Below are 121,896 nucleotides of genomic sequence, written 5' to 3' on the forward strand. Positions count from 1 at the left end.
AAAGACTTCCTAGTGCTTGTGCATGAGGGAAAACCCCACAACATTCTGAAACAGGTACAAAAAAAGCCCAATAGAGGTAGTCCTCTCTCTTTCTTTCACATATATACAGAATATAATATTTTCTTATGCCAGTTATTTTGGTCCTTTTTATTTGTAGTGGCTAAAGTTGGGTAGGGAGAGGATAAAAATAGTGGTTTGTTTCTAATACAGTGGGAACTGCCAAGGCAACAGTTCTCATTTCATGCTCAATCCTTTCTGTTGTTTTGAACCAAGACTGCTTTGAGACTCATGTTGCTTCAGCACTAGCAACTGACTTGTATCTTGTCTCCTTGGGAAGCAGCTGTTCCCACTTAGCAGGGGTAGACGCTCAGAACACAGACATTTACCTTAAAGAATGGGGTCAATGCGGTTATCTGTATGGAAATACCACCCCACTTCAAAGGACAGCTATTTGTGCTCCACTGCCCAAATATTTAGGAAAAATATTTTTGTTTTGTTTCCTACAGGGAACATTTAGCAGGCAGTTAATAAATGCACTGAAAATTGCCTTAAATATATTCACAACAATAGCGGAGCATCAGAAAGAAGATGATGTTGTCCAGTCTGGTCATTCTCTACAGCAAGCCCTACCCATACAATTCAAAGTTGAAAAATTTGACTTGTATTTGCAATGAATTAGGTTTCAAAGTGCTTGTGAGACAACCAACCATTGCTCCTACATATTTTAAAACTCTGTACCATAGTTTTGTCATCTGCAACTTCTTCTTTGGTCCATGAAAGATCTGTAGAGGAGCCAAGAAAAATATCCCAGAGTCCTGACTCCGTCATGGACGTTAACTGTAAGGATTCTTTCATTTGCAACAGATGACTGGTCAAATCCCAAGGATAAACTAAAGAGTACTATCTTAAATGTCACCAGACATTTAGTGTCTAGAGAAAACAAATGCAAAGATGTACACATGTACATCATTTTGACTCATTTTTTACCATATTATATATGGCATTCATAAATATGTCAAATATTCAAAAAGATGTCACTTTAAGATTAATCCCACCACTATTTAACACAAAACATCCTGAAAAGTCATTCATTAAATTAAAATCTCTCAATTCTAATGGGTAACAAGCTGCACAATAGCATTATATAACTAAATTTAAAATCAAAGCTTCTTATAACCTACTGAGAAAATGGACACTTCTCAAGCTCAGTTGTTTTGTAAAGTGAATGCCTGACATCTGCTGGTAATTATACAAACTGTTACATTGTTGAATCAAACTGTCTTTTTAGTTTTTAGACTAAGGAAGATACTTTAGAATATATAAATTATTCAAATAAAAAAGATTTAAATTGTTACATTCATGATGTTGGGTTTTGAAACCTCATTGCTGCATCAATACTGCTTTTACTTGTTAGATGCAAGATACTGAGTGCCTTAGAATTTCCTACAAAATTTTCCTGCAGGATTGATCAAATCCAGTCCTCAGAAAAATAGGTTTTCCGCAACATGATTTTTGTGCACATGGTTTTTAATAAATTAGCAGAAGCAATCCTAGTGCTATTTTACTTCACATTCCCTTTTGTTTAGATTGAACAGTTTTTAGAAAGCTATTTCTACACTATTCTGTAATATTTCAGTCATGCTACCAAAAAATACAATTGCTAACTGAAACAACCGGACTGCAGGAATGCCCATTAAAATACTGACTTACAAAAGTCCCATCTGTGATGAAGGCTACAAGACATGTCTTTATTTAAGAAGACTTCCTAGGAACCAGCAAAGACATGGAAGAAAATAAAGGATATTGCACTAGAAAAAGCAGCAAAAGGAGACTGCCCCAAAATTGATAAACTGAAGGCTTTCAGTTTTTCATCCTTGCATGAATTGCAAGGTTCTTTTTAAAAAATTTGGGGACTTGTCAGTATAAATAAGTAGGACTCAGTTTTTCAATATCTAAGCACCTGTGATTTTATGAAGCAAATGTGTAACACAATGTCTTGGTAAAACATAATTCAGAAACTAATTTTGTGCATGAAGGGGTCAGCATATCAGAATGAAAATAATCCTGATGGATCACAACCAGAAAATAGGAGAGACAGAAAGAATATACACAGGAAAATAGGAAATTGTAAAACATTTTATGAATTCTTTAATATGGAGGTAGCAAATAAAATGCTCTGTTTGACAAAGTTTAGAGGGGGGGAAAAACACCTCAAAACTTCCAAAGTTAACAACTGACCTTTACTGAAAGCCTATATGGATATCAAATAGCCATATTTGATATCCATAGCCATGTGGCTCCTTCAGCCACAGAAACAGATCCTTCATTCCAAACAAAAATAAAATTTTATTTGACAAGATTTTCTCTTGCCCTGTAGAAGCATCACCATGAACCCAATGAAATTAAGAGAAAAAAAGTAAAAGCTATTGCCTCCATCCATTTTTATTTTCTCATTTTACCTCTGTACCAACAAAAACAATAACATAGAATTAGAATCTGGTAGAACATCTGCTGAATCCCTATATCATAACGTGCAATTCTGGTGGCGTGCAACGTAAAAGCTATAGTTTGCTACAATATTGCCAAAAAGAGAGCATAAAGGAGTTACCTTGAATTTAATGACAAATGCGTATCGGTTTTCTGAATGCAAACTATCTACAATTCTCTTTGACAGAAGGAAAACGACCAAAACAAACAAACAAAAAAAAGGGGGGGGGGGGGGGGGGCGGAGACAAAAAGAATTTAAAATCAGAGCCAGCAAAAAGCTTTACTCGTTGGCTCCAGGGAAACAAGTCATTTACACCTCCTACAGCTCCTCAGGAGCAAAAGTGTTACATTGGTGTTGCACCCAGTAGAATCGGGCAGACAAGTCTCAGTGTTCCACACTGGTTCCCCAGACATATAAGCAGCACTGAAAACAAACTGCTAAAATTCCCTGGTATTGACCAGTTCTTGAAGGATTACACTGAACTATAGATACACATATATACCATACAGAGTTACTGGGTCTCCCTGAAAGGATAACAGTTTGTTATGTAAAATATAAATGGAAGTTCCACATTATTTGTTTTCTTTAATATTAAAAAATCAGAAATTTTATAGTACTTGAACAATTCCTCTGCCTGATGGGCTAGAGAGAGCATTAAAAAAAAGAAACATGACTACTGAACTCATGACATTATTATTGTGCCAAGTATCCATGAAAAAACAGACATACCTTATCTGAAGACTCTCACTGACTTTGACGAATATTGATGGGTTCCTACATGGAATTATCTGCCTTTGAGGAGTGGCCTACTGTCCCTTTTCAGTAAGTCAGCAGCTGTTTTTCAAATTTCTGATCAATAACTTATAAAAATGGGGGACAGGGAAAATAACAGTGCTGACTATTCACCAAGTCAAAGACAACACCTATACGCTCTCATGTCACAAAAAGTTTCATTAACTTTTTATATCAATATCCTTTTGGAAGATTTAAATATTTGCAAGAAAATGAAAAATGTTAAATCTGCAAACCGTTTTACCTTAGAGACTTCAGACACAGTATAGCTTAACATTAGTCTGGAATAGCATGGTAGGGAGTTGCTTTGCCAGTTTCTACTTATTTGTTATGCTTTTTTAAACAGTAAAAAAGATAAGGTTGTTGGTTTATATAGCAAGGAAGAGCATTAAAAATCAGGCTGTTGAGATGCAAAAAACATTAAAACCTGCAAACATATATCCTATATCTGGGTCAAAGATGTTATTTTGAATTCTAAAACTAAGTGGCAGCACATTCTTGAAGCAGCACAGACTTCTGCTTTTAGACTTTCCAACTAAGCTTATAAGAAACACACTTCGCTTTCTTGCAAAATTAACTTTACACCCTGTCATAGAGCTGTTCTCCAAATACAGAACAAGAATGATTATAAACTTTATCACAGAGTCAAGAGTTTAAGTTACTTTCTAGATATGAGGAATTTTTTTTCTTTTCTTTTTTCCCTTCTCCTTTTGTCAGAAAGATGGCAACTCCAGATGCCAGAGCATCAAAGAACCATTGACTGCTCTGTGCTTCTTCCAAGATACAGCACTATTTCACGTGGAACTGTTCAGAATTTTTATTTCATCCATCTTGGATTTCTAGCAATTATAAGCAATGCATTTATTGGACTGTAACCCAAGGGTGAAAATCCACAACTACAAGAGTATAAAATATTTATTGACCTTATTTATTTCTGCCTGTACTGAACCAATGTTTTCAGTGACATATGCTAAATTGCATGTAACAAATTCTCCAACCACTTTCAGCTTGAGAGCAGAAAGTTTCTTTTAAATATAATTATTGGCAAAAAGCACTTGAACATCATTAGAAAGCAGTATTTGTAACACTTCCTACTCAGTCCAGGACTATTACAGCATCATTTTGTTCAGTTGAAATCCAGTTTCAGTTCTGTACTTAAGATTATGCAGATACAATTGCTCATGTTCTTATATTGCATGGATTTATGCAATGGGATACCTACAGGGAACAAGACTAAATTAAATACAATACAGGAAACTTGCATTAACTGTGAAGAATATAAATATCACATAAACCTACTGATTGTTAAATCAACATCTTACCATTAAGAATCACGAAGGCTATAAAAATAGCCAGAATCATCTTTAAGTCCTTTGTTTAATCAGTTGTTCAAGACATTAGTACCTGGATTTCTAATAAAGATTAATTGGATGGGGTGGTGGGAAATTAGAAGTAAATATTCAATTACAAGCACTTCATAAAACAAATAATTTTTGTTATCCAATATTACATTCTGCTTTTACATGTGTACACAATTTAAAAAATCTAGATAGCAATAAACCCAAGAATATTAAAAGTAACCTGGTGATCATCCCTTCATCTATTCTTCTCCCCTAGTTACTCTAAAGCAAAAAAATAAGAATACTTATTTGGTTAGAGATTTATTTTATTTTTTCTCAGTGTCTAGAGCTATTGCTACCAGCTCTATGCTCCTAAGACTGTATTTAGCAAATAACACTCTATCCGTAAAGCATATTACAAGGTCATATCCACTACATACATCTGAGGAGTTAATGGGTCTATTGCCTAAGTTCTGGCAACCAAGCCACCAAAATTTTGGGACCCTACTTCAGTTTTCAGAACTGCTCTCTCACCCTTTCTTATGGCCTGTAAATTCAACTTTTGAAACAGAGTTATCTGCAACATGAATTTACCACTTAGTGGATCGACTCATACACTCAGGTCAATGGGGCTAGTTTCACTTACACTAATATGATTGCAAAACTGCCAGCCAGCAACCACAAAATCTTTCCCACCTCAGCCCCTAGGCGCATAACCTAGCTGCTGCCCTGTCATCGTGATGAGGAGGACACTGCTTCAACCCACCTCCCATTGCTGCGCTCCCCATCCCAGGGTGGAAGGGGGCCGCTGATGACCACATCTATGGCTTACGCAGTGTGACACAGGTAGGGAATGCTGTTTTCATCAAAACCCGCAAGAGAAATACAAAACTTGGGTACACTCTCTAATAGGCCAACCCAATCTATACCACCACCTTTCCCAGTGGTAAGATCTATCAGATATAAATCATCCCAGACAGACACTGGAATAAACTGTTATTTCCAGCAAGAGTTCCATATCTTCCTAGAAAATCTGTGTTAATCTTCGAAAGTTTTTCTTGACGGATGAGGGGGAAGATTCAGACTAAATATTCAAACACAAATACTTTATGAAAACAGATTCTACTCCCGCCCCCAGTGGATGTAACACTTATTTTTCTTCCCATGTACAGTAAATAATATGCATTTCAAGACCTTGAACTCAGGTACTCTTAAATGCACACTCCTATAAGCCATATTTTGTAAAAAACCTACTGATTTCCTATTCTGCATTTCACGATGTAGAGTGAATGTACAGCGTCCACTGTCAAAATGACCCTTACAGAGTACCCCAGCTCTGACTTTTCTAGAGCCAGATACATAAGGAAAATAATTTAATATGATTTACTGACTACCTTTACTTGAATCTCCAAACAATTACAACTTTCTGAGCATAATCTCTAAATTTCATTAAGTATACTTCCTGTTCTATCACCCATGCTGTTAATGAGAGTAGTGAATAGCATGAGAGCCAGGAAAAAGTAAAAGAAAGAAAAAAAAAACAAACCCACCTCTAAAACATGAAGCCCAACACAGTCTTCCAGTCTGATATTGAAAAACTTACAGCTACTAACTGTCTATAATCTTCCAAATAGTTTTATACCTATCTGCAAGTATTTTCCTCTTTATGGATCTTTTCCCCATAGCTCATTCATAGCACAGAAGGCAGTGTCAAGAGCCTCATTTCAGTCAAGATATCTTGATACAGTCTTCACTGTTTCTAGGGATGCTCCTTTGACTAATTCTTCAAAACCATTTCACTCTTAAATGCCTTTGAAAAGGTGAGTCCTAATGAGATACTCCATTTAGGAGTGAGACTTGACAATACAGAGAGGTGAGAATGAGGCAAAGTTCATTGCTCATGTGGAAGTGGATCAGAGCATGTGAAATTAGATAGTCCTTACAGTAAGCTCAGAGAATATATTTGATGAGATATATAATTTTAAATAATTTTATTACAGCTTGAAGTTCTACAAGTCACTTTACTTTTTAATCTTAACACTTGTAAATGTAAAAAACCCCAATCCTTAAAAAGAAGAATGCCAGCGTTGGCTGTTGCCACATATGCAGCTAGATTGCAGATGCCAGTGCCCCTCTCTGTTTCTTACTATGCTGATTCCTAAAGCAAAAAAATAAATTAACAAGTAGTATTTAATCAGAGACGGGGGCTGGAAGGGCAGGGAAGAAAAAGAAACTCTGACCCTCTCTTTCTTTCAGAATTGGGAGAGAGAGGAAGAAATAAAACAGGAAGAAAAGGAGACTTAAGCAGACACAATCTCCTCGCTGTGACTTCCCAATCACAGTTAAATGAGTTTTATCTTAAGCTTCAGTTACTACCTTACAGAAAAAAGAGCTCTTTTGTCTGCCTGCCTTGTCAGCCACTCATAACTACATCTAATACAAGTCACTCTTAAAGGCAAGTATTTTTTACACTTAAATCAAACACTCATTTCTGAACTGATCTTCCATAGCCACATCCAAACCCCTTCTTTTTCTCGTAAGAGCTCCTATCACTGCACTCTGAAACCTGTGTACCAAACCCAATTCATTCACCTTAGCACGAGCACCCAGGGCCATAGCAGTCACTTGGGAAAAAACCAAACCCTGATGAAGCAAGAAGAAACACGGAGCAAGGAGGCAGACTGAATTAATAGCACTGTACCCATTGTCCCTGTTGCACCGCAGAAGCAAAACCCCACGCGTGAAGTCCAAAGCCTGGTTCTGCAAAGGGGGTCCCCAATTAGGAGTCCCCAGTTACCCCTTTTGCTGCCAACCGCCCGTGCAGCCGGGTGGTACCAAGCCCGCGGTAGGTGACTCACGTGCCACCCCACGCAATTCCAGCTACCGCCAGATAATATTTTTGAGACCATCTCTTGCAAAAGCACTTGCAGTATGGCTTAAGAATGCCAGCCTCTTTCTGGAAATAAATACGGATTTTTCTTGTAAAGCACTTGGAAGTCATTGGATTACAACTGCAAAACGAATTACAATTGCTGTTAACGAAGTTATGGGTATAATAGAAACATGTCATCAAATTACAAAACCACTTGCTCACTGCCACAGTCCTCTAGTGCTGGAAATAGTACGTTCTCTCTGATCCATTTCTGCCAGTTTTATGATTTTAAAGGAGTGCCAGCTATTTCTCCAGAATTTATGGCCTGGAGCAGCACTAATGAGCCCAAGGGGATACAGCTGGAAAGCAGAGGATAGTTCCAGGGGACTTTGGCTGGGCCTCGCTAGCACTGAGCTGGGGGAGGGAAAGGGGTCAGGTAGCACTTTTGACCGTATCTGAGTTGAGTTTTGAAATAGTCTCTTAATGATGTATTTGGCTCCATTATTTTTATTTTGATTCAATAGCTTGTAAGTCTGGATAATGTAACTATATTGGTTCAGAGGGGGTTGTTTGTTTGTTTTGTTTTCTTAATAGCTTATGCATAGAGGATTTAGAATTTCATTATTAGACCAGTAACATTTGGAAGAAGAAATCATAAATGCAACTCTATTGGTTTGAAGTAAACAGAAAAGAGAGAGAGAAAAAATTCTGACTCTTTCCATGTAAAACAAAAGCTAATTGCTAATTAAGAAGAATTATTAGGGGATAAACTAAATAATGACTTGCACAAAAGGAATTATTACTGTGACACAATATGAAGGGAAAAAGAAACTTTAACTATGGAATGCCTAACTTTGCCTTTACCCATGCCTCATCTCTTCAAGAAGGTGCAGATTCACACACATGGTCCCAGGGAAGGGGTGGAGGGCGCCAGAAAAAGATCCAGCAGCAGTTTGGCTTGTTCAAGCTAAGTTTTAGATTTTTTTTGTTTAATAATAATATGCCTGATGTGATTACTGTAATACAAACATTTACCTGTGTGCTTAGAATGGGACTCTTCAAGCTAAAGTGTGTATGTCCGTTTGCTTGTTTGTTTGCATGAACAGTTTAAAATGTTTTAAAAAGAGTTTTAAGCTGTTTTTAATGGAGAAAATCTCAATTTTCTTTCAAAATAAAGAAGCCAAAAAACCCAGAATAACGTTCCTTAAATACCAAAGACTTACAAATAGTTATTTTCTAAGTATTTTCTGACACTAATTTGGAGTAAGATTGCTCCTCCAATACCTGAATTTTCAATCTAAATAGCTTTCATTTTACAGAACTGTTCCTGCAAAACTTCTCATGAAATAATTTTCAGAAGAATAACATTTTCAACATTTGTAATCCAAATATAATGCAGGAACTCTACTTGAATCTGGGTGTTAAGCAATGTAATAGCTAGCTTCAATTTCATTGTTCAGAAGAAACTTATTAAAAGAATAAACAACCAATAGTTAGAAGTCATTTTCTCAACATCTTTCTATTTTCAGTATCTGTTCTGCTAATCCATAAATAAGACTGTATGCACAGGGGAGCAGAGCTGTAAACAGTTTTTTAAATTATTTTCCTTTCCTGCATAGGGCTTTCCATGTTGTGCTGTGTGCTCTCAGCAGTAAATGGAAACCCAGGCTACTTTAAGAGTTTGCATTTTTCAGTCCTTAGAGAAGAACTGTCTCCAGAACCTCAATAAATTGCTATCTGAAATGCATCAGAAGTGGTTTTGGTTCAAATTTCCTCCAAAAGGGTTTCAAGCCTTTTCCCATTAAGTAAATCAGTTGCTAGGGAATACATCTTTTGTACACATCACTACGTAAAACATCGTTATTTAGTTAGTAACACATCTAAGAGAACAATCAGCTGCCAGCAATCATACTTCTTTTTATAAGATGTATCAGAAGACACAAGAGGAAGTAAATGCCATTTGTTTCCATAAAAGAGCATTTTTATAAATGGTTTGAGAATTGTCACAACAAAATACGGGAGTCATTTTACTTTTTTAAAGGCTTTAAAGAGACCAACTGAGGAATTTGCCTCCTTGCTCCCTGAACCAAGAAGAGAACAGAGTATCCTGTTTCGCTCAGTGGCTGCGAAGGGAAGAGCAAGCTATTACAGTATCATTTAAGTGCTCATCTGTGCTGGCCTTTCCCTCAGGATAAATCCAAGTTCTTCTCCCTAAGAAGTTGAACATAACTCAGCGATGGTTTCTTCTTCATCTCTCTAGAATGCCTACCTCAAACATAATTTCTCTTCACTGGGAAAGGCTAGAAAAGCTTCAGGCATGATGTTTGAAGCAAAGAATGTAGATTTATCTCTGATGGTTTTTGACAGCGGATCCTTGTCTTTGTAATTAAAGCACCTCTGTCATAGACAGCCTTTATATTCATTGGAAGAGTACTGCCAAAGGAATATAGGGAAGTGGATGAATGCCAAGCCACAAGAAATAAGTTTCAGTAAACATTTCAGGAATATAATTTAGGAAGAAACCAATCACTTACTTGGCAATTAACAAAACAACTCCACAACTTTGCCCAATTATCTCTAAGTATTAAGTTCTCAGTTTTTAGAGCAATATATACATTTGATATCAAAGCACAGAAATAATAGGATGTATTTCAGTGTGCTGATTATCTTAATCTGTGGAAAACAGCACAAGTTCAGAGAACTGAAATTCATGTAAATATGCTGGACACAAATGAAAAATTGCCCTAAAATATTCCTGTGAAAATAATTTTTTAGTTTTCACACTTAAACAAAATTTTGTTTGTAAAAAGACAAAGCACTTTTTGGAAGTTTTTTCAACACCTCCTTGATTGATACACCAACACAGAGAATGTACGAAATAGTCACTTAGGGATAATTCACAAATATTAAAGATCCCTTTTTAAAATCAAGTTGGCTTCCTCAAAATCTGTCACCTCTTAGGTGAACTCACAACAAAGGGGGAGACTCTGCTCCAATCTTTTACATCTCTTCTTTCAAAAGGTTTGTCACACTGCAATTCTCATCATTTTTCCTATTATTTTTTCTGATTTGCAGTATTAAAAAAAAATCATGGTTTTAATTTCAGACTATGTTTGGTCTTTCTGAAAGTCCCCAGCACATTCAGAACATTCCACGTCTGGCAATAAATTAACCTCTACCATACTTTGAATATATACATGTACATTAAGAACTACATCAGGAAGGCGATAGTGGCAAGTGCTCCTCTTTCTGGATATACAATGAGCAAGAAGCACTAGTCGATCAATATAAACCATCATTATTGCCAAGAGGCAATCCTGGTACCCTCTTTTCTTCCTTCTGTCCTCCCAACTATGACAAGCATTTGTGGCTGTAGCTGAGTGAAGGAGGACACAAAGACCAGGATGCGCAGCCACAGAGAGGCCACTTCTTCAGCAGAAGTGCTGACTGAAACTGCTACACGCTGCTTGCTACCTTTCCTGGTTGATGCAAATCAGGAAGACTCGCAGGTAGACTCATATCCATATTCAAGCTGGTAAATCTATCTACATTTCTCTATATTCCCATGGGAAATCTTATTTCTTAAATGTTTTCCCAGACTGTTTTGGAGAACATCTGTCCCATTCTTTGCTATGGAAAGGCCCCTCTAATATTAGGTGTCCCAGCCCCCTCTGGAACAAGTGTGTTCAATCTTCCTGCTGAGCAGATTCCAATAAAAATCAAGTGGCTGCTTTGTAGACAGTCTTTCTTTACCTAAAGCTTTTACTTTTCTTACTGACTCACGCTTAACACACTGAAAAGATTTCTTTTATTCTTCCAGTTAGCTGCATTATAAGCAGTTATTAAAGTGTTTTATAATACAGAATTGCACGTGGGCTACATCAACAGCACTCAAAGTAAGATCTGCAGGCTGACTGACAGATAACGAACTATCAGTTTTCAAAGTAGCTGTTGGCAGTCCTAGAAAGGACCAAGCTTACCTTACTGTAACATGCTAAGCGTGCATTTAGCAAAATGCTGTAAAACAGAATAGCCACTTCCTTCAGGCACTCACAGAAACTGACTCCAGAAGGTGTATTTGAGTTCTACACAGACTAAATAACTATCACAGTATCTCAGAAAACACAGTAAGACTATCTTCTGGTTTAAAAATGTTTATTTAAAAGAAAAGGAGATCTATACCCAGATGGCCAGGAGAAAGAAATAAAAAAAATTCCTCTGTTTTCCCCCCAAAACCATTACTCCCCAGTTTACCTTTCCCTTAAGTTTCAGCTTCAATGTTTTATTTAAAAAAAACCCTGAACTTTCATTTCCTTTTCCTATGCTGTTACACTTGAGGAAATTAAGTACCTTTCACCGAAGGGTTGCATGGGATGAGAGAAGAAACCGCAATAAAATTTATTCACAATATACAAGTATAAAAATATCTTGCTTAGGATTCAGTATCATAATTTAATAACTTTTTGTTGTTTCATAGGTATCTGGGAAAGGTACAGACACATGTCCTGATCCTGTTACAAGAGGTAGAATACCAGCATTTGGTACAACATTCCAGGAGAGAGTCAAAGTGACGTTCCTGTTTCCCCTGCAAAAGCAACAAAGACTATCAGCACAAATACTCAAGTTAACCAATTTAATTAGTAACTACTAATATTAAATAAAATAGGATACAAATTGTTTTCCTGATCCAGAAACAATGGGCTTTTAATTTTATGTAGTTACTTCATGAAGTATTACCTGTTTTCCAGATAAGATTTTTTTTTTTTTTTTTTTACTGTTGTTACCGAACTCCTTCGGAGTTGAGTGCATCACAGAACCAATTCTACACAGACAAGAATATTGGAAGCAGAAACCCAGAAGCCTATTGCAGTGCATCTTCTCATCTAAAGAAGAAACAGGATATCTTGTATCCCAAGGTCATCTTCTAACAATCAAACTACAAAGATGCAATAGACTGACAGAATATCAGATAGAATACAGGTACCTTACCACAGCAATAAAAACACATATAAAATGCAAAGTATGCAAGTAAATCAAGACACTATGAATAATAATAATAATAGGATTTACTTACTTGAGACCATTTCCATCATCAAAGAAAAAGTACTTTGACTTCATGTCTTTTAAGAACAGCCTTGGGTTATCTCCTCGCAACATGATCTTGTCCCAAAGGACCACCTGGTTTAGAGCCTAAAAATACAATTGTAATTAAGTCAGCAAGGTACCTTACAAGATCATATTCAGTCACTGGAATTTCATAGCATTATTCATCTAAAAGCCCTGAAGTTGAAGTACATGCTTGCAATCCATAACTAATTTAACAAAATAATGCTTTATGGGGGGGGGAAACTAGTACTACTACACACCGAAGTGTGGCACAGAATAAATGGAAACAACAAAGAACAACTCAATAAAACATGAGAAAGCCATTTAAAAAAAATCATAAGCTTTAAAAGTCTTACAAAGTATGATGGGTTTTCCTTCTCAATTGCAAAGGTAAGTCACTTTTAAAGTGGTATTTAGACTTTGTTTCAAATAAAGGACTTAAACTGAGCTATCATGACACTGCCTAGGTATTTAACATTTTTCCAACTTTAATGGAAAAAATCTCTACTTGAATTGCAAGCATAACCCCAAGAACTGCATGAACAATTCAGAAGACGGATCCCAAATTCTTAAATATTTGAAACTTTATACTGTTCTTTTAAGTAGTTAAGTGCTAAACAGTCTTGTTTAGTATCTTATAGAACAATTTAGGAAAAAATTTTTCTCAATATTTGTGAGAAAGTGATTTATGTGAAAAAAAAATCTAAAAGATGAAACAAGACAATTAAGTCCCAGACCCTAATAAAGAACCCTAAAAACTATTTTACTACAAACACAATATCCACCAGCATGTATAAAATAACTAAGGTACTTTTAAAAAACAAAAAAGAAAAGTAAGGAGATAGTTTTGTGCAGCAAGTTAAGAAAAAACCCCAAGCCTTCACTACATCCTTGCAATGTGACCACAGTAGCTTAAACTAGAATTCAGTGGTACCATGGCAGCATGGTGTTTCACTAAAATAATTTTTCCATAGGCTGTTCCACACAGCTCCTATCAGATCAGTGAAAAAAGCCTTCAGCTACCCAAAGTGAAATATCAGTAGCAACCAATTTAAAGGATGCAGCAAGGCCAATTATTTTGAGAAGTATGACAAGGTAACATAAATGTATTATGGGGCTACAGTAACTGGTATGGGCAAAACTTCTGTGATCTATAAAGAAAAGACCCACCACACCTGGCCAGACCAAAGGCCACTACATCTTGTTTCTAACAGCAGTCAACTGCAGAACATTAGGGAAAAGTAAAACAGACTGAGCAAATACGTGAAAACACTCATTTACAGTCCACTATTTTAAGTGAACAACAAAGCATGTGTTACTGTTCTCTCACTCTGCTGGGCACATATCAACTCAGGTTTCATGAGGGTGAACTTCCCACCCTGCAGTTAAACTCTCAAGAAAATAACAATCATGAAGGCCAGTAAAAACAGTCCAAGCTAGTAGGAAATGCTGGTGCCTTAACTCTTCCCAGCAGAACTTCAGAATGTTAAAAATAGCTGCAGTACAAAATGGGTATTTGCTTCCACTTTCTTTTTGATACTTACATTGTTTTTCGTTGAATATTCTGCGGACAAATATAGAAACAATTGTTTAACATTCCAATCAAATATACTCTGCAGATGTATGCGAGTTAAGAAAAATACCATATTGTACTTACATAACCTTGTTTTATTTTTACTAGATCTAAATAGACTATGATAATTACAGTGAGTTCTTATGTTTTAACATACCTCATTTTATTTATAAATCAGAGCACTTCCAGGAGTTCTAACATATATTTTAATCATATTAAAGCAACAGGTTTTTGGTTTGAGGTTTTGGTTTTTTTAGTATTTATGAAATCTAACAGCGATTTCCTCCAATGATTTGAGACTTCTATATTTGACACTGCAAGCTAGTAACCATAATCCGCTGCTAGACAATCTATTATAAAACCTTAAACATAAAAGGCAAGACAGAATTCTTCAGTAAATATCTTCAAAGCGATTATTTATACTATCAAAGAACACTGGTATCCAACTGTGGATCGAGATACAATAGCATTAAACAATATATATAATACAAAATTGGCAGAGTGTAGAGGGTTCAAAGAGCCTGTAATACCCACATTAGAGAAGTTAATAGATGGGAAGTATTTCATATTGGAAGGGACACCAGAAATTAGCAAATTTAATTACCTACTTACTACAAAGAAAGTCAGCTTATTAGACTGGAACAAAACTCTGCTCAGATTTTTGATCAACAGTAAAGAACTGGTGACTGCCACTTGAGACTGTCAGGATAATAAAGCTGATATTCTAAATACTTGTCTGTTTATTTAGCAATAAAATGTACTGTGTGTGACTGCTAAGGAGAAGACCTTTTAACTCACAATAAAGATCAGCTGTAACCTTTTATTTCCCAGTCCTCTGTTTTATTCTATTTGCCACTATCTCAAAGAATAAATTAAACAGATTCCCCAACCATCCTCAAAATCTGTTCTATCTTGTTCCACTCATCCCAAGACTAAATCACATTTTAAGCCACTAATTCAAAAGGCAAGTAAGGAAAAAATTAAATCATTAACTGCTGTTGCTGCAAGACTAGCTATTTTACTAGAACATTTTTCATCATCTAACTCAAAACAACAAATAAGATTCTGAATATCTCCTTTGTGAGATTTCTTAACACTTGCTAAAGTTAACCACGAATTAAGTAAGCTAAAAAGAGTTTGTGAAAACTGTTTCCTCCTCTTTCCTTTCCCTAGCTTCTTTTTCTAACTGTCATTTTATTTAATTCTTCCTAGGACTAACAACTTGTTTCCATTAGTTAAGAGAGCCCATGTACTGGTATCTCTTTACAAATTTTGTCCAAAAAAAAAAACCCTACCAGAAAGTTGTATTTTACAACTCTACACACTGCAAGGTTTATTTATGCCAGGCATGAAAGATTAAGTCAGAGTTTTTATAAAAAAAAAGTTAAAACTACTGCTACTATTAAAAGTCATTAAAACACAGCATCTTTATGTCCACATACTGCAGACTGATCCTTGTATAAGAACATTTCTTTTAGAAGGCCTGTCTTGCCTTGCTCTACCTCCCCCTATATACACTGCACACAATTCAATTCATCTACTTTAGAATTTTAGTCTCTGGTTTTAATATGTATAAGCATTTCAGAGGTAAAACTCAGCCTTAGGAGTTCACCCCTCCTGCTTCCAGCTGATAAAAAAAAATCCCTCTTATTCCTGTGCAACACACACCTGCAAAAATCTGTTTAACCTGTTTATCCAGCGTTCACACGCATTCAAGATTTGTATTTTGTTTGGTTTGCTTACACAATGTAGTATTCTCCAAATCAGGGAAACCAAAACACAGAGGTAATCAATGTCTTGCCTAAACACAGTGACAAAAAACAGCAGACAGGGAAAAAATCCCAGGAATCTCAGCCCAGCTGCGAAGCAAGGCTTAGTGTAATCACCTGAGGTAAAGCATGCTGCCTCATACTTGGTACCGACTTCCGCAGAAAAACACAGATTTTTTTTTTTATAGCAAGACCCTAAATCCTAAGAATGATTCCCTTCTGCTGTCAAAAAACCTACCAAAAATACAACCAAACAAAAATACCCACACACAACCCTCTTTCCCCAATAAAAAACAGATTAACAGGGAAGCAGAGAAATACAAAAGAAAAGTTGCAGAAAGGTAACAGCAATGAGAAGAGGCCAAAAAGTAATGTAATAGATTTTGTAGTACCTCATATGCTTCCCAATGAATACTATTCAATAGTATGAAGAATTCATACTATTCAATGTTAAAGATTTGGTAGTTTAACATCCAAGCAAGTAAAGGATTACAATGTCTTTTTGTTTTCAAAGGAAGACAGGTACTTGTATGCAACTTGTATGTTGAAAGCCTCACAACAAAATGAGTTTGAAAGGTGCATCGGAGCTTCCAAATCCAGTATGACAGTCAAAATAGTATGTTATATAAACCCTATAATTAATTCACACCTCAAACCACCAACACAAACTTCACTTAATAGTAATACTGTCCAGATGTTAAACTGCACTTCCCATTATTAGATACAGTGCACTTCACTATAGAGCTTGATTCTAAAAACAGGCATAAAATAAAGAGAGAAAATAACTTGCCCTGTGTCATCTACTAGAGACAGAATAGCTATTCCAAGTTCTATTTTACTGCCCTAGCTATGTAAAATACTACTTGTCACTGCTTTAAATTTATATTTTAAGACAAATTGCAAGTTTTCCTCAAGTCCTGAATATCTGAAGATTATAAGGTAACAAAAATAGATGTCAAGATGTTATTTCAAAATGTTCACAAATCATTTTTTCCATTAAGGATATCTGCAGTAATGTCAAATGTGACGAATCCCAGATCACTTCTTTCTCTAGGTCCAGTGAAATCTTCTACATTTTTTCTAAGACAAAACAAAACACAAGGTTATCCTTTCTCATTACTTCTCTTTCATGCGTTACATAAATTATTATTCTTATTACATATTTCCCTCTTCCATTTTCTGTGCTTTCTTTTAAATACTTTTGGCTAAAATATAATCAACATTACAAAATAAAACCTGCCTTCCAGGGATTATGGAGCTCCAGTTTTGAATGAGAGGCCTTGCCACCACAGTAGTCTTAAGTTACACAAATAGCCTATAGACCTTTTCCTGTTAACAAAAATCTGTATCTATCTGTACCTAAACTGCATTACATTTCATTTTAGTAAAATATGGGGATGGCTATTTTACATAGTAATATATAATATTATATATATAAAGCTGATTGGAACACCGGCAGCATAGCTGTCTGCTAGCAACCATTTTCAGTATTATTCAGTATTTCTCAACTTTCCATAAAAAAAAGCCTCTAGGGCTCAGTCTCATACAAGACACTCCAACCATTCTGATAAAACAGAGTTTATGTTTGCAGTTCACACAACTTACAAGATTTCTCCCTGGAATGTATTTAAGTAGCAGTATAAAGAAAATGCTTGTTTTCTTCTACATTATGGAAAATCATATCGTTTTGGAAGACTTTATTACAAATCCACATTTGGAGGAATATCTGACATTGCCACACTAAATGACATTAGAAAAAGAAACTGGAAAATAACAGAGACACAGCACATATTTTCATACATATTCACAAAGCTTATCAATTTACCGAACTTACCCTCTACAAACAGGAATACCATAAGCAGGTTGGCAATCAGCTATGAACCTTAATTCCTCACGTACCAAAAATTGTATGAACTTCTTAGTTACATTTATTCCAGTTTGAAAATTAGTCCATTAAAATATAACTTCATTAACACTAAGCTTAGTAATCGAAAAGAAAAAAAAAGTTTACCAGCAGAAAAAACACTTTTGGAGACAGTAGTTAAGAAAAACACAATCAAAACTTCCCAATTTAAGCCTTGGTACAAATTTCCATCCCTTTGCAAAAAAGCAACATCTTTTTAAGTAGTAACCCTTATCAAGCACTTGACTTCATTTCTGAATCTTTGTCAATCTGGTGGAAAAACAGCCCTTAAGCCTGGGGTGTACAGAACTTCACAGAAATTCAATAAAAGCAACTAAGGTATAACGCCTCTCATTAATACCAGATCTGCACATCACGGAAGGGACTGACACGGCACTATAAATTTCATCCAAATTAATCATTAGTATGCTACCTCATATATGTCAAGCTCACCAGAACACTCAAAAATACACTTTCATGCTGGTTTTATGCTGTTTGCAATCCTTAATCTAGCATAAATATGGGGTTTATTTTCCTGAGATATTAAACCAACCCAAAAGGCGACGGCGGTTCCCACTCTCCATTTGCATTCACCTCCCCTTTCAGACCCTGCTCCTAGCTATCCACTCCTGCCATGTACCTTGGGGGTGGTCCAAAGCTCCATGAGCTGCTTTAGCTCACTAACTTGGCCAAAACCAAACTAAACAAACTCATTAGTTGAGTTAAAACAGCTCAGTATCCTGTGAGCCCCATTCGCCTGTGCAGCTCTGGAAAAGGACCATGTATGTGGCTAGAAGCAGCAGCAAAGACCTCCACTTTTTGGTGGCAGTAGCAGCTGCTCAACTGCTCGTGAAACTACAGCCCTCCACGACGTACACACTTAACTTGACGGAAACTTCCTGTGACAAAGTTTTCTTTTTAAAAAAAAAAAATGTAAAAAAGGTTCCCCTGGCACAAGTTTGCATCGGCATATTGTGTCATGTGGGCAACATGCTTTTGATATGGTATTACGTATTTTACACCTGGTGCATTTCACAGGAAGATAAACTATCCCAGTCAGTTTACTGTCACAGAGCTCGCAAAAAAGAAAATATGTTACCAGTGGAAAAATATAAGGGAACTGCTAATTAATAAAAAGGTGCTAGGGAGATAAACCGTATGTTCATTTAGGTCCTTGCACCCTCAAAACTGTCGAAAGCAGTTCACTCGACTGCCCTGTAAGTCACCAGCCTCTTGGAGAGAACGCGAGTGGTGTCCGCAAGCAAGCATGCCTCAACACAGCGGCCCTCATCGGCACTTTCAGCAGGTCAGTAGTTTACCGCGCCGACCGGCGGCGAAACGCCCAACGCGGGCGGCACCGCCCCAGCTCCCGCCCGGCCGGGGCGTGAGGTGGCGGAGCGCCGTCGTGGGGCTCTCCCATTGGCCCAGGCGGGGAGCGAGGGAGCGGGCAGGAAGCGGAGACCTACCTCCGCGGCCCCGGCCGGTGCCGCCGGTGGAACGAGAGCAGCGAGGGGCTCCCGCGGCGGCGGGCCTCCGCTCGCGTCTGCGCCGTCCCGCAGCCAGACGTTAACGTCCCCTCACGCGCCCGGCCGTTACTCGCCCCGCAGTGGCTCCTCGGCGGGCAGCGGCGTAAGAGCAGCGGCCCCCAGACAAACCCTTCCCCTTCCCCTTCCCAGCGGGCAGCCGCCGCCCGGCCCGGCCCTCCTCTCCTCCGCCACTCCCTTCCCTCTCCCGCCCACACTCACAGCGTGACCCGGGACACGGCGATGCTGACGGGCACGCTCCGCTCCTTGAAGGCGGTGGTGATGAAGCAGCCGAAGGTGAGCGCCGCCATCACGCTCAAAGAGAAGGCGAAGAGCGAGTTAGCCCGGGACAGCACCGTGTTCATCTCCCCGCTCGCCCCAGCCGCCGCGCCGCGCAGGCTCCCAGGCTCCAGCCGCTGCTCGGAGGAGGGGGCGGCTCCAGCGGGCCCGGCGGCGCTGGGACGCGGCAGGAAGCGGGTGGCGGCACCTTCGCTGGGGCCGCGGAGGAAGGGGCGCGCGCGCGCGCGCGCGGCGGGGAGGGGCGTGGCCTCGCTGAAGAGCCCGCCCCGTCGGGGCGGGGTCACGCGCCTCCCGCACCGCGCCTGCGCCCGAGGCGGGGATGGTCCTCCCTTGCTTCCGGCAGCCGTTGGGTTGCTCCGGGGTGTCGCTCCCGGTCGCGATATGGCGGTGGGGGCCGTAGCCGGCAGCGCGCTCGCTTCTCGGCGGTTCCTCTGTCGCCCTCCGGGTCTGCTCTTGCAGGCTAGCCGTTAGTTTTGCGCCGCGATGTCTTTTGAGACCCGCACCCTCTCAAACTTGGGAGTTTGGAGAAAGAAATGCGTTGTGCCCTTTGGCTGTCGCGTATCAAAGGTGACTGACTTGCATAAAAGAGCCTGTACAGTGTGTCTGCGTCGGTCTGGCTTATAGAAGAAAAAAATACCTGAAGACAAGACGTGACCGCTTGGTTGTGTCCTGATTAGCTGTGTGTGGTTTATTTTCCTTTTGTGAGCAGGCGCCGCAACGGCTTGTCTGTCTGCTGCGTGGCTGTGGGACGGTCCCCAGGGCTCACTCACAGCCGAGGCCCCTCAGAGCAGCGCGTGGTGGGGGCACGGCTCTGTCCCCTGGGAGTGATCCCCCATGGAGGGCCTCTTGGGGTTGCTGTTTGGTACTCTCACCATGAATACTAACAGTATATATTCTTGTCCTAGTTGCTTCATAACTTTGGAAAAAAAAACGGTTGTTACGCGTTGGAGCCGTTTTTGTGAATTGTTTGCCACCTGCTATGTTTCTAAGGCATTCGTTTTTAGAGGGAAGTAGGTATTTGTAGCTCTAGTGGATTTTTGCATTTGTATAATAAAATGTAAATAACACTTGAGCTGAAGGCTTGTTTTTTCACTTGGTGTCTCCATCTTTCTTTCACTGGTATTGTGGCTTGCCATTCACTACCTTGTTTCCTATAGGATGTTCCTATTAATTTCCTCTTTGTTACAAATACGTGCTCAGTATGTAAATCATCTTGTCTAGAAACCTCATTTAGTAGCTGGGCAGCATTGGAATCCTTTTTCTATACCAGATGGCTCTGTGATCCCACACTGTTCGTGGGATGAGGCAGTCTTTCACCTTACTCTGAGTTGGTTGAAGTTTCACTTCAAATTGGTGCTAGCAAAGCCTGGCTTATGTAGTGAGGTGGTTTCTAACTCCTCTTCCTAGGCCCCTGATTGGCACCCATTCCTGCTCCCTGGACCTACAACATTACGAGTTTGAGAACTGGGGGGAGAGAGAACCTGTACAATGTGGGTTTTTTTCCATATTTCACTGTATTAAGTACACCAGGCCTGATTAACACAGATTTCTCGGGGCCGACGGCAGGTGTCAGCAGTGATTCAGTTACATTTAACTTCCTCTTCCCAGCCCTAAGATTCCAATGCTGTAAATACGGGGAGTAGGAACAGGAGCTCAGACACGGGGATCTAAAAAGATGGAAGGCCTCATGGTGACTGAAGGGATAGGGGGAAGAAGGGGTGGACTGTCAGGCCATTCTGAATTACATATGTTCTGTAATGATGGTGCTGTTTCTTTTCCTCCCCTGTAACTGAGAGTCAGGTCTGTGATTCAGGGAGGAAAAATCTTTACAGATAAAGGTAAGGAATGGAAGAGGAAAAAGATCGTACTAATGCTCTGTGTTTCTACCCAGCTTGAGTATCTGTAGCACATCTCTGTTTAGCACTATTATTAAATGCAGGATGCAAAGCTACCTATGGGGACATTCCTTGCAGTTGGGAACCTCTGTTTCACTGTACTGTTGATTTCTGTGTGTCTGTGCATTTGCCATAACGAACTCAGTCACAGGCCCAAAGAAGATAGGCTCTTTAGCAACATTCTGATGATAAACTCTGCCGATTTTCATTTGGTAATTCTCGGCCTTCCTGATGTTCCAGAAGAGTTCCAGAAACACAGGGAGTTTCTTGTGTAAAGGTTTTTGTCGGTTTGTTATCATTTATGTTTTGATTTACTATACAAAACATTAATTATTGTGAGGTAAAGGTTTTTGATTTATGGTCTGGAACGTAGTGTCATTGAAACTTGGATAACTGTTACTCAGAAGTGGGTATTTTTCCCCAAAATATTTGAAGACTTAGAAGTAACAAGGAAGTTTTTACTGCGAACTGAGGAACCTAAATATTTCAGAAGTTTGCCGAGGAGCCACTGCTATAATAAAAAAGATAGTTCAAAATATGAACGCTGTTCTTTTCTTTTATCTACAAACAAAAGGCTCAATTGCCTCTGCTCTTGCTTTTAGTTCTTATAGTTGCTGTTTAGAGGTTTTCATTAGATATCAAGCAACTCTGCTGTTGGGGAAAACTTGAGTAACTAAGGCAGAACTTGTAGAAGTAAAGTAGCGAAATTTCCAAAGCAGCAGTCAAGTAGCTGAAGAAGACCAAAATCAAAAGATTTAGCCAAATTCATGTTAGCATATGTTTTTAAGAGAAATGAATAAATATGGTTGTGCTTATGTAGTTCTGGATTTATTTTAGTAGAACCCTTAAATAAATGTCACTTAAAAGCACAGTATGCGGGGGAGGACAGATGGTGTAGTTTATTCAATGACTGATCCATTACTGTTTCAGAACAAAGAAACCTTCTGTAGCTTTTTAATGACCGAAATCTTGCAAAATCAAAAGAAGAGAAAAATTTTGAAATTAAGAAGGCAGTTGTGAAGGAAGAACGGAAGAGTATTATTCACAATAGCTGTTTGCTGGCAAGTTCCAAATTGTTCTGTGGAAAAGATAAAATCTGTTCTTTTTGTAAAGAATAGTGGCATAATATTAATGTCAGAAGTCACTGTCAGCTAAATAAGTTGTGTTAGTCTGAATGGATCAAATACTATAATTATGAAAACGAATTTGTAGAATCTTGGGGAGGCAGAAAAGTTTGGGAGACCATTTCCAAGATGCATGGTGTAAGGTATTCAGTATGCCTGGGCAGTGTACTCAGGCCCAGACCAGCAGAGCACCTAAGGCATGGCAGTGCTCAGGCTAGTTCTTACTTCAAGAAATGTCATAATTTTGCATTACAAACTAATTGAACAAAATGCAAAGATGTGACTGGGAGCAGGTCTGAAATGTAGAATTCTCCCTTTTTCTTCTGTCCTTCCCTAGAATTATCCAACTTCGGAATTGTGTTCTTACATACTCTTTGATCTATTAATCATGTGTTCTTCTTTTTATAGTGTTGGCACTTCAACAGGATTGATCCCAGTCAGCAGCTGATGATTAGAGTAGTCTTCTGAGAGTGGCTTGCTTTCTTTGGTTGAGATGTTTCTACTCTGATGTTCAAGTTAGTGAGTGATTCCTTTAATCATCTGTAAACAAAATGGCAAGTGTTGACATTGACCATCAACAGAGATTGCTATGTGTTTTTCTGCTGAAGTTGGATTGGTTCTAAGGTGGTACACGTAGGTGGGAGCTTTGAGGTGGCTGACAGTTTGGGGTGTATGGTTTGTCCAGGTGAAGGGGAGTTGTTAACTTCAGACCAGGTGGTAGCACCTTTGGTCTTCTTGGGGCTTCAGTTTCTAACTAATTTTACAGGTGAAAGTTTAGGTGCCTGTGGCATCTTTGGCACCTAACTACTTAGATGAGGACTCTCCAGACAACTTTTTTTGGTCTAGGGCCATGTATATACTTCTTAAATTTTACCATAAAAGTCTAAATCCTTTATTGAATTTATCTTTTATTAATTATTGAAATGTTAACTCTTTAAGAGACAGTAGCAACACACAGCCTCTTAGGCAGCTCTGGGTATACCAATGAAGATAAAAATAAATGGGGGGAATTTTTGTCTGTATTGCAACAGCCCCCTTTCAGTTAGCACCTCTTCCGAGTGGGCCATTTTTACAACTGGTGTGGAAAGGCTGTGTCCAAAAGAAGTAGTCTTTCTGGACTGCACTGAAGGGGTTTTGTTTCTAACTTTCTCCTCACCTCCATTTTTTTCCTTTGTATCTACAAAGTATGGAGAATAAGAAGATAAGCAAACAGAAATTTTCACTTGCCTCTGTATTCTTATTGCTAGTCCTCCAGCAAGAAAATCTCAGGGAATTTTAAATTTCTGATTTCAGAATGAACTTGATATTTTATAACACTGTCTCGTTTAGCAGCATAAGAATGCTTCATTGGAGATGGAACCAAATATTCTTGGCTCCAAAACAAACTCTAAGTATGTTTTGGAGCCCAACACAGTTCATTTTTGGCTCCTGGCAGATTTGTTGTTGCCCGCTCCATGGCGTACAAAGCCATGTTAGGTAAGGTCCTCTCATACATCACTGATTCAGCTGAAGCTTTCACACTTCATTGTGCTTTGCATTCTGTGGCAAGAAGCCTGTGTGCTATTGATTCACCTCACTCTAGTTTTACCTCATTCCCTAAGTCAGTTACAAGTTCTTAATCACAAAGTATTTTTATGTCTCTTGTAAAAGCACCAAACAGAGACTGTCATGCCTTGGCTTGAGGAAAAGAATGTTTTGCTAGCTCTGTCATGATGATATCACTTAACTGATACCAATTTTAGTGTATGGAAAGAACCTTTCTGATATGAACACGAGGCATGGGAGTCACCGTATAGTGACATATGCTTGCAGAATAATCTTTTAACTCTCATCCCTACCAAGTCATGAAATTGACTTTGTAATTTCCTTTTATTAGTACCATTCATAGGCACCAGAATATACTTTACACAGAAAGGAGACAAATGAAACCACTTTTACTTAGTCTAGAAGAAAACCTGGCAAAAGCTTGAAGGAAGTGGGTATAAAGTTAAAGGAAACAGGTGATTTCACGGTTTTTAGAAACAGTTTATAATAAAGAAAAAAAAACAGTTAAAAGATTAAAGAAAAATTAAAAGACAGACTATAATGTAGAATAAAATTAACAAATTTGAAAGGAATTCAAATTGGTGACAGAAAACATTCACAACTCAGAGGTATTATTTTGAGAAAACTTTTCACTTTAGAATAATTGACAATCATCTCGTCTTGATGACATAATTTAAAGGTCTTACACATAAATAAATAAAAAATTACTATAGATCCAAAGTATTTTCGTAAGTCCATGTAGTATTAATTCAAACAGCTGAAGAGGTCTGTCTAGGCTTCTAAGTGGTGGAGTGGCATTAGTTACAGGTGCAAATCTGGTCTTTTGAAAACTGTCACTAGAAACAGAAAATTTCTGTTAAGTTCATTTCTCATGTACCAACTGTATATGTGATGAAAACCAAATCTTCACATCATGGCTCTTCTGGGATTTGAATGTTACTGATTTATTTATTTATTTACTTATTTATTTAAGAGACAGCTATTTAATAAGAATATGTGACATTTTGCAGTTCATTAAAGAAAAGATTAACTGTAAAAACTGCAAAAATACCAGGTTCAGTTACATGAATTTAGATTAATAGGGTGGTTGCACTGCCTACTAGAGAAATAGCAAACTTAGTTCTGTCAAGCTAGTTCAAATATCAAAAGCATAGTAGCTGTAGTACCACATACCTAAGGAAGAGGGTGAGTTAGTTGCTGAAGAAGGAATCTGTGAAGTTCTATAGACATGTGGTTGGTGATGAAAACATTTGTTTGGACTCAAGAAAGGAACTATACAAAGGGAAAGAGATGCAAAATTAGGAGGCTCTTCAAAGTTTCACTGATACAGCTGTATCAGTACACTGAGCCATCAAAATTTACAGTTAAATATCCTTATTAAGAGGCGGCTTGTATGTGCATTTTGACAGTACTCTCCCCTCATAGTTTGCTACTACTTTTTAACAGGAGGTTATTATCTCTGTAGCAGAATGGGTGGTAAGGGGGGGTGAGTGTTTTTTTTCAATATGAAGTCCAAAAGGTTAAACTCATCAACAGTTTAAATTGCCAGATTTTGAACTATAGTGGCTGAATACCAATACACATTCCTTCCTGTTGATTTCCAGGAAGGCAGAAAGAGGGGCAGGAACCTTTAGCTGAGGAATGGAATGGGCAGCTGGAGGTGGTAACTTTTTAAACTCCCGGGTGACAAGACTTGCTAGAGTTTGTCTGTCAACAGTCTGTGTATGCCTGCTGTCTGACACGTTTCTGGTTTTAGTAATGTCTCCAAGTACACATATGACTTATTTTGGAATCTTCTTCTATAATACCCGTAATAATAGGGTTGTGTTAGGTATCCAAAGAGGACTGCAACAAATACTGTAGGACAAACTTAACTATGTTTCTTAGCAGAACTCAGACTGAACTTACTTGTAAGCAGGTCAGTTATACCTGCGTCCCTTCTGTATAGAACTTTACTGTCAGTGACTAGATGGACTGGTTAAGCAGATCAAGCATGCTTATATGATAATGTTGCTGATAGCAGGGATTGTTTGATATTAGATTTGAAGTGGAATCTATCACCATTGTGAGAAGCTGCTATCCAGTGGGTGTATAATAAAGTGATACAGCTTTAAAAGTTCTGTGTATTCTTTCAAAGAACTGAGCAAGTTAGAAAACTTCTAGAAATTCTAGAAAGCTAGAAATTCTAGAAATTCTAGAAAGCTAGAATTTCATAATTGCTTAAATATCTGAGTTACTTTTTATGTTTTTAAATACATGTGATATAGAGAATGTCTGTTATGTCTAGAGCTACTGATTGATATTTAAATCCTTGACCAGTAATTCCGTCCTCTGGAAATCCAGATACACAAGTCCGTATGTTAGAACTATTTTCTAAGATAGGAGTAGTATTTTCAACAGGCAGGAAAGATAAAACACCTGAATAAAACCAATTAATTAAAAGTTATCAGTAGAATAAGCAAACTTTTCATGATGTTACAAATGAATGGTTGCATCATTCATGTACCAGAAGAACTTGATTTGTATAGAACCTGAACTGTATCAGAGCATTGATTTTAATACAGCGGAGGAAAAAAAAAATTACTACTGTATCCACCCAAAGGCATGAATTTGGACTTTCTGGAGCAGTTTAAGAACTGAGGGAAATAATGTGCTACACCAAAATACAGAGAGAAACTATTTATATAACAAAACTTGTCGAAGAGAAATGTTTGTGTGTTAAAGCTTTTTAAACCAACTGGTGTGTTTCATAGTCTTATGAAAGAAGAGGAATGGTGTCTAAATACATAGCCGTTCAGTAGAATGAGTGTCAAAAGTCAGAGCATGACTACTAAGAGGAGGAAGGTAACATGTTTTACGACACTTATTCTGATTTTCCCCTGTTAACAACACTTAAGATGTCATTGCATTGCATTTTGAAAGCTATTTTTGTTTAAAGTCTTTAGGTGGGTGATTGTGAGACTAGCATGAATTATGAGAACTGTAGAAAACCAAATGAAACATAACTTTGGATATCAGTTATAACTTCACACTGCATTGTTTGTGTAAATTCTGGGTAGACATGGCATTAAGGTACTTCAGGAAGAAAATCTGTAAAAAGGAGATTTGTTTTACAGTGTTGTGTTTGCTTCAGTTGGCAACACAACTCTCAGGTTTTTGTGCTGAATATGGCTTTCTCGTGCTCAAGTAAGTCTGTAGAATTTTTAAGGATAGCAACAGGGTGCAGTAAAAAAGCAGTTCAGATCTGAACCAAGCGTGGTCTACTCTGGACCAAACTTTGTGTTGTTTCACTTTTCTTCTTTTCATTCCCCCAAAACAGTAGCACAAAGTCTGTACTTCAGCTACCTCTCCTCTTCATATTTTACAAAGAAAGAGTAGTGTCTGGGTTGTGCTAGTGGGCTTGAGTTCCTGTTTGGAAAAGGACTCAGCAGCTGTTTGATGTCTTCCAGTCACTCCAATTTCTGAATTTCTTGTAGCTATCAGATAAATATGATATGTTTCTTTTTTCTGTGCCTAAGCATAGAAGCATAATATCCTTAACTTATGAAGGATATTACTGAAAAGAACATTTAATATTTTTTGAAAGTTGTTTTATGGTATGTCTGTCTTTTTTTGCTTTATCTTCAATGTTAACTTAAGGTAACGTTTTGCATAACAACATATATGAGCAAATGCATTTTAAAATAGTTGCTCTATGTCTAGATTTATTAAGTTCAAATGCTTTGAATAGAAAATAATAGAAAAAATTGCTTAAAGAACATACATCAAGGAGGAAACGACATAAACAACATTCAATAACTTTAGATGAGTCAGATAAAATATTAAGTATTGAGGATTAGCATCCCATACACCTATTAAAATACAAGTCAGCAGCTCACTGAGCAGGCCATTTTTCATGCTGAATTAGACATTGCCTTTTTAGTAGCTCAGGCTTCTCAACATTTTTGAGTCCTTCATCAAGCACTGTATGCTTACATCAGAAACTCAGCACTAGAACAAGTGGCTTCTTCCCAATTTTATTTTAAACTCTGTTCTGAGGCCATTGTTTTAGAAGTTTCTCCTGCTGGGTTGTCTATAATGTATAAAATAATGCATTCTTCAAGGCCCCTAAGAGTTTCCATTCCTCTGCCTGGCATCTTATTTCATTAAATTATCTTCTGTTATATTTGTTATTAGTCAGAAGTTTCAAAACCAGGACAGCCATCTTAACTTCTTGTATATTTTTAGCCAAATCTCTTGTATTTGGAGAAGGATATGCAGGTGAAGTCTCATACAAATAATTCCTTATACTGTATTGCATATCTCGTCTTTAAAAAAACATTTTCACTTTGACATTTCGATGCATCTCCAAAATACTGAAGAAAACTGTTAAGACTAACTGTAACAGAATTTGTGTTGTGAGTATAATTACTCTTCTACAGCCTATATTAATATAATTTACGGATATTACTTTAAAAGATTTAATTAGAAGTGAGTATATTGTCCAGAACTAAAGACACAGTATATGCTATAAAGAAATCGTATTTCTAAGGGTTTTACTGTCTTTAGTATTAAAAATGCCTTCAAAGACTAAATATTATATCAGTTGTGTTATTTATTGTTCTTGTGTATCTTGCCTTACTAATCCTTCTAAAGTGTTGAGGAAAAATTGCCAGAATAAAATAAAGAGTTTATTAATGTGGTTATGTAATTAATCACAGAAGATAGAGCATACTTTTTTCTAGAAGTTACTCACTTAGGTTGTGGGTAAATTGCACTAGATTTCTCAAACAGTTTGAATTAGCATAAACAGGTGCTGCTGCTGAATACTTTCTTTCTGCATTTGGCCACTACATAGTAAGGCATTAAAGGGCAGGCTACTTTGGGCATTGGAGTTTGAAATTAACTACTTTTATAGTCATTATAAATGGCAATATTGCTATCTTGAATATACTGGTTATGTTTTTTAGAAATGATAACTAAGCTATGTTAAAAGGGAATTTAAGACCATAAATTCCAGCATTTGAAGTTTTTAAAATGGTTTTAAAATTAAAATAGTTAATTGCCAGAAATGGGGAAAGCATACCAGAGAAATTATTACATAGTTCTTGTTTTATTTGCTGGGAATATGCTAGTATGTCAAGCTAGGGCAATCCTTGTCAGTCACCGTATTACTATGTTCTTAAAACAAAACAAAATTCCTAATATTGTTTATCTTCAGTGTAGCTTGGTGCCATTTTCCTGTGTGCTATGATAAAACCTTAAATATTATAATAATTTTATATGCTATCCCTTTTGTAGCCATTAAGTGAATGAACAATCAATATTTCATTTTATTTAGGTTTGTTATCCAAATTTTGTATTAAAAGAAAAATTATTAGATACCTAATTAGTTTCAGTGTTTTCACCAGAATATCTGAGTGTTTTGTTAACAGCAATGAAGTGATCTTCAGAATACTCCTCTTGAGTGGTCCTTTTAAACCCATTTTACAAGTGAGGAAATGAGGCAGAGAAATTTCATTCCCAAAAGTCAAAACTATACAGGAAATGTGAGTGTCCAGATTAAGCCATTGCTCTTTTCAAGTGCTTTGATATTTTTATAATGTTGTATATTTGTTACATATTGCTGATGCATTTCTATTTGGAAGCTCTCAGTATTCTGCACTGCTGCAAGACCAGACTCCAATTGCTTCATGTTGCCGTGCAAAAGAAAATTTGGAACACTTACATGCCAGTTTTTTTACACTCTTTCATGGCATCACATTGACTGTCAGGTCCTTTATTTATTTACTTATGCTTCTACTTCCTGATTTCCATTACAACATCTGTAGCTTTCTGTTCCTGGTTCTCCCAGTCTGCATGGGCTTGCTCTCAGCTATTTTGTGTTCAAATCTCAGTATTCACATTGTTGATTCTTCCAAAATGCCGTGTGAATGTTAACATCTGAACAGTTGTTCTGTTTTCTTGACTGGGTGCCTGGTAGCATGGGTTTGCCAAGAAGCTGTAATGGCAATTTCTGCAGAGCTTTAGTAGCCTTAGATTAGGATAAACTTGGTTGTTCTGTGCAGTTGGAAGAGTTTCCAGTTAAGCTGCAATATATGAGTTATAGAGCTTTAAAAAAGAAGAAATACTATTAAGAGAGTAATTTTGCCAGCTTCTTATGAGCATGTGTGAGCTGAAATTCTCAAAACTCATTATTTCTTTCATTTTTATATAGTTTACAGATAAAGAGGGAAATTTTTGAGAGGACACAAGACAAGCTTTGATGCAGGAATAACCCTCCTGCTCAATTTTCATGTTGTTTCTAAAAGCAGAAGTTTTACAGATCAATGAGGATTTTTGAAAGATCACTTACAAAATATTACATGCATTCACAGCCTTAGTTTTTAAAAGGTTTTTGTTATTTTTGTTGACCCTTTACAGAAAAATTCAACCGGAAGAAGACAACCTAACAACTGAGAAATTTATTTTCAGTGATTTATCTACTACAGTTATAAGAAGCAGGAAACAGTATTGTAAGGGAAAGATTAACTCTGAGAGTTGCTGTTAACTCCAGCTGTTATTTATAGTAATTGCTATTTGGATTTTCGCCTCTGCAAAGAAAGACTATTTTGTTAATTAACAAAACGTGGGAGAAGTCCAGATGGGAAAGCACAGTTACTGGATGACACAATGTGGAGTCAGGAAAAAATGGGGCCAGGTAAAACACTATAAAGAAGAAAAAATGTTTTCCAAGAGATAACTATGATTCTTCCTTATTCTGCATGGTAAATTTGCAAAACAGGTAATTAAGATGGCTGGGGAATTCTGTGGACTAATTCAGTTAAGCTTAATAATAGTAGTAGAAATATGGAAGAAGTAAGAAATTCCAATACTGGATGTGTTACTAAGGAAAATATCATTTCTATTAATGATTGAAACAGAAATTGGCAGTGATGGCTCAGAACATAATGCCTATTTATCCTTATGGAAAACATGACACCTCAATTCAGTGTCAGATAACAATGTGCCAAATATAAAAAGGGATTTTCATTTGGCATTTTAAGTACTCACTCCTGCTTCTAACTATGGTATGAGGAGAGCAGTTCCTATTCTGGCTGGATGAGAAAATGTCTATAAATGAAATTTAGGAGAAAATGCATATTTTTTTTCACAGACTAGTATAGTTTACAGTGTAAACTGCTTGTTAATTGCCTTTTCTAGTTACTGTTTTGACTTTTATGTGGATTAAATTTTTTTCAAAGAAAAAGACTGAATGGCTGTTTCAAGATAAAGACAATTCAGTTCCTGTCTGTTAAAAATCTTGACATTTATTTCCAAGCACATTTCCTTTTATCATTGTATTTTCTTCATTTATATAGGTTTCTTTGAATGTAGTTTCCAGAAAACATTATAGTTTCTAACTCTAATAAATTACTTCTGGAGCCAGATGATAAGAGGTTCTTTATTTTGCAACTTTCCTTTCAGAAGTATGATTTTGTATCATATCCTTAATGTCTGCTACGCTGTTCATTGAAGTCAGGGGGATCTGTGGATGCAGTGACATTTGGATCATACCCTCTGTTCCTGATGGACAGTTGCCAACATTCTAAAATGTTTTTTTTCTGACCATCAAACAAGAGAATCCAGGGTGGAATAGAAAGGTTGTTTCAGTTTAAGATTACTATGGGTAGAGTATTTTAAACTATAATTAAATACACTATTTCTTTTATTTAAAAGGAAATATAAAAGTTTAGAACGGGACCCTTTCCTATGCTGCCATGATTCTTTAGTTTAGGGTTATAGCTTACTTAGGAATCTAGTTCTGTCCTGCAGCTCCTCAGTTTGTATCGTGCTGTGACACCATTATTTACTCAGCAATTACTCACACTAATGGAACAATTTGTGCATAACTGCTGATGACTGTGAGTAATAACTTTATGGTATATAAGCAAATTAATTCTTAAAAAATTTGAGGATTTAGATTCCCCGTCTAAAACTGGCCAAGAAATAAAGCCTGTCATGTCATAGGTTTAAAATAATATGGTGCAGCACAATGAAATGTGTGTCATGAGCATTAGAAATTTTCCATGCTGTATATTTACCATTGCATTTATTTAATTTTAATTACATTTTAATTAATTTAATTTTAGATGCTCTGAGGTCTTATTTATAAGAATATTTAGGAGTTTGATTTTTGTAGTCTGGTGTGAATACTTTTTTTTGTATAATGCTATAAGCCATGTAGACTAGATATTTTCATTCAGCCTGAACAGAATAATAAGAGACTGCCAAAGCTGGTATATATTAAATCTCTGTTTCTTTGTTAATGTGTATTTCAAGTATTTACTGATGTAGTTCTAGTTTTGTAAGAAAAAAAATAGTAGTCTAACATAAAATGAAGTAGCAAAAAGAGCATTTGTACTTAAGAAGCAGGATAACTTATTTTAACAAAACCTAATTACCTGAGTTACCTGTTTTAGTACATGAAATTGTAGTTCTTAATAATAATACTTTTGACAGTCTATTTTTAAACATATATTAATAGGGTAAATAAATGAATTAGAAATGCAAAATTTGGAATGAAACAGACCTTTTAAGTGGAACAAGTACAATCCAGGGTCTTGGAACCTGTGTCTTTTATATTCTGTCCCACTTGAGTATCACCAGGCTAGCAGGAGCAGTAGTGAACTCAATACTATGTACAGTATAAATAATCGTCATATTTTGAGCAGCAAGCATCATGACCAGCTGATATTTTCTTTCCTCAGGACCAGTTGTTCCCAAGAGTGCGTGGCTGGAGCCATATGATCTTATCAACACATTTGAGAGCCCTACCCAAACACTGAGAGAGATTTTGCTGCAGCAATGACTGTCATAGAAGAAAGTCGCCCTTTTGCCCAGCAGCTATCCAATGTCTACTTTACTATACTTTCCCTTTTTTGTTTTAAACTTTTTGTGAAGATCAGCCTCGCTATACTTAGTCATTTCTACATTGTGAAAGGAAACCGTAAGGAAGCAGCAAGGATAGCTGCTGAATTTTACGGAGTTCCTCAAGGACAAGGTATATTTGTACTTACTATCTTATCACTACTGTTTGGGGGTTTTGTTGTTACTGGGTTTTTTTCCAGGTAATTATTTATCTGCTAGCCTCATTTATATTCAGTTTGTCAAATGATACATGTGAGTGGGTTTTTTCTGTAGTTCTCGCTGTGTTTTTTTAACAAAAATTATCTGAAGGAGAGTTGTTAGATTATTTAAGTTTTGGGTTTTTTTGGGTTTTTTTTTAGGTTATTAAGTTCAGAATAAAACTGAAGGATAACAGCCAATGTCCTGTTAGGAGAGAGGCCTATACTTAAGATGGTCATATTTAAGATTGCCAAATACTTCCCAATCTAAGATGATTTTCCAAATTGCTTCTAAGGTTCTTCAGCTTACCCATTTGTGGTTGAAATTTTCTATGCTTGGCGTGTGATTATTTTGCAACACTTTAGTGAAACTAGTCCAAATATTTCTGAGAATTATTTCTTAGTTAATTTAAAATTTTCTTATAATAATTTATTTGAGATGATATAGTCCTTTTGTAGTTTGAATTGGTTAGTGTCTTGGCACATATTGGGAAGCTTACTGTTTGTCAGGGTGAGCTTTTGGGCACCTGTGTGGAAACCCATCAAATTTTACTGGGTTGAAAGCTCTTGTGAAAATTCCTTTTTCTGTTTGCTCAAGCAGAACTTTGGCAGAGCTGGGCAGTACTGTTCCTGCGAGCTCATCTGTGGTGAACCAGTACCATTTTCATTCAGTTCTTTTTCTGGGTCACAGAACGCAGAAAACTCTCTCTTTTCGATTGTGGTATCCTAGTGCATGATTGAGCCGTGTTTTTGCTCAACTTGGGATCCCTGCTGCCTCGCTTGTCTTTGATTGTTGTTCCTTGTATTCTGGGATGACATCAGGTTTCAGTTAGGCGATGCAACAGGAAGACTTGTCTTGCCTCTTATCGCCTTCACCACTTATCCCTAGGTACCGTGAACAAGAAGAAATAACCCAAGTTAAATGCAAAGGGGGAAACTGTAGGAACGAGCCAAAAACAGTTTCAAATGTAAAGGTCTTTTCAGTCTTTAATGGTGGGACAAAAGTTAGACATTTTTTGGGTATGTAGTTAAATTTGCAAACCAGAGAGAGAGGCTTACATCCTAAACCAGAAGTTAGCTTGCTTTGCAGAAGATTTACTTGAGGTGGATTTGTATTATGTGTTCTTTACACAATTTAGAGAGAAAGTTCTGAAACCCAGGGTTTTTACATCTGAGTACGTTAATCACATCATTTGAACTACTGCGTGCGTGTGTATGTGAGTGTGTGTACAGATATATATGTATGTGGGGGTACGTGCATGTATGTGTGTTCGCTACAGTAGGATGGGAAGGACTGTCTGTCCCACTGGCAGAAATACTCGCAGTGAATGTGGTAGCCCTCACTTGAAATAAAGAATTCTTTTGTCAAAAACTGCTGGCTAGCTCTAAGGCAGCTCTTTCTGGGAAGACTGACACAGAATCTGAGTAAGGAAGAAAAAAGACTGGGAAAACTAGAGGGAAAGGAATAGCATGCATCAGGTTGGAAAGTAAAATAGTCTCTACAGTGTTACCTGTTGCTGAATCCAGGAGACTTTAGTTTGGTCACTCGTCAAATGTCTGAACTATTCTCCCTAAATAAATGTATATTCAGCGTTCTAGTAGCTGGCCCATGCAAAAGATGAAAATCTATCACTCTTCCAGGTTACTGTTTTGCTCAGGTGGCAGAGGTTTATATTGATTTAAAGGCTCAAACGTATGGCAGAGTTTCTGGTTTTCTGCTTGGTTTATTAAAAGAATATGCAACTATTTTGTGCTTAAACTGTACTTTTTACAACTTGACACCAGTGTGTCTTAATTTTTCACTGCCCAACTCGCAGTGTTTGGGTCTGGATTTGGAACAGTCCCTAAGCACATGTTCACCTAATGTTACATAATCCGCAAATCCAGCCATTTGTCGTGATTAACAGGACCAATCCTTGCTCTTTGGGATGCAAATAAGGCTCCTCAAAATCACTGTTTTATCTCATCTTTTCTACACCTTTGTTCTATGTTTGTAGAAGGGAGCATGATACTGTCTCAGCTCACACCATGTTGTGGAATTTGGCTTGTTTATGTTGTGAAATACAGTACAGAGATACCTCAGTAGAGTTTATACAATACCATGTAACAAAATACCCTGTTCAAAGTAATATCTAGAAGATGTACAACAAGTAATGTGAAGCTACAGCTTGTAACATTAAATGATAAAATTAAATACTGAGTATCCTCCTAATTAGTGATCCTGTTCTGTGTTTTTTATTAAGCACGTAGAGAAGCTTCAGCAGAATAGAAAAAACCCAAACCAGAAAAATAGACTATCATTGCCTAATTGAAGTTTATAGTGTTTCAAGAAGTAATTCTAATTAGAGGAAATGTTAGTTTTCATTTTCTAGTTTTAACCTGATTACGTACTCTTAAAATTCTGTTAGTGCTGGTATTTTCAGTTTTCTTGTAATACTACAAAATTATTTTTTGCTATTATAATGGCTTGGCTAGGATAGAGTGCTGTAATTTTGAAGAAGAAAAGAGCCTTTGGAAATAATGTGCTACTAGGCACAGGCATTATTTCATGTTTACTGAATTGAGCTCTTGAGTTAAAATAAGCCTTTCTTTTACAAAGTCTATATAATTGAGGATGTAGGTGGAACTCCTTTTATCAAACTGAAGGTATATAGGTCAGTACAGGATTTGAGGCCCAGGGATCACACATTTCATGGCAGACTTTGTTTTGTGGTTTGTTCTTTGTTGAATACAAGGAGACAGTTTTCCCTGTGTCATCTGCCTGCTGGGGTCTTGTTGCTAGATATTAGTAGTGAAACAGGTCATATTTTGTTCCTTAACATTTCAGGAATATTTTCTCTCCAGTATGGATAGTCACTGATCTACTGTGTTAAATCTGTCCTTTGGATCTCATATGTATGGGAACAGCTGGATAGGGATAGCGTCCCAATAATTAAGTAGAAATTATTATGCTGTGTATGTGGCATTGAAATATAAGAACTAGATCAGTGTTCAGCATCAGCTAAGACCAGAAAAGTGCGTATAAAATCTCTACTAATTATAAGTCACATAATTTGTTTATGGAGATTAAGTCTGAGTAAAACTTTTCTTGTGTACAGCTGAAAGGCACCTTGAGAGGTAATTTGGATGCTCTAGGATCAAATATACATGGGTTGTCTGGCAAATGTTTGACCTTTTTTTAAAATGTTTAGTAATAGTGATTTCTGTAGTGTCCTTATGTAACCAATTACAATTTTTGCTATTCTCATCACTAGAATGCTTCCCACTCCCCCCAAGACATACCTAAATCTTTATTTCTGCAAACTAAATACATAAACTATGATTAAAGTATTTATCAGGTTTTCTCCATGTATGAAAAGTAATCAATTCAAAGACTATTATCATGCATCTTCCTACCTCTACTGTTTTTGTCTTTTCTAGAATAAAGAAAAAAGGATTTAACTTTGTCCTCCTAAGTCTTGTTTTCTAGACCTGTAATTACTGTAGTTGCTCTCCTTTGGACTTGTGCCAGTTCATATACAGTTCATGGACATCGTTATTGATGTCTAATTCCCCATGTTAAACATAGTGCTCCAGCTGAGACTTTATTAGTGCAACCAGTGGAACTATTAGTTGTATAAAAGTGGAACAGTTATGTCATGTGCCATATATATGATACCCTATGTAATACCTCCTGGAATTATGCTTTTTTTCTTGCCTTTTTTTTTTTTCCCCAACAGTAAAGTATTAAGGATACAGTCTGTAGCCTACTATAAACCCCATGTTAAAACAGAGTCACTGACTGTGCATTTGCTTTGTCCTCTCTAAGTGTAATACTTTGTACTGACCTTCAGCTAACTTCATGTTCTTGATATCAGATAATTTCTCTCTTTTACTCAAGTCCATTTTGAATTGTTTCCTTCTGAGCAGTTGCAGCACCTGCAGTTTAGTGTCATCTACTGATTTTATAAAAATAAATATAATATTCTATCATCCACAATATTAAACAACTGAACAACACCAAATGCAGGACAGAACTCTGCAGTCTTTTACATGTGTTTAAAGTGGATTAAAGACCCATGTCTTAATAAACTATCAGAATTGAATTATTTTTTCAGTGAAGTCAGTAATATTACTACCATAAAAGAACTAAATGAAAAAGGGATCCATTCTGTTATAAAGGTCCCATTTGCTGGATTATTTTTAACTTTGGCACCGATTTTGTAAACACTCATAGACACATGCTTGCCCCATTGAATTGAAATGGACTGATTAGTTGTTTAGAGCTAAGTGCTTTGCAGTCAGGGACTCTAGCTGTGTTGTAAATAGGTTATGGTGCCTAGCTTTTCTTTTTTTATTGCGTTGAACATGTATTTATTCATTACACTAGAAAATTCACAAAAGTCAACATTTTATTCAGTTATTTATGGAGAAATTCATAGCACATATATGTTTACTCCATTTTAAAATTCTGTACCCTACAAACTGACCTACAAAAATGAACTTAATTGTAAATTAACTTTGGGTATAATTATCTCCTTAGCAGGCTATCTGCAGTGATCTGCACAGTAAGATTTCTTCTCTCACTGTATTTCCAGACCTGTGAAGAGTTAATAACTCAGACTTTTGTACAGCTGTTGCTGGATACAAACTGGAGGATCAAAAGCAACCTTTAGACTCTTCCTACTATACCAACTAGCTGGTCATATCATGAAAGTGCTCTGTATATACAAGCGCTGAGCTGGAGCTTCAGCTGAGTTTTATAGTTTAATTGCATTAGGATGAGGCGGTAGCACTGTGGTATGAAGCGATTTCAAAGTGCATGCATCAAATCTTAAGAGTTAATTCATTGTCAGGTGTTTTGGGTCTGTAAGATATAAATGCTACTGACCAATACTGGTAGGAGCTTGGTTTGTATGGAAGTGTCCATACTTTGATAATACAGATGACTTTCTAGAAGGAGGTATAGTTCACATTCATAAACTTTTGATAAAATAGACTCTTTTTGCCTTATAAAAATTAAACCTGATACTCAGTAACTCTCAAAATGCTTTTAGCTGCAAGTAGAAGGTGATATAGAGGAACTTTCTTATGAAAGAATAATTTTGCTTAATATAGCGTAAACGACAAACAACTAGTCATGTACTTATACAGATACCTGGGGTCTGATGCACAAGCTAAGTAGTTCTGACAACATAAAATGCTTTTTCTTTAATATCCTATTTTTTAATTGTCAACCCTGCAAAAAATTTCATAGAATATCACTTTATGCATAACTACACTATTTTAAAGTAATATTTGAAAGTGATTTGAAAGCAGAATGCATAACAATACTATTTTAAAGTAATATTTGAAAGTTATTTGAAAGCAGAATTTGTATTTGTAGTATTTGAGTATAGCTTCTTAAAATATATTATACTGTTTTTGCAGAACTGGAGAGGTGAATATGCCCTGATTTCTTCTAAGTTTAAAAAAAAAAAAAGTCTACTCTTGAATGAACATAGCAAGTTCTAAGATACCTATCTTTGCTGTATCTGCCTTGGCCAAGCATGGTAGGAATTCTCAGTACACTAGTTATTCCTAGTTACCCTAAATTAAGCCATCCATGGGATTGTGGCAGTTCAAGACTGGAGTCCCATCTCCTTTCAGAATTATGAGACTTGTATATAGTATGAAGCCTTCTGTTTCCTTCTTTTTCTTGTACACTGAGTGGTGCTCGGGTGGACCCAAGAAACCAGTCCATTAAATACCACTCATAAATAGAAAATAATGCTATGTTTCACTATTAGAAATCTTCTGTTTGGAAAGCTTGATTACATTTTGAACTGTAGTGAGTGATTAGAGCAAAGTTTTCCTATTTTATTCTAACAAGTTGCAATTGATAATGTCACTCAGCAACAGTTGTTAGGTAGGGAAGATAGGCACGAGGCATTTTCTCAACTTGCATTCCACAGAGATCACAGTTCTATTAATAAAAGCCATATAAGACCTCTACTAGCTTCCTGGATACAATAGAGATTAATTTAGTAATGATAGGAATATTGTATGGCATACCTATTCACCATACCACTTGGCGTAAGGCACCACATTTAGCATTTGTTTTTTATATGCAGCACGTAAGCTAATGGTGTAAAAATGCTTAAGATAGTGTGAATGTTCTTTTTTGAAAGTTCAGAAGGGAGGTTTCTTTGATGGAGCTCGTCACCTTCTCTTATATGCTAAATAACTTTGCCTAATATGACAAATAACTGCCAAAGAAGAGTCATACTTCAAAATAAATCTCAAACAGACACTTGCTTAGAATGAAGCAAATGATACCACTTATCACAAGATAACCAGAACCATTCTCCTTTGAAGAACATAATCTCCCTTAAAGGGATTTTGGTGAGTTATGTGATGCAACTGGACTGGCATGGCCAGAGCCCTGACCTATTTGCAGCAAGAAAAACCAAGCACGTTTGTTGGCAAGGATTGACTCTTCCCCTCACCTTAAAGAAAATCTCTGAGGCTACAGAAACTTCTAGTGAATATATCTGCTGGAGCCTGTTTGCATACTTGCTTCCTTGAAAGGAACTGAGATATCCTATCATGTGGATTCCTTTGTGGTTTTTTTTTTCACTCCTATCTGTGTTTGTATGTCAGGACCTCCTTGAGAAGAGCATCGCCACAAGCTGTATTTTATGGTCAGCGTCATTTATGTGTGCCTTCTTGAAACATGTCTTTTCTGAAGATGGACCTTAACTTGTCACCAGCCTAGGTCCTATTGGCTTGCTTGATGTGCATAGTCTTAAGGTAACTCACATGAAAATCCCCTTCAATTGATTTCTTTATTTTTCTGGATTAAATGAATAATAAGCTTTTGAACTACAAACAAGTACAAAATGAAACATTGTGAACTCTGATGTAGCTTAAAACCTGGATTTTTAAAGGTGCATAGCAATATGATTGAAAGATAATCCTGGAGCAATCTGCCTGCAAGGCCGTAAAGACAACTGTTGTTAAAGAAAAGTTGTTAGGAAGCTCCAGTACTGGACTGGGGCAAGCTCAAACATACCATCTGCACTGGTCTTTTTTGCAGTGGTGGGGCATAAGGCAACAGGGGAAGACCAAAATAGCATAGCTCCCTGAAGGTGATGTTCCTTCCCCCAGCCACAGACTTGTTATGGCCGGGGTTCTGCTATTCACACCCCTCTCTTGTAGGGGATGTTCTCAAACATTTGCAATGCAGGCAAGCAGTGAGTGAACTTCTGCCAGGGTTAGATGATGATGGCTTTGGGGGAATGCATTACATGCCTAAGTACTGAGCTCTATTCATGATTGCAGCAATGCTGGCTGGTTGGTCATAAATCCATTATGGCATGCTGCATCTGTTGCACTAGTGGATGTTTCTCTTTGCTATGTCTAGAGTCTTTCTGGCAATAGGTATGATCTCTCTCTTTATGGCTGTTCTCTCAAGGTAATTGGCTGAAGATTCACTCTGTGGTGCTCTATACCACTCCCATGCTGACTACTGGTCACATGCCTTGTGTCTTTCTTCTCTGTCAATATCTGAACCCCAGGCCTGCTTGGTAACTGATTTGGCTAGATTCATCAGCATGACTGCTGTGATTTGGTTTTTTTTAGCCCACATATTAGCAAATATTCTGCATTACCACTGCCTGTGTGCATGAAGAGGTCTGGCAGGTACATATTGCAAATCCACAAGCCGAGAAACGTAGTAAATGTATCATTGTTCCATATTTGACTTCTGTGGTGGCTGAGATAGAGCCTTTATCGTAACAGAGTTTTAAATCTTTTCTAAACTTTCCGTTCTGATTCCCAGCATCCAAGGATACAAGGCCTAACAACTGTAAAAATCTCAGGGGAAGAGGGAGGGAAACTACTAGCCATCCATGCTGTTGCTACCTTACTAATAATAATAATTTGGATTTCCAGCTAAGAGACAGTGATTGATACTGTATGAAGAGCAGGAGTGTGTAATAAGCTTTTTTAGTGCTTACAGTGGTGTAGAGAAATGTCATTTTATGCTTAAATAACTAATGACATTTTAAGTATTATCTGCATATCTGCTGGCATTTGTCAGGATGTGGAGGGCAGAGGACTGGTTGGTGACACCTGGGTAATGCCTAAGCTTCTGGTTGACTGCTAATGACTTATAATATCATTGTATTGGCCGTGAAATACGTCTTGATGCAAGAATTTGTTTTAAAAAAAAAAAAAAAGTTGTTCCAGTCCTTTTCCTGTCCTGCTGTTAGAGCTTTATCACTGTACTTTTATGGTGCATTTAACTTCCTTGGCATTGAGCTGGCACTGCAGGATGTGACTGTGGCCTTTTAGGATACTATGGTTTTGTTGGTAACCAGGTTTTTGTAATTATTTCTAAAACTGGCTTTGTCTTGGCTTCTCCTACAGGGAGGAATGTTCAGGATCTCTGCTGGTTCATTTCTGGCAATGTCAAATGACAGGCAACTCTTGGGGTACTGGCACTGAGATCCAGGGAGCCTGTCTATCATTTCAGCTTCATGGTTGTAGTCTGTGGATCACATCAGCAGGAAAAGGCAATTTCTAGTCCTGTTCCAGAATTTAGTGTGGCAGGTTCCGTGCAGTCACTGTGACCCCATAATAATCCTGGTCGTAAAAGTAGAGTGAATCTGAGAGTACAAAACAGTTTGGGAAGCGAGGTGGCTCGTCACTTGGCTAACTTGAGGAGGGTTGCACACAAAACGCTGATCTGTGACGTTTGAAAATAGTGCAAATTTTGTACAATTTTTCCTAACATAAATTGTTGTTACCGGAGTTTGGATTGTATTGCATTGAGCTGCATCACGTGTTGAAAGGTGTGGGGTTTTTTTGTCGTTGTTTTTATTAACACACTTTTGTGTGTGTGTTACCACAATTGCATCTTTATTGCCTTAAGAACAGTCTTCAAAATAGAATGAGCTCCCCATTTAAAGGGAGGAACAAAAATTTCTTTCCATTTTCATTCCCACCTGTTAAGAACTGCCACCCCTGTAAACTCAGGGCTATTTGCTGACATAGAAATGTTGAAACTGTACTGACATTTCTTTTTATAAAAATCTGGATAAAAAAGATTGTGAAAGAAAATCACTTGAAAGTTTCCTTTAACGGTTCTTCCCCATGGTTATAAAAGTTGAATAGAACTAAATATTAGTGAAATGTAATGTAGTTGTTTATTTAAAGTTTGTCTGCTAAATTAAGTCAGAATTCCAAACTCATCAGTAAAATCCTTCAGTTTCCTTACTCTGAGGCTGTAGTGTCTGCTGTCCTCTGACTCCTTTTTTGCAGGTAGCTGCATTGCTTCCATGAGTAACTAGAATATGAATACTGTCCTAATTGCTTGTGTACCAAGGCAGGGAAAGTAGCGGCCTACTGTATTTTCTACATACTTGGATATCTACTTAGATTTCTGTTACAGGTTTTCTGGTGGATTTTGGAAGTGTTTAAGTGTCTTCTATGGAGAAAAATCTGAGGAACAGAATCTGAGTACCAAGCCTAAGTAGTTTCAAATATTAATAGTTTTATTACCTAATGAAGTCAAGAGATACTGATTTTTATTTTGTAGCTAATGTGACCCAGTGCATGGATGGCTGACATGAGGAAGATCACATGGCGATTCCATGTCAGAGGTGGAAGTGAAATAGCGAGTTCTTCAGTCTTACGCCACCATTTTAACTGTACGCTCATCCCCTCTTTATATCAACATCTCAATTATATTTTTAGTACATTTCCAGTTGATTTCTGGTGTTGGTCTAGCTTTCACTTTTTTATGTACTGTTTTAATAGGACTTTTTAATGGCTTTTGCCTGGAGGATCAATAGTTGTGCCTAGCAGGATTTAGTGCAAGGTTGCTTCCAGAGTCCTGTATGGGATAAGCTTTTCCGCCTTTAAAGCATGAAAAAAGATAGTGCATATTTTTATGCATTGCGTTCTGATGTCCTCCAAAGTATTCAGAGTAACTTAACAATAATGAGTGGCAAGTGTCTATGGAATAGAGATACTTCTCCTAGGACCCTTGCCTTGAAGGTGGCAGATTTTGGGGGCAGTCTAACTCCACTGGTAGCTCCTTTGCTTCCTATGCAGTTCTCTGGATTAGAGTGAGCAGGTGCTGCCGACTCTCCTGGGGGTCTTCCTCTTGGAAGCCATGGCAGCTGTCTGTGTTTCCTTGCTCCTGCAAGTGACGCCCCTGAGACTAATAAAAGAGAGTAATAACCAGGGGGGCTGGAATATTTGTGGAAAGCAAGTTGTATGAACTACTTCCAGGTTTGTACCACTCCTCTAGAAGGACCCAGCTTCATTCTCAGCTGACAACCTCACCCACAAGACTCCTACAAAAACATGTAGGTCTTGTCTTCCCAGCCCACTGTCAATCCCTGCCCTACAGTGCCAGATGCTTTGCTTGATCCTGATCCTCACCACCTTCTCCTGAAAGTCCTGGGATTCCATTCCAAATGGAAAGGAAGTCTAAAACTGAGATGAGCCTCAGAGCCATGGCATGAACAGAAGTTGTCATGGGCTATTTCTCACCTGGAGAATAGTGCTGATATCTTCCTGACACAGACACATGTATACACGTCCTTAGTAAGCCTTCCTGTTAATTCATTTTCCCATATTTATTTACTTGAAGAAAACACTACAGTTTAACAAGTATTTCTTGTATTAAAGTGATATATTTATAATGTGCCCTTTGATAATGAGCCTTTTTGTGAAAGCTCTGTTCAAGACTTACTTGCAGAGTCTGATTGCTGGATGTGTAGAAGTGTTTATTTCGGCCTGTGAGATATTCTGGTTCATTCAGCTAGATAAAACCCGAGGAAAGCAACTTTCTGAAAGCAGCATAACATCTGGGAGAGTGCGGTTTTGTTCTCTCTTGTGATAATAGCAGTAGCCCACCTGCTTCTGTTCTGTAGGGCCATTCCAGTAGGGCAGTTCTCTTGTGCTGTAATTTCAAGGTGAAATTTGCATCTGCTCCTTCTTCTTCCCCTTACCCTACCTAACTATAATCTTGCCTCTGATTTTCTCTTAAAGAAAAACAAGAGAGATATAGAAAATGTAATTAAATACCTGTGTATTTCAGCATCTTAGGGATTCATTTTTGTCAGGTACCTGAAAGGAGTAGTATTAATGAAACCCAGTAATGTTAATTTCCTTTTAAAAAGTTTACAAATGGCTAGTTTTTGTATCAGTAGAAGAGGATAGTGAGGAAATACTAGAAAGAAGTGGTGGGGAGGTAAAGGTAGCATCTTAACATGTTATTAGTACAGAGAAATCACTGTCCTCTTTATCCATGCTGGTATTTTACAATGGATTGCTTCTCCCTGCAGATTTCTCTTGCATAGTATCAGCATGATACATAGTAACAAACAAAAAAGTTCTACTACTAGTTGATTGCCCTTGTTTTTGTTATTATTTAAAAAAAATACTGACATGTGCTTCTTCTGACAAGACTACAGCCTTACTTTCATAATGAGATCGGACTTTCAAAATAACCAGTGAAATCTTTATTTTATTTTATTTTATTTTATTTATTTGGTAGTCAAACCATGCATTTATTTATTCAGGATGTAGTTTCTAGTTGACATCTGTAGGATATCTTGTCCCCTATTTAAAAACAAACAAACAAACCACAAAAAGCCCAGAACTGCTTCATAGTTTCATGGATTCTTCTGAATTCCAAAATCTCTCTTAACTGCAAATTACATATGAGTAAAGCCTGATGCAGTAATAATTATTGCTTCTATTATTAAAAGAATTGCCGTTCTGATAAAACAGTTTTAGTTTTTCTGTTTTAAGTTGCTTGTTATTCAAGCCACAAAGCATTGAATACTTATGCTTTACGAATCTGTTTCTTTTTTGGCTAAATGATTAAAAAATTAACACCTTCTTTCCATTTAAATCATGTAAATAGTTAAGACTCATGCTGTAGCTAAGCTGATTCTTTCTCTGTTTTAAAAATAGAAAATGCTAGAGCAGTCCTTCCCTTCCCCCACTACGTACTCACTAGTCCAAGCTAGTAAATGTTACTGAATGGGTTTCAGTGTTGTAGCCATTCTACAGTAAGTACAGCAAGATCCTTTGTGAAAAAGCGAAAGGAGGAAAAAAGGTAGTCGAAATCCATTTGTGGATGTTCGTCAGACCAGAGTACCTGCACCAATGAGAGACAGGCTTTCCTCGAGAACCAAATAATGACAACAAACACTGCTATTCAGAGGAGCCAGGATCTCCCCAAAAGACGCCTAGAAAGTATAGGGGAGTGTCCTGCGAAACGAAAAGCTAGCTGGGGTATTCTGACCAGCCAAGGTTAGTATAGCAGCCATTTCAGAAACTGTGTACTGAAATATGCTAAGCTGACCCAATTTACGATGTTCTAGCTCTAAACTGGTTTTGTTTGTTTTTTTTCTAGCTGTAATATAAATGCATGCTTATGTTAGTGGCACTTTATTGTCTTGCATGGGTTAACACAAGGGTGTTGAAGCTGTTTTTGTTCTTTCTGCACTCTTATCAGCTGATCTAAAATACCTTTTCTTGTTTATCTGCCCTATTTGTTTTATGCAAGTGTTTTAAGGCTTGGTTTACCTTGACTTTTGCTGTGGTGTCACAAGGTAACTGGATACTGAAGGCTAATTGTTTACAACAGGGAACTGGGGAATGAAAGGAGGGGGGGGAGTAAACTTTACATACAACTTTATATGTACAGAGAAGATTATAGGTAGCTAAAATAGGAGGCAATGGAGGAACTACAGGTGACAGAATTATTGTCCTGTGCTGAGATACTAAAGACAAAGATATAATTGTAAAGGTTTGCATAGAGAAGTACTTAGGAGGTATCTAAGTTGCTGGACACTGACGTTTTCAGCAATGAGGAACAAACTCTCTTATAAAAGAAGTGTTTGGGACTGCTATTGTCTCTGCCATATTTTCCTAATTTTTTCATAATACAAGTGTGTAAAAGGGAATTTTGAGTAATTGTGAGAGTCTACTAGGAATTTTTTAGAAGAGTGATCATAATCCCAGTTAATATTGACCATATCATAAGGCTTAGAGTGAAATAAAAAAGAAAATAAGGAAATAAAACTTGAAATTCTTGTTAATATGATGTCAAATTGAAAACTGGAGATGTTAAAATAGTCAAGGAGAGGAGGAGACAGGAAAGAGATTTGATATATCGTGCATAAAAATATTTACGAATTTACCATGTAAAACATAGTTATGCGTTATAGGAATCAGAGTTATTCTTAAAATACCTTTTGCTAATTTCCAGTACTGCCAGTTTTAGAATTAAGCAATATTCAAGAATTTAAGCAACAGTTACCATAGCTTCCCAAGTAACTGTTTGAATGCAATGGTACTGTAAGTTTATATTTATTCATCAGTTTTAATACACAGTGTATCTTTTACCCTCATATTGTTCTCTGTTTGGGCTAAGATTTCCTGATCTGTAGTGACTTTTATTTATGACCATTTCAGCTAGTTAGGTCAGTAGTTCCCAAAAAACTAGGACAGTCTCCCTCAGACTGAAAAGAAATTTTACAAAAGTGTATCAATGTTAGCACTAGCCACTCCTTGGTATGGTTCAGGGTTAGGCTCTTTTGCCATTCTTATAAGGAAATTGCCACAGTTAGCCAAGTTTTGAAATTTTCAGAATCACAGTAAAATATGGAAAGTAAAGTTTTCTGAAGAATCCATCTTAGCAGGGTCCAGCTACTTGCAGCCTCTTTGTGACTGTCAGACTGGGTGTATATATTTATTGATGGACATCCTGAAGTACTGAGAGACTTCTGTTGCAGTTCACTTGAATACAGGTATATCTAGTATCAAATCTGAAGGAGGCTTTTTTCTTCCCTCTCTGTTCCCATCCATGGAGGTATCCAAACCTGACTTTGTTCTTCAGGCACCCTTGCAGAGCAATGGAAGAGAAAGTCATACTGCAATGCAGTATGTAATTAAATATGCAGATTGGAAAATGGACTAAAAATGATGCGGGAGGTGGAATATGTCATAAGATTTGGTAGAAAGGCAAAAGGATAGAGTCAGGCTAGGTAAAGGTCTTCAGCCTACTGGCTTGAGGGTCCACAACCAGCCTATTTTACCAAATGTGGCTCCTGGATGTGGCAAAAATCAGCACACTAGGCCCAGCTTTGCTGGGTACTGCTTTTAAGGCTAGGGATTAGGCCATGTGCTGCATTCACTCTCTGGGAGGCTGGGAAAATACTGAGAATTCTGAGCACAGCTTGGGGAAAATTGCTTGCAGTCTGGATTAAGGCTGAGACTGCATTCGAGGAGCAAAATTATTGCAGGCAGAATTCCTCCAGAGTCTGAACTCAGCTCAGAATGTCTGTATGCCTTTTCTGTCGCCTTCTAGTTGGGAAGGCCACTGAAAAACCCTTACTTTGTTTTAGTGACTTTTCCAAGGAAATGACAGCCTAAGAGTACTACCAGCTGCTCCACATACTCAAATCAAACCTGATGTGGGTCTAACAGATTACTGAATTTAGAGGTTGATGTGATTTTTACACCTTGGTGCTCTAGCTATGGCACACAGAGTTTGCAAGCTACTTTCAGCTGGCAAAATACCCAGCTGGTTGTTGATCCTTCAAGAAGATGGAAAAAACAAACTGTGCATGAGCAATGGACAGGGCAGTTGTTGCCGTGCTTTCATGTGACGGGAGAAGGGGCCTGACACACTTCTTCCTGCGTGTGCAAGGCCCGGCACAGAGCCAGCAGCAACAACTGCTGCTGCCGCTGCCAGCGCCATTGCCATTGCCTTCACGTAGCATAATGTTGCTTCTGTTGCGAACCAAGCGAGCTATGTTTGGATATTGCTGTTGTGGTTTTTTAGGATTTTTAATACAGTTTAGTGGCTCGTGTTTCTGTGTGAAAAGTATGTTAAATTGCAATGCCAAAGCACTCAAAATTTAGGAATTGTTAAAAGTCATGTTGCCTGTGCCATGCTGATTTGACCCTCTAATGCGTTATAACCCAGTATTTGACAACACAATCACATGCTGTACTTTTCCACAAAGCCCCTGCTTCCTTAGATGTGCAAGATGGTTCTGAGAATGCTTTAGGTTTATAGTCCGAAAAAATACACCCTATGTTTCCCTGTATGTTGCAAAGGTTAGAAAGCATGTAGTGAACGGTAGGAAAAAAGGGTTAACATTTTAATGTCCCTAAAAGCAACTTCTGTTCTTGTCTTTGCTGTGGCACCTGTGTGTTTTAAGACCAATCCTCTAACCTAAAAGTTTCTTGACTGATCATGGTTATTATTATCTAAGGCTGAAATTTCAGAAGCTCAGAGCTCTCATAACCATAATTAAACTGTGCTTTCGGTGTACACTCTAATGCTTAAGTACTCTGGAAAAAATAAGCTATTAGATTGGTTTTACAATTTAAGCATTAAAACTCTCTCTCTTTCGGTTCCTTAGTTATAAAATAGTATGAATGGATGATGTTATGAAGATAGATTCAGCAAGGGTTTTGAAGTATTCTTTTGTTATTGGGAGAATACCATGAAAAAGGCAATATAAAACTAACAATGTTATAGTCAGTTTATAGTTTGGATAGCACGTGTTAAAGAGCGAGAGATCCTACTAGATGCAGAGATAAAAAATAATTTGAATGCTAACTCATTCATTGAATAAAGCACTGGAATGGGAAAGCTAATGTGTGGTCATGTAATGTGGGTGCATAATAAACAGAACTGTGTGGGAAAATAAATTTGTTTTGTATGGTGTTCAAGAGTAGGAAATCATTTGCATTTGGAATGAAATCCCCAAATTTTGAAAGTCTACATGATGATAAATGCTGGAAAGAATACTGGTTTGAACCAATCGAGGTTTCATTTTTTGTAACAAAGATTATTTGAAATATTGAAATGAAATATTTAAATGCCGCTTGAACTACATCTTTTCTCTCAGACATATTTTAATCACCTCTAGCCTAAATTCTGATTCTTTTGGAGTTCTTCAGTGTTGATTGTTGGAATTTCATTTGTTAAAAAGAAGTGGCTTCTGTTTTCCTGGTCATATCTAATCATAGAAGTTAAGTACCACAGATGCATTTCTTAACTTTTAAATCCTTGACTTAAGATTCTTTTCAGTAGTTTTTAAAATCAAATATCAATTAAGTAGTTGACATGCTTCTTTAACCTGCAAGGGCTTCAGACAAATGGGTAATTTTATAGTGCCACAGTAAAAATCTGCTAGAACTTAATTACGTACACAAAATATCAGGCAGTTTTAACAACTGGAGTGAAGTGAGTCCATTGATCTTGGGACTATAATGTTACTGAGTTTTTCTGTTATAGTTATTGATCCTGTCTGTTGCTTCAGTTGCCACAAACTGAAACACTCAGAATACATCTTAAGGAATAAAAGGTGACAGTGATGAGCTTAATACATAGCATTTGTTAGTTTTGCAGAAATAAATATTAGCTACAACACTTTCCAGATAGTCCGTGTTTCTCATTTCCCAATAACGAACTGTGGCAGGCTTCTATTTTCAGTTCTTCTCTGATGATACTGCTTCTTCTGAGGACTGGGACACCATCTATTTACCCTTAGAGCAGTATTTTTCTGAAGCACTGAGCCCTGGCATAAGTCTTCTCCCAGTGAAGTCAGTGAGAAGACTTTCATTCATTTCCAGTCCTCCTCGTTTTGAAAACCAAACTTTTTAATGTACTTTTTTTTCTTTTTTTTTTTTGGAGACCACACAATTTTTTAGAAATAAAAACAAAAGGATGGGATGACTGGAGTTAATGACTTTTATGAAAATATTTTTACTTAGTATTTTACTACTATGATCATAACTGCAGGAATGACTCACAGGTGATTGCAGGTAGATGTAAAGGAGTGAAGTCTGTAGGAAAACGTGAAGAAATTTCATTAATGACTTAGGAATGGATCAAAGTCAGAATTGCAAATCCCCATTTTGGGGGATTTTCACTGCTGAGAATAGTTAACAAAACCCCAATTTAACAACCAAAAAATTGTTTAGAAGATAATCGAAGCAATAGTGAACTGCTAAAAGAAAAACACAATTCAGCATACGGATCAAATAGCATTTGAAACATGTTCAGAATATCTTTGCTTATTTCTTTTCTAAGTATATTATGAGTAAGTACTAAAATAACATATGAACAGTTGGCAGTGCTTCCCTTACAAATGTATGTACTCATACTGATTTTTGAGGATACAAAACTATTTGTCTCATTGCATGAGGTTAAAAAAGGGGGAGTTCATCCTGCAGTTCTTATTCAGCTCAAGGTTCTCTAGATTTCACTGTGAGTTTCTTTTGTGTTGAAATTCCAGTTAATCTGTCTTGGAAGGCAAATGCACAGATTCTGGCACTTTGAAAAGTCGTTATGTTAAAAAAAGAAATGTGAAAAATGAACAAAAAGGGCTACAGTCCTTTAGCATAAGAAAAGAAACTGGCAGCTTGTATATGCTCCTATCTTCAAAGCTGTGTTTACTGAAGGGTGAAAGTTCATATTACAGTGAGCTGCTGATCTCCTTCCAAACATAGCTGGAGTGTATTAAGAACAGGCCCAACTAGCAAAGAACAGATTTTTTTTTTTTTAATTTTTTTTTTATTTTCCAGATTGAAAGAAATGAGTAGGATTTATAATTGCAATTGGCTGGAAGTGCCATGGGGAGATGGAGATTTAGGTATTGTATGATACTTTGTAATTTTTTTTTAACTTTGCCTGTTAATATAGTGAATATATTTATTCTTTCTTGTTAGTGTTTACAAAGCAATGTAGGCTGCCCTTCCTGGTAAACTATACACCAGAGAACTTGGAACTAACGTGGCTTCTAAATATAGTTAGAGATACTTTGTATTCAGCATCTGTCAGAGACGACATCAGTAGGGAATTAATGCATTAACAGTTTTGGAATAGACTATGTTTGCTAATACTGCTGTTACAGACAACAATGAATGAAAAAATGTCCTCGTTTATATTCTTGTTAATGCTTTAGTGAGAGACATAGCAAGTTTGTAGATTAGCAGAAAGCAGCAATCTAGACAAAGAATTTATTTTAAGACAACTTTGATGTTTATTTATGATACATATTTATTTTGAACATATTCTTGTCCCTGTGGTATTTAATGATGAATTACTATGTTTATTGATAAATCAGTTGGAATGTGACAGTTTTTTTCCAAACTTGGTTTGCACAAAATATTCCTGCAGCATTTTGCTTATAGATTTTATTTCTACTAGAAATGATACAAGCATTTTATATTTAATGGATTTAGCAGAAACAGCTAGCTGCTGGCTGTCTCTGCATGAAGACAGGTATATAAGGTAAGTCTAGGTGCAAAACAGAGCTCACAATGTGATCTGGCATCATTTGATTCTCAAATGTTACTGGAGTAGTGACATTAACAGACATTCTTCTGAGCAATCCAAGAGGGAAGGGGGTGAAGGAAAGAAAGGTGGAAAAAATGTTGCTTTCAGATCCTACCTGCGTCTTTGTTCTGTTTAGAGTTATACATGGCTACAAAAATGTCCAAAGTGTGAGTGTATTTAATGGACATAAAAACTTCCTGACACTTACTATTTTATTAGATGTTTTTCTGTGTAATAGTTATGTGTCTTTTTTTTTCCCTGTTAATTTAGGAGTAGGATAAACTGTGAAGAGAGAGAAATTCTCATGTGTAGAGACAGGGGGACAAAATTTCAAAAGCAGCCTCCACAGCTTTTAATTATTTTTGAGGAATTCTTTGCAGCTGCCAGCAGGAGAACTTAATGGATCTAATTCATTTGAATTAGAATGACTTGAGTGCTGGTTCAGATGCTACTATGGAAGAAGGAAAACATTGGTCAAAATTCTCATTGTGATTGCACACATCCAATGTACAATAGGATAAATAGATCTGAGCTTATTGGGATGACAGAGAAAATACTGGTGTTTTGTCAAAATCAGGTCACTTTTAAGATTTCTGAGCTCAGTTTTTTTAGTATAATACCCCTTAAAATCCCAAACACTTTGTGTATTGGGTTTTTTAGCTGTTATTCTGACTAGCAATAAGTATTGCAAAATATTACATGTAATAAACCTAAAGTACAAAGTGTAGGGAATGATGTGTGATGTGACACATGCACACACAGATGATCAGAGTTTAGTGCAAATAATTCTGAAAGAGTATTGGAAGCTGGATCTTGCCCAAAGTCCATCTATTCCCACAGATGAAAGAGTACAAGGAGCTTCACAGATACTGGATGCTCTGACATAATAGAAATCTCCATGCATTTTTAAGATCAGGTTTACAAAGCTTTAATCTCCTATATTTTTTAACTTCTGTGATCAGCTTTACATAGTTGTACGATAATTTATATACTCAGCTGTGCTTCTGTTTTGCTAAGTTTTTGATCTCAATAGCATCCAGTAGTGCTGAGTCCCACAGTGCATATGTTCTGTGAGAGGATACAGTCTTACATCTGAGTAAGTTTTAGTTTCATTTACTAACACCTCTAAGAAAATGGAGGTTTTATCTCAATTTCCATATTGTGCACTATTTCATGTTTTTAACTATGCCCTGATTTCTTTTCAGGTTGAACAGTCTTAATCTTTTCAGTCATTCTTCATGTGATTTGAGGGGGTTGTTTATTGTAACCAAAAGTGTACTTTCTGAAACAGGCTAGTGGACAGAAGGGGCCCAATGGGAAGCAGAAACAGGGTCTATTTCTAGTGAGTAGTTACCTTGGAGCTTAGACTGATGATTGCCAGTGATTGAGCAATAGCCTTCTCATTTAAAATCCTTTGCCTTGTCACTAAAATGCAGTAACTGGCTTTGCAGGCAGTCCTAGTCCATTGCAGTGGACAAAGTCAAACATGTTTCTGCATTGGAGGTTCATCTGCCATTGTTGCCAATTCATCGTACTTAGCTAATTCTCTCTACGTTTCTTTGGGGATTTGGGGGGCTTGATATAACTTACATGAGTGATTGTGTTAGCATTTTACAGTTCCAGTCACTTTCTTCTTACAGGAATAAATATTGGTAATTCGTAATATATTTTGAACATGGTTCTTCCTTGCACAATCTCTCAAAACCTGATTTGCAAATTTCATACAATAAATTGGTATCAGCTATGCCTGCAACCCTGTGTGCCTAGAAGGGACCAGTCAGTGGCCAGTCTTCAAGAGGAAAGGGCAGGTTCTTCATCAGGAGCCACAGGGTGACTCTGGGACCTGGGTTGGGAGTTAAGGCGGGGACGTGTGTGAAGGTGAGGTGGTTGTTGGGTTTCTTTTTTTAATTTTTTTTCTCCTTTCTTTTTTGGGGGTGATAAATACTTGAAAATAAATGCCAAACCTTTACATTAGGCATATCTAAGTATTTTTAGCCCTAATAGCCTATTAGAATGAGAACTTAGACTTAATATCATATTTCTACTATAGAAATTTTTTTAGTGTGATTCTCACTGTATTTCTCTCCTTGCACTTGTGTTGTGGCTGCAGATTAATCTCATCATACATAAGGATTTCCATATTGATTTTCATATACATCAGCTTTTTCAGGCGGGTTTATGTCTGGTTTAAGTTCAAATATCAGTTTCTTGAAGTCTATAAATTTCTATATGCCAGCTGCAAAAATAAGTTTGTTTTTTTTTTTTTTTAAAAAAGGGAACAATGCAAAAATAGGAGTGAGAAATATGGCAATTGATGAATTTATTAAAAAATCGGATTATTGAAATCAATATATCAATATTTTGTTCTCTGTACCACATCATCATTTATTAGAGATGTTTACAGTTAATAATAGAGCAGTTTCTATTGTCTAGAAACTGATCATTTGAAGTACAGTCTCTAAAGAGGAAAAATGAATTTCATAGGACAGTTGACTTCATTCTGTGTATTATATTTTCTGCTTTGCTCTATGCATTCCAAAATCCTTCTAATTCATACGGTTTACTCAATAAATGTTGTTATTTTATAGGTTCTTGGGCAGATCGCTCACCTCTACATGAGGCAGCCAGTCAAGGACGTCTTCTTTCTCTAAAGACTTTATTGTCACAGGTGAAGGCTGTGTTCTTAAAATTGCTTTCATTTTTAATGTTACTTAATTTCTCAGCATAGATTATTAATGCAGATTTAGTATGCTTTGCTTTGCTTTTTTCGCTTGAATTTTTCAGAGCAATACACATTTAGGAATTTTTTATATAATAAGATATAAGTTAATATTAAAAGTATTTCCTCTGTATGTTTTAAAACTTCCCTCCCCCAGAAGTTATTACCAAAGCCCTATCTAAATGTACATCAGTATTCCTCTCTTGCATGGTATAAGTTAATGTAGTTCCACTGCTTTAAGCCCTCAGGTAAACAGAGCTAGTCAGGAAGATACTTGTTGAGGGGAATAATCACTGAAAGATTCTGGTTTTGGCATAGTTGTGATTTAAAAAAAAAAATGTTGTTAATAGCAAAGGGAGAGACTGTAAACCACTAAATTTTAATATTACTGTATTGTCATATTAGCTACTACAATACTGAAATATTATACTATAGAATACATTTGATTAAAACCAATAGATGCAATTACTAGTTCTTAAGAATCTAACAACATCTACTGCAGAAAATTTCAAGGGTTTGATGATTTTATCAATCCAAGAAGTGTTTTCCTTGCTAAAATTCATGGCTTTAGATATTTCAGACCTTAAATCAGAGAATCATAGAATCACAGGACAGTTTAGGCTCAGGGCCTTGTTGAGTTTTAGAGATCACCAAGAGTGGAGATGCAACAACCTCTCTGGACCCCTGTTCCAGGGTTTCATTGTCCCCACAGTGAATTTTTTTTCTCTATAATGAATTGGAATTCACCATGTTTCAATTTGTGTCTGTTGCCTTTTGTCCTATCACTGTGCATCTCAACAGTCTGTTTCCATCTTCTTTATACCCTCTATAGCCTATTCCTATTTCTGATTTTTAAAAAAAAAGAGCTGACAACTTACTTTTATTCTGTTATATACATTGATTGATGAAAGATTCTTTTTATGCTCACTGAAGATTTATTTATTGCAAGTAGAATATTAAGCCTATTTAGAGTATTGTAAACTATTCATTTGAACGGTAGCGTGAGGAAATGACTCTTAACAGCTTTTGTATGATCTTTATATGTCATTCATGTCTTGTTTAGGGGTACAATGTAGACACACTAACAATTGACCAAGTAACTCCACTTCATGAAGCCTGCCTGGGAGATCACGTAGGATGTGCAAGAATCCTTCTTGAAGCGGGAGCAAATGTAAGGGGTTTTTGGGGGGTTGTTTTTTTTTTTATTTTATTTGAAGTCCAGTGCTAACCTGGGTTTAACTGAGAAGGATATATTCCTTGATATTTTTATTTTTTTAAGTTGGTATTTCTACTCACCCTATCGATTGCGTTGATCTCATTTAATTACAATAAGCTGCCATCTGAAAGCTAGCAAAGGAAAGTCAAAGAAACATCATTACAGAGATGTTAGGTTAAAAGAAAAAAAAACAATCGAACAAACCACATGATTATATGTGTAAGAGTAGATATCAAACAGAAGAACAGTAACAGGGAAAATAGATGGGAGTTGGGCAGACACTGAGACAGAGTAATGAATTGGAGAGAATCAGCTAGCAGTATGTCACCAGCCTTATTTCTTCTCTGAATTTCATTACATTATTTATCTTCTAAAATACGGAATGCATCTCTCTCCTTTACTGGTTTCCTCTTGCTTTGAGTGGCTTGCAGGAGACTGTTCTTTTAATCTCCAGAATGTCTTTTGTCACACTGTACCTGTGTGCTCTTAAGATTCTTTGGTCTGAGTACAAAAAAGCACTGGCTCTTTTCTTTACTCCTGACACAGGCTGTCTATCTGTTATCCCAAAACAAAAATGGGACTTTACAGACCGCTTTCACTACAATCTCTGCTGACATCAGAGTTCAAAGGCGTAGTTTCCCAAATCTCTGATCTTTGTGATGCAAGTATTTATTGTCCTTACAATTCAGTTTTGAGAACCGTGTAGAATATGTCTATGTTATTACAGAAAAAGAAAAGAATATGTAGATGTTTCCAAAACCAATTCCTCTCCACTTCAGCTAGCACAAGGATTCTAAAGATACAAAACTATAGATACTATAGACAAAACTGTAAGAACAAATTTCATTTTCCTATCTGAATTTTTTTAGTACTTTCAATTGCTTTGGTGCGTTTGGGGAGTGCATGGAAGAAGATAAGCCAGAGTCCTGGAAGGAGCCCTCTCCTGATACCTGTGCTCCTTCCTTTAGTATTATTAGCCCTCACAAATTTGCCTAGTTTCTCTCCTCATTTTCTCACACTGGGAATGTTCAGTTAACTAGTGAGGTGACGAGCTTGGTATTCAAACAGTGAGCCTGTACTATTACCTTTGTCTCCATCCTGTGAAATATCATTCCAACCTGGAGATTAAAACTACAGAAGAAAATGGCAAACAATTCTCACATTTAATACAGAGTTTGCATTCTCGGCAGAGCTGTAGAGAGAAGGTCCCCCTTATCCCATTACTACACAAAATGTAGATTTTTCTGTATCAATGAAAGAAGCTAAGTGCAATGACTTTTGAAAATTGTTTACTGCCCAGATGTTAATGTATGCTCTTTAGTATTCCAGGTGTGTTTTGGTTTATTCAACATAGTTTAACAAGAATAATAGTAAACCGATTTCAACTGAGTGGTGTGGTGAGAGGAAGACAATAGCACAGGGACTGATCAGTTAAACTACATTATTCTCTACAGTATTCTAACCAGTAATTTTTTTAGTATTTTAATGCAATTTCTAACTATATCCTGTTTAAAAATTTACCTTTCTTTCAATTCTGTTCTTAAATAGATTTTATATATTCTAGGTAAACGCTACAACGATTGATGGAGTGACACCTTTATTTAATGCATGTTCAAGAGGCAGTGCGGCATGTGCTGAGCTCCTGTTAGAGTACGGTGCCAAAGCTCAGTGGGAGTCCTGTCTTCCATCACCAACTCATGAAGCAGCCAGCAGAGGTAAGAAATTACCTGCTGAACAAACATGGAACAGTTGACGAACGTCTCAATAATAGTGTTAAGAAATGTATCCGGTTTTGTCTATGAGACAGCTTACTGAAGTTGAGCAAACTCTGTCATGCTTTGTACTGACAGGTCACAGTGAATGTCTGGAGGTCCTGATATCCTGGGGTATAGATGTTGACCAAGATCTTCCTCATTTAGGAACACCTCTGTATGTAGCATGTGTTTCACAGCAGATCCATTGTATTCGAAAGCTTCTTTATGCAGGTATGTCATGATTTAAATAAAAATATTTCTAGTTTGTAAAATAAGCATGCTGTACTCACCTTTGAAGTGAGCTGTGCTCAATCAATGAAACTAGAACCCTTGCAGGGCTCTACTTCTAAGTTTATTCTGTGATGCGTGTTTTCTTGTAAGAACTTACTGTGTCTTTCATTTTTTTGTGGCATAGCAAGCATATGAGGGAGAAAGGAAGCAAGACCAATAAGAATGGATGTTCAAAATTTTTAGCACCTACTACAGCTTTGTAGATACTAATTTTCTGTAGGAAAAACAAAGGTAAAAAATCAGCTTTGAGAAAGGAATTTTATATGGTAATCATTGAGCTTTCAACAGAACTTTTTTAGCAATGTAGTCCCACCCTTTTTCATTCTTCAGCATGTTCTGATTCATCTTTTTACAAGGCACAAAGGCTGAGTTGCAGAGAGAAGAGGTAAGGTAAAAGGCATCCGATCCTAAATTTCACATTATTTATTTAATCAATGGGAAAGAGATGTTGGAGGCTTACTCTGTTTCAGCACAAGTCCAGTTACACAGTCGGCATAGCTAAAGGATCATTTGCTGTGTTTCAGGTAATGACATACAGGGCTTTGTGTCCTGCAGCACAATGAATGAAAATGTATATATGAATAATTACAGACTTGCTATCATTGCACTGGAATTGTTTTTCTAGTTAATTGCAGGTTATTTAGAGCTTAAGCAAGCAGTTGAGTTGTTTCTTGTTAAGTTAGTCTCCTTGTATGATTAACTATCCTATGTCATGATTTTTATGTTTAAGAACTATAGAAGTATAATTAGCATATTTTGGGGTTCAAATGCTACCATACGTTAAAAACAGTAACAGAAGGGCATATTCTACATTTGTTGGTGCCCTGAAGTAGAAAAGGGTATGTAAATTGAGAATATAAGTAACTACGTATGTCAGTCTGAATTTTTTCATATTTTACCAGTTTATGAGAATGTATTAGAAATTTAAAAGCAAATAGACAATGAAAGAGGCAAGCGAATGTTACCGTAGAAGTATTTTCAAATTGTTAATACTGAGAACAGTGAGGTATTCAGACTTCAAATCTAATTGCTGGGCCTGTGATATTATTAAATTATTTTACTCAAATGGAAATTAAAAAGGCAAAAATTGTTGATTCAGGGAGAAAAGTTGGTACAGAAGCCAATTTTTGGTCTCACAATATCAATAAAGCTCTCTTAAAAAGTCTGGGTTTTTATTCTGCTAGAATAGTCTAGAAAACTGTTGGAGCAAATCCAGTTTTGGGGGGACTAACAGCTTGCCTATAAGGGAAATTCTTCCCTACTAGCTAGCTCTGTTTAACTCTTGTATGGATAATTTTTTTCTTGAATATGAATGCATTATTGCAAATTAGGCCATTTAAATTTAAAATAAATTAGCAATTCCTTATTAATACAAAAGTGTAATAATTAGAATTCTGTGGATTGGGAGAATTAATGGTTTGGGTTTTTTCCCCTATTAGTTTTCTTAACTGTGTACCCCACCTTAATTTTAATTAAGTCCTTTATAGAAAAATCCTTGATAAAGGTTGGATGGGATGGGAATCTATTTCAAGCCCTTTGCCAGCTTCAACCCATGAGAAACTATAAAGCAACCAAGTTAGATTCCTTCTTGAGTTGGTTTACTTACAAAAATATAAATACTAAACTTCAGTTTAGTGATACTTTTTAAAGTCTTAAATAAAGGAAAGTATAAGTTTATGTAGTGAAGTTTTCTTAAACATGTACAAAATGTACTTTTTTTATAATTAGGGCAACCGTGATGCTCACATGACCTAATTTGATTTTTCTTTTCCTTCTTTTTATAAAGTATTTTCCTTTAAAATCTCGTTGTGCTTGGGTAATAGAGCCTAGGATAAGTGTATGGGTTCAGAAAAAGACACCGATATGATTAGCTGTAGTGCTATGCAATAAAATTAATAAAGTGGCTAAATTCACTGTGGCATTCTAGGACAGCGGGGGGGTTTTGTTTGTTTTGTAACATCATCTTTACTCAGTGATGATTTTAATTAATCTCTTCTTACGTCTCTTTACGTGCATCTACCCACCAGGTGCCAATGTGCAGAAAGGAAAGCATTTGGAAACTCCACTCCATGCTGCTGCCCAGCATTCTAGTACAGAGATCGTAAACTTACTCCTTGAATTTGGGGCAGACATAAATGCCAAAAATACAGATTTTGAGAGGCCTGTTGATTTAGCTGCTCCAAGCAGTTTAGTGGAGAGACTGCTGCTCCTCCATGAAGGTAAGTTTTACATGTGTGTTTTTGCAACTATAACTTGTATTCTTAAAAAAAACCCCAACAAACAAACAAAACAACCCACCCCACCAAAAAAACCCCAACAGCCCAAACAACCCATGTTATAGAAGCTCACATTGTGCTTTATGAAATTAATATATTAATATTCAGGTAAATTCCTTTCTAACTATAAAAATACGCAGTAATATTTAGTCTCAGGCCAGAGCCTGTTGACCAAGCAGCATCAGAATCTATACAAGCCGAAAATGTATCATCTTATGTTTATCGGGTGTTTACACAATTAGACATTAAAGCTACATTTTTAGTGGCTGTTACAGACCTTGTTAAAAAGAGACAGAATACTTAAATTTCAGATGAAAAATATATTTACTTTTGGCCAGCTGTCCCAATATTTTTAAAAATATATTTTTAAGTGAATATAAAGCTCTTTATTTTGATTGTAGGCAAAAAGTATAATAAGTTTCATTTTCTAAATTTACTTTACTGAATTATAACTACCTGAGAAATAGGAGTCGGCACTTAAGAGTCCCTTAAAACTCTGAAAGGTCTGTTGCCTTAGAGAGAGAGAGAGAGAATATCCCAAAGGGAACTCGTTTTGTGCAGACTGACTTATGTACAGCGTAAAAATAAGCCACAAGACAAAGGTGGGAAATAAGCAGAGAAACCATTGCAATAACCGTGGGCATCTCTTCAGAGGTGAACTGGCCAGTAGCATTGATTAATGTTTTCCTCCAGAAAACATCTCTGAATGCTGTTAAAAAAAAAACCTCTAAAAACCCTCTATCACAAAATTACCAAGGCTAGTAGGATTTTTAAAAGCCACAGCAAAGATGTCAAAAAAAATGAATTGGCATGAAACACGTATGGGTTTATTGCCCAGAGAAATACAGCAATGTGTTCATTTTGAGAGAGTGAGGGGGCATAGCGGAACAAAGGCATTATCGTGAGCTAGTAAGACCACTAAACATGGTCCAGGACCTCGGGATATTTTGCCTGGTTATTCTTCTTGCCGTGATGCATTGGTAGTGCAGCTTATGGTGCTATAGTGTGTATTTCACCTGTTCTATGAATAAAAAAACCCCAAACCTGCAGTTTTTAAAGTTGTTGACGTCAGATATTTTCTGGGAGCACATTTTTAATTTAAAAACACCAATTATTTGCTGACCTGACCTTGCTTTTTTGAGTATTTCCCTGATGATTAATAAGATTTCATCAGCCTTAGTCTTTATCTTTGAGGGCAAAAAAGGCAATGAAGGAAAAGGAAGGAAGCAAAAGGACAAATTTGCAAAATGTGAAATTTTTTTTTTTTTTTAGAAATCCCATTATTGTGCAAGACTGTTGTAAAACAAAGTACTGGCTTTTATAGTTGTATGATTAAACTTCTTTCCTGTTTGTTTGCAGCCACACCATCTTCTCTTTGTCAGCTCTGTCGACTATGTATCCGAAATTACATAGGAAGAGCTAGACTGCATCTTGTCCCACAGCTCCAGTTGCCAACAATACTGAAGAATTTCTTACAGTATAGATAACATCGTAATTAACTTTTAGAAACTTGAGTAACAAGTACTTTTTCTTCTTTCTGTTTATTGTATGTTTTCTCTAAAGAACTGCTGGGCGGAAAAAAAGCCTTTTGCATATTACTTAAAAAAAATATATATATCTTTGACACCTGGTGTTGGTATATAATAATAATTGGGAGCCATTCAGCAACTGGTACCAAGGTGCTAATAAGGCTGAATTGAATAAGTGTGCTGATACTCTGGGAAATGATTGTATAGCTTTAGCTTAACACTTACTAAATAGCTTTAGTGCTGTTAATATTAGTTGTATTTATACTTTTAAAATCTATTTGACACATGTGAACCACAAAGAGTTTCTTCATTATTATTTGTTAAGTTGGTCCATTCGGAGTCACTATTTTATGTGTTTTTAAATTTCTATTGTTTGTGTACCTAAAAATACTTGGTGATAGGTGCACTATGTACATTGATAAAAATAAAACAAATAGATGACAATTTTTCTTCTTTTTCTTTATATAGACAATTCATTAATGACAATGAGAAACTCCCTTTATTCTTCTTCACTGCCCGTGCTGTGAATTGGAATTATGCTGCTGTGAACATAATCACAATTTTTTCAGCCATGCACAGTTTATAGATTCTCTGTTTATTAGTACAATTAGCAACTTTAAAAATTCCAGAGGAATAGTCCTCAAAAGCCTTAATGCTGAGATACTTTTGATCTCCTCTTGTAAAACAGAATTATCTGGGCTTTTTCCTTATCTTTACATAACAACGCTGTATCACAACTCACGGGCACGTTAAATAATTATTTGCCTCAGAGAAAGGCATATATTATTGTATAGTATTTGTGAGGTTTCTAAAGGCATATCATGGAGACGTGGATACTGAATCTTCAACCTCAGGTTCAGGAGGTGGATGCAAGGCTCCAGAAATACATCCGTTCTCTGTATCAGGACAGGGATCACTCTGAAAAGGACATTATTTCTCTTGCTGTCTAGTTTATAAATAATTATCCAGCTCCAAAAAATCATGTTGCAGAATCCCAGAATGCTGTAGCAGGCATTTCTGTGATCTGGTTGAAATGTTATCGTTCAACTCTAGCCAGAAATGGAATGCTGACACCCCCAAGAGACATTAGAAAACCCAAAGGATTTCTGCCTCACTCATGCCCTTGCATGGTGATGATTACCAGTCGTGTCAAAAAAGGTGATCTGTCTACTTCATCGAAATACAGCGCTCCTTCTCTCAGGTCTTTTCATTTGGTCTTCCTCTGAGAACAGATTACTTCCTCAGTGACTGATACTCAATTCCTGTAAGCCAAAGCATGAGACACCTGAAAATGTACCACTTGCCCTTGGTGATTCACCCTCTTCCATTCCTTCTCAGTGACTCCTTTCAGTATTTACGTTCCTACTGGAAAGATGCTCAGTGAGGAACTAACTATAGAGGAAGTTTTCACAAAGAAGAATGCTTACTCAGTTGCTAAATTATATCCACCTAATAAAAATGCAGCTCTCTGACACTTGCCCTTGTTAAAAGTAATCTTAATTTGCTTCTGTTCCCTGCAAAAATTCTAGTGAGGGCCTCTTCTGGAGTCCCTGTTAAAGTCAGTCAGATGCAAGTAAGAGGAACTGCTTAGGAGTCCGTAATGTACATACTGTGTAATGGAGCGAGTTGGGTGGTTTTGGTTTTCATCCAGAAACTTGTAACTTGTGTTTTTATGTACAATACCATTATTGTCTATTACTTCAAGAAACAAGGAAGTGCCAAGTCAACCATGGCACTGTTGAACTTTTCTATGTAGAATGAGATCATTTAGACCCTCACCTTCAGGTGTGCACAGCATTTTTCAAGTTTGAGTTGGGAAAAGTGTCATAAAAAAAAGCGCTCTCATGTTCTATACAATAAGATGAGTTCTCAGCAAGCATGGCTATCCTGCAAAACACCTGTTCGAAACAAAACTAGATGATGTTAGAAGTCTTGCTGAGTCACATCAGAGTCCAAGCCATCTCATCGCAAATAGGCGTGTTCATGCTCTCGTGGCATTTGCGGTGTCAGTTCCCACCATTCCCACTGACCCTTGCTGTCACCCAAAGAGCAAACAAGACCATCTTAGGAGTTTACAGGTATTCGGTACTACTTTCTCTTTATAGAATGGTAGACTAGCCGGAAGAGTAATCCAGAACTAGTTTACAGTAATATTATGACCTCAATCTCAGGCAATATGCAGCTCTCAACATAATCTTTAATCTTTTGCTACCAGATAATTATGTGAAAATAGAGCCACTTTGGCTAGCTGAGCCAAGTTGGATGGGCATCGCTTCTGTTACTATGTAACAGGAACAAACAAAATAGGGAATGGATGTTGTTGCCCTGGCAGGACTCTGCACTGGAACAGGTCTCTGGCAGGTCAGACCACGCTAATGCCACGTACCAAAAATACACAGTAATGAAATACCTGACGTGAGTGTTTGGTAAAATTCTTTCCAAAAAATGATCCTTTATTTAGCCAGAAATGAAAAAGGCTTGTTATTGTTCTCATTGTGTGGGGACTCCACTACAATGGGGCTCTGGTGGGCTGAATTCGTAGTATGCAATAAATGTTAAGTAATGTATTCAAATATTAGGAACCAGGATCCGAAACAGACATTGAACCATGTCAGAGCACTGTTAAAGACTACTACTCCCCACCCGAGTTGAGAAGGAGCCTTCTTTGCGGGCTGAAGTATCTCTTATTATATGAATTATTACACCAGCACAAACGTATCGTAAGACATTTTCAGAGAGAAAATTGTAGTGCAGTATCTCAATTCTGCAAAGAAATCCAGCTGTGAAATCCTGCAGCCTTGCTGACACGGCAGGCGGCACCGCACGGGCGTTTCGCACAACGTACGGCATACGAGGCTTTCCGTGCCTTTACCGCCGGGGCCGGCCCCGCCGCTGCCCGCCGCCAGGCTGCCCGGGCCGCGGGGAGGGCGGGCACCTCCGCCCGCCCCCGGGGGCCGCTCGGCAGCGGCTCCGCCGGGCCCGGCGCCGCCCGCAGCCCTGCCCGCCCTGCCGGCCCGCGGAGCGGGGCCGGGGCCAGCGCCAGCGCCGCCCGTTGCCTCGCCAGGGCCGCGGCCGGCAGGCGGCGAGGGCTCTGGGCGGGCGCGGCTCTGCGCCGGCACGGCTTCCCCGCGGCCGGGGCTGCCCCGCGGCCGGGGCTGCCCCGCACCGTGCTGCGCTGCCTGCAGAGCCTCGACCTCTCCCTCTGCCCCAGGCACGACGGCAGGTGCGCCGCGCCGCGCCCGGGGACCGGGTACCGGGGGGCCGGAGCCGGTGCCAGCGCCAGCGCCAGCGCCCTCTTGTGCTGCCTCGGCAGGGACTTCGCCAAGGGGTGCGCGGTGGCGGAGGGCCTGTGCCGCTGCTGCCCCGCGGACATCCAGAGCCGCATGGAACCGCTGGCACCAACATGGAACCTAACACTCCCATAGAAGTCTCTTCGATGCCACAGGCCAAAAAATCTCCTCTCCTATTTTTTTTTAATGTACCATGTGTTGCACGTACTGGGACAGTACAAGTTCTTCCAGCTTCTTGATATCAGTGGTAGCTGCAGGAGTAAATGAAGCATATGCAAACAGAATTTAGACATTAAACTTCAGGTCAGTCAGTCTTTTAGCTGCATCCTTAAAATTTCTGAAGAGAATAAAGAATACTGATTGACAGACATCAAATGAAAAATTTGTTCTGGAGCATCAGAAGGACGTATATGATCACAGTTTGTCAGAAGTTGGGGTTTTTTTTCCTTTTCTTCAATATTGGATCTACTTTGCCAAGTAAGACCTTCAACTGATTTTACTCCTCAAATAGTTGAAGTTGTTCAAATTCAGCATGTGCCGTTTCAAGACATACTGTGTAATCTCTCAACATTCTACTTCATGCTTATTTATGATGATGTCATGTATGTTACGCCACCAAAATGCTGAGCCATCTAATTTTAGGTTTTTTCTACATATGCAAAACGTTCAATTTAAAAAGAAGATACAATGCACTTTTACCATACAACCTGTTTAATGTTTCCCCTTCTCTTTAGAGGGTTTGTTTCGGTTTTTTTGGTGTACTATTCATTTTGGAGAGCTGCCAGGATCATCTGGGTGTCTAAGTAAGTCAAGTAGCGGGGAAGGGTAGTAACTGCAACTAAACTAGAAAACTGAACAACTGACTGATCAAATGCTTAACATACTGCTGAAATGAACAGCTTGTGATTTTTGCTTTAAAGGGTGGTTTAACATTAAACCAAGATTGGGACAACGTGCAGTTCACCATGTTTGTTGCTCCACATCCTCTGAGAACATAGCCTATATCCCAAAGGAAAAACTGTTTGCCACATCATGTAAGTTTGTTTCTCACATCACGTAAGTCTTCATTTTAATCTTTTCGGATTATAATGTTGTGTGGTTTTGGTTTACTTTTGCTATAAAGGCAACAAAGAGATTTTGTGTTTAAAAGTTGAAGACACCAGATACAGTTTCTTAGAAAAAAGGAAGTTTGGAGGGGGTTGCCAGTATTTTTAACATAAAATTGCTTTGAGCTCTTCCCTGGCATGGCATCTGTAGAAATTATTCTAATGTTCAAAAGTGCTTCTGTTACCTTCCTCAGAGCTTTGATTTATTCTGGATACTTTTACCATACTGAAATCAGTATTCCTCCCTCCAGTTACGTAATGGAGATCTTCATTTTGTTGATGAATGTGTGATTGGGCAGGTGCTCCAGTCCTTACTTAAGCAGTAATTGCCACAGCACTGGCAGACATCTTGACTGTCAGGAACTGTAGGATATGGTGCAGGAAAAGTGGGACATGAATAGTCAGCTCTGCAGCAAGCGCAAGTCCTGTTCGTAGGCATGCTGAACCATACGATGGCCCTACCCACATAGATGGCACCGTGTTTGGCCGGTTTGGATGCTGGTAGCAATAGTCCCAAAGTGATCAGCGACATCCATTTTCAGGTTCTTTGTAGATATTCTTCCCTTTTCCCACCAACAATAGTCTACATTGGTTCAAATAATCATACCCTCAGAAGATGGTAATGCTTTGGCTTTATGTATATATAGGGCTAAAATGCTGCTTTCATACGGAAAGATGAGGCCTTCTTTCACTGTTTAACTATAGCATTGTACACTAAATTTAAACTAAAAGGTGATTAAAACAGCATTGTCACTTTTAAATTACGGAGTTTTAATACTTTGAATCTTCAAAGCCACTGCTTCTTTTAATACAGTTTTCCAATTTTTCCCCTCCCACATACATCTAGATTCCTCAGAAACAAGAGGCAAAACAGGTGTTCATTTTAAAGAAAACCAGGTGAAACAAGCTGACAGGTCCTGTTACAATGGATGCTTGGTACCTTCCAGGAGACCACTGAAAGGATTACCCAGAGAGTGCAACTTTGAAACACAAACCCCATTCTGATTACAGTAGCATTGACCACATAATCGACAAAAATAAATTTAAGTTTACTGTCTGTTAGGGAAGAATTCTCTTTTAAGCAAATAAATTGAAAACCCCTTTGAAATCATCATATTCTAAAATACAGCTTTTATTATTATTAATTTCTGCAATACTGTAATTTACTTGTTTTTATAACATTGCCTTGCTTCCTTTTCAGCTTCATTTGGTCCTAGAGCTGGTTTACTATTTTATCAGTGAATTTTTCTGAAACAGATGTTACTGATACAACACTAGAAGCCACAAGGTATAATTGTTCTGTGTGAAATTTTCACTAAATCTGAAAGTCTACTTCATGTCTTCATATCTTGACCTATTGTGCAAATGCATACTGGTCTTCACAACTGCTTTTCTAAATCTATTCCCCGGTCCGTGTTTTTAGTTATTTTTATCTAGAGCAAAGATGATCCTGGAGTTTATTTCCTTCCTACATAAATGTGTAAGCTTCAAGTTTAAAAAAAAAACCTAACGCCTATTCTGAAAAAGGTATCTAGACTCAGCCGTTTAGTTTTGTTTTCTGTGTAAAGAATGGAGTTTCTTGCATTCATGTCATCTTAAATTGTTGTAATTCTGGATTTAAATGATTTTACCTAATGAAGAAATTCAACAACATGGATTTAAAGTGTCATATCTCATGTTAAAGGCAGTCTTTGCAATGGGAAGAGTTTATAGCATGATAGAGTTTTTTGTATTGTTTTGGAACCCACCTAGGAAAGTCTCACATGTGACTGCAGTCTGTGAAGCTTATAAACGTGTCAGTAATATTGGTCAGATTCTTTCAATAGAACAATGAATTTGATTTTGTAGGGATAAAGTGATATTTAACTTAACTGAGATTTAATAGTAATTGGAAAGCACTAGCTATACAGCTTGATAAATTTCTTCATTTGAATAGAAATATGACTTTTAAAGAAGAGTCAAGCAATCATTTGAAGACAAAGGATTCTTTAATATTAAGGGGAAATATCAGTATTTGACCAGCTCTGCCAGACAATGAAGTCACACATTAGCAAACAATCTGAAATTATTTTTGAAAATGATGACTCTACAGTTTGACAGTTGCAACCACAGTTGTAGCAGTAGACACAATTAGAACCTTTTCTGCACGTCCCCCTCACTCACCACATGGGGTACAACCACCTTAAGGAAAATGCAACCTCATTTTATTCACAATGACTGTTACCTGATGGATTCCTGAAATAAAAAGTGCCCTTTGACTTAGTTTTTGTATTTTAGCAATGAAAGAGTTCTTAACCCTCACTCTCTAATTTAAAGAGGAAGTAGATTTGTCTAAGATTCCATGTTAAGGCACAATTTATGTGCAACAAATTGATGCAGTTATACTACATATTGTAAGATATTTAAACTGTGAAGTAACAGTAAAAATCCTTAGGACACAGCAAAATATTTTAAATATAGTAGAGTGGCAGTTGAGTCAATCCTTCAGATCCCAATCATCAGTCATGGGGTTGCATGTTCCGTTCTTACCTTTGCTCTCCAACTCTGTATTAACAAATTTTACATACAAGGTTGTGCAATTTATGTGCTAAAAGATAGCTAGTCTTTCATTTGACAAAAGCAACACATCAGATACTGACTGCTGGAAAATTCTTTCAAAAAACTATGAATTTTTATTTCTGAAATCCAGCTCTCATTCCCCAAGCTCCACAGGGTTAAACAAAGGAAAACATTTTCCAAACAATACCTGCAAAAAGTAGAACATTCTGTTCCAGCATCCAAGTAGGTAATAAAATGTTTTTGTATAGGTTACAAAACAGCTAAGCTTCCCCCCCCAATAATTCTTACACCAGAAACCCTGTAATAATACTCTAGAACATTGACAGAATGAAATTTTAACTTTTTTTTTTGGGGGGGGGGGGGACAGGGGGACGGGACGGGACGGGAATTTTTTCTAACCTCCATCCCACCTTTCCAGCATGTTGGAATTGTTATTTCTAGTTAAATGAGGGCATTCCGTACCTATATATTGAGGATTTTGTTTGATAGGGTATGCTAAAAAGAGACCTTGTTATTTCCAGTTTTACAGCAGTTTCTCTAGAAATAGTTCTGCCAATTTTTAATTGCAACTTCTTTACATTTTATGTAACTATCAGAATTTTAAAATTTATTTTAAAGCAGCAGCAAAAAATGTAACAACAGATAAAGTAGATTTCTGCTTGTGTGCCATCAATTAAGCTAATAAAGAATATTATAACCAAGGCATCTTTTCTACAGGTGAGTAATTCTGATTATAAGAATAATTATTAATAAGAATAAGAATTGCCTTATGATTAAATTCCATACTATACACAGCTTTAAAATTTAAATATTCTTAGTATTCTATTGCCATAATTTTCTTTCCATGTGAGCACAGCTTTAGTAAATAAAAATATATGCACATGTATTTACTTCTGGTCTGTCATACTATATGTATATTTATAACTAATATAAAACATAAAAAGGAAACAAGTATTTTAAATGTACATAACATATTTAAATAATTTCAATACATTTGCTGTTTGTTCCTTACAAACCCTTTGTTTTGGTTTTTTTTAAAAAAAGTTTTATAAATACATTTTAGCTTCCAGTGAAAGTATAAGGGGGACAGTTGCCAAAGATGAACTTATTAGAAAATAGAATTTTATAATCTAGATATTTAAACCTATCTAAACAAAACATTAGTAAAACTCTTTGTACTGCTATTAAAGCACAATAACTAATGGATGAAAAAAATAACTTTTTAAATTTTACTTTTGCTATAGAATCCTGTGTCTAAAAATTAGTTAAAATTAAAAAGGGCGACACAATGTGTGAAACAGCCGCAGGATTCCAGTCATTCTAAAAACAGGTTCCAGTGGCTATCAATAAAGTCATACTATTATTATGTATTTGAAAGTGTGTTTATGGATTTCACAGTTTGTTATCAATATTTTGATAATGTGCAGATAGTTGCTTACTTCCTTTACAAGGCATCTGTTTACACAGAGTTGACTGAAATATGTCTGTATTGTCTGACAACACTATTCTTATTTAAAAAAAGACATGACTGTCTATGAAGTTAGGACTTTTTTTTTTTTCTTTGGATTCTCAAATAACTTTTCTTTGGATTATCAACAAACATTTGTATAGAAATCCTTTTCTTGTTCTCATTTTACAATTTTCAAAGTCCAAGTAATTGCCCTTCAGGAGGAGTCAACTGCCGTCTTTCTGTCCTTTGACAATCAAGGTTAAATCAGTATTAACCCCCAGAGTGTTATTTTAAGCACTACGAAGTACAGAGGAAAACACCTCATCAAAATGGGTTAAGTCGTATTCCTGTTCCTAGTGGTGAAAACGGATTCACTTTGGCCCACATCAAAGCATCATTCAGTGAAACAGCAGATTTTCCATCTTCAAGGAAGAACACTGGACCCTGTACAACAAAGATGTTTGGGGAGGGAAAGGAAAAGAAAGTACACGTGTATTGTGTAAAGGCTACCACAGCAGAAAGCACATTTTGTTTTATCAAAGAACAATATGAAAACCTGATTTACAACGATCATCTATGTTTGTGCAAAAATTGTACCCCACGAACTTAAAGCTTTGATAATAGTTACACATTATAAATTGAGTGAACTTGTTATGTTCCAAAATCTGGACACCCAACATTTCATAATTCTTAAATTTTTAGTTTGATTTTTAATAATTGTGGTATTTTATGTATGTTTGTCAATTATTCCAGAGTTAAATTTAGCCTGAATTAGAAACTGAGGTAACAAGGTTTTTTTCCTTCAGAATACTGTACATATTTCATTGTGTCTGTCATTATCTGTGCTGATCTTTGTGTTTCCCTGTCTACAAAAAACCCCAATATAATGCCTCCATGAATTGTTTGAAAGCATGGAGTCTACATGCAGTCTACAGAATAATTTCAAGTGTTCACTATGAAAAGGACAAAATACTAATTTACCTAATGGAAGAAGAGCTACTTGCAAATTTCTTCATTTGACAAAATATGGTCTCAAAGCTGCAATTCAGTTTAAGTGCCTTCTTAAAGTGTTATGCTCTCCAAACTTTCTACTTAAAACTTGTAAACCCATGCAATTAGGCTACTATACCTTAGTATTAACTAAGTGGTTTGTGAGCTGATCTGCATGCCTAAAGCAATGACTCCTAATGTTCACTAATCCAGAAATAAGGATATCGTAGATGACAAGCTGGTGACACCATATTTGCTATTCTTGTTGAATGGATTCTAACAATGGCAGCTTTACGTGGCTGTTAGCAAATGTTGTATAACCATAGGCAGAGACTAATAGGCAGGTCTAATGTGGAAGTGTTGTCAGAGAGGTTTTTTAGACTTGATGGTGTGCAGTTGTGAATTTTGTTTACCTCAAAAATCCCGCTAGCATTTTGCAATCTCCAATTTCTGATGCAAAACTATCCCTCTTAATCCCTGAACAACCCTGTTACTCTTTCAGCTGGCATCTTGCACTGGACAGAGGAAACAGACTCAGCCTCATATAAGAGAGTAAATTCACACTGAGACACTGTCTGGAGGCAGGAGCCTGAGAGTAGTGTTTTCAGGCTCTGTCAATTTTCCCTTTATGGAAATAACAACATATACCAAAGAGCTGTTATAAGGACTAGTATGTTTTGATCATAAAGCTCTATCAGAGTGATGAATACATACATTTGAATACTTAGTCTTCTAATATCTGGCTTTAATTAATCATGAATTACAAGTTTTATAGTATGCATTTCCATAATGATAAATATTAACAACAGAATATTGTTAGTATGTGGTTGAAGATAAATAATTTCCTGGTTTTTATTCAAGCTGTGGTGAAGTAGTAGGCAATAAGTTACATGGACTTTAGACAGAACATCTGGCAAAGGAAATCTGTCTTTCCCATGGAAATTAAAAAGTTTTGGATTGGGAAACTGGGCAATTATTTGATTGGACAATTCTTTATAGAGCTTTTCTTATATAGCAGATGTCAGCACTTGTCCTCTTTAACTTCTGCTACTGTGACAACAGGGAAGACATTTTTTCTCCCAAATGATGGGAGCGACCTTAGGTTTATGGCAACCTCACAACTAGTCAATGCTGTCCCTGAGAAAGAACACCTCATCTCTCTGAAACCGTACCTGTATCCTTAGCCCTGTCAAGCAAGAGATGTGAACATCTGAATGACTAGGAAGATTTGATCCAGTGACATAGTCTGGCCCAACCATTCCTTTCAGAGGCTCCTCTTGTATTCGTGATACGAGTACTGAATACACCATTCTCTGCGATTCAGATGGCGGGGTGCATGGCAATTCATCGGTAGGCCTATGAACAAAAGACACTTGTTTTTCAACTATACATCTTAATTTGTGTTAGAAATTTATAGCTGCAAAAAGTACTCATTTTTTTACATTCATATTCAGATTTTACAAAGGAAATAAATACTGTATTTACAACTAAACACTTGAATACTAATAGTCTCATTCATGGTAATTGTATATTTTTCCACCTACTTGTTTAATTGAGTACAAGCTCTCCATGCATCTAGTTCCTCAGAAAGCTGTTCAATTTTCAAAGGTACAGATACTTCCCGTCTTTTTAAAAGCTGACTGAAAAGGAATGCAAATAATTAAAATCCAAATTAATTCTAACAATGAATATTTTCTTAAAAGAAGAACAAGACAGACAGTAGTAATATAAAACTATTTTTGATTGGATATGGAAATAACTTTATGGAAATAAATTGATCCTTCCTGATAATCACTATATTGAACCTTAGAAATATTAAATTACTAGATATAAAAGTACATCTTTTCATTTAAATTTTGTTTTAATGATCCCTATTTACACCTTATTTAATCTTTCTTGTCTTTAATTAGCTCTTTTTTTTTCATTTGAAGCTATTCTATATTTTAAGTCTATATGCGTTCTTATTTCTTAATGACAACTTTACTAAAATTAAGGGCCCATTTTGCCTATATATAGTTGATATAATAAAAATACAGTTAGAGTAACATGGTTCAATACATGCTCTGGGACAGCCTTGTTTCACCTGATTACTTGTGGAAAACAGTTTCAAAACCCTTGCAGTGGATGCATTTTTAATTTATCAAAATATAATACAAGGGACAGTTATTACCTGACGTAATTCAGCAGACTTCCATTTGTGTTGAGATGCCTTAAAAATGTCCATCTTAAGCATTTAAGTGCCCAGTTTAAGATGGGCTGGAATCTAAAAATCTATGAATCCTGAAAATATTGGGCAATCTGAGAAAAAATTTAGAACAGTATTGTTCTGTGGTTCTTCAAATCCCAGGAAAACTTAAAACCTGACAGCCAAAGTATCACAAACTGAGTCAGCTTGTTACCAGTCTATTAATTTCCATATCAGAATAGCCCTTCTGTAAAAGCTTATATTTAATCTTATTGTTTTCCATACATACGTCTGGTGGCTCAGAAAAGAAAAAAAACCGAAACAGTCCTTTTTTCCCTTTTCCCTATCTTCTTACCAAGTTTCAGACACGAGGATGGCTAAGAGGAAAGGAGTGCTGTCAAGACATCTAGCGGAGAGGAGTCGAAGAAAAGGGACAAACACACAAATCTAAGACATGTTAAATTTATGTTTGATTATCCTTGGTAGGCAATTCTGATAAAATATCAGGAGGTGTAGGAAAGCTCACAATTCCAGTAAGGTGTGAAGGGAGTGGACAACATTTATGCAACATTTATTCTCGATGAAGAGATAAATGAGCTGAACTTGTTAGCAAAGCTACAGTGGTCAGTTACAGCAGCTAGTGGAGCAATAACAGCTAGAACAATGCCAACGCAGGTTGCACTATGAAGTTATTGACATCTTGGAGCTGGCCTTGCTACCCAGCAAGTCAGGTAACAAAACCAAAAGGATTTGACAGTCCCAAATCGTGAGGGAGAAATGGAAATTAGTCTGCTGGACAGTAGTATCGTTACCAAACCAGACAGGAAGACTAAACAATTATGGTAATACTCTGAGGAAGGAATACTACTGTATGTAAGCTTATTTTATTTACCAGATAAGGTAGAGATCTTATTGATCTTTAAGATCTTATTGATCTTAAAGATCTTATTGATCTCAATCTTTCTCCTTTCAAGTCCAAGTTGGTCAGTTCAAGTCCAAGTGGGGTCAGGTCAAGTGTACCAAGTGAAATCAAGCGGGTCAGGTTGAGTAGGGTCAAGTGCGTTGGGCCAAGCTGGACTGGGCTGGGTCAAGCCCAGTCTGGTCAAGTCAAGTGGGTCATGTCAAGTCAAGCCAAGTCCAGTCATGTCACATGGGCCAAGTCGGGTCATGTGAAGCAAGTGAGGTCAGGTCAATTGGGTCAGGCTGAGCTGGTTCAAGTCAGTCAAGTCTAGTCAGGTGGGCCCAGTCAGGTCAGGTCAAGTCAGGCAACTGGTTGGGGTTGAGCTAGGCCAAGTTGGCAGGATCAGGCCAGGTCAGATCAAGTAGGCCAGGTCAAGCGTATTAAAGCCTGGGAATATTAGCTCACTGAGTAACAGAAGATCAAGCCAGGTTTCTTGGTGGGAATAAAGCTAGTGCCCAGTTATGAACTGTAAATTCAAAGCTTGTCCTTGTTGCTACTGAGCAAGTCTTGGCAAAATGGTCTACACATAGATACAAAATTAGAACTGTTACTGTCAACATATAAGCATGCATGGAGGTAATGCTGAATACTCATCTACTTCTAAAAATTGTTTTTCTTACAGAACTAAGAGTTTGACTGATATCCTGGATTCACAACTTGTTGCATTATAGAAACTTATACTCTGTTGCACTCAAACTTATATGTGTGTAACACAAAGAAGGTTCTATATGCAGGCATGGGTATACCCTTATAAATTTATAACAGAACAGGGAACTCAGATTATTATTTTTTTTTTTGGGGGGGGGGGGCAGAAGTGGAGACAATGTGTGGCATACATCATAATAAGGACTGACATTTCTTAGTGTTACTGAAAACATAATATTACCTTGTATACTCATAAAGTGCAGGTACAATGCTATTGTACTGTCTTCTGATAGCAAGTAAAGCACCAATGTAACCACACAAAATCAGCAACTCATTCCGAAATCTATAAATGGACAAGTATTAATCATTAACAATAACAAGCATTTGCAAAAGAATTAAGCAAACTAATATTCAAATTATAATTTAAAAACCTAATTTATCCATCCATCTTTTGTGGAGAATATATGTTTGCTGATTATGCTTACTATCCGTGTGATGTAATTGTTGAAACAGACTCCATCTGCCTTATATTGATCTCAATTACTAAATTTTAAATAGCATGTACAACACAGTTATTAAGCACAACCATGTAAAATTACAAAAACAATTTCACTCGGACCTCTTAATGTGAAAAAATCTGTAAATGTAAATAAAATTGCCCCACATATTAGCGTGGACTTCAGTTTTGCCAAGTTTCCCCACAGGCCATAGATAAGAGTTAGGCTTTTTGCTCCTTTTAGTTCTTCACATGTACACCTGTGCAGGCACCTAGGCCTGGCTTCAACCATCTGTCATAAAGGTGAATCACAGCTATCCAACTATTTTAGAGTTAATTCTGAGAGTGACAGCTCAAATTTCCTTAACACTTTGACATAAAAACCCATATTATGTGTGGTATTACTGTTCTTTTTCTTCAGGAAACTGAAACCAGAGTTGATCAAAGTGACACTCTTCAAATAAGACCAACATCGATTCATACATTGTAAATGCCCCACAGAGAAAGAAGCAGTAAAGTATCCTTTTTCTTCTTGCTAAACCTTGAAAATTTAGGAAAATTCCACATTCTATTCTCTAGATTAGGAACTAGCCTGCTTGTTGCAATTTTTCTGTACCCCTCTTCCGGTAAACATAAAATGATACTAACAGTGTGCACCCATATTTTTTTAATTACAAAAGTTTCCTTTAATGAAACTTCCACTTTTATAAGTAAGGAAAATATACTCACTCACTACATTTATGCAACACTAATCGTTCAGTGCGTATGTAACTTAGAAGATCAAGATACGGACAAACTGAATCTAAAGTCCAATCTGAGCCACAAAGTTGTTCTGTTGAAAAATAGAAACAAAAATATCTCAAGAGGCAAGCTATACAAATGACTTGTGCTTTAAAAGGTTTCTTCATCCAAGTACCTACCTTTCACATACTGAATGCCAATAGGGAGAGCCTTTTCAGGTTCTGTGCTTAACAGATAGTACTTTATAGTCTCGAATATATCCCCATCTGCCTGAATTGTCTCTGCCAGTCGCATACATTCTTCTACATCAGGAAGATTACACTGTAAAACAAAGATTTTGCCAAAGAATTCTTGTAATGTTCAAACAATTCTCTAAGATGCAGAGAAATACTGAAGTTTGCACATAACAAGATCAAACTCTCTCTGACAGAAGAGTCATTGTTTGAAGGACATACCTGCATATAATGCACATTAAGAAAGCCATCTAGACCAAAGAACAACACAGGAGGAGAAGGTTCTGTAACTTTAATTTAAGCAGTATCAGTTTCCATTGTTAATGTTTTTGTGAACTTTTTACTACTGCTTAATAGATGTACAGTCTGAGTTGAACATTAAGGGAGTTAGTGGAGCAGACCCTTCTGCCGCTGAAGAGGAAAGAGGGGATTTCAGCAGATTACAGACATAAGATGCAAAACAATTCAGGATAGTACAGAAAGCTGATCTGCCAAGACATTATTAGGCTGCGCTTCAGCAATGAGGAGGTTATATATCATACTGACAGGTAATCCTGAAGATCATAAGCTACTTCAGGAAGTAACCTGTGTCATGGAAAGACTACACACAGAGTAGAATTAAAGAACTAAAGTTCTTCTTGTGCAATACTGAAAATAGTCAAATGAAGACTAAAAGAGCAAAAAAGGATATGTAACATAAGACTATTAGTCACAAATTCATCCTACAGATTTATTTGGCCTTACGTTTTCTGAAATTAGTAAATGAATCAATACATAACTTCTTGTTATCATTCAGATAAATTCTTTGTCATTGTACCTTTTCATGCAGGTCATTTATTTCTGCTACGCATCCAGGATAAAAAGCACATAGTTTTACTAACTGCAGTTTATTATCAGGAATCATCATAAGAAGATCAGCTGCTAAATCCCTGCACAAACAAAAGATGACATGTAGTTACTCTTGATGGTTTGTAACAGGAGGAAACTCTGTTTTCTCTTTTACATTCCTTTTATAAAGAAGAGTTTACTGAAAAAAAAAAAAAGATTTCCAGAGAAGAACAGAAGCAACCTCAGTCTCTAAGACTATTTTGGTGCAATAAATGAGGCTTAATCTATTCATCTGTTTTGGGAAGTCATGCGTTAATTTTCTGTTGCTTTAGTTGGTTGCATTAAACAGCTGTGCAATCCTCAAGCACCAGAACCACCTCAAAGTCACATGGAAGAATATGTGGGCGGGGATGGGAAGGGAGAGTAGGACCTATCCAATTTGAAAGAAGGAGAGATGTTAATGTGGCTCTGTGTCATGAAACCATCCTCAAACTTCCAGGCTTCTAGAGCTCCATGACATCAGCATAAAGCACCTCTCCGTCATCCAGAATGGCTAGTGCTTCTGTGACATTACAAAAGAGAGATTACACAAGGAAAGAACGTGATACCTATTTTCATCCTTCTGAAAGGAAAATTGTGTTTTAGCAAACTGACATTTCTGAAATATTCCTAACTTTTTACCTTTTCTTACCCCCTCCTTAACACAACAAGCAGCTGGAGGGAATACATGTAAATATTAATAAATTATTTTGAAACAATTATTCTATTGAGCTTTTAATAACTGATTATTCTGGTTGCTCTGTGACTGTTCATGCAGACATCATTTCTCCTGTGACCCACAAGACTGACTTGCCCCTGTGTAAGGCAAAAACTCCTACTGAGTTCCCCTGGATTTTCAGAATGCGGTCCTTGGCTTAAAAATGTTCGAGTAAGCTACTGTCCAATATTTGCAACTGCTTTCTATCCCACTTACAAGTATTGATCACAATTAAAAAATTAGAAACCTTAGTTTAAGCTTATTTTTAGCATTAGTAAAGTCACACGCTTTTCAAATATCTCTTTCTATAAACAAGCAAAATACCTGTATCCAAGTGATGGAAAGCTAAAAGGAAGATATTGAAACAGTAATGAACAAAACTTTGTTTTGTATTCTTATTTTACAGAGGAAAAATCTAATGGAAAATAATTAAACTATGACAGCAAAGCTAAGGGTCAGGTTAACTGACTGTTTAACAACAAAAAAATATCTTTCCAATGCCTTTTGACAACCTAAAGAAGCTAATGCCAAAAGGCCTTTGGAAAATCTGTATACAACTACCATGCAATAGCCACTTTTCCTAGATACAGAAAGGCTCTTTCAGAATATAGTATATTTCACAAGTTCTTAAACTATTTTCAAGATCAGTTACTCACATGTACTCATCTTCATAGCCAATTTAAAGATTTATTTAAAGTGATTAGAAATTGCTCAGCCAAAAAAATGAAATCAAATGTTTATTTAAAAAAAATCCAAAGAAGCCCTCATGTAATGGCCTACAAATCACATTACCAGGAACGTTTTTTTAAGAATCAAGCTGAAAACACTGTCAGTATAAAGAACAAAATCAGGTGGCTGAGTCTGCATATGCAGAATTCAGTATCTCAAGTAAAATACCACTGGCCTTCTGAATAGCAGAAGGTTGCTTTTAACAGTATTTAGGTGCTAAACACAAATAAAGTGGAAATGGTGTTCACACATTTTCCCAAGGCTGTAGATTTGGAAAGATGGGGAAGGACATGAATGTTTAGTTTTGATTTTTTTGTTTAGATTTTATATTTTAGAGCACTTCTAAAAAAACCCCCCAAAAAAACCAAAAAACCCAAAAAAACCAAAACCTAAAAAACATTCCACCAATAACTGATTTCATTACTAACCCATCAAGGTCCTTTCAGTATTCCTTGAGGTGTCTGCAATTACTTGTGTCTCTACAACGAAATGTTTCCAATTGATGGATATCCCTAAGCATAACAACCAGTAAAAACAAAAAGGGAGCCCTTCAAATATCAGAGGCCCTTGAACTCCAGCTTCCCCATACATGATTTGATACATGCAGTGGACCAAGGGGTACTGTGTTGTGCCAGTATCTCTTTATTACAAAATATGAAGAGATTTAGGTATCTCTGATATTTTCCTACAAAATAGAAAAATATGCTGTAATGGCTGCAAATCAGAATCCAGGATTGCAGAGTGTAGCTGTAATAGGTTTTCAGTATAGCATATGAAACCCACTGACAAATTCAGACGTATACTTGGGCAATATGCAGTACACCAATTTAAAATTTTATCACGTATACCCATGAAGACTTCAGTGTACACATGCCATAAGTTTGCAGAAGTTTTATGTACATACATGTAAATGCCATACTATTATAAGTACTGGTTACAGCACTGAGATCAGAACAAGTTTTTGTTATGGAACTGGAAAAGATATACAGTTTTTCTTAACTCCACGTCCAATGCTTCTTATTAGAGGCTACATAAAATTCAGTCTTCACAATGAAGGCAGGGAGATCAGAGAAAGAGCTTCAGAGACTTTAAAAGCTGCAGATGGAGCTGCCAAAACAACCCTGTTAGAACTGGTGCAATGCAGACATGCTAAATCATTGCAAAAGCAAAGCAGCAAGTCATCCATTTCTTATTTTATCTTTTTCTACAATGCTTCATTGCCTAAGGCAGGCTAAATGCTCTATAGAGAGGAGTTCCACTGTGTTTCTCTCAGGCTACCTCTAGATGCTTAAGCAAATACCAACTGTAGCAGGAAAACTGATACTTAATTGCAATACCCATTTAAGCACACTTTTCTATGAAACGTTGATTCCGAAATACCTGTACAGCTGCCAAATATACCTTAGGAAGATTTTCTGCTTTTCATTGGTAGACAAAAACAGACCAAAACTGTATCCTTCAAAGTAAAACCATTACAAGGAGGAAAAAATTTAGCAGAGATAAAGTTTCCCCTATATGCAACAGAGAAATGATTAGTCCTGCAGAATTAAATAGTAATCCTGTTTCATCCTTAAATATTGTCAGCTGTCCTGTATTCCCAATACCAATATAAAATAATTCCTCAGCCTCTTAGATTTTTATATTTTTCAAGCAAGTGCTTAAAAATCATTTCACAGATCCTACTTAAGCTTCTGTTCCTTTTGACTTTATAATTCAATTCTAGCCTTACTTTGTCTGAAGCAGTCATTTTTACTCAGTACAGACTAGGACTTACTGTGCTACCTATTGCCCAAGTATCTAGATTTTTTTCAGCGGGTTTCATACTCTGTTTGACAATGACTCTCATTTACAATGCACACAATGTATTTTGAGATTAAAGCAGAACATTTGCATGCCCTGTGCTTCAAAGGTCTAATACAGCAATTCTTATTCTACCTACCCATGGTGGTTTGGTGTCTATAAAAGTTTCAGAATGAAACACCTTTATAATTTTGTCGGGGGGTGGGGGGAGGGCGGGGAATAAAATCTTCTGTGGATTAAAAAATTCTTACCATGTTGTTACTGTCATACATTTTCTTGCTAGTAATTCTAGGGCATAATGTGTTGCTTGTGCTGCACTTTCTCCTAAGACAGTACCCACACTGATTGCCAACTCCAGTTCATTTCCACGAATCAGGTTTGCCATCGCAAGCTTGCTCAATGAAAAAATTATATCATTAAGGGACACAAGCATTTTTGGGGATTCACCATGTTGAGCATATGACATTCATTTATGAGACTGTTTTTTACAGAAGGACAAAATATGCATTAATTAAAGCAACTTTATATATAAATTTGGGTCTCTTGAATGAGTAAATAATTGTGCACCACGTGTTAATCAGTTTTTAAATAACCAAATAGATTTCCTTTAGCAGAATCTTCCTTTATTCAACAACACAGATTACACATCATACATAAAAAGCATGATAGCAATTCCTGCTAGTCTTAAGTAAGGACACTAGCTTTCAGAGTACATATTTCCCCTCTCTTTTGATGAAAGGAGACTCAAAAAAAAAACCAAACACCCCCCCAAAAAAAAACCAAAAAACCAAAACACAAACCCCCAAAAACAAACCAGGAAGGACTCTCCTGTTCTTACCCTGTCTTGGCAACTGGAGATGCTGATTGGTATAGCAGAATATTAAACAGTAAGAGACTACACAACAACTTGTAATATGTCTATTTTGAAATACAGGCATTAACTGATTATTGCTTTCTCTCTGAACAGCTCATTAAAATGGACTTTTACTCATTTTGGGGGATAGAGGAAGACCAACATGTTGGGACAGCAACAACAAAATCCAGAGAAAATGAAGAAAAGAAACAAAATTTTGTTTGTAAAACTATGAACAAAATGAAAATCAAATAAAATGTTTCCTACATGTCAGCCCTATTTTTGTACTGAGGGCTAGAGGTGTTTTTTTCTATTTCCTCCCCATTTAGACTGCAAATTCTTCAAGGTAGAGATTGCATCTTTTGTAGCACAATGAAGTTCCAGTGCTGAATGGGTCTTTTGAGTCACCAAAACCAGTAAACAGTAATACTTATGTGTATATGTACGGTACTTAGGTACCTTATATTTTCTAATATAACAAGATACTGTATATATGAAAATACAATTAAATAACAACATACTACTTTCTGTGCATGAGGGAAATCTTGAATTTAACAGAATCAGGGGAGTTTTTCGACTAACTTCAATATTGTAAGGATCAAACTCTCTCTATAAATATATACAAAACAAATACCAAGTAAAAGTAATACATTTTAGAATGTGGTACATACATTTTAAAAAACAGTTAACGTGGAGATGTAAAAAGGAAGTCAATGTTGGCCTTTCCATAGTTAAAGAGAAAAAAAAAATTACCTCTATATTTTCAACAGCTAGATGGCAACATGCTGCAAGTACTGCATGGCCATCCTGGAAATACCATTCCGCCAGTTCTTTACTGACCTTGTGCAGGAGCCTGCAAGAACAAAACATGAATTCTGCAAGGTCACTTAAAGGTTGGAGTTCTTTGGCTCTTAATTTATGTACAAGTCACCACATTTGCTTCTGTACCCTAAAATTTCTATATTTGACTTACAGATAATGACACCACTAGCTTTCAAGATGCAATCAGTTTGAGCTTCATCCACTACTTATGTTGGTGCATATTCAGGTGGGTCAGTTTCCCAAAATCTCCATCAGTATGGAAATGTCTCTTCAGATTGACAGAAGAAAAAATCAAATATTTGGATATTCATTCTGTGAACTCTGCATAAATATCTCTCTAATTGCTCAAAAACTGCACATGTAAACAAGTAAGTACTCAGCCTCCAAGCTGCTTTTGTTACTACACGTATAACTTGATAACATAATTTAGGTTTTTGAGCACTGTTCTAAACAAGGAGAGATGCACGGTTTCTTTTATGGGCACACACGATGAAAATATGGCCATTAGTGTACATTGTCAGAAACTTCACTGATGATAAACAGTGAAGCTTCAGGAGGAGAAGATGCATAAAACACAGGGTCTCACAGATACTTGTTAATGCTAAATCTTACTCTACTTACCGCAAGTTCTAAGTTAATATGCTACATATTGACACATATTTAAATGCATAGGAATGCACCTTAAATATCATAGAATCATGGAATGCTTTGCATTGGAAGGGACCTTTACAGGTCATCTAGTCCAACCCCCCTGCAAGAGCAGGGACATCTTTAACTAGATCAGGTTGCTCAAAACCCCATCCAGCCTGACCTGGAATGTTGCCAGGGATGGGGCCTCCACTACCTCTCTGGGCAACTTGTTCCAGTGCCTCACCACCCTCATTGTAAAAAATTTCTTTCTTAAATCCAGTCTAAATCTGCCCTCCCGTAGTTTAAAACCATTGCTCCTTGTCCTGTCACAACAGGCCTTGCTAAAAAGTCTGTCCCCATCTTTCCTATAGGCCCCCTTTAAGTACTGGAAGGCTGCTATAAGGTCTCCCTGCAGCCTTCTCTTCTCCAGGCTGAACAACCCCAACTCTCTCAGCCTGCCCTCATAGGAGAGGTGCTCCAGCCCTCAGATCATTTTTGTGGCCCTCCTCTGGACTTGCTCCAACAGCTCCATGTCTTTCCTGTGCTGAGGGCTCCAGAGCTGGACGCAGTACTGCAGGTGGGGTCTCACCAGAGTAGAGTAGAGGGGCAGAATCACCTCCCTCAACCTGCTGGCCACGCTTCTTCTGATGCAGCCCAGGATATGGTTGGCCTTCTGGGCTGTGAGTGCACATTGTTGGCTCATGTCCAGCTTTTAATCCACCAGTACCCCCAAGTCCTTTTCTGCAGGGCTGCTCTCGATCACATCATCCCCCAGCCTGTATTGGAATCAAAGATTACCCCGACCCAGGTGTACGACCCTGCACTTGGCCTTGTTGAACCTCATGAGGTTCACACAGGCCCCACTTCTCCAGCTCGTCCAGATCCCTCTGGATGACATCCCGTCCTTACATATCAAGCAAATGAAAAGTATAATTATAATACATACATATGAAAAATCCATTTGGTTCCAGAAGGAGGCACAACAGGGGAATTATTCAGTGTAGCATCAGTTAGTTAGTAACTCTATCAACTGAGTACTACAAGATGTAATATTTTGTTGTCGAATTCTACATTGCTGATGCCAAATGAAGCCACTAAGGTTTATCTCCCTTGATGACTTTACAGTCTGCACTAAAATGAGGCTGTAGATATAAACTAGAACAACTTACTCGTTATAATCATCCGTATTGTTTCCACCAGAATTTGAAGATCCACTTGTCGAGAGTGGTGACATCTGTATATTTCCCTCACAAGCTGCCTAGAAGTGAATTAAAAAAATGGATTAATTAATGCACCAATCAAACTGAATATGAAATGTGATTTTTCAACAACAACAAAAAAATCTAAGATCTAGAAAAATCCTTCTAAAGCCCAGTTATAACAAAGGAAATGTTTAAACCAATGAACTTATTCATAGCTACATCTTAGCCTAGTTTTATCCAGCCGTACAAGAAATTCTACAGAAGCAAGAGACCTCTTCCTTCCTATGTATTTGTACAGGATTTTTCTAGCATTTGAATACGCTTAAAATGGACAGTGAGGGCTACAACCTTGATTTTTCCACCCCAGGGAGCAAGTGGCTGTGAGTGAAGGATGAAGTCCATAGATAATTCCTGGTAGGCCTACCAGCAAATCTGGAAATGTTTATATAGTGGCATAAGCTGAACCTTTTTCGTGCCTGGCAATAAATTATTTCTAACACTAAATGAGAAGAGATCAGTGTGGGTTAAAAGGAAATTCTTTCATGTGCTTTAAGGTGTAGCTGGCATAACAACATTAATACTCAGGGCTCAGTTAAAAGGGAAAGAAAGTCCTGGTATTTTATTGCTTGATATTATCTGATTAAACCTTTGAGACAAAGACTATTCTATGAATTGTAATAAAAGCAACACCTGCAATGTCTCTCTTACAAGAAAAATAAAGATCTTTCTAAAGCTTTAAGGTTCAAACATTATAGCTTGTTAAATTTAAGTATACCTCAAAGTTCCATTCTGTGCTCTAGTCAGCTACTATTAGAACAACAACAGCATACAGATAGACAATTTCTAAAGGACAAATTCACATGCATTATTAAAGTTCTTATCTCTGAGGCAATTGAATATTCAAGGACAGGTAGGCATGACAGAACGTACCAGCGACAAATCTTGTAGTTTATTTAACAAACTATATTAAGTATGCAGAAATTACTCAAAAAGAATAAAGGAATGGTGAGAAAGAGTGAAACAAAGTATCAGTCTTGCATGTTTTGTGCACCCTTTAACTTGTGTTTACATTAGGAAGGAAAAGGGACACATGTGCTTTTGGTAATCTCTTGTACTGTTTTTTGCATTAATTTAAAAGTTTGATTTCCTATATTGATTACTACTGCAACTGAGCAATTTCACCCAAAGATTCTATAGGAAGTAGTATAACCAAGACCTCAGTAGAAATGCAAGAGAAATCCTACATGTCTTAGATGTTAAGGGCAATACTGACTGCTGAAAATCATGTTAATTTTCTACTTCAACCAAAAATTAGTACATCAGTTTTCATTATGGGCATTTGATTGCAATTTAGAAGAATCAGGCCTAAAATCTGTAAGCATGAGATACCTTTTCATGATTTCAGCATAAAAACTGGTCAATACAATATGAAAGTAAAGAGTAGGGTATCATTATTTAGCCGATTTGCAAAAGTGAACAGAGCTAGCCTTTTAAATATGCTTGTCATCTTCAGAGTTAGAAACAAATAGCTAAATACATCTCCCACACTGTTCTATGTAATAATACCTGTGCAACAAGCAGAGCCTCTTTAAGCTGGCCTCTTGAAGTAAAGAAAGAAACTAGTTTCTTCACGTCTCCAACAGCTATACAGTATGGGATGACATCATCATTTTCTTCCTGAATTAACTGATCAGCTCTCCTAATTAAACAAATGAATAAACAAACACGAAAGACCTACATATATAATTGATCACTAAACTTATGGTATAGGTATTATATGGTATAGGTATTAGATTATATGGTATAGGTATTAGATGAAGCCATATAAAGTTCACTGAAACACATCTGCCTTTCCAGACCTCAGAAGACTTGCAAACTGCAGATACTGCACTAAAGAGTTTCCAGTTAAACTTGCAATTTATGCTCAACCCTTTAAATTGATTCCTGTACACAAAATTGTTATTGAAATCCTCCACAGTTCCATCCCAAAGCTTACTGAACAAAAAGTAACATCACTAGAATGCTGTAACAAAACCCAAGTACAAATGATATTAGCATCCATCCTTCCTACTCATCTGTGTCTTTTTATGGGTCGAAGCTACAATTCAGCATCATATTTTTATTACCTTACCTTTGCATTAACTTCCTCCAATATTTCATTGATACACCAGGTGCAACTGAGAGCGCTTTGTCCCACTAGAAGAAAGCAGCAATACATTTAACCTGATCATTTTGTTTTGAGAAACAGCTGTATTTTTATCTAGTTTCATGTTTCTTCCATTCCAAAAATAAATTTGTCAAGAGGTTAAATAAGGAATGAGCTATGCATTACACTGCATATGTTAAAAATAATATAATTGGAGCAAGATTACTCTTTTCTGGTTTGTTGCTACCCCATCTTTTCTAGGGCAGCTGGTTTTCAGAAACCTTCATATTTTATTGTTCTTCAATAATGTTCTGGTATTTTACCTCTCCAAGTTCTACCATTAGTTCACAATATCGCTGAATTTGTCCTAATCTTAAATGTATTTCTGCAGCTTCTTTAAGCCTCTCCTCTTTGCTTGGTGCACCAATACCACCTCCAAATTTGGACATTTTTACTGTTGTCAGTTCTTGTGCCTTGGACTGAGAGGAAAAAAAAAGTTAAAAAAAGTTAAAAAAAAGTACAGCTTTCTGTGATGAAAACATGTATTCTTAAGAATGAACTAGTGTCAAACATTACAATGGAATATAAAGGCTATCATTTAAGAAAAAAATCCTTTGGAGAAAAGGCTAATTGGAAAGGATTACGATGAGATTACAGTGAACTAATTAGAAGAGCTTACAATGAGAGAACAGTAAACTATTTATATTGTTAAAGTAACAGTGTTAGTGTTTTGTTGCACACATACATTTTCCTCGAATATCTTCCTTTAATCTCTTTTATATATTTTTTTTATTCTCAATCATCTTCTCATATGTAATAGTAATTCACCCAGATGTCCATCGTAAAAATCTTGAAATTTTTGAAATTTCAAAAAAATATTTGTGAACATAAACCATACAGAGCTGGAAATTGTACTTATTACCATTATAATGATGTCCAAATAAAGAAAGAATAAAGACAGTAGGCTCAACCTGTGTCCTGATTTGTCATACCCTATTAACCTTATGACCAATAAATGATTTATATTCCCAATCACTGCAATCTTTATATTAGTTGAAGAGATAGGACTATATTTTTCATCTGGCAGAGTTTGAGAAACAAGCTGCAACAGGATCACATTTAACATTAAAAAAAAAAAAAGGCAAAAGGAGCTTCACTTCACATTTCAAGAATTCTCAGTCTAACTCTCTATCATCAATGCACATGAGATGGCGTTTGGCTATTCATGGCTTTACAGTACCACATGTGGAAGATGGAGAATTAACTTTGAAATTCTTCACAAAAGTAAACTACAATGTAGAGGCCAATGGCAGCTGCTGAGTCAAGAATTAATTTCTTCTTCTCAGGCTAACTGGCTGAGAAAACTAGTTTTTGGACACATGGACACACACACACAGAGCTTCACAGTATTAGCAAAGCAGCTGCTATTATTACAGTTAACATCACCAATAAAAAACTTCCATCACTTAAGAGTCATAAGGTATATAGGACACTCTCTTTAAGAGAGTCTGTGATTTTGCAAAAAAGACAGCCTGCAACAGGAAAAAACAGGTGACACCTGGCAGGTATTTAGCCCTGGGGGTGGCAAGTGGGGAGTTATGCATTTCCTGATCCATACCAATAGATACATTTCCTCTACTTCCAATCCAGTCATTAGAGTATGGGATACTTTAGTATCCCTAAGAAGTCCCTGACAGAACCGTGTATCCCCGTATTCTGCACAAATTGTACGTCTGGTTGCATATTCATATATGCAGCTACTAATAAATTTGTGGCCTAATACTTGAATTTCGCATTCACGTCTGAGTCACTCTTCAGATGCGTATCTGTATTAATGACAGGTTCTTGTTTTTCCACTCCTTCTTCCAGACAGCTACAGAGCATATTTCTGCTGACTGTCCTCCATTTTCAGACATGAATTCCCCTGTCCCTGCATCTGAACAAAACTACAAACTTTATGTTTATACAACCAAATAATTTAACTTTACTGCATATAAAAGTACAGTATATGTAATAGGGAAGACAAACTCGCTTCATAGCTCAAGCTGTAGTGATGCCTGCTTTGCAATTTCTTTTCATTATTTTGAAAACTTTTCTAGTTAATAACTGTAACCTAGCTTTTTAACACTGAGTATGCATGAAGTCATGCAGACTTAGCTAGATGCTATTGTTCTAACACACTAGTATTGCACAGAGAACTGATTGCACAAATATCTTTGGACGTGAAATAAATTGTGACCCTTTTGTAAAGCACTAAATGTTATTTTTAAAGAGTGAAATACTATAATGGATTAACAACTATTTTCACATATCGTTTATGCTTCACTTACCATTCTAAATCTAATGAGATGTTTCATATGCATAATTCCTTTGCAGTAATTTTGTGGAAGCAAACTGTCATCCTGTCCTTTTATTACAGCAACTAAATCCCATAAATTTTTGCTGCCTCCTGGAGGCTAAAATTATTAGGGAAGAAAAGAGTTGTATTACAGTAATGGTCAAGAGAGAAATTAAACTTATAAAGACATTGAAAAGCATTTGTCAGTCAATTCCAAGAAATACGATTTCAGACCATTTCCATATTAGAAGCTTTAGTATGAAGACATGAATTAGTTCAAGATCCTACAATTCCTTCAGTCTTCTAGAAGGCTGTGAAGATACAGCAAGATCCATGAATGTAAGTATTTGGTTATGTGTGGACATAGTTGGGGGCTTGCCATTAGAGTTTTCCCTTTTGCTCCCAAAGGAATACAAGCTATCTGGTGGTTACTGCTGGCATAAAACAACATTCAGCTGCTGGGATGCAGGAGCTGCCCCAGTACTTGTTTACCGTTTTCTGTAAAGCAAAGGTGTGGGCCAGGTAAAAAACAACTTCAAGACACGACTGCCACAATCTGGTTTACTATGTTAATATTAAATCTTAAAATAGACACATATGGTATAACTGTATATGCACAAAATCTTGCAGGCATCAAGGCTATTTTTTTTTTTAATAAATTTTAAGCATTTTTACTGGTCTAACATTTGAATCAATCCTTCTGTAGAACTAGGACAATGGTTTAACATTCAGTGAGGTCTAGAAGAGAGTGAGTAATTAAAAGCTTAAAAAAATAATCATTAAACCTTTGAGCTGAAGGAGCTTTTCTAAGAATAACAGGATTACAAGTTTAGAAGTCCAATTATTTCTGAGCTGGTAAAAAGCAGAAGATCCTACTAGAAAAAAAAAAAAGAGACTATTCCTCTTTTTTCAGTCCCTTAAAGCTCTTACTTGACTCCCCATAGTTAAAGCACAACACTTTATTTTCTGGATGCAAAAAGCACTGAACACAGCTGATCAAAAAAAGTTTTTGTTCTTAGAAGATTCTAATATTCTTATAACAGTTTTACTCTCTAATCAACATGGGACATCAAAATGTATAACTTCTGTACAACAAGGAATTCCATAAAAATATATTTTTAATAAAACAGGAAATTTCAAGATTTGTAATTGAGGAAGATTGTTTCAAGCATTTCTAAATCATACACTTCAATTTAGCTAGAAATCAAAACAAATATTTTGGTTGAACTAGGTCATTGTAGATCAGCGTATAGACTTAAATTACAGCAGTGGTTGACGCAAGCTGTAGTTCCAGGTCATTTTTGTCCTTGTTCTACCTCAAGTTCAGCTCCTATGCAGGTAAGCACTCAATTGCACAGAGAGGTTGCAGCGATTTATAGGAAATATTACTGTACAGTGGAGCAAAGGCAAGAGATGGATACTGGGGCATGGGTCATCCAGGTCTACAGCTCCTAGAAGGTAATATAGCAGTTTCTGCGCAGACACTTGGGCAGTTCAAACCTTATTTGTAATGAGGGTGTCCCTTTGATGGACTAAAATTAAAAACTCCAATGTAGTTTTCTAACGCACATCTTTTCATTTTCTTAGATGGAAAATTCTTGTCAAATCAAACTTTTCCTATGGAAAATTAAATTATACCACCTATTTCACTTTGTGAAAAATTGGTGTTCACAACTGACAAACAATTCAGTCATGGACATTTTTACACGCAGAACGGTTAAGAGACAGAATTGATTTCTGCATATTTTCTGAGCTCCCTTTAAGAAAGAGAGAAAAAAAATGGTAGAGAAAAAAAGAAAATTCGGTTTTGGAGATTGACTTCAGAAGAGAAAGTCACGGACACTGGTAACATCCTTAAGTTTGCAGAATACTTACTGAAAAACATTCTGAAAACCACCTTAGTTTTTTTCCTCGAGGATTTCCTGTCATTTTTTCTACTTCTTGTTTAATATCCCTGGAAACTTTACCACACAGCAAAGGAGGAGCACCAGATTCCACAGCACGATCTAACACACACAAAGATTTATACATGAAAATTAAAAAAAAAAACAAGAAAAAAGAAAAAAAAAGTATAGTAACATACAGAAAATTAAAACAACAGTATATACAATTTACTTACCTGTATTACCGATAATCTCATCCCAACATCTATCTGCTAAGATATTTATTTGTAGAGGGTTTATAAGAGGTGTCAATGACCAGAGTCTCACAGTGGAGTCACGAGAGCAAGATGCCATAGTAAACGGACGACTAGGATGGCATGTTAATCCTAGTAGAGAGGACATTTTAAAATGTAGTCAAATAATTAAGTTTATCTAATAACCAGTTTGATTAAATTATTTTATAAATTTTAAAATCTTTTAAAATGCATTTCAATACAGAAATAAAACAAAATTTTAAAATATTACCATATACATCTGCACCATGATCGTAAACTGTGTCCAAACACGTTCCATCTCTTGTGTCCCAGACTCGAATTGTATAGTCCCAACTGCCAGATATCAGAAGGTAAGGAATTTCAGGATTCCACATCAGTCCCCGTACTGGAGCTGTATGTCCACTAAGAACATTTATACAAGCATCCTGTGTATAATCCCATATTCGAACAGTACTGAAACAGGATAAAAAAGACCAATGTCCATCAAATCACCTACTGAAATATTATTCTCTCTCTTCTTCAGCAATATTCTAAGCTTCAAACTTATCAGAATATTTATTTGCAATATGTTTATAGAAGTTGTAATAGGAGAGGTTGGAGTCAATGCCCTTCATGTTTACGATGGGGTACAAAATACACCAAAGACAGCTAATCAGAGTAAAAAACTATTCCATCCACCGCATAGCCTTTCAAAATCTCACATGCAACATTATCTTACATGTCAGTGACAAAAAATAAGTTTGCCCAGATTCCTGCATGTGTAATAAATTTGTCTGTTAGGACTCTCAAGGGGAAAAAAATGAAAGAAAAACAAAGCAAAACTGAAAGATTTCTCTTTCCTATGGCTTTAACAGGCCTCTAACAGACCCAGAAAACTACGGATCTGTTAGTCTAACCTCAGTTCCTGGAAAAATTATGGAGAAGATCATATTATTGAAAGTAATTTAAAGAGTAATGCAATCATCAGGCACAGTCAACATGGGTTCACAAAGGGACCCTGTTTAACTAATTTGATACCCTTCTATGCTAAGGTCACCTGCTTAGTGGATGAAGGGAAGACAGTAGATGTAGTTTTTCTGGATTTTAGTAAGGCTTTTGATACTGTCCCTCACAGCATCCTTCTGGACAAGTTCTCCAGCTGTGAGACAAGCAAGTTCATGGTGCACTGGGTGAAGAACTGGCTGAACAGCAGGGCTCAAAGGGTTGTAGTGAATGGGGCTACATCTAGCTGGCAACCTGTCACCAGTGGTGTTCAATTCTAGGGCCAGTTCTGTTCAATATATTTATCAATGATCTAGATGCAGGAGTTGAATGAGTTACTAGCAATTTGGTGATGATACCAAACTGAGAGGTGCTGTTGACTCTCTCAAGGGACAAGAGGCCTTGTAGAGGAATCTAGATAGATTGGAGCATTGGGCAATGGTTAATGGGATGAAATCTAACAAGTCCAAATGCCAGATTCTGCACCTGGGACAGAGTAACACCAGCTACAAGTATAAACTGGGAGAAGAGTGGCTGGAGAGCAGCCCTGCAGAAAGGGATCTGGGGGTGCTGGTTCACAGCAGGCTCAGTGTGAATCAGCAGTGTGCCCTGGCAGCCAAGAAGGCAAACTGCATCCTGGGGTGCATCACAGTGTAACCAGCCGGTCAAATGAGATTATTATCCCCCTGTATTCAGCATTGATGCCTCCTCACCTTGAGTACTGTGTGCAGTTCTGGGCCCCACAATTCAAGAAGGATGTTAAGGTCCTTGAATGCACCCAGAGGAGGGCAACAAAGCTGGCAAAAGGGCTGGAAGGCATGTTCTATGAGGAGCAGGTTTGGGTTTGTCTAGCTTGGAGAAAAGGAGGCTGAGGGGCAACCTCATTGCTTTCTACAGCTTCCTGAGGAGGGGACGTGGAGAGGAAGGTGCTGATCTCTTCTCCCTGGTATCCAGTGATACAATGGGTGGGAATGGTTCAAAGCTCTGCCAGAGGAGGTTTAGACTGGACATTAGGAGGCATTTCTTTACCGAGAAGGTGGCCAAACACTGGAACAGGCTTCCTAGAGAGGTGGTCGATGCCCCAAGACTGTTAGTGTTTAAGAGGCATTTGGACAATGCCCTTAATAACATGCTTTAACTTTTGATCAGCCCTGAAGTGCTCAGGCAGTTGGACTAGATGATCGTTGCAGGTCCCTTCCAACTGAAATAGTCTATTCTATTCTATCACCTTCTCTCCTTTGAAGGTGGCATGTGTCACATGGTGGAAGTGGACACCGCACTATCTTAAATTGTGAAACTCCCACCACAATTAGACAAGTAATGAGGAAGAATTCGTACCAGCTTTCTCACTATTTTTTTCTTCCCTTTTAACCAAGCAAGTTTCCAACATTTCCTTTTATTTTCAGTAGTTGCTATCGCTGTGTACAGCTAATTGAGCAGACTACAGAATTAGGAAGTTAAAAGTTCAGTTTCTTGAAGAGATCATTGTAATTCTGGCTAAATTTTATTACACTATCAAATACATTACCAAAGCTCACTCATGGCAGCAAAGGCACCTATTATAGTTTCTCCAGTGCTGCAAAGGGGCCATTTGATGGGCCTTGCGTCACAAAGTAGAATCCACAAGTTGGAAGGCCATTTTATATATCTACATAAATATTGTCCTACAGCACTATGTGCTCATGTGTGACCCTTGCATACTGTTCCTATGTACTGTATAAGCCGAGGTGCTAAACAGGTCATCTGAAATAGTTCTGAGTTTGACTATGAACAGGAGTGTTACCAAGTACAATAAACTCAAAAGACTGCTTACTTTCTGTGTTACCTGGGACTAAGTTATTCAACGATCCCCTTCCCTCTTTCCCCAAAGTGAAAGTGTGACTGTATTCTGGAAATCCTTCTGTCATCAAGACTTATTACATAGCCATGACTGGTAATAAAATCAGAATATCTCATAACGACACTATGATAGAATTTTGGATTCACTACTTCTTGCTCATGTGAAATAGAGAGGATTTACATGTAAAAAGTTTGTTGTCAAGTTGGTTTCTTTCAATAATCATTACACTATGAACTAATAGATTTTGCTGCAAGTATAGACATCTAATGAATGATATTGGGGAAAGCAATAGAAGCCAATACTCCCAACTTGTGATCCTTTACAGAAATGTTTTGTGTACTCTGCAGGGAAGTGGCTTAGAATCATAGAAAAATCCTTCCTCCTGCTTACCATAGACTGATGTGCTCTCCCTCAAAAAATGTCATCAAAACCAACAAAAGAGAAGTACCTAGCACCCATTAAAAATCTCCACAGATTCTACTTAATTATACTTTTGAAAGACATCAAATAAGAGCAGGTCTTGCACCCATATCTTTACACATAGAGTAAGCATGTGGTATCCTCCTTGTATCATTCCTGGGAGTAACAGGTATCAGTCACTGACTCTACTCTTGGGAAAGCATTTGGAAAGTTGCATTGCTACAGCAGTTGTGACAATTTTAGATAATTATAGTGCTGTCCAAATACTATATTAAGCTAACAGCAAAGCTACAGCCTGAATCTGAACAAGGCAGAGATTTAGATTATAATACTCACAGTTTTTGAAGGTGCCAGCACCAGTACAACTAAAGATCTTAAGTTTGTCTAACAGTCCTGCTTGAGGTTTTAAGTTTTCTAATAGTTCAGAAATACACACCCATCATCAGAGCCACTGCAGAGGATTCCTTCTCTCAGAGGAGACCACCGTACATGAAACACCTTTGCAGTATGCCCCGTAAAAACTTTCAGTGGCTGATCAGAGCTGGTTGCCAAGTAGTAAACACGAACATTTTTATCCTCACAACCAGTAGCTATCATATCTCTGCAAAATAAAAATAGTAAAATCCTCTGGTCACTGGGATCATTAAAAGCACTTTTTTTTAGCTTAAAAATAAATATGATGTGTATTTTGCAATTTACTTTAAAAAATAGCTTATTTTTGCTTCTCCTTTGTCTCTTTATGATGTAATTACTGATAACCCAATTAAATATACTAAATCAGAAAAAAACTTGATAAAGATCCATTAGTTGCAACAGGGAATAGTATTTGCACTACCATCTGACCAAGCACCCAATACACAACTATTAATAGACTGAATTACTGTATAATTGTTTTTGACAAAACTTTCTCATGTTGTTATTAGGAAATATCTGCAAAATTAACATATATCACAGTGTATTTAGTTGCCTGCTATACCTTCAGCTTAGCAGTCATTAAAAGAAAGCCAATCTAAACCCCTTTTTCTGGTATTGAATGTCTGCTTTTTTTTTCCCCCTGTTACATATTCAGCCAGAGAAATTTTTTTCTCCCATCAATATAAAAAGATCCTCTTTTGAAAGTTAAGTAGTCCTTGTCCTACTCAACACATTAACATGCTGGGCAATGAACTACACTACTGGGAATATAGAGCTGCTACAGACATATCCTACTGTGGAACAGAAACAATTTCAGTGCTCTAATATCACAGTAAACATCACATTCTAAATAACTGTGTTATTTTATTAGTAATCAATTTAAATAGTAAATATTATCAATTCTTTGGGTTAACTTCTACTTACTTGTTGTTTTGACTCCAATCACAGCCAAACACTGCAGCTGGATGTTTGTACTTGTGAAGAACCTTGCCATCAATGGTTCGAATAATACTGAAACCAATTACAATGTAATATTATGAGGAAAAAAGCATTCTGAATAGGCTACCCAAAAGTAAAGTTTGATTCTGTGCAAATAAGCCAGATAGATAGCAAAAAAAAGTATACAGAAAGAATATGAGAAATCTTTATTCCTACAGCCCCTCAACTACAAGGCTAACTGTATATTTCCCAACAAAACATTTAATTGGACTTCAGAGTCCATGTTCCTTCAGAGAGGCTGTGGTACCTCCCTCCCTGAAAGGATCCTCACAGCCCAAAATCTAAGTTGTACCTATGGCTTTAAGGTACAAATAGATGTTTAGGGGTTAAAAAAAAAAAAAAGAAGAGAAAAAGTTGATTGATTGTTTTATAAAATTCATGCTCTTGTTATGTTTGAGCTGCAATAACACAAGCAGCAAAGGAAAAGAATGAACAAGGATTTAAAAATGTACTGAAGCACAATACATGCAAAATTGTTCTCAAAGGGCATTTACAAGTTTTTACAAATAAACTATTATACTCCTGTAATAATACAACTGCAATTACTTCTTTCTAAAATAGTGATTCCTAGTCCTTGAAATAACAACCTTAAAAAAAATTTTAAAAATGAAGATGAGTAAAGTGGGATAGCTTTTGAAAAGTGTCTTCTGTATCTACAGATAGGAAACCTAGAATAATATTCTTGGCTAAATAAAAATCAATATTCAGTTTCACTAAAAGAGTATCTTAGATACTATTCATTTTGCAAAATTTCCTTTATTTTTTTCTTAAAATCATGAAAACGATATTCTAACAAGTACAGGAGATTAATATAATCCAAGTTTGGGCCAGTAAGAAAAGTTTTAAAATTAATCACTGATAGTACTGTCAAAGTTTACTGACTTGAGAAGTGCATTTAGCAATTTTTTTTCTTCCAATTAACACTCACCAAAATCCATCACCGCTGCAGGTTGCTATTCTTTTGGAATCTTTATGACTCCAGGCAATGCAGAAGATTCCATTCTTTCCATGCTTCAAAAAATGCAAAATACCTATCAATAAGAAATAATTCACCCCTTTTTCTCTCATCTATTGACTCATCTTTTTTATTTTATTCTCCTGTGGGCTTCAGCCCTTTTCTCCCAGTAAAGTATATTGTACAAAACCACACTATAATGAGTCCCCAATATAGCTGGGATATTTGAGAATCCAAGTCCAAAAAACTGGGACTGAGGAGAGAGACAGTAAAACTGCCATACTCTCCAGGATCCAGGAGACAAACCTGGGTCAAGTTGAAGAATGAGCAACCCATAACTACATGGACCTGAAGCTTGAATAAAGGTTGTCTACTTGTTGGAATAATGTAGTTAGTGGGCATGAATAATTGTGGTATGTGAAAACTTAAGTGGGACATGTATCAGGACAAGTGTTTTGGAAAAGATGTTTAGTAGCATGGGTGCAAATCTTCTGAGTGTTAAGACTCAGGAACTCCTGAATGTATGTATGTATATTTGTTTTTTGCCTGGTCCCCAGCTCTGTCTTCTTAAAGAACATTCTTTGTCGTCTGATGCAGATGCCACAGTTAACTATGTCTGTATAATCTGAAGATTACAGCTATATACTAAGAATACACAAAATATTATAGAATACTACAACACAGTATTAAATAGCTCCTTCTGCCAATAACAATTATGCTACTGTTTCAGGGCTTGCAAATGCCTGCATAGATTTCAGGTAATACAAGGCAAGATTCTAAATAAGGCATACTGTTTGGCGTGTTGTGAAATGGAGCTTTACTGGTCTAGACTTCAGGGACTGAAAATTTTCTCTGGGCCTTATGTCTGAAAATACAGAACATCATTTTACATTTTGATACCCAGTTTAAAGTCTATATGTCCATATACATTTACAGGTTTAAGAAAGAATCAGCTATGCTTTTGCTGTGTATCACTACAGGACTGATTTTAAGATAATGGAGACCATGCGGTGCTTCATCATTCTCATGTCACAGTCCCAGTCTGAGGAAGTAAAAATACTTCTGCCTCTGAGATAAAGTGGCACCCACATAATTCTTTCTATAGTTTTTTGTATTATAGCGCCTTTTAAAAAACATATGAAGTTTGACCCATCTTTATTTATTGACAGGAGAGGGAACAACTAACTTACATTTCATATAGACAAAAAAAGATGCAATCTCATCTTACCTCACTGAATCTGGTTATCATTTTGCCTTTTGGGACATCCCAGATGAAGCCACCATTTCTGGATGTTGCACCTGCTATGCAGTTCAGATCTCCTTTAGAGAAAGACATTTGTAAGATCTCACAATAAATATAAGATCACAATATTATTTGACTAATATGTTTCTACTTTAAATTCAAGAAATATAATATAAACAGAAGACGGCAATGGAACATAAACAAGAGTTTTTCATAGTTTAAGACCAACATTTGATAACAAGTCACAAATACCAATTTCAACAAAAGCCTGACCTGCTTTTCTACATTCCCATTTTGAGGAAAGGGCAAAATAAAAGTTGTATTGTTGCAAAAAGTATTCTTAATGCCTGCTGAAAGTCTTGCAGTTAAGGCGACAAGAAAATAATGTCCATGATGCATATGACTCAAACTGTATCTCTTTTTCAATCTCAAGCTTAAAGTTGTAGCAACTAGGGAACTTTTAAAAGAAAATGCTCTAAGTACTACGACAAATCAGGAAGAATGTGACAGAACATATAACAGTACTTTGTTTTCTTAATCTTGCATCACCGCAGCATATAAGCCCATCAAGAATGTACTTGAATCTGTAACCACACTCTACAGGGCAGAAAATATGAATATATGACTCCGTTGTGAGAACCTGAAAACTGAATTCAGGCCTAATCCAAAAGCCACCAAATTCTCCTCACCACAGTGACCCTCTATCCCAATATAGCTATACTTCTCCGAAATAGCCATATGGCACATTTATATAAAAGTTTTGACTGTTATTTTATACCACACTTGAGAGGTGGAAAAGGGAATCTGTGCAGGAGGAGCCTAGAAAGGTATATATATAAGACCAAAAGAGATTCAGGTAGGAGAATGATAGGAAAAAGAAAAAAAAAAGAAAAAAAAAAAGAGTAATCACTATGTTCAAAGCTCTTTTGAGACCAAATACAAATGGTGGCATGCATTGGATTATATATTAGGAATGAAGATAAATGATAGTATGAAGTGCAGAGGAACTCTCTAGGAGCAAGGGATGTGAAAGAAGCAGCAAAAGTTCTGCCTGGTATGGTCAGGAACTTTTGGACAGGATGGTAAGGAACTGAAGTTGAAGCCCATGCTTCCAATTAGTTTAGATTTACTTAAAAAAAAAAAATCAGAATACAAGACTTGAAAAGCACCCCCTCTCAGTGAACAAACTGTTCTCTCAGCATGAGATACTACTACAAATTGAATTTAAATTTCAAAACAAAATAACACAAAATGAAACACTGTACTTCATATTGCCATAATTTCCACATAGCAAGACAAATTATCTGTGAAGAGGAACAAGGTGCAAGAGACTCTCTGAAATGAAAAAAGTGCAAATTCATTTCACATATGCAAACTACATTAAGCTTCCCATCACAATCTTTTTTTCCTGTCAGCTATTGTTTCTTAGAGTTTAAAAGCATAGGAGAGAAAGGCAGTGAGCTGAATTATTTGGGCTTTTTAAAAAAAGCATCTGCTGTCCAAAGAATTAAAACACAACAAGAAAGCCTACTATTAATCAACTATTAACATTAGTAACTATCAGAAATGTACTCCCAGGTTCACCTAAGTGGGCTGCAGAACAGTTTTAAGAAGGAAATTTCCCACTGACTTCAGTGACTTGACTAAGAAAAAGTAGATGCTTTGCAGAAAAGGTACTCTCTATTCCAATAAAGTAAAAGCAGAGCTCTTCAGTGATTAGAATCCTACACAAAGAAGGAAGAGAAAGAACTAAACACATATGATCCACTTTTTCAGCACAAAATAGAATCTGAATTCCTTTAATCAGCTGCTTCCCATGCAAAGAAAGACTTTTCATCGTCTGCATAATGTAATGCTAGAAAGGCTCCATTCTGACTCAGTATGAAATACTGAGATCATTCCTCATAAGGGTAAGCCTCAACAAGGTCTGAAGCATTGAATTCTCCAGGTTTCACAGATAATAGTTCAGTTATGTTTAAACCTTATAAGATACCCTTCTATCTAAAACTAATACTTTTATAACACAAATTGCCACTAGTCAATGCTAATTCAAAGAACATTTAGACCTAAAGCAAAATATTCTTACCTGGAGCCCAAGAAAGGGAATAAATAACCCCCTCATTACCAGGAGATGTGTAAACTGCTGTTAAAGTATTTATGTCCCAAACTTTTATTGTGCCATCAAACGAAGCTGTAGCAAGAAGATCAGGGTTATCAGGTTTGAATTTGCAATCAAAGATGGTCTCAACATGTCCCTTAAATGAAACAAATATTTAATCCATTTTCATTACATTTGATTTTTTTCAGAAGTCCAACTCTAGATCAAACTATAAAATACATTGTATTATAACCTGTCAGATCAATTATGAGTTCCAAAAAACCTGGCTCATCAGTCAAAATTAAAAGGTATAAAATAGCTTGGACTATAACACTCATCCCTTTCATAGATCAATATTAAAGACAGAAAAATTCTGCCCTGAAACAATAGGGTGATACAATGCCAAGGACTTGTTAGCATTTTCCATTGGAACTGAGTTGCTAAAAACCAGAATTTAAAAAAGTTAAGCTAAAAACAAAACCCAAGAAAAATTAATTTTTTAAAACTGAAATAATTTTGCCCTTTAGGTAAAAAGTATCTGACAAAAAAAAAAAAAGCTTTGTATGTTGATCATGTTCTACAAGTTTTCTAGTATTCCACTGAGTTTTCTATGTTCTAAATATAGTCTATGTTCTATTGCAGTTTAAACTTCAATCCATTAGAAATTTCACATGTCAATTGCTTGTTTCTTAAGACATGCTTTTGTAGAATTTAACTTGACACATACATGAGAAACAGATAATATGTAAGAATTTTTTTAAGCCTCAGTTGCTTTACAGGACCAAAACCATTACAAATGGAAAAAGAACACCAACCAGCAGCCTCTATTCAAACACGTGTGGGAGTACACCTGAAAATTATTCAAGTTTTTCCAATGAAAAGGGAACAGGGAAAGAGGAAAAAAGAAAAATCCTCAAGAATAACCAAATGCCCAGTGAAGAAGAGGCTCACCTAATATGTGATAAACCCAGTTTAGAATTTCTGCTTCAAAGAAGATTTAATAATTCGGTCTTTGTCATTTTGAACTGAGTGACCTCACCATCTCAGCTGCATGTATCTTCTCTCTGATTTGACTAGAACTTTTATTCTGGATTATAGAAAACCCTCCAGATAATATTTCTGAGAAGGCCATCAAATTAAAATTTCAGTTAAAAATCCCCAAGCCCTTAACTCTTTATTTCTGGATGAAAACTGCCAGAATACTTCCAACAGGATTCAGTCTTTTGCAATAAAGAATTACTTTCAACCTCAGAACTCTAATTTTGTTTCCTAGAAATTTAGACTCTTTTTAATAATAGAAACTGTTTTAAACTGCGAAGACTTCATTCTCTGCTTTTTCCTGTTAGAAGAAAGTGTATAAGCCAAATAAACTCTCATTCCAAAGACAGAGATGAAACGTACCAAATCTCTAAGGAAATCCCACTTTTTGGCTCCCATGTCATAAAGCCCCACTCCACCATCCATGAAGCAACAGACAGCATGACCAGGAGGAAGAGAAAATGCTTGGGTTTGGGTTAAAGTTGGAGGAGGAACAGCCTCACTTGTTGAAGATGTGTGGTGATTTTTAGTAGGATACTGTGATGAACATGCTTAACAAAATAAAGCAAAAGATATAAACAGATAAGATTATTTTTTTATCTAATAATTAACAATTATAAAGATTGAAATGCTTTGTATTCCAATGAGATTAAAAACAAAAGAAATGGAGAATTTCTGTATGAAGCCTGGCCTACTAAAGAAGGACCTTATAAAGTGCTTGATCCTTTACACATTTGTCTAGTCCACTGGCACCAGAGGGTACTTTGTTTAATTAAGAACTACAGAGCCAACGCAAACTTACAGAGATCGACTCGGATATAACAAGATTTACAAACAAGTTTTTCTTAACTTGCAGCCATTGCAATGAATAACAATAAAAATTACACTTACACTTTTTCTTTGGAGGAGAACTTAGCACATGCAAACCATGGAAACCAGTTTTCTTCAATTTAAAATTATCTATAGGTGTTGTACGTGAAACATTCCAAATACGTAACACACCAACCTGAGAATCTGAGGTTTAAAAAAAAAAAACATATAAAAACATTTATTTATTTGATTTATTATTCTCTTTTTGCTGTACAAAGAGGTATGCAGTCTAAGGACTGATTTAAGCAAAAATACAACAATTAATTAAACTTAGAATCCTAAGAAGAATTTTATAAGCAGGCACTGTCATCTCCATGGTAATATCACTGTTAACAACAATAATTATTAGCATTAGTTATTTAAACTTCAGTAAATAAACTCTATGGAACCTCTCTCATTATAAAATATTCTCACAGTCTCTCACTTTCCTTATTGATCAGTTCTTCAACCTGAGCACTAATGTCTATGGTGTAGAAAAGAGGCAAGAAATAGATTCATTTTTTAAAAAATCCTTCTAAAAATAGAGAAAGAAAAGCAGAGGAGCAAGAAGTGACATCCACTAGTACAATGCATTTTAATTCCTATTCCCAAAGTAACTCTCACATTTGTTGCTAAAGTGTGCATGAGGAAAATATTATTTAGTGTAAAAAAATAGTTTGAAGTCACTTGTTTATGTACCCAACAAATACAAAATAAGTAAAAACTGCTCAGTGTAGCTTTCTGTTCTTTTCTACAGTTTTATGTATTTTTTTGTACAATTCATGTATGCTTTTATTTGCAGAAATGTTAAGAAACAAAAAGATCAAACTTGAAGTATCAATTTTGAAGACTCAGTCATATATTTATTACCTTTGAATAAATCAGCAAATAAAAGGCTTACCTCCAGTTATAAACATTCCAGGTGCACTAGAAACCCAGGCTAAACACTGAACAGATGCTGCTGCACTGGGAAAATTAAAAGTTGTGATACAGGACAGAGACTCAGAATCAACTAGTCGAATACCATTATGTAAATTAGCAACAAGAAGGTAGTCAGTTGACAAAGGGTCCCACTCCAGTGCTGTAACTGGATCCTCTTCATCTGTTCCTTCAAGAGACTCTGGTCTTAAGACATGTTTCTGATTTTTAGAACCTTTAAGAGCACAAGAAAACATCATTTCAAAATGAAATCAAGTATACCCTTTCAATAGTTACAAGGTTTGAAAACACAATTTTTGTGTCTCCCTGAAATTTTTAGTAGCCTGCTCTACTGACTGCACCAGTGAAATGAATGAAGCTGGCTTTGCAATATTTGACTTAAGATCCAGCTTTCTTTTTAATACAGCAGAAATAGGAACAGCTTTCAGGTTTATTAACATAATTTTATATTAAAGAAAAGTTTGTTAAATCACATACATTGTCCTAACAATTTCCATGAGTAAAGGCCTGCAGCACAGCCTAAAATACAAGTTATTTGAGTATAAGTAAATCTGCATACCACTGCAAATACAGGCAAAATAAAAGCAGTATGAACTAGGAAAAAAATTGCAGCAGTCAAAAAAGAGTTTATGAACAATTGCCTTCAGATTTTTTTCTTCCTCAAAAATATGTGTGCAATTATGAAGTGTTCATAGATTTTGAAGCCAGAACAGGCCATTAAATATATAATTTGACACCTGCATAACAGCAGACGTATTTCACTTGATGATCCATATTATTGAGAACCACAATTTTTAACATCATGTTTATTTCCCACTTTTTGTTTTTACGGAGAGCTGGCTCTTAGTTTTATAAGCATACAGTCCAAATGAATAACTAACAACATAGATCTGTATTTCTGAAGTTGTGATCCTGTATTAAAAAAACCCCTAATTTTGTACCCCTTTTCTAGAAATAATGAATTGACAACTTCCATTATTCAGTTTTTAATCTAATTTTCAATTTTGATAATGAAGAATACAATTAATTTGTCATATGATAAACGCCAAGACCTATCTATATTCCTTAATGATTGATGTAGAACAAAGCCTATTCTGATAAATACTAAAAAAATGAGGAAAAGTGTTTGTTCACTGGAGAACATTCTGAATATTAAAATAACTCTCATTATGATTTTCTAGGGAAAATGTTATTAGTGCACATTATATCTAGGGTAACTTTATAAATCAATTACTAGAAATGAGGGAAATAATTTAAGACTGCACAACAATTAATAGCATAAACTGATTTCTCCATTCCATTTATGTTTGTATATAAGACAACTGCAAAGGCACAGTTGTCTCTTTTGAAGCATCAGGAATAACATCAGATAACTGCTTTAAATTTTCCAAAAACTTTGTGATTCCCACGTTCTTTAACAATGTCTCCTGCTTACATTTCAGTTTGGATTTTTTGCTGAATGAAAATCAACATTCAAATGAAAACCAAGAACTGACAACAAAGCACAATTGTCATTTTTCAGTTACCTTTACAAGAACTAAAGGCAAAAAGTCCTCGAGGGATCAAAGCCAGTCATGTTCAAACACTTCAGTCCCAAGAAAGCACAGTCATCTGGCGGGGGAGTATGGATAACTAGGAGCTATTCAGTTTTACCTGTGCTTCACAAAAGAGTCCCGAAGCAAAGCTCATGGAAACTCTAACTGTTAAATTTTATTTTCTGTTAAAAGAAGACATCAGCGCTGTGAATCATGCAGCTGAGTCACAGGTCATTTAAGTAAGCTGTGCTTATTTTGAGAACAAATGAAAGGTAAACTACTACAGAACATTTGGCTCTACATACTGCACTATATTTCTTTAAAAATAGGGTACTAATCTTAAATCCTTGCATATTTTTTCTTCACACTAATTGTTCTGCTACATTAATGGATAGTCTGGAGTTAATTAAAAGAAAGTACAGCCACAAGAGAAAAACCTAAGTGGATAACAATGAAAAAAAGTTGTGTAGTCTGCTAATTTTGCAGCAGTGACTCACTTAAATAGAAAGACTTCAACGAGTCAATCACACTGAACTTTCAAGCAATTAACAGGAACTTGTGGATGTTCAGGTTCTCTCAAGATAGTGTTTTGTAGGATATCCTACAAAAGGACTAAAACTTTCAAAAATAAGGAATAAGATTTTTTTTTTCCCAATTGATTTCACTTGGTGACAAACTAAGTTCTGGTTCAATAACAAGTCATTTTACACATTCTGACATTAGGTAGATGAGGGCTGAACTTTGATCTCAAACAAAAAATTAGCTTTCTATTCCTTATTGAAAAGTACCAATTCTTTGTGTCCCTTCCCCCCCCCTTTTTTTTTTAAATAGAGGGCCTATATTCATCCTACTGATACCACTTTCTTTTACATATTGTTATTTTTTAAAAGCTACCAATTACAAAAGTCAGATGAATTTTGACTATAAATTGCAAAATAGAAACATGCAGTTGATGAAATAGGTAACTTGGATAAGCCTACATTTTCAATTATGTCTGAATGTTAAGACGCGTATTAAAGTCATTTATGAAAGTGTAACCACATTAATGGTACTTATATTTTATTATAGTGATACAATATATTTTTCAATATTACCTGATTTTGAAACATATTTTAATGAATTTATCTGTTCACCAAAATTTTTGTGATCTATTCTTAAACACATCTATGTTTTTATCTAAACAAATTCTTCGTCTTTTTCTAATAGTGTAAAGAAAGCAAGTTAAAAAAACCCTAATACTGGTCTGCGTTATTTCAAAGTCATTATGATTGCTCCAACATCATTGTCTTAATTACAAGAATATAATCCTTTGAATTAAAATATTCAAATTTCTTATTGCATGCAAGTCTGGGCTTTGAATGGCAGCTCTATGGTATTTCAATTAGTGGTTGTTCTTCTTGAATGCATCTGAATTTGCTGTACTAATTTATCCCACATAGTAAAATTTGCTACTCAGTTCTGACAATTAATTTGCAAGTAGATCTCTGCAAATCAGTGATTTTTTTTTTGTTACGTAAAATCAAATAAAAATCCTATTTGACTAAAAAGTTTTTTACATCCATTTCATTAAAGTAAGTGGGTTCGGGATTAAAAAACACTTAATATGATCCAACAGAAAGTTGGATCATACTTTTTACAGAATCACAGAATGACAGAATTGTAAAGGTTGGAAAGGACCTTTAAGATCATCAAGTCCAACCATAAACCTAACAGTACCAAGACCACCACTACACCATGTCCCTAAGCACCTCATCCAAATGTCTTTTAAATACTTCCAGGGATGGCGACTCAACCACTTCCCTGGGCAGCCTGTTCCAATGCTTGATAACCCTTTCAGTGAAATAAAATTTCCTAATATCCAGTCTAAACCTCCCCTGGCACAACTTGAGGCCATTTCCTCTTGTCCTATCACTTGTTACCTGGGAGAAGAGACCAACACCCACCTCGCTACAACCTCCTTTCAGGTAGTTGTAGAGAACAATAAGGTCTCCCCTCAGCCTCCGCTTCTCCAGGCTAAACAACCCCAGTTCCCTCAGCCGCTCCTCATCAGACTTGTGCTCTAGACCCTTCACCAGCTTCATTGCCCTTCTTTGGACATGCAATTTTCTTGAATAATTTTGAGAAAATGAAATTCTAAACAGTTTAGAAACAAAAAACTGAAAAGTTCCTTTTTAAAAGCCAAAGGGCAGCATTTTTGTTTATATTCTAAATAATTTATTAAGGAGAAGTAAACTGCACTACTTAAGTCCGGTATTTTCAGTGAAAGGAGTTCTGACAAAAATTTTCACCCAACTGTGTATAAACTTTCAACTTCTTATTTCTCTATGGGAAGCCAAGAACCGTATATATGTTAAGAACAATTTTTATGGTTAATTTATTTTTATTTTTAAATTATCTTGATGAATACGTATAATACTACAATAATAATGAAAACTATCCTAAATACAGAGACAGGCAAAATTTCTGTGATAATCTAAACTCAATTTCAAGCTGATGCAAGTAGGTTTTTCCCCAGCAGTAATGGATAATTTTCAATAAACAAATTTTTATAGCAACTTGAATTGTGGTACAGACAAAACTGCCACTGCTGCTAGCTTTTTTAGCCAGTATTATATTTGCATTTGCAGAACATAATTTTGACATTTTAAATCCTTTTCCTATTATTTCTATTTTCATATTAAAATCATTCTAGACAAACTTAATGAAAAGTCTCAGTTCAATACATATTTACAGGTTATCATATTAAAACAGATTTTCTTTTCCCCATACCAATACTAATTCAGTCAGCACTACTGAAGCAAGGGAATCTATTCTCTGTGACACCCTGAGTGACAACTTAGTAGAGTGAACTGAAGGAGAATAAATTTTGCATGGCTGTGGGACCATACTACTATGTAAAATCAACGCATTATTTAAAGAACAATTTTTGTCACAAAGCTGAAAATCAGTTTTTACTGGAGGAAAAAGAAATAGCCAGAAAAAACAAATGAAGTAGTCCACCTACTACAGATATCTGGTTTTGTAGAAAACTATTTATGAGAGAGAGCTAAATTTTAGCTTCAAAGGAGCTTATCAACAAGACACCTTCATCAGCAGAGTACTGGACTATTTATAAAGTATGCACAAATGTGCTCAGTGGTTTTCAGACATAAAGAGATAAATATTTTCCCTTTGTCTTTGATATAACAGAATCACAAAGATAATACAAAGTGTGACATGAGATTCTACCTACAAAAATGTAGAGGACTCTAGAATATGAAGCAGAGGACTCTAGAACAAATGTAAGTAAGAGACAAGCGAAAAGTAAGAGCTAAGTGAAAGATTCAAGTCAGTCCATTCAAAACAAAAAACTGGTTGGGAAAGTTCAGAAGAAGATCATGGCTGTTATCATTCCCTAAAAAAACAGTTTATTGTATGCCAAAAATTTGAAAGTTATCTTGGTCACAAAAGGGAGAAGAAACAAAGAAAATGCTCTGAGCTCTTTATCTAAGAAAACATATTTTTGTGATATGGAAGAAGTAGGAATACTATGAACTAAGAACAAGTTTTTATGTATGTACATACATTATAAAACCTAAATGAAAAAAGTGCAGAGTTACACATGTATACAGAAACAAAAATAAGAGATACACATAAATAAATAAATATTTTACCATATCAGTTTTTACCTGGCTGAAAAATAGATAGGCTTCCATCAGTATGTCCAAATACTACTTTTCCTTTTTTCTTTGGATGCCATCTAAACAGACTGATATCTGACAAGAAACTATGTGCTTCTCTATGTACAGTTACCCCGCTGTCAGGTCCTGAGATGGTCCAAATGTACAACGGACCTCTGTGGGACACAAATGCAACTGCATCACCTGCATTCCAGCACCAGCTAAGTGACGCAGGAATTCCTGAAACATACAGGTAAACCTTATAAGAACCAGGATATGAAATTCAGTGTATTACTGCTTGACCCAGCATCAGCAATTGTCTTGAAAAGCTGTAGAAATAATTATTCTACATAAAAATTATTAGACCAAAATTTAGACAACTGTGTGAGCATCTTACTGTGTAAAAGTAAACTACACATATCCATAGGCAGGAAGTAGAATTATTTCCCGAATTATATTAACACTACTTTGATGGGCTGTATTTTATGATACCTATACTTCATTAGTGCCAAAGACAATCAGGTATATGAAAGAGGATAAGCCTGATTCTATGAACGATACTTTCACTCATTCACAATTCCATTCACCATTATGTTTTACTGTAAGCTATTTGCTACTAAGCTGGTAAAATACTGAAAAATTTAAAATGTCTATTTTTGCAAAACACAATGAAATTTTATTGAGAGATAAATATAACAGAGGCAGATATTTGTGACAAAATTGGAAAGCTAGCTCTGTAATCAAAGGGAACTCTTCATAGCTTCCTTCTGGATATATGACAGTTTTAATTCAGTTGTCTAACACCTAACTGCAGGCATTCCAGTTTAAGGATTTTGACCTTAACATCTCCAACCCTCATTATCCTCATAGTTTAATAATGTGTGTCTGAAGGAATAAATGATGGTAAGACAAAATCCTCAAGCTGAAAATGCAAAACTGTTTGTATTTAGACACTTTAATATGGCAGTGTCAAAGACAGTAAAAGCAGCATTAATAGGAGGTTTAAACATATTATCCTAAAAGCAAATTAGGTTTTAAAAAGTTTAAAATAACAACAACACTTCTTCACATGTAGTCATTGGCTGGAATACTTTTTTAAACAAGTAATGTATTGAAAAATAAGTATCAATTTTTATACTAATGTGTAATCTGATACAATATTGCTTTTAGAATAGATCAAATCAGTGTGTTTTTTTCCTACTCATTCCTTTTACAGGATATGCAAGATGTACAAGATTTTCAGAGGTATCCTAAGTGCTCTGGAAAGAACAGAGTAGGGGGTCCCAAAATGTCTTCGGAGATCCTGAGATACTGACTGTTCTTGGGTTGCACCTATTTTCCAAGAATGCAAATGTAGGAGTTAAGAACACCTGACAGAGACTGACTGTACGAACAGAAATAGAGGTACTGATTCTGACTGAAGGGAATGAATCAGAACTGGGCAGGAAAATACAGATACAGACTTTTAACCCCCTAGACTTCTATTACAATCTCCAAATTAGCAGTTTCAAGTCCTGAGAGAAGATGCAGGTAGACAAGCATTAGGGTATTTAAACAAAATCTGTTTTTCAAATTCACTGACAATTTATACTTGAATCTGTTGAAGGCTACATTTTATTTGCTTTCACTTCCATAAAGTTATCATGAAAACACACAAGGTTTAAAACTTAATTATTTATCCTTTTATACAGCAATGGAAAAAACTTGTTTTTTTCCCTGCTCAACAAGAAATCAATGAGAAAGTAAATTCCTGAATTGGTCAAGTACTTTAGAAAAAAGAATAACCTCTTTCTTTACCAATTACTAGATGGTTCAGAGCAATTTAACACACTATCATTATTTTCTAAAATGAACTGCAACAACTCTGACAAGAATATTGTGTTATGCATTTGTTAAACCTCTGGCCTACCAACTGCTTAGAATTTACTCTATATCATGTATTCTGATACCTGTGGATGAAAAAGCTGTATGGATCAAATAGATCTCCATGTCTGAAATACCTTTTGTATTGTCCAGCTTGGCCACAACTTTCTGTTCAGTCACATTCCAAATAATCACTAAACTATCTGCACTGGCACTTGCAAACATGTCAGGATTGTGGGGACACCAAGATATGGCTGTGATTGTCTTCTTATGCTCAGACATAATTGCCCGGAGCTTGAATTCATTGTATCGGTGATCCAGCTAAACAAAAAGTAAAATTCATTTTAGAAATACGTTTTGTAAACTCACTTTAAGTACTGTTGGGCTGAAGAATAGTTCGTATAACAGTATTAGACTTACACATTAATTTATAGTGGATTTAACAATTATCAGTACCTGACATCTCAATAAATTAAATTCTCATACATTTGACTTGGACAGAAAAGTTGTCAAATATTCAATTAGCCCAACCAGTATTAACACAGTCTATCCTCTTTCCACTTATAAACTATTATATTCCATTAATAACTGCACTCAAACACATCCTAAAATGCTTTACTTATAGGCATGGTAACAATAATTTAGTAATCTGCAAGGGGTTAAACTGGATAGAATATGAAAATGAGTTTGAAATCATGCTCATTTCTTAAATCACTTAGGACAATTAAAAAAAAAAAAAAATCAAATGCCCAAACCTGACACAGTAAATTTTGTTTATTTTAATCCTACTAGTGGTATAACTCATGAAGTTAAAATAAGTGTATCCTTTATTTCCTGACATATTTCTCAGTCTGAAAATTCCACGTCATAGCATTTCTATTTTTTGGTTACATGTTGATGTATAGTAGCTGTGAACTTCAGAAGACCACAGTGCTGAGCACTTCAGAAATGAAGAAAGTAATAACTTGTTCCAAACCAAAGAAAGGTGGACCACTGAATCCACAACTTTGCACAGTGGATTAAACTACTTCAAAAGACTACTGTTACACTACAGCTCCAAATGAAACAATGGAATTGCTTCATTTCTCTCTCAGAACCCGGTCTTCTATCATTGCACTTCACTCATCTCAAGTGTTTACTGGATCAAGAGCCTGTCTTTTAAGAATGATTCTTGACCCATACAGCTTCAAATATAAAGTTTACATCAATCTTTTGCACTAACTGTAACAAGAAGAAAAAAAATAATTTGGAAGGGGTATCTTGAATGGAAGACTGAACTTTACAAAGACATTTTCTCAGCAGCAGTCATACATCCAAAAGCATTGTAGAAACATTTATTGAAAGGGTTCAAAGTGAGATAGACAACAATGTAAAAATGTAACTACTCTGTTAAATAAAAATAATCTTACCTGATAAATATAAATAGCAAGGGTAGCACAGTAGGCAAATCTGTCTCCACTAGCAGCACATACATCCTTGTTCCATGGCTGACATCCAGCAGCTAAAAGTCCCACTTGTTTAACCTGTGACATTTTTGCCTTTAAAACAGAAATTAATTAGACTACAACAAGACGACTGACAGAATGTTAAAGAACAGAATAGTACATTTTTGCTCCCATAAATAATGTATACATATGTACCTTAAAAATATAGCTAGCCTTTATGTTTTAACAGCAACATGTTGTGTTTATGAGGTACAAAGGAATGTATCTGAAATAAAGCCCAGCAGATGTTCACAGGCTTCAGTGCTACACAAGAAATGAGACTTTAATACCGTTCACAGGAATCCAGTTGGGAGAAAAGAAGTGGGAGACAGCACATGAAAACTTGAGTAGTTCTTGATTTGTACTAGCTGAAGCTGTTGTTCATCACTTTCATTTTCTTCTGCAGTCTGGTTCAACACTTTATATGTTACAGTGTAATACCCTCTCTGCTCTCTTCTTTCCTTCATCCCCCACAAAGACAGCTGGACAAAATAAACCATATGCTAATACTTTTAAGCAAGTTAAGCAACGTGTCTAAAAAGGTCTTCAAACCACTTGCATAGAACAACTATGCATTACTTATTATCATAATCCTTTTTGGAGCTTTCTAAATTTTCTAAATAATTACTGTTTAATAAAAACTTGAAGTAAACTGTGGAAAATAAAAATCTCCTATTTTTCTTATCTGCTTGGGATATCTACTTGGAAGATAAATATTAATTAATAAATATATGAAGCAACCTCCATGAGATTATAAGTCTCTCTCTCTCTCTTCGGAAAGTGTGAAAGAAAAATAAAAATTAAGAAAGACTTATTTTGGGTGCTTCTTTAGCAGAAGATCAGGAACAGATTGAACGTTTGGGACTGACCATCTCAAAGATATCACTGACTGTAGTTATAGTGCTTAAAGGTTCTGACTGAGTTCTAACTGCTTAAAGAAAATGAAACACTCATGTTTAACCTCTGAAAATTTTGGTAAAGGAGACTGTACAACAACAGAACAGAAATAGTCAGAAAAAGGTTACAAGATACAGCTCTGCTGCAGACCAGTGCTTTGGCTATTAGACTTCCTTTCTGTCTCTGCCAACTATTCTTCTGACTTCTGCAGCAAATAAATTATAGATTCTAGAGAGAACAGTTATATAAATTGCATCACCTTGCAGTTCATTTGCAATCCATCTCATGTTACAAATTACATGAGTCCCATAGAAAGAAATTTATCTTATTATCTAAAGAATCATCATCATCACCACCACAAAGTGACAAAAAATAGACTCCAAATTTCTGACTTTGCCATTTAGTGTTCTTTTACTGTTTAGTAAAATTACAAATTCCAAAGGTCCCTTCTGTGCAATTAAAGTATCAATCACATATTCAGAAATATTTGCATTTGGGGCATTCAGAACTGCAACACAGACTTTTTCCAGTCACAATGAAAAAATAACTGGCACCATTAACAACCGCTTTTCCTGAAATTAAAGGTATCCAGTTGATTACATAATTTACTAAAATGCAGAATAATTTCCAGTTCTGGAAACAGAACTCTTTGTTTCTGCTCTTGATTCCAGGGAAAATGATGGTTAAAACACTAGGTATGTCAGCAAACAGATTAGGAACATTAAGAAAGGCATGGTGAAGTAGAAGAGAATGAGATGTACAATATTGGATTACCATAGGTTTAGTTTGCAGGTTTACTGTTTCTAAGATTGATTAAAAGTTAACTCTTGAGACAATAAGAGTGCACAAATATTTATTTCATAGTAATAGCAGATTTGTCTCATTTTGTACAGATCCTCATTTTTACCTTCTCATATGGGAGCTAAGAGGTTCCTGATTTGATGAAGTTTAACCTGTAAGAAAATATTATCTTAAATGTTGCTTAATTTGTGGTTTTATTACAGGTAAAATTGATTGTAAAGTTAAGATCTCTTACAGATGCTAAAACAGAATTCCACAAATGTTTCTTTCAGAGTAACAACAGATTTGTCTTGTAGGATTCTGCAGTAATCTGTATAAAAAAAATTTCCTGTTAATCTATTCAGTAGATCTTCCTTTTTGCCTTGATATGAGAGGGAAGTTATTCCTGACTACATGAAATCTGGTCTATAGGAAAAATACTATTCTCAGTGGCTGAGAATAAGGAGGATTCCAAGTCTAAGTGCTGAAATCTAGAACAAAGAGAGAAAGATCCTCTACACTGGATTTACAACTACCATGATCACAGAAAACAGACTAGCACTTTGGGTTTGGAGATAGTTCCACTACTAGCGCTATTTCCATGTTTTCCATCAGCTGATTAACAATGAAGAGGCTTTTACGCATTTTTTTCATGTCGTCAGGACACCTGCATAGTTTAGGGTGTTTTAATGGTTTCCAAATGCATACATCACTTGATTAGAATTCAGGCTAGATTAATCATGACCAAAAATAATTGTCATCAAATGGTTATAAAGTTATTTCAGCCTAGTTCTAAATGTATGTCTGTAAGCATTACTGGATATGTCATATTAAGTACTGTATTTGAAATGGAAGAACACATCTTTGTTCTCTTTGTTCTACATTTACATTAAAGACTAAAGGTAACTTTGATATGTTTTTTGAAGAAATTCACCAATAGAAGCCTCATTCACAAGTTTAATTTAAAACAACCATTTTTTTGATAACATACTATTTTTCTTGAAGTCTGATATTCAAATGAAAATGTCTCCTACATAAGAATGCATGAAAAATGCTTCTTTGTGACATATCATTATTTCACTGAGTTAATAATACATGCTTAAGAAGCATTATTAAACTTTGATTCCTCATATAGATTTTTCCTATTTAAGTATATGTAAAAAAATTACATATGTAAAATATTCTGATGCGCAATATAGAAAGGATTTTGCACTTTATTTACTAATATTTGCTGTTTTAAACTTGTTAGTATTTCCTGCTCCTTGTAAAGAGTTATATACTGTTTTACAAAAACCATTGTAATTAAGAAGCAGCATTTGCTTTGAAATTCAGTACAATAGTATCTAGAAGAAGAAATTACAATTGTGTGGCATAGTGACTGTTATTCTCTTGTAAATATCATGCATCAAAAGCAGTTTCCTGCAGATCTTTTCAGACATTATAGATTTCTGTTGAATATACTTATAGTACAACAGAGAAAGCAGCATTCTTCAGAACAGCCTGAGTAAAATGACAGAAAACTAGAAATGCAGTATAACTGAATAAAGATATATATGTATGATTTCACACATGTTGCATTTTTATACAATGGAGATTTTTTCATACTTTGTTAAAAAAGCATTTTATTTCAAACTAAGGGATGTACAAATAATTATATTGGACTCTTAAGTATACACTGAAAAAAATTGTGCCTGTAAAAAACGTATACCACACTGGGAAAGCTATCAAAGGATGCCCACAGTTTCCAAGGAGATGAGGGGAAGAGGGAGGACAACAAAAACCTTTCTTTTCAATTGGAATGAACGGCTACATTCTAAGTCATTCCTTGCTGCTAAATATAGAAAAAACACCATTAAACTGAAATTCTGTATACCATAGAGTTAATATTATTTAAAAATAACAACTCAATGGACTAGATACGTAGACATGGCTATATATCAACAACTTAAAGACAAATGCCTAATAATCCCTACCTTAGCAAAGGTATCATTTTTTGTAAACCACTTAAGAATTTCCATGTTCATTCCAATACCTTGCTGCTCCCAAAAATGCAAAATCTTGCTCTGGTTGTAGAATGAAATCACTTTACTTGACAGATGAAGGAACTAAACCTTGATGTTCACAGAATAATGCAGTTACTAAAGGATGCAGGAGAAAAAAACAGCATTGTGTCGCACCACACACACAAAACGGCAGTGTCAGTAGCCTGGCAACTGCAGCTCTTTAACAGGCACCATTTTAATTTTAACCTAACTCCTTTTTCTCTGCTTCAGCTACTCAGTGTATTTCATTGCTTGCTTTATTTCCCGATTGTACTAAGAAATTTATAGAATAGCTCTTTAAATCCATTACTTTGCACCCTTTAATTATGAAGAGATGTGCTTGCATGTTATAAGTATTCATAAATTTATAACCATCAAGCACAACCAATAACATATGCTTATATTGTTAGCGATTGTAGTCCATATGGTGTATGACCTGTCCAAATGAGTACATATGCAATATGGCATGCACACAAAAGTGAATATACAGTATCCTTATATTAATCAATATGCTTCTGTATATATAAAACCCTAGTTTCAGAACAGCTATGTGTAGTAAAGTGTTAGTGTCCTCTGCTTCTGTTCATTCTATTGTCACTGTCTTCCAAGTTTGTGTGTTTTCTTATGTGGAAAGCTTGCTGTCGCTCCTGTATGTTTGACATATAAAACTGTTACATCTCATCCAGACCATTGTCCCCAGGCACCAGTATTTTTGTCAATGTGTCAATGATAATGTAATAATTAAAGATCTTCTTTAGTGATATAAAAGTGATGTCTCCTTAAAAGACATTGGGCATATTTACCCATCTTTGTGGGAAAATCCATTGGAGATGAAAATGTGACCTGTGAACCATAGAGTTTCAAATTCATTACCCTATCCAATGGGACCAGTTTGAAACACCAGATAATGGACAAAGAATTTATCTTGTTAAAAACATGAAGGTCTTCAAACCTACCAAGAAAACTCTGCATGTCTGCAAGACATAGCGGAAACTAACTTCTTCCTGAGTGTGCCTGCCTCAATAGCACGGAGTCTCATGTAAGAACATAAGCATAATTAGTATTAGCCCTCTTCTAATGGGGCTGGAAAACACCAAGCACATTATAGCCACACTAAGAAATTAAATTCTGATTATGTCCAGACCCATCAATAAAGGATAATTGGAAATATTCTGGTACATATGCAACTTAAAAGCCAACAGACAAATTAAATTTACTAAGACTAAACAGAGCAATGAAATTTCCAAAAACTGTAATGTTTCTGGAAGGAGCATTTAAGAAGTTAGTACATTTTCTAAATTCTATTCTATGCTATCTACCCATTATATTTCAATGTATTTATATCTATTACTTTATGAATCTGGGGAATCTCAAAAGTGAAAGCAAGCACATTAGAGGATAAGAAGAAAATTTATACTATGAAAACTTTGACAATATGTATATTGTCAAAGATCAGCTGTCATGGATTTTAATAGATCCATAGGAAAAAAAGGTTAGAAACAAAGAAATAGATGGCAGTGTCATATTTCAGTTATAATTTCTTAAGAACCAGATATCTCAGTATCATCTGAGCTACTCCCTTTAAACAAAAATTCTTCCTACTTTGCATGGAGTACCACAAAATGCTAAAGAATTTTCAGTTCTTGATATGGACAATCAAACTGCAGTTACTAATGTAGGTCTCTAAATAGTCTTACTGAGATTGTACACACACTACTTAAAGCAACTGCTTCTGGGCAAAAGATGAGCAAAGACTGAGTACATTAATCATGACAGTCACAATGTAGAATAATGTAGAACAATTATGTAGATTTATGCATGTACTGCTCTAAACAAAAGCTAAGCCCTCCATACTTCCCAGCAGGATTTAACCTAGGTAGTCTACTGCTTGTAGTAGTGTCAGGTTGGTTGCTAGTTTACCGCTGAGCTGTATAGACAGAGAGTTTGCATGCTTCTCTGCAAAAATTAGAAAAGTTTTTTCTACTTTTGTATACAATTCATGGCACACACCATCTCTGGCTCCTGGAGAGACAGAAGATTAAGCAGAGGCAAGAAGAGAGTGCCTTGGACAAGGCTTTGAATTTCAGCAATATTCTTCAAAAAAAACCAGAAGCCTCGGCTAGACTCTTGCAACCAGCATTTGCACATGATATTTCCTAACTTAGGATAACCTAGCAAGTGTTCAAAATGCATGCATTCAGTTATCCAGATGCTGACTAGGAAAAGAACACTATTATTTAAAAGATCATTTTAAACAAACAAGTGTTCTACTAGTATTCACAGATACTTTAAACCTCTACAATAAACCCAGAGCCAAATTACTACTACAATTCATTTAACCACAGTATCTCTGGCTTCACAAGGGAAGAAGTCCTAAAAATGTTGTGGACCTCTGGCTGAAGTTTGGAAAAATTTTGGATTTGAAATCACAGCCTGAGATTGTATTTTACAGAAACAAACAATTATTTGAAATTAAAAACAAATATATTAATCCAAGATAGATAAACTGCTCTAGAAAACCTAAGGCCAACAATTTAACATCAAAAAATCATAACGTGGGGTAAGTCTTACAAAGGAGTGGTTTTGACTGTCTTGACTACACTGCTTGTACAGTTTAACTAGAATATCCTTTATTGCGCAACTTTAACAAGATAATCTAAAGAGCAATACTAGGGTTAGAAACAGGGCATGGAGAAATGCTGGTAGTTCTAATAATACATCACAAGGAATGTTGAACTACCTACCTAATCAACCTGAGACATCATACATAGCAGTGGTAACAAAACCACAATCTATAGAGTATTGGTTAGTCATACAGTTCCAGAAATCTAGTTTTCCAATACTGTACGTAATAGAAAGAAATACATACAACCATGTCTGATCTCAGTATAAAGCATCTAAGACCCTCCGCAGGAATTTTGTTCTCATCTTCCAACCCAGAGCCACCACAATCACCAGAAGATTGCTTTTCTGCTGGCAAATTGCCAAGACAACACTTCTGATTTCAGAAAAAGTTACCTCTTGACACATCTCACGCCTGAATCCCTGATGAGCAGCTATTAAAAGATAACTCCACATCTGAAACATTCATATCATGAGTGACATGTAAAATGAGAACAGTGGAAAAGTATTAAAATCTGCTAGGTTTTAATACTTATGTGCATATATCTGGCATTACCAAGTAATACACAATAATACAATTAAAGCAACTGCCGGCCCTTGTGTTTCAGTAGCATCTCATGCATTCTGATTCAATAGCTGAGAATATACTATCAAAATGAGAAACAGACATTACAGAAATATATGGTTACATAAAGGAGCTTGATACAGTGAAAAAAATGTGACATATTCACTTTCTAACATAAATCTATGAAAGCAGCAGTAGATCAAGCTTGCCTAAGGCATGCAGTTACTAAACATTAAAAAAATCCAAGATATCCTGCAAGTGTTGCTATAGTAATGATGATGATTCCTTGGAAAAATGTTGATAAAAATATACAGGTATCCACGGTACAAACTGGAAATTAGCCTAGGTTAATTTAATATCTTCCAAATATTTTTTACTCAATTACTGCTTATAGTTATTTTAGTTTACTGCATGCACAGTATATTAATTCCTTCTAATACAATACAATTAAATGCTTGATTTCTATCTCATTACATATTAAAGAATTACTACTCATTAAATTATGCAACCTAAAAAATGCAAGTAGGTAGCCACCAAACTTCCAGTATCTTTTATCCAGCTACCAACGTTAATTTTCAAAAAACTCATTTTAGATGTGCTTATCTATGATTCAAGTTCTCATTAAAACTACTAAAAATCCCTTCTTAGTACCACTATGGGAATATTACTTTTGGTATTAGTGATATAATAAACAGCAGCTTAAAGAAGAAAACTATAAAGGAAGTAAAAGAGAAAATATTAATTTAAACAATTCTTACTCGTTGTTGTCCTTCATACCAATCATCTTCATCAAACCAGTGGGAAATATAAGTCATCCAAGCCATGACAGAAGGCACAGTTGAAATAAAAAATACAGAACCTGAACATATGTAAGTACAATGAGTCCTGTGCTAAAATTTACTCAAAACTACAACAAGCTACCCAAAGATCAGATCCAAACTCTGTGATATGATTCTACATTAATAAGCTTTACATTCATAAATATATAATCTGAAATATTTTTAGCAGCAATTTAAATTGTATATGTATTGGATTCTGAACTGGAAAACAGAAATCAACACTAAAACAATTACTAGATTATATATTCCAGTATTTTAAATTAAAGCAGATGAGTACTTCAAGCTTGATTTTACAGTTCTTCTGAGCTCTGAAAATGAGGTGCTGTTTGAGTCATTCTCATTTGTCCCCTAAAAAATTATTTTCGCTCTTTTCAAATGTACTGTCTGTAAGAAACGTGGTCCAGTGCACAAAAGCTTGTATTCAAATGTAAAATACCTTCAGAATCATGGGGAGTGATATGTTTTGGTTATGTAGGGAGTGGTTTCAACTGGCACAGTAGGAGGGGCCACGATTATCACAAGTGCCAAACATCTTATGTTTAACAACATCTTTTTAAAAAGGGAAAAAAAGAAAGAAAAAAAGATCTGCATCTCCATTGTTCACAGCCAGCAGAGCCTGAAGGGCTCAGCTACAGGCACCAGCACTGGCTGAGAAATTTAAAAAGCCTAATTTTCACTAATTCATCGGAATGCATCTGCTTCTTTTCTCTCCCTCGGGAGAGTTTCATGTATCTGACTGTATTTATTCCTGCTGCAGCTAATTATCCTTTTTTTGGTATGCTCCCAAGTTTCACATCAGATTTCATGGTGCATTATACCAATGAAAACAAGAGATAAAAAGAGGAATAAAAGCTGTATTGCTCACACCACAATTCAGTGCTGCAGGAGCACACTTCATCAGCCGTGCTATTCAGGAGACATTATCTCACAAATCTTCCTGACTGCATGGTTGCAGCAACTATCAAATCCTCAACAGAGATTATGGAGAACTAAAAAACCCCAGTTTCTTAAGAAATCTAGAACCCAGACAACCTCTGTCTTTCTGTACTGGATTAACAAACTGTTTCCCAAAATTCATGGTATAATAAATGCAAAAGCTAGACTGTGAAGTCAATTGTTCAATCAAGAAATAATCAAAGCAAAGCAGGAGAACAGCTGCAAGTACCAGATATTAACCTGGAGTCAGCTGTCAACATGACTTACCATTTCCAAAGAGCAATTCAGTGTCCTTACCAGTCCTACTCTAGCACACGGTTTCCATTAAGGCTACTGTATAAGCAAGCTATGTTCTCAGATACACAGCAGGGAAATAAAGAAAAGCAGCAATACTTTTGCTTTCCAATCTCATGCTCAGAAATTATGACACCTAAGGGAAAAAAAAAAACAAACAACCAAACCACACACACAAAATAATAAAAATTTAAATCAAGACACCCACTATATTTATGGAAAGTAGCATTCCCAGATTAGCAGATTTTTTTGTGGTTATACAGTCCTCCAGATACATGTATACATACACAAGAATATACAGAAGAACTTCCCACCATACTGCTGAATTTTTTCAGATTACTTGCCCTTTGAGACTTCGGCTCAAACATAAACAATGCAAAGTGCACAGAATTGCATGGTCTCATAAACTATATGGGAAGCAAAAGATTAATTCAGATACCTCTGTTCATATGGCTGAAGAAATGCCTGACCATATCCATGGTCTATGACTAAATGATAAAAATGTCACTGATTGTCATGGTGTCAGCATAGAGTTAATTTTCTTCCTAGTAGCTGCTATAGTGCTATGTTTTGGATTTAGGATGAGAATAATGTTGATATCACACTGACGTTTTAGTTGTTGCTCAGTAGTGCTTACTCTAGTCAAGGACTTTTCAGCTTCCCATGCTCTGCCAGGTGCACAAGAAGCTGGGAGGGGGCACAGCCAGGACAGCTGACCCCAACTGGCCAGAGGGCTATTCCACCCCATATGCCGTCATGCTCAGTATAGAAACTGGGGGGAGTTGGCCAGGGGGTGGCAACCGCTGCTCGGGAACTGGCTGGGCATCAGTTGGCAAGGTGGTGAGCAATTGCATTGTGCATCACTTATTTTGTATATTCTTTTATCATTATTATTATTTTCCCTTCCTTTTATGTCCTATTAAACTGTCTGTATCTCAACTCATTAATTTTACTTTTTTTTTTTTTTTTTTAACCGATTCTTTCCCCCATCCCACTGTGGAGGGAGTGAGCGAACGGCTGTGTGGTGTTTAGTTGCCTGCCAGGTTAAACCACAACATTGATGTACCACTCCTATGAACAAAAATTTTACAATTTGCTAAACAAATCATATCCACATTATTACTGCTTATTACACCCCAAAATCATGGTTTCAAGTAAATCAATACTAGCGCATTTAGGAAAGCCTTTGCTTTCACGCTGCTCTGTCTCTTTATAAGGGCACATCGCATCATTCAGAATCTTGAGCAAAGTATTCATGTAGTTCAACAGTAACAAATTTATTTCCCTTTTACACCTATAGCTGTTCCACAAAGTATGTGAACTGAATTTTCTAGTCTCAATACCAACCTGTTAGAACAATAAGTCTCTCGAGAGACTGATACCGTGGTTCACATTTAGTTTGAGGATCATCAGGGAAGCATGGGCTAAATGAATATGGATACTGTGTTATCCTTTCAATAAACTGGTGATATCTTCAGCTCAAAGGTACAGACACAATTAAAATCTTCACGGGATAGCAGATGGGAACTTAAGCTGCTAAAAATGATCCGTTACAATTACTCGTAAATAAAGTAAAAAGCTTTGTGCTAAACTATACTTGAAAACAAAGACAAGAAAGACTAGTAGCTGCAAATGCATAATGGGTCCATTATATTTGTTTGCTTATTCCATCATTCATCTCCAACTGCTGGAAAAACTAGTATACTATAGGTACAATAATGCTCCAGTAGAGGATGAATGAAACTCCACGTACTAAATATTACAATAAAAAGATGAAAAATCTCAAAGTATTCCATCCCTTATTTTTTTTTAATTAAGGTTAATCTTATTAAATGTTTATTAATAAAGTCCAGTTGGTACATCTAGTTAAGTGTTCTTTGTTCTCACGTTTAAGGACAACAAAATGTACTGTGATGTCAAAGTAAAAAAAAAATAATTTTTGTTCTAGCATTGAACATTAGTAAGAAATTTTAACAGATCAGACTAAAAGAGACATCTTTAAGGTGTATACAGCCTTACAATAGATTGCCCAATAAATGTATTTGCAATATTCCAGAGGGAACAAAAAGGTAAAACAGATCCTATTCATTTCATGGAGAAACAATCGTTTAATTCTTGAGCTGACATGGGGAAATGGAATGAAGTTGCATCAGGGGAAGTTCACGTTGGACATTAGGAAAAGGTTCTTCACCGAGAGGGTAGTCAGTCACTGGAACAAGCTCCCGAGGGAAACAA

At 36.3% G+C, this 121,896-nt stretch overlaps 3 protein-coding genes and 1 long non-coding RNA gene across 11 annotated transcripts; 2 read left to right on the forward strand and 2 right to left on the reverse strand.

Annotated features, from left to right (window-relative positions):
• Positions 1 to 11,630: 11,630 nt before the first annotated feature.
• SPCS3 (signal peptidase complex subunit 3) lies at positions 11,631 to 19,873 on the reverse strand. The gene is made up of 5 exons (XM_072861802.1): positions 19,589 to 19,873; positions 16,945 to 17,020; positions 14,143 to 14,217; positions 12,567 to 12,682; positions 11,631 to 12,077 (listed from the first exon to the last, which is right to left on the reverse strand). The coding sequence occupies exons 1-5, from the start codon at positions 19,729 to 19,731 to the stop codon at positions 11,945 to 11,947; spliced, it is 543 nt and encodes a 180-aa protein (XP_072717903.1). The 5' UTR covers positions 19,732 to 19,873; the 3' UTR covers positions 11,631 to 11,944.
• ASB5 (ankyrin repeat and SOCS box containing 5) lies at positions 19,300 to 61,871 on the forward strand. Of its 6 annotated transcripts, XM_072861797.1 has the most exons (9): positions 19,300 to 19,663; positions 30,633 to 30,909; positions 32,960 to 33,252; positions 54,254 to 54,333; positions 55,448 to 55,555; positions 57,165 to 57,315; positions 57,451 to 57,585; positions 59,673 to 59,864; positions 61,281 to 61,871. In XM_072861797.1, the coding sequence occupies exons 3-9, from the start codon at positions 33,057 to 33,059 to the stop codon at positions 61,406 to 61,408; spliced, it is 990 nt and encodes a 329-aa protein (XP_072717898.1). In that variant the 5' UTR covers positions 19,300 to 19,663; positions 30,633 to 30,909; positions 32,960 to 33,056; the 3' UTR covers positions 61,409 to 61,871. The 6 variants fall into 6 exon arrangements, with proteins under 6 accessions (XP_072717898.1, XP_072717896.1, XP_072717897.1 ...); XM_072861795.1 differs by lacking the exon at positions 30,633 to 30,909; XM_072861796.1 differs by lacking the exons at positions 19,300 to 19,663; positions 30,633 to 30,909 and adding an exon at positions 19,904 to 20,233.
• A 3,305-nt stretch (positions 61,872 to 65,176) lies between these two features.
• Positions 65,177 to 65,698, forward strand: LOC140651993 (uncharacterized). The gene is made up of 3 exons (XR_012042619.1): positions 65,177 to 65,217; positions 65,475 to 65,543; positions 65,661 to 65,698. It is a non-coding gene; the product is annotated as an uncharacterized lncRNA (long non-coding RNA).
• A 3,782-nt stretch (positions 65,699 to 69,480) lies between these two features.
• Positions 69,481 to 118,455, reverse strand: WDR17 (WD repeat domain 17). 3 transcript variants are annotated; one of them, XM_072861554.1, is made up of 29 exons: positions 118,351 to 118,455; positions 110,612 to 110,740; positions 109,340 to 109,523; positions 107,349 to 107,579; positions 102,108 to 102,359; positions 101,249 to 101,371; positions 100,721 to 100,908; positions 99,308 to 99,476; positions 97,207 to 97,298; positions 95,952 to 96,034; positions 94,949 to 95,035; positions 94,047 to 94,211; positions 90,620 to 90,822; positions 90,331 to 90,480; positions 90,087 to 90,217; positions 88,204 to 88,329; positions 86,197 to 86,352; positions 85,859 to 85,923; positions 85,294 to 85,426; positions 83,695 to 83,783; positions 81,827 to 81,926; positions 80,472 to 80,611; positions 76,924 to 77,035; positions 76,053 to 76,194; positions 75,862 to 75,964; positions 74,878 to 74,979; positions 72,390 to 72,485; positions 72,018 to 72,201; positions 69,481 to 70,299 (listed from the first exon to the last, which is right to left on the reverse strand). In XM_072861554.1, the coding sequence occupies exons 1-29, from the start codon at positions 118,414 to 118,416 to the stop codon at positions 70,180 to 70,182; spliced, it is 3,921 nt and encodes a 1,306-aa protein (XP_072717655.1). In that variant the 5' UTR covers positions 118,417 to 118,455; the 3' UTR covers positions 69,481 to 70,179. The 3 variants fall into 3 exon arrangements, with proteins under 3 accessions (XP_072717655.1, XP_072717653.1, XP_072717654.1); XM_072861552.1 differs by lacking the exon at positions 118,351 to 118,455 and adding an exon at positions 110,977 to 111,044; XM_072861553.1 differs by lacking the exons at positions 107,349 to 107,579; positions 118,351 to 118,455 and adding an exon at positions 110,977 to 111,044.
• Positions 118,456 to 121,896: the final 3,441 nt, after the last annotated feature.

Source organism: Ciconia boyciana, chromosome 5 (genome assembly GCF_034638445.1).
Source record: "Ciconia boyciana chromosome 5, ASM3463844v1, whole genome shotgun sequence".
NCBI lineage: Eukaryota > Metazoa > Chordata > Aves > Ciconiiformes > Ciconiidae > Ciconia > Ciconia boyciana.

What these genes read in the sequence shown, in the direction of transcription:
- SPCS3 (XM_072861802.1), bottom strand. Translation starts at nt 19,731, where the DNA reads ATGAACACGGTGCTGTCCCGGGCTAACTCGCTCTTCGCCTTCTCTTTG. An exon ending in AATATTCAACGAAAAACAAT is followed by an intron (nt 12,683 to 14,142) that starts GTAAGTATCAAA and finishes TTGTATTTTTAG; the next exon opens with GCTCTAAACCAGGTGGTCCT. An exon ending in GATGATGGAAATGGTCTCAA is followed by an intron (nt 12,078 to 12,566) that starts GTAAGTAAATCC and finishes TTGCTTTTGCAG; the next exon opens with GGGAAACAGGAACGTCACTT.
- WDR17 (XM_072861554.1), bottom strand. Translation starts at nt 118,416, where the DNA reads ATGGCTTGGATGACTTATATTTCCCACTGGTTTGATGAAGATGATTGG. An exon ending in GGGATTTCCTTAGAGATTTG is followed by an intron (nt 99,477 to 100,720) that starts GTACGTTTCATC and finishes GTTTCATTTAAG; the next exon opens with GGACATGTTGAGACCATCTT. An exon ending in TAATGGTAGAACTTGGAGAG is followed by an intron (nt 85,924 to 86,196) that starts GTAAAATACCAG and finishes GCTTTCTTCTAG; the next exon opens with TGGGACAAAGCGCTCTCAGT.
- ASB5 (XM_072861797.1), top strand. Translation starts at nt 33,057, where the DNA reads ATGACTGTCATAGAAGAAAGTCGCCCTTTTGCCCAGCAGCTATCCAAT. An exon ending in TAAAGACTTTATTGTCACAG is followed by an intron (nt 54,334 to 55,447) that starts GTGAAGGCTGTG and finishes TGTCTTGTTTAG; the next exon opens with GGGTACAATGTAGACACACT. An exon ending in ACTGCTGCTCCTCCATGAAG is followed by an intron (nt 59,865 to 61,280) that starts GTAAGTTTTACA and finishes GTTTGTTTGCAG; the next exon opens with CCACACCATCTTCTCTTTGT.